Below are 144,179 nucleotides of genomic sequence, written 5' to 3'. Positions count from 1 at the left end.
ATCCCAAGGGAGATCTCTTGGATGTTCAGAGTCGTTGGGAGTATTCTACATCCTATTAATCTAAATTTGACTTCAACTTCCTTTTAAAGCTATTGTACGTTAACTGTTTTAGGCTACATAGGAGTCATACATTGTAGGGCCAAAGTAATTGAACCCTCTCTTGCCAAGTTTGAGACAAACCCTGGGAAAGTGAACCATGTTGTCCTAAAACAGCCACTTTTAACAGCCAGCTTTTAAAACAGAAGCATATTTTTAATGACAAGAGCCTTTAAATCCCCAATAACGTATTTTCCAATTGTGTCAATTCTAAACATGTCTCAATAATGACAAAGTCTGTCTACCAAAAACAGTTATAAGAAACAATTTAAATATTCCTTTCTTTAAAAGCAGTATTTATTGTATTTAAATCTTGATTAAGAAAGAAAATTCAATTATTTCACCAATTCTTAAAACATTTAACCAATATCAACATAGAACTATGGTTCTAAAGGAATATACATATCTCTGTAAGAAAGAAAAGGAAATTTGATCCTAAGAATTGTATCTTCTTGACTTAAGAAAGTCTTTAATGCTTAACTTTTAAATTTTGTTATAAATGTTTGTGTTATAAATTTTAGAAACGAGAAAATGAAAACATGCTATTTTATAAAATTGTGTTTGATATTAGATTTTGTTTTGTTCCATTTTTGTAGGATTTACAGAACTTTATGAAGACTCTGTCAAAGCCGTGAAGCACCGTTATGTCCACAAGCTCCTGGTCATCTACAGAAGACTTTGAAGAAGCTCAGTATATCTCTAGGCGTAACAACAACACTCTTAGATGGATAGCGCTTGGCTTGGAAATCCTTGGCGGGGTTCTAGTTACTGCCGTTGCTGTTTATTTGAGGTAATTGAAATGATTGCTCTACTTTGTGATTACGTTCAACTACTCTAAAACAGTGTTTTAATTTTACTCACTTGCTCAATATTTAATTCTGGATGCCAATGTGAATTTAAGAATTTTGCCTTCTTTAATAAACTTAATGACATGATAGCTATCTATCAAATAAAATATGGTACAGACAGGATCACGGCATTCGGTTAATTACTTATGATCATGTTTCATTTTCTATTCAGGTGTACCTCAAAGTCAAAGAATAATTATAAAGTATGCCACAATCTAGTGACTATCTTTGTAATTTTCCTGAAATCCCTAATTTTACACCTGTAATACTTGTAAATGCATGTATGAGAGAAGAAATGTAATATTTTGACGAGGTTGCACAGGATGGGTGGTTCAAGGACGTCTGGACATTATCATTGATATTATTAAATGGTTCATTTTAGTACATTCTTACTAAAATAAATCATTTTAAGACAATCACTTGTGCAACTTTAGATGAACACCATTTTTAATTAAGAGAGCAGGAACTTATTATTCTTATCTTGGACTAAAGGGACCTACTGCACACTTAAAATTAGAGGAATCATTTATTAGTTTCTGAAGACTTTTAAAATAATTTCACTGTCCTGATCATCTAGATATGTTGAATACTTGAAAATTTGTTGATTGCATGACGTAGTTAATGAATACTGTGTGTTAATACAATGAACATTAGTATAAGACCTATTTTTCTTATTTATTAATATCACATATTTATCAAAGGATAAGCTCGATTTTTTTATTTTTTACAGGCTAGCCCACTTCCAGCCACCTGCAGAGGACTTGAACTGGAAACTCTTGTGTAATGATATGAGTCTATACGAGAAACAAACTACTAATGACAACTCCATTATGCTGTATGTCATCATCTTGGCAGTACCCAGTGTCTTTGTGAGTTGATTACTGTTGAGCAGCAACAATTTTTTACTTTTTTGCCACAGATAGATAGATACACATTCTTTATTTATAAACTCATGGAGAATTGTAATGGCACCAAAAAACATTAATCACAATAAAAAATTGTGGAAGTTTAACTCTTCCCACACGTATTATGTGGTAATCTTGCATGGTTAAATGAGCTTAAAACGTATATGACGGGAAATTTCGTAATTTAAAGTTTTATTTTATGCCATGAATTGTAGTTTTTAAAACCAGTGATAAAATGCACTAGAGTGTTGACTGAACCTCAGACAACAGCTGCACTCCATTCATTGTTCTTGGCTTCCTGTTATCGATCAGAAACTGGTTTTTGTACCTACTGAACGCCACTTTAGAGTGTACGCTGGTGCGTTTGATGGGTTTTTAAGTACAGGAAGAGTGCCAGTGCAACTCTTGAGACCGGCGTGTAAGCTTTGTTCCTTGTGTAATGTTACGACTAATAGTAGTTTATTTCTTTGAAATAGTGATTGCATCTGTTTGCATTGAATTCCTTTTAGTTGTATATTGAATTAATTATAAAAATGGTAACCCAAATGATGAAAAATTGTCATCAATTCGTCAGTGACATTATAAAACATATATAACAATATAAAAATTATTAAAAAGTTCAGGTTTTATATTATTTTGTCCTACAATAAATTCAGAAATCTAAATTCAAATAGAACTTTAAATAAAAAAAAGATATTTTCTTGTATTACCACGCTATGGGGAAGTACATAAACTTATATTCAGCATTCTAAGGGTTAAATTAGGTAGTCTTACATTACAGATATTCTTGTAGGGTATAACATTGTTAACTAGTAAGCTACTTAGTAAGTTCACTTTAAACTTTTTTGTATTTACCACTGGCATATCTGGAGCATTGTAATATCTTACTCAAGAATGGTTGATCTTTATTGTAGTGTACTTTTTATGACAATAATTGTTTGTATTTATAGCCACTCATGGCTAAGTCTTTGGTATACCCGTGAGACAATATTAAGGTTGAGTTTGAGCAAATCAATCACTGTTAAAATAAATTTCAATTAATAGCTTACACCTGAAATATAGTACAACATACTTGCATTTTCATTAATCTAAAAAGAAGATTAAATACTTTTCTGCAATGTTTTGGAAGGGTTCCGATATTAATCCACTTACAGCTTCTACAGACATATGCATATCTTACTTACGAGTGACAAAGAAGTAGAAGAATGATGTTTAAAGATGTATTACATAGAGCTTAAAAAATGATGTAAATAAATTAATATGATATAATATTATTTGGGTATTTTGGCTTGTTTCAGATTTTTTTTGGAGAAGTCGAGTTTGCTTTATTGTCTAAGAAGTCTTACTTTGAAAATATGGACAAAATGGAAAGAATGGGTAGAAACCTACCAAGAATGATAAGAATCTATGGTAAGTATTCATCTGGTTCATACCAATGAGTGTCAAATAAATAAAACAGAGTAGTTTCTTATACTAAGTGGACGTTAATGACACAACTGATCTAAGCTGTTTCTCACCACGTTCGTACCAAAGTTGTAAAACGCTGGATCCATATTACCAGACTTAATTAAGAACCCTATATACTCAAGGTTTGATCATTAACTTCATCATGTCAGAGATGCTCATTGCTTTTACTTTGCATTATTTATCTCCCTAATTTGATCACAAATACTTCAAATAATAAATCTTCTGTCATCCACTCTTTTTGCGGATTACACATGTTTGGTTTTTCACTATAGTGATTACGAGATTCTATCCCAACACTCTCGACTCCTAGAGTGGTTCACGGCAAACAAGCTACTTCTAAACATTTCAAAAACAAATGTTATGAAATTCCATTCCCAAAAATCTCTTAACATCCCAAATCAATTTTGTATCAACACTCATATTCTCAACAATGTACATTCTACAACATTACTAGGGGTTCATTTAGATTTCAATCTAAAATGAGACTCCCACAATAGCTTGCTAGTTAAACATCTTAATTATGCAACTTTTGCCCTGAGGTGCCTTTCTAAATTTTTCTCCAGAGAAACTTTTACTTGGGTTATAGTGGCTTATTTGAATCTAAAGTTAGCTATGGTATTATATTCTGGGGTTTCTGCAATGCTCCCTTGTTCAATAGGATTTTCTGCATCCAAAAAAGAGCATTAAGGGTTGTCTTGGGGCCGGACCAGTGAGACTGCTTGTGTTTAAAACCAAACATAGCTTTTCGATCTCCAGTCATAATTATAACGCTAGACACAAGAAAAGTCTCTTGGTTGACCAATTCTGTCTTCCCTTGCCTCAAAATTCAGTTTTCTTTTTTGGACCTAAGCTTTTTAATTCCCTTCCACATTAAAAAAATGTCAATAATTTAAAAAATGTTAAAACAGATATTATCCTGATTTTGTTAGGATATTCCCGACTTTTTAAGAAGTGTCCTAGGTCCCACCATAATTCCTATCGGGAAGCTAATTGTCCAAATTACTTGAGTAAGCGATGCAGCAAGCGTTCGTATACAGAACAGAATGACTGGATTACATTCCTGGTGAATCGGAAAATTCCTGGTTTTGTGCCGTAGCACAAAAAAATAGAAATGCAGTAACATTTATTTCAATGTACAAATTCTCAAGCATAGAGTTTAAAATATAAATTGATGGCGATACAAACTGCATAATAGTGCATAATTAGTGCATAATAAACATTTGTTAAGTATGATAAACACTATGTATGGAATATTAATTAGGAATGGAAGTTTTAATCCTACCTTGTAATGATTACATTATCATCGTTTTATACTAGGCTTAAATTTATACTAATTTTGGTTTATTTTGTTTACATTGTAAGTGGTTTTTATTTTTTTAAAGTACTTAAAATTTTAAAAGTTCGTTTAAACTTGGGTGTTCAAAATTACAAAAATATTGAGCAATCGTATATTTGAGCTTTATATAACTTAGTTTTCATATAAAATAAATCAAATGAGATAAGCCGAATAATAAGAAGCTTTATGAAAAACTTTTACAAACTTCCTTGGTTTTTAAGTGCACGAATAGCATAAAAAGTCAAGTCAAGGCATTCAATTTTGCAATTTGTTTTCTTGGAGGCAAGCTCAATTTTCGTATTAAGATAACTCCCAACCTCGATCCCGATCTTTCTTAAAGTCAAGTTGATAATTTTGGTCTCATCCTTCCATGATGTCTTTGTTCTGTACTGGTATAATGCATGTCCATTTATTGTTAAAGTTATTTATCTTCCTCTTGCGGTTAATATAATGCCACTTAACAATTTTCTCAAATATGTATTTTCATTGAGAGTAATTGAAATCTAGTGAGACTTGTAATCAGACTTATGAATTGTTATTCTTTGCAGCCATGTTCTTCATTGGTATAATGCTTGCGTCATTTTCGTCTGACTACATCAAGATAATGATTGCCAGTCCAAGACCTTACTTCCTTACCATCTATGGCAGCAACTGTCCTTTGGCCTTTAATGGTAATAATAACTTTTCTATGATGTGTTCTAGTCATATCCATTAGCCATTTTAAACTGTTTGAAGTTTAAGGGAACAGTCAAATTTACAAGAAATTGATTAAATACACAACAGTTTCTAAGTTAGTTAAAAGTTATTTCAAAAATTAAATAAATATACATTTTGTATTGTATTTAAGTATTGGTAACAAATATTAAACTTCTATCTAACCAGTAAAGTGTTTTGAGACAGTACAAAAATGAAATTGTTTATATATTAGGTGTCGTATATAAATTAATTATGATTATATCAAATGTCATTAATATGCAATATATTAAATACCAACAATAATTGTATAACAATAATTTGTTTGGGGGTACATAAATATTTCTTGTCCTGCACAAAGTAAAGTTTATATCTTTCCTCCAATTTATGCAAATCTTCAAGGGTTTTAAGATACAATTTTTCCATTAACCATTAAATTTAGATGAAAATTAAAGTTGTTTAGGTATGGAACATCCTAAAAACTAAGGTTCTAAACATGATTAAAATACATACTAAATTAGAATTAAATAAAAAATAATTCAATATTCATTATTTACAGGTACGAAGACTGATGATTTCTATGAAGCATTGAAGTCATTTCCGAGCCACCTATCCTGTGTCGCTGGGTTTACTTGTGTATTCGCAATAGGCTATGCACACAAAGTCCGTGCACAGTCTAGTACGCCTCTGCTGACTCCCATCATGACTCAGGGTTTCCTGGTTCTGGCTGTCACCACGAGTCTCGACCGTTACACCTCTCACTTTAACCACACTTCGGACATCCTCGCTGGCTTACTCCTAGGACTTGTCTTGGCTCTCTACACGGTAAAACTTATATATCACAAGTACTTTACGGTTCCTGTCACACAGGAATCTGCAATGTCCGTGAAAATGCAAATTTAAACTACATATCAATCAGAATACTTTATTCGTATACATCAAGTACAGAATAGGCGTCAGGAGTAGGAATAACAAAATGGAAGTTACAAGTAACCTCTATTTTGTTTTACAGTGTTATATTAATGATTAATGAAGTTTTGAGTATGGTGGTGGTCAACTGTGCGGGGACGGGTTGTCACTGGAACATGACTGAAGATCTCCAATTGATCTTCAACTGAGTAGAATGGTCTCTCTGCAAGCCAAGCCGATAGACGCTGTCTTGTACTGCTTACATTGGGGTCTTTAATTGTCTCTGGTAGTAGGTTCAGAAACTTCACTCCCATGTAGGAAGACTTTTCTTCAAAGAGTGAAAGATGGTATACCGGTAGAATGAAATTCATAGCCTGTCGAGTGTTTCGGTTGTGCCTTTCTATGCCTCGTTCAAGTTGCAGTCTGCAGGCGTAGGTTTTTACAGCTAGGATGTACTTGCTGGCCACTGTTAAGATTTTCAGTTCACGGAATTTAGGTCTGCAACTTTCTCTTTGGTCAATCTCTGTTAGTATACGTATTGCTTTTTTCTGGTGGATAAGGACACGCTGTAAATTAAGGATACATAAGTGGTGGTTAGTTGTTGTTTGTAGCGGAAGTCATTTCCCACCAGTTAATGTCATTGTGCGTGCACATCCACTCGGATGTTCCAAGCTAAACGCTCCGTCCAAAACACTCCCGAACATCATGTAGCCTACGTCAGTAGGAATGGCCCCATTGAAATACATGTTAAGCGTTTTTCATTCCCATCCAAGGACATCCACGAAATGGCCTTAAGACTTGGCATTTATAAAATGAGGTTTAGGCATTTTCATTCCTATCCTAAAACAATATTCTCTATTTAAATATTAGGTTTTGTAACATTACCAGGGGGCTACTTTTTGTGAAAAACCTTTGTTTCAGACATGTAGTACACCTTAAAATAAAAAAGATTTTTCAGGCAAATATATTACAAACTAATAAAAAAACTGTAAATTCCAAATATACAAGTTCAACAAATAAAAAAAGGATATGGAGAAAACTGCATCATAAATTACAAATAACTGTTTTAAACAAAAGAAAATGCAAATGTTATTCCAACTTTTTTTGGATGACAATAAATCTAAAGCAGGCAGACCTTTTGATAACCTTTTCATTATATCCTAATTTGTGGTTCTGTAAACACTGAAGACAGCATTCATGTACAAGGTGTTATAAAATTACGTCCCATATTGAAATCCACAATTATGCACGTCCTTGGCTTGCTAGGGGTTAAGTATAAGAAAGAACTGCGTGAGGTTCTAACTTTTTATCCAGAAATGAGTTTCTTATTTAATCAAATTGCAAATGTATTGTACATTTCTAATGCAGCATTTTTGTATGTTGAACTTTAATTACTACAACGTTTTATTTATGAATTTATTAAACCAAACAAGTAAAAATTTGTTTCAGAGTAATCTACTTCTGTTTGTGCTGAAGCTGAGGTCCAAATCGAACGATTATAGTAGATGGCTTAACTTCCTGGACTTTATGATTCCGAGGGTGTCCATGCCACCCACATATTCTGCTGAGGCGATGAATGCTAGGACCACAAATCCGCAGATAAATAGCCAACAATAAAAATTATAACACACATGCTTTTGGTTTATTTTTATTCCTAGAGTAAACATTAGTTACTTTTCCTAAAAAAAGGAGAAAAATTATTAACGGCCATATGCTGTCTCTACTAAGAGTTGTAGAACTGTCATGACTTATTATAATCTCAAGGAGAAGATAAGAGGTAACCCTCTCCTGTACGCATTAATTAGTAGTCAATGGCGCAGTGTAGCGGGTACAACGGTTACCGCACGATAACCAGATCAAACAACGTCAAGCGTAGCTTAGATGGGTGTCTAAGCGATCCTGTCCTTGCAAGCAGCCCGCCTGCCCGGGATTGGTGGTGGTTCACAAGTCACCTTTAAGCCGTTGGTCCCCAGGTTAGGTGATAGAGAGGGCTTCTTCAAATAACCATGTGCAGAAACGTAAACAATCAAGACAAAAATAAAAAAAGAACAGGGAAATGTTCTGCAACTACCAACTAGTCGAAATAGTTCGCAGTATCACATCTAGAGTACAACACTTGTTAAGGAACGAACATATTGCGTAGTTATGAATAGTGGGCCTATTCGGACCACTTATACAGGAGGCAGCATTTGGACAGTGAGTCGATTTGGATCTCTTGTATCGGAGAGGGTTTGTCAGCCTTTCCTATTTAAAGGATACTGTGTCATTTTTAAAGGTCATAAATGATTATTATACTGTTTGGTAGAATATCCCTTTGAAGCATTTAAATCACTAAAAAACTGATTTATCTCTATACACAAATACAGAGTATATTTATAAACAAAAATATGTAAAATCTATCTGTGGCAATTATCGTTAGTTATACTTTCTGTCAATAAGCAATTTTCCTAAATGTCTTTTGTCACAAAAATCTCACACGTTACAAAGTTGTCTAATTAATGTGTACAAAATTATTATTTTAAAATATATTCCAGTATTTAGAAATAAATCAGTGCAGGTCACGCTTTTTTAAGTTCAGGTTACAATGAACAAAAGATGCAAGAATTACAGTTGTTAGATAGTACAAAATTATTGGTTTCACTGTTAATTAATTACTTCTTTAATTACATCATGAATTAAAAACCTAAAAATGGTTATATACTTACATAGTGTAACAAACTATTTGTCTACTACCCTTTTACGGCAGGAAAAATTGAATTAGAGCTTTAATCAAAAGCAAATATCTCCTAAACCTAACAAAAAAAGTTAGTTGGAAATATTTTTCCCAATTTTAACAATATAAACTTCCAAAACCTATGGTCTTATGTTTAATCCCTGACAATAAAATGCTTTGCTGTTGCCTGAAAGGTAATGTAATCATTATTTAATGTAATATAAAATGTGATGATTCACATGTGGATGAGGAGATGATAAATATTTACTTTCCGTTTAACATTTTGCAGCCAAAAATGTATAAAACTATCTTTAATGAGTTGAGTATATACTTACCAATATACTGAATAAAGTAAAAACAAATTAGATATTAAGAATTTTATTCAAATAAATTACACTTGTTGACCATTGTTTGTCGAACCATTACAAGTGATATGTCCGTATGAGTGAAGCCACGGTGCAGGTATTCACAGCCACAGAGATCCATTGTGTGCATGGACTTCCGCACGGGGATAATGTTAGCACACCAATTTATTTACAAACTCGTATTTCAGTAACTTCTTCCCAAAGTAAAATTCCCTATTAACCCTAGAATGGTAACGCCTATTTGCCACACATAAATGGTAACGCGTAGTCTCTCAGACTACTTTAGGGAAAAAATGAATACAAATTTATTTACAAATGACATTATTTACATCTTAGAGGTCATGTTTCCTGATTTTTGTTGATTTCAGTCTTTATTGGAACACTTTACACACAGCATTCCTTGGTGCTCCAAGCAAATATGCTTATAACATTTTGTGCACTGGAATCGAGTCATTCTCCTTTTTTTTCACTGGGTAAACTGCACAAATCTTCCTTGTTCCTGCTTCTTCAATAACATTTTGAGCCTCAGATGTTGATGGGCCAACGACATCTTCAATGTTGCGTTTGAGATTCCTTGGTAAATTTGGCAGTTTTTGTCTTCCCTGAATGTGCGGAGTTGTTAGTTCAACACATATTTCTTTAGCAAATGCCCTTCTTGTCATTGGTTTAATTTTTTTACAATGCCTGATGGACATAAATAACAAATGAGTTGATCAAAATGATAAAAAAAAACGTTTCATGATGATCACTTTCTTGTTCATCACAATCACTTCGTTTAAGTTCAGATAGTATTTCTCTTATTTCAAAACTAGTGTTCAGTGGATCAGCCATGGTTACTTGACCATCCATGGTAAAAATTGGTGGTAGAGGGTAGGTCACGTCATGCACCTGCCACCTGGACCGGTTTTGTAGCTTGCGTCGTCTGAGAGACTACGTGTTACCATTCTAGGGTTAAAGGCAAATTATTAGAAATCTGCCGGTTGAGCATATGAGGCTCCGTTTTACATAGGGCTGAAGAATAAAGCTGTGCATGAATAGGAACTCGTCTGGAACATATTTTCCCATAAGAAACTCTATATTCAATATATTATAAGTAGTGAAAGATAGTCATATTTTCACAACTTATTAGTTTTGATTGAGGCAGTAAAATCTAAGTTTCTGAAGAGAAAAATTTATTGAGTTAAGATAAGTACTAATTTATAACACAGTTTTAAACTGAACAAAGTTTTTTAGGATGTTAAAATGAAATCGTCAGATGCATGACTGGCAGCTAACTTGCGTGTTCCTTGAAATAAATTAAATTTTTCATTCATAATACAGTACTCTGTACCTGATAATACTACGGTGTCGATTATAACAAAAATGGACTATCCCAGTTAGGTGATGGTTGGCAATTATTCAAGAATTCCATTAATAATAACAAGCATGACTTTACTTTATGAGAACAATAGTGAGACCCAAATTTTGCAGTCACAAGACACTGTGTATATGACGTCCATAACCCTATTATCACTTCCACCTAGAACCCCAATTTAATCAACATATTTATAAACAAATTACAATATGATAATAATTAATGTGCAATATGGTAAAAGGTTTGTTCAGAATAAAAACAAAAATAATACTTTGAACAGATCTGTACATACAGCCGAGTGCAATATCTGTTTTGGTTCCATTTTGTTTAAGCAGTTATGATATAACTATTTTACTTCAGAACCAATTATAAATTTATGTTAACAAATGGTTTTATAGTATACTTCTAAATAATAACAGGCCTATTCACCATGGCGATTCTTGATAGGCCACGGCACTAAGCAGCCCAGAGAGTTAAAGTTTCAAGCATAAAGGGCTGGCAACTGATAAATCATGCAGCCAGGATAAAGATACATATGGTCAGGTTGTTATAAATTTTAAAATTGAAAGATGATGGTTATATACACTTTGGAAAACGAATGTTCATATCTCAGTTGTCATAGACTCAAACAACGAAGAGGTTTAGAATTCCCAGATCATTTTTAATCATGGGCCAAGAGGTTAAGTATTTCATAACTGTTCGTTTTCCCTGAAGTTTGGTATGTGGGTTTGTATGTAACACTTATACAGCCTTATGATCTCAATATAACTACTGAACCGGCAGTCTTGGGTTGGATTCCATAGAGGATTTTATCGGCAATATAGTACTGTATAAAGGGATAGTTTGCCCTACATTTATAACTATTCCAGTAGACAGTCACAGCAATTTTTATTACTGTGTAAGACGATTTTATTAGGTATCTTCCATACTGTAAAATATTAAATAATTTGAAAAATTACAGTCGTCTTGTGTTAAGTTTAAATTAAATTAATAATGTCAGCATTCTCGCAAAATACATAATCTTAAATTTAAGTAGAACATGTGAGTATCATAATTTCTGTTTTATCCAAGTTGCTATGTCTGAATAACCTGGGGTTACTTTGGTTTTGAGAACCACACATTGTATGACTCACATAAACCTTGTACTATTAGATATGGTTACGAAATTTAACACAATTTGGAAATAACTTGCACTACGTGCATATAACAGAAATAAAATGTTTAAGCTATCAGAGCTATATCATTGTTAGATACTTATGTTTGTGACATTAGGCCTATACACTAAAGAAATCAACATCGTATTTATATAGAGGGAATAACAAACCGGACATCAGATTTTTAAATCTGCTAAAAGTTATTAGAAAAATGTGTATTATGTAAATATGTATAATGTATTTCCGCTGAAATCTGAGATTAATGTATAGCCAATCAGATTCGCATTGTGAAATTGGTCTGGCTTCAATCTATGCTCTGTTGTGATTAATACATGGGGGCTGTTTTGTCAAGTGGCCAATAATGTCAATTTTATTGGACAGACGGTCAAAATTCTAATAGAGAATTGTCAAATTTGCGTTTCTCTGCTCTTTTGAGGTTGATCTAAAAACCATTACACCCTGGTTCACTGTCAACTACTTCTGTGTCAGAATGAGTGGGTGAGTTGTTCATTAGATTAGCTGTTGTAGAGAAGATTGGGGAATCTGCTGTCAATTGGGACTGACCTCTATGTCTCACATGCAAACTCTTGTACTTTTTTATTACAGACTGGTAGAAATCTATGTTTATTTTGAAAAACTAATCATAGGTCTCTCCATTTGCGAGTTTTTTTGGCACCCATTGGAGATTGAGGTTTTTTTTGTGCTTCGTTGATAGGCTATCAGCCTCTAAGAGTTTACAGTAGAGTTCTTTATCAGTTTTTGTGCAGGGATTTGGCTGTTTCCCCAGTCAAGTTCTCTATCAGTTTTTGTCTAGGGGTTTGTCTGTGTGCTTGATCAGTCTCTGTTTTGGGGTTCGATCGTTTCCCCGAGTTGTATCAACCAATGAAAAATATTATTTTGCTTGAGATGTGCAATTTTTCATCTGCAGTGACACACTAAAATGATTTTTCTCGAGATTTCTTGTTATGACTGCAGTTTTATTTAGTCTTAGAGGGGTATTATGTTTACATTTAAACCTGTTCTGTGGATCTGGTATAGTAAGGTGTTTCTGAGCATCTTTATTACTTTGCGATTGTAACTAAATTTCTGATTTCAAACTATTTACAGCTAAGTCTATTATTTTCCTTTAATTTTGATTAGGCAATCTCTATGAGAATCAATGAAGTTTCAGGCATAACCATTTCCGTTTGGTGGAGAAAAGTTGATGTACCAGTTTGTGTATCAGTACTCACATATATTACTGAGTTTCTATCCAATCCGGTTTGATTTTTGTGATTACTTTCTAAAATGTTTACAGTTTGTTATAAATCACTAATTTTTAGAGATTGACTGTATCACTTTGATTTCTGTCATGCTCCTCAAAAACATTTGCATCTCTACTCGCAGTTGTTTTTCTTTCTCCAGTTGACTTTCCATGTCAGACATTTGATGCAGTAACCTCTCTATTTTATTAATATATGTAGTTTGTCTTCTTCAAACTCCTCTTGCAATGCATCTACACTTGCCAGTTTCATTTCTAGTCCTTGTTTCTGTTTCTACAGTGATTCATTTTTTCCAACAAAGCTGCTCCGATTTTGGCAGCCATTGTTACTTTTTCCTCGTCAATTCTTTCCTTCTCCAGAAGACTATTTTCGAGTATGCTAACTTCCAGATATTTAGCAGACAAGTTAAATGAGATGGAGTTGTTAGAACTAAGATGGGTTTGTGACTGCTCTGGAGTGTCCCATATACAATTATTACATTTCCAGTTGGTTGTTTCTATGGAACTTATTTTTTTAAAGATTTATCACTAAGGTTTTGGCAACCGGCGTGGTGATACATCTCACAAGGACCTGTGCATTTTAGTCCTGAGTATTTTACTCCAATTGAGCATAGGCCACTGGGATGTTTTGTGGGCATTCTTGCTATGTTATGAGTTTTGGAAATAACCAACTGCTATGTCAAAAGGTTCAAAACAATGACATAAGTATTGAAATTGATATGCAAGTAATTCTGATAAGTGAGTCTAGACTATCTGTTCTTGCTAAAATCAGTCAGGGTTGATCCATATTAAAGGTAAAAAGTTGGCTATATATTAGTGAAGTTATATAACAATGTCAGATTATTCAGTCAGGAAGATTGATGCAAGTTAGCTGTATATACAGTAATACGACAGCAGCTGCTGTGGTCTGGGACAGAATGCCTGATGTAAGTGTTGCTTAATCAGCACCTAGGGGTTAACCCTCCTAGTCTTTCAATTTGCCTGTGACACACTTGCACAATATGCCAACTGGTATTTTTCGGAATCGATGTGAGTGTGTGGCTCTTTTTATGTCACTGCTTTGGTTGTCAACTAGGGTACTTTTTAACTTGATTTCTTTAATATTTAATCTTGATTTTTATTAATATCTTAAAATTCTCCAAGTAGTTTGTTCAAATTAGTATGGCGTTGAGAGTTATTTGAGATAAACTTAATATGGACATATTATGCTTGCTTGTTTGGCGTTTTGTGAAATAATTCAGAAATGGACTTTTGCAGTTTTCCAGATGAATGTTGTGTACAGTAAGTATTATTTGTTGATCTATTACCTGCTGGAATACACTTTTTCTTTGGAGCTACTTCACTAACTTGTTTGGTAGTCAGCCATATTGGTTTTTTCTATGTTTCAATACTACATTAAAGATTAATAAAGCGCGGTCCCGGCACAGTGGCGAACCGGGTCAAGCGTAGCATGTCTAGAATTCAGTCTTATGACTGACTGTATCTTGCTTAATCTTTACCTTGACCGTCACTCACAAGTAAAGACGGTCAGTAATAAATATTGTTTGATTTATAAATAAATGCAAGTCTGATGAGAATAAATCCAAATCAGTGTTCACATCCAGTACGTATGGTATCCTACAGTATTTCCAATATCTCAAAATGATAGCGAATACCGATTTCGTGGAAGTTTACAAAAGAATTACCTACGTATTTAATTATTAACTTAAAACTATCATTTTTTAATATGTCGTTCTTCAAAAGACACACCAAATTCTGGATAATTTTTTTTTACTATTATTCTTTTAATATTGAGAAGTTAAACTGGGGCAAGCTTAAATTGTACACATAAAACTGTGTTTTCTCCATATTTCTTTTATCACAATCCATAAAAAACACAAACATATGTTTCGCTCTAATACATGAGTGAATACCACCCAACAGTAAAAATAGTTTCCAATGTATATTTTAATAAGTGTATATTTTAATGTGATAGACGTTTAAGTGAGATGTTTAGAGCGTGATAGAGATCGCCGGGATTCATCAGGGATCTTTTTAGAAAAACAGACTGTAATATTATCCTTGAGACGTCTTGGAGGATAGCACGTATAGCTTGTACTGAGATAACTGAATTAATTTAATTTATATGTAAGATACACAGTAGTAAATCACACTACTTGAAATGTGATGTTGGGATATTAAGATTATCACAAATATTTTTCATGCATTTAGATTTTGTAAAATATTACAACTATATAAGTTCTTAGTTTAATTTTCGTACCAACATGTATTTCAAATAACTTAACAATTCATAATTTATGATTTAACATTGAGCGTTGTAACAAATTTATATTTATGTATATTATTGAAATTTCAGTAATCTGCGGCGTTGACCGCCTTCATTCTACTAGCGAGCGCCTAAATGCAACACGCACAGCACGTGTCAATATAATCAATTCAAAGAGTTTCTGCCTAAGCATGGAGGATCGCACACAGTCCACTGATAGTGGTGTCGGCCTACCCCTCCACTGCGCCTTACCATTTGCTGTGATATCAGGTGTTATAAAACTCCGGCTGGATTCTGTAGGTGCCGTGCGACTCAAGGGCAATTCTTTAGATCTTTTGGGATTAGTTACTACGGCATACGTGCCATGAAAATCAACCTTATTGGACAGTTTAATTGAAGTGCTGTGACACGAATACCACGAGCTCCTCATGCGTCACCTGGATGGGGTGATCGCACGCTGCGGAAAGAGTGGGGATGGATAGGTCCCTCCTGCCAACTACTGATAACCCGTGTATTGGAATAGTGGAATGAGCAGTCCGCGCGTTCTCGCTCCGTACTCCTCTGGATTTAATTTAGTTCAGTACCTGGCAAACCTATTAAAATGTATCACTGTATTTTCAGCTTATACTCTTGAGTTAAACCCCTTTCCGTAGTTTGGTACAGCATACATATATTTAAATTACATTTTAATTACAAATTAAATTTATCGACTTTATGTTTTAGGAAGAAGGGTGTAACAGAAGGCAACCAGGCAATACCAATGTTACTAAAGAGAGACGTTTTATTTCCACCAAAAAGAACAAAAAATCCTCGCAGAGAGGCCTCACAGAGGAGAAAAGATAGAAATTTCTCTGGAATTAAGCCTTCTCAGTGACAATGGGAGACTTCAATAAATTATAATATAAATCAGTGTAAATATAATTGTATCATAAATCTGTATATTTGTAGCATTACAGATCAGTAGGACTAAATTATTTTCATCACATGTACTACATAAATATTTCTACGCAACCATAAAAGTGGTGTTTAAATTGTAAACCAAACATATACTCATATATGATCTTAAACTTAATTTGTCAGTTACATTACTATAATATAATTAGGAAAATTTTGTTTTTATTAATGATGTCACGTGCTATGTTAGGTATTTAAGTCAGGTAGGTGGCATTTATTTTGTCATATTTACTATAATTATGTTTTTGGTTGAATATTTACTCACAAGTTTCTTTTTTAATCCCCTTAGTTATTACAGCTATTACATAACTCTTATTACAGCTTTTGTAGCGTAATTATTAATTTATGTACTACCAATTAAGGGCTCTACATTATAATATGTTGCTTTTGCCCTATTAATTTGAATAGCTTTCCAATAAAACAAAAATATATTTATCGTCGTTTTAAGACTATATGCAAAATATGATGAAATTATGACACTTTATTCGTTGTGCACAATCTCACATTTTGTCAAGTGTCTTTGGAGTTCTAAAGAAAGTTCAATATTAATATAATTAATTCGATAAACATTAATGTAGTATACGTTCTATATAATTTTGCAGATATGTTCGGATGTAAAACGACTCATTAATTCGTAATAGATAATAGAAATCAGTACCGTTACGAACTGAGGTCGCTATCAGCCGCATGTTCAGGATTTGTCGGAACTGCTTGGCTCTGATCAGTCGAATTATCGGGATTTATCAGTACTGCTCGGCTCTGCCACCACTCTTTCTCTCCGCAGCGTGCGATCACCTCATCCAGGTGACGCATGAGAAGCTCGTCGCGAATACCTCTATGTACTGTAAAGAGATGAGCGGTTGGCCATGTTTGAATGAGTCGTGATGATAACGATGCCGGTTACAACTAAGAAATTTAGGAGAATCGACATCGTCGACATCTTGTTTTAGTGGCGTCTATCAATTTGAGAATCTTGCAGCCTTGGGTGAGTAGCGTCTATCACTTTGTCACTCACTATTTAGTTATTACTAAATATCTAATAATTATTTCTTTTTTTAAAACTAAAACTAATATTTTTATTAACTATCACAGGTATAGGCAATTTTGTAAGACCACCCACACCTATCCTTATTCTGAAGTTAACATGTGTCAAAAGAATTACAAAATAAAAGGAAATTAAATCAGGCCAGGAAATTAATTATATATAGAACTGTAACCAATGTTGGTCCTTCTGGTTCAAGATAGAAATAAATCAATCAATCAATAAAATAAATCAATTTTTAACTTAGCCCTTTGCATGCCAGCCCATTTTCCAAAAGTACTACCCAGAAACGCCAAGGGCATTTTCAGCAGTTTTGCAAGCTTTCACTAAATGTATCATAACTATTTTATTTTTTAACAGATATTGATGATTTTTTACCATTATTTTGCTTATGAAATGCCCTTGTTCTGTTGGTAAATTTTAGTTGCATAAATGTAATTTAAACTTATAAAAAAGTTAAAAATTAAGAAAAAAAAAATTTTAATTTCCAAAAAAACATTTTTTTAGCACCAAAAAGTGGTTTTAAAAAAAATGTATGCTGATTTCCTGTTATATCCTAGTAAACTATATCTAACCCTTAACCTAATTACAAAATTTCAAAAGCCTACATTTTATAGAAGTCCAGTTATGATTTTTTTTACTAAATGTGACACGGGCACAGTTTTTGTAATTTGCATGGACGTTGTATGTAATGTTACACTATATTCACAAATCAATATTTGACACTATACAAATCGGTACTTTGGGATTATACCAACCACACCAGTATGAAGAACACAAAAATATAAATTTATAGATATATTATAAACAAACATTGTAGAACGAAAAAAACAACTTTTTAATTACAAAATTACAAACTTACAAAGATTATCAATTGTTAATGAGGTCAGATTCGCTTAAACTTTTTTCAATGTACTTAGAACGTTATAAAACGATGTATTTGAGTAACAGAACTAACATTCCATCAATCAACAAGCATTTCCAGGTATTGTGATCGGTATTGTGGTCGCTGTTATCTTATCTCTCTCGAGAATCCCGATTACGGCAGGCCGCGCGGCATCACATGATTATTTAAGTTTTTTGCACGGTACATAATTGCCTTTCCATTACAATTCAATTTATATTTCTGATCAGCCCCTCTAGAATTATATTTACTGATAGATACTATCTCGAGGGATGTTTTTCTTTCGTTGACATCAGCGCGAGCTTCGGAAGCACCTTCGGCCGGAGGCACTCGCATTTTGGGTGGCGGAGTTTGATCAAGAATAATAACAAGTTTTGTGTGTTTTTTTTTCAATAAAGAGTTTAGTTTTTGTTTGGTAATGTTTGTTTTTGTTGAATGTTTGTGTTTGGAGAAATGTAGGGGTAAAATACGAAAGTACAACAAAGCGAACGGGCGGCGAGACTCTGCAATCACGTTATCTACTACACCGCTCGACTTTGACCTCTGTCTGAGGATGGGGAGGGGTTTGCGATAAGACAATTCCTGTTTTATACTGACGAAATATTGTTCTACGCTAATCTAGTAATCAGTAGAAGCTAAATGTCAACTGTCTGAGGATGGGGAGGGGTTTGCGATAAGACAATTCCTGTTTTATATCGACGAAATATTGTTCTAAAACGCTAATCTATTAATCAGTTGAAGCTAAATGTCAAATAACGATTCATGTCTGGGTGTGGTCTGTATAATCCCAATGTACCAATGAATATAATAAAAGGGGCATAGTAAAAATGCCCTAACAACAAAAGTAATGAGAGAATTACAAACGTAAACAACGCATAGCAACACGAACGTAACCTCAATCTCGACCAAACAATTCAACAGCTGCGAAGCTCAAATACGACCAAACAAACAGTCCATAAAGGAATTAACTACTTTGTGGTTGCAAAGCAACTAATCGACTATCGATTAGTCAAAATTTCGCGGCAATAAGATGAACTATAAGAAAATTACAGGCGAAAAACGTGACGTACCTATATTACGGCCGTTGGCGATTTTCAGTTGAGTAGCCGACGGCCGTAATACCGGTACGTTGGCATGCAAAGGGTTAGTGATAACTTGCAAATCTTATGATGCTGCTAATAATATCAAATCAGATTTTTATTGCCTGAATTGTACACATTGTACAACGATGGCCACATTGTACAAAGCATGGCAAAATTTTTGTCATACACCCCACAATAGATTTAATTTAAAAATAACGGAAATTATAAGATTAAAGGCCGAGGTGGCAAATCACGAATTTGACGTTATCAACGTGTTCTGCTCATCCTCCTGAACAAAAAATATATATGGTTTGAGGGGGTGCAAATGACAAATAACATGATTTTAGAGGGTATATACATAAATACCATCCACTAGTTCGACCAATCGTAGTGAACTGGTGTGTTGTAAATATTATCTGTGGCTGGGACTGATAGCGTATCTGTTATCTGAACGCTCCGGGGCAGAAGTCAGTGATTCACCAGATATCGTGTACTGTAGTTTGGATCGAGTGAGTGCGTGACGATCATGGATCAACCAACCACTAGTTCGACCAATCGTAGTGAATTGGTGTGTCGGAGTATTTTGTCGGGCATGTTAAGAGTTTACGTTTCGACTGAAACGAGATTATTTAGTTTCTGTACATTCAGTGGAACACCCTAATGGTAAGTGTTCTCGATTAATATCCATTTATATATGTATTCATATAAGGGATATTCATGATTTATTAAGTTTTTTACATGGTATATAATTGCCTTTCCATAACAATTCAATCTATATTTCTGACCGGCCCCTCTAGAATTTGATATTTTACTGATAGGTACTATCTCGAGGGATGTTTTTCTTTCGTTGACATCGGGGCAGCACCGTGCTGCCGAAGCCCGCGCTGATGGCCGGAGGCACTCGTCTCAACTAGATAACAACTAATTAATTTGTAGCTTGAAGTTTAAGAAAAACATTGTTCATTTGGATAAAAATTCTGCTTATTTCAGTATTATTTTTCATTTGCTAAGATGGCGCCGCATCCGATGACGTCATCACGAGGTTGAATCATGGTCACAAAAGGTCACGTGATGCCCGATGTGGATGTAGAACATGGAAATATTGCTCCACGCTCGAACAGTTGTTCCATTTTTGATGTTCTAGAACTTCGTTATTTCTCATTTTTACCCCGTAAAACCTTATATTGTTTGGTTCTGTAGGACGATTCCAATAAGTTAATAACACGAAACTCGTATTTTACCTCTCCGGCTGTTAATGTGACAATTACCAAAAAAACTTTGCAAATTGACATACATTCATCCATTCGCCAATGATTCCCACTTCTAGCGATGGATTCAGTCAGTCTTTTTTAAATGGTGGTCTCAAGATCATTTGCTAAAACCTTCTCTACATTATAAAATGTTTTAACAATAAAGAGCATTTCAAAAGAGTTTTTAACACCTTGGGTGTTGGAGCGTTTTTTATTGAATGTGGTAATTTGTTGACGAAATGAACACCTGCCTGTGAAGGCAAGCGTTCATAAACCACCATTCTTTGTATACCAGTTCGGTAGTTATCTCCACCTCTAGTCTCATTCGTATGTATGTCTCGGTCATTCGTTATGGCACATTTGGACATACAAAACGGTTGTTTCCAAGATGTAGAGACTGGGTGGCGTCAACAGTTGTAAATTTTTAAAGGCTTCCTACCACGACTTGGAATTATTTATAAACGACCTTCACTCAGCGGCAAGGGGAGGGGAGCGCACTTTGTTTAACATCAACCATCTTCTTCTTCTTCTTGCTCGTCAGTTCTGTGTCTCCTACAGAGCCATTACCAAACATATCCGTGGCGTGTATTACTGCTTTCTCATTTGTCACGAGTGAGCATCTACTACGTATCGCGTTATTATTCTTCATCGTGTAGTAGTGTTGCAGTAGTATAGTTGAATAAAGAACTACTGACGGAAAATCTCTCACAGATTTCTTACAGGACTAATTACCGCAATAGTACCCTTCATCATTGTAAACCCGTTCACAAAGCAGACTACCAGAAAACCTGTTGTCTAACTATATCATCCTATATCCGCAGTCCCTTTCTTGAGAAATTACATAATTCAATTTACGTATATTTTAAACATTATTAATTAACTTCTAAAATATTTTCGTACATAATTTCTCCCATCAATATTTAATAAATAAATTTTAAATTGCCTATGTAGCAAATGCTACATTTCCCCCCCCCCCCTTTGTTTTATTTTATAAGTTAGATATTTAACAACATAATTTAGAAAAGAAACCCCAATTTAGTAACCTATCCTTGACAAATCGCTAACCAAATACTAAGAAAATAAAATGGGGGTAATTGTGTTTGTTTGTTCTTTCCAATCTGAAGATTACTTTCCACATCCCTGCCACATTACAATTCTATCTTAACAACTAACAATGTCCGTAGCAATGTCAGTTGACTTTTGTCCATTGGTTCTTGATTTTCGTGGAACATCTGATGAGTCCAAGGTGCAAGGTCCTGTCGACAGATGTCAGCTGGGAGTGCCCCGCTGCATATTGTACCTCGTCTCTTTTTCTAGTGTTGTGATCACGTTGTGAAGAGTGTTCATCATACATCTCGTACGTTGTACATGAAACAGTTATACAAAGGAACTAAGTTTTGGAGCATACAATTATATTAATTTATTGCCTGACCAGGGCTCAAAGATTTTGAAATAACTTTTGTTTCACATAAAAATAATTTTAAATTTATTCAAAATTTCTTCACAAAGTCAAAATATTTCAAATAATCCAATAAACTTTATTGTAGTTTCCAATCGGTCACTAAATTTAAACTCCTATCTATTTTTCTATTTGGACGAAACAGGACAACATGGATATTTCTTTCATTCACATTCATTCGACCAACATGAATTATTAACTACCTCGCTGTATTTTACATAACTGACCATCCCATTTTTGTTCTATATTCATTATATAAATAATTTAAAATGATACTCAGTTTTCTGATATACCTTTCACACTTATTACCTCGGGGGTTGTAAGGTATAGTTTGAGTTTTTATTCCCCACTGAAATAGTTAATTCCTAAACTCTTCACTAGTGAAACAAGCTGCGTTATCAGACTATTATTTCAAACAGCCCAAAATGTTTAATATATTGCCCTCTAATGATTGTAAAATGTTACCTGAAATTATTTTACGAAGAGGAATCAATCCGTTGAATTTCGAGTAGGCTAGTCATCCACACCCAAAAGAATGTACTCGTTGAGCGATGAACTCTTGATTTGCGGTCCTAAAATATCAATGTATATTTTCAGCATCGGTCATTTGCTGAAATTGGAGTGTAGATTTCCTTAATCTTTCCAATTACTTGCCTTAGCACTGAAACTAACGTCACAATTTTTCACTTTGTTTATAATAAAGTATTTTAGTTCAGGATTATACAAGTACTTCATTACATTCACCGTGGTTTCATTTGTGCCAAAATGACATCCTAAACACGTGATAAATTAACAAAAATTGTCTTAAATAAATTGTAGAAATAACTTACTTTTTCCTGACTTTGCATTTAAATAGAATTAAACCTGGCTATACATTTTTTGTTCTTAGGCCTAGTACTTTGTTGAATATTTAGTTCTATCTGGATGAATGATTAGCTTATTTGTGTTCACAATATAGCCTTGGAATGTTATTTCACTAAAACAGAACTTAACAACAACAGTCAGTCTGCCTTAGCACTGAAACTAACGTCACTCACAATTTTTCACTTTGTTTATAATAAAGTATTTTAGTTCAGGATTATACAAGTACTTCATTACATTCGCCGTGGTTTCATTTGTGCCAAAATGACATCCTAAACACGTGATAAATTAACAAAAATTGTCTTAAATAAATTGTAGAAATAACTTACTTTTTCCTGACTTTGCATTTAAATAGAATTAAACCTGGCTATACATTTTTTGTTCTTAGGCCTAGTACTTTGTTGAATATTTAGTTCTATCTGGATGAATGATTAGCTCATTTGTGTTCACAATATAGCCTTGGAATGTTATTTCACTAAAACAGAACTTAACAACAACAGTCAGTCTGCCTTAGCACTGAAACTAACGTCACTCACAATTTTTCACTTTGTTTATAATAAAGTATTTTAGTTCAGGATTATACAAGTACTTCATTACATTCGCCGTGGTTTCATTTGTGCCAAAATGACATCCTAAACACGTGATAAATTAACAAAAATTGTCTTAAATAAATTGTAGAAATAACTTACTTTTTCCTGACTTTGCATTTAAATAGAATTAAACCTGGCTATACATTTTTTGTTCTTAGGCCTAGTACTTTGTTGAATATTTAGTTCTATCTGGATGAATGATTAGCTCATTTGTGTTCACAATATAGCCTTGGAATGTTATTTCACTAAAACAGAACTTAACAACAACAGTCAGTCTGCCTTAGCACTGAAACTAACGTCACTCACAATTTTTCACTTTGTTTATAATAAAGTATTTTAGTTCAGGATTATACAAGTACTTCATTACATTCGCCGTGGTTTCATTTGTGCCAAAATGACATCCTAAACACGTGATAAATTAACAAAAATTGTCTTAAATAAATTGTAGAAAATAACTTACTTTTTCCTGACTTTGCATTTAAATAGAATTAAACCTGGCTATACATTTTTTGTTCTTAGGCCTAGTACTTTGTTGAATATTTAGTTCTATCTGGATGAATGATTAGCTCATTTGTGTTCACAATATAGCCTTGGAATGTTATTTCACTAAAACAGAACTTAACAACAGTCAGTCTTTTTAATTGGTGGTCTCAAGATCATTTGCTAAAACCTCGTCTACATTATAAAATGTTTTAACAATAAAGAGCGTTTCAAAGGAATTTTTAACACCTTGGGTGTTGGAGTGTTTTTATTGAATGTGGTAATATGTTGACGAAATGAACACCTGCCTGTGAAGGCAAGCATTAATAAACCACCGTTCTTTGTCTACGAGTTCGGTAGTTACCTCCGCCTCTAGTCTCATTTGCATGTATGTCTTGGCCATTCGTAAGGCATATTTGGTACAAAATGGTTGTTTCCAAGATGTTGAGAATTTGTGGCGTCAACATTTGTGAATAATGCTTCCTATCACGACTCTCTAAATTTCAACTGAGAGATATTGTGGATCACTTGATTTTGAATCTTGAATAATAAATCAAATTAATTAATTATTAAACTAGATAATTAATTGCAGTTGAATTAAACAAAAAATTATGTAAAGGGATTTTGTGAAACTTGTGGATCTCTTTACAATCATTACACCCTTGTTTTCTTCTGAACCCATATTGAGTGGGAGGATTTTACAGAGATCCATTGTAGCCTATTGTTTATCATTGTATCAAATCAAAATTTTGCCCCATCCTGCTGGAACCAAATTCTGTGGCGGTTGAAGCAATTTATGCGTATTTTGGGATCAGGAAGTTTTTCAACATAGTCAGGTATCGTTGCGAATTGACGGTTACAATTAGACCGTTCTCTTCAAAAAAGTATGGGCCTATAACACAATTTTTTGTTACGCCACACTACACAGTGACGTTGGGACTGTGAAGAGGTCGTTCATGCAGTTCTTCTGGATTGTTTTCTGACCAATATCGGAAATTCTGTTTATTAACATAACTATTCAAATGAAAGTGAGCTTCGTCGCTCATAATGAGAATTTTTTCATCTGTAAGCAAATCAATCATTTGCTCTGAAAATTCAATGCGTTTTGCATAATCACTGGGCTTCAACTGTTGCACGATAGCCATCTTGTACGGATGAAAGTGCAGGTCGTACCTTAATATTCTTCTTACCGAGCGGTCAGACATCTGTAGAGCTGCAGCTTGTTTACGTGCAGGTCGCCGAGGACTGGCTTCCACAGCTCCTCTCACTCTCTCGACGTTCTCTAGCATCCGGGCTGACCTTGAACGGGTTGATTTTCGTTTTAAAGCTGAACCGGTAGCTCTAAAGTTACCCACCCACAGCAAAATGATGTTTCAAGTTGGCACTTTCCCTCTTGGAGCCACATTAAAACGTTTGTGGAACTGCCGCTGAACAGCAACAACATTATCGCCACTTTAAAAAAATGCTTCCACAACGAACGCACGGTGCTCAGCCGTCCACCGCTCCATGGCTACTAAAAATGTCCGCACCCTATCCCCACCACCCCCCACCACTCACTCGCTTGACAGCGCGGCAGCGAAAACCGTCAGATCATTTTGCCGCTCCCTGTATATTGTCCTCTAATGATTGTAAAATTTTACCTGAAGTTATTTTACGAAGAGGAATCAATCAGTTGAATTTCGAGTAGGCTAGTCATCCACAGCCACCAGGATGTACTCGTTGAGCGATGAACTCTTGGTTTGCCTAAGATATCAGAGTATATTTTCTGCATTAGTCGTTCGCTGAAATTGGACTGTAGATTTCTTTCAGTTTTCCAATTACTCGCCTAAGCACAGAAACTAACATCATAATTTTTAACTTTGTTTATAATAAAGTATTTTAGTTCAGGATTATACAAGTACTTCATCACATTCGTCGCGGTTTTATTTATCTAAAAACAACATCCAAAACACGTAATAAAATTTAAAAATTGTCTCACATAAATTTCTTAGTAGAAATAACTTACTTTTCCCTGACTTTGCATTTAAATAGAATGAAATGTTTTTATTTACATAATATTTGACGAGTTTCTCTCCCTTTTTATTGGCTGGATTAATTCTAAACAATAACCATCAACCCAAAGTTTTTAAATATATTGTCCTCTCTAATGATTGTAATATGTTACCTGAAGTTATTTTACGAAGAGGAATAAATCAGTTGAATTTCGAGTAGGCTAGTCATCCACAGCCACCAGATGTACTTGTTGAGTGATGAACTCTTGGTTAGCGGTCCTAAAATATCAATGTATATTTTCTGCATCGGTCGTTTGCTAAAATTGGAGTGTAGACTTCCTTCATCTTTCTAATTACTCGCCTTAGCACTGAAACTAACATCGCAATTTTTAACTTTGTTTATAATAAAGTATATTAGTTCAGGATTATGTTTTTTATTTAAATAATATATGACTAGTTTCTCTCCCCTTTTTATTGGATGGATTAATTCTAAATAATAACTATCATGCAATTGTTGATCAGCGATATCCACATGCAAAAACGGTTCAAACTTAAAATCAAATGAATTCTGTTCATTATTTACAAGTTCCCTTATCACTAAGTTTTCATAAGATTTTTCACTAAATTTCTCTAACACCTTACCATCATTTTCGTCATTAGTGAACATCCTTGAGAGATAATCAACTGTCACATTTTGCTCACCTCTTACATGCTGTACATTAAATAACAAAGACAATAGTGTTTCAACTCACCTCCCCAGTTTTCCAAGTTTGTTGTGGTGTAACAATACCCAGCTTAGTGCACTATTGTCCGTGATAAGATAGAAGCGACACAAGTCGAGCGATGAACTCTTGGTTTGCCTAAAATATCAATGTATATTTTCTGCATCGGTCGTTCGCTGAAATTGGAGTGTAGATTTCCTTAGTTTCCAATTAATCACCTTAGCACTGAAACTAACATCACAATTTTTCACTTTGTTTATAATAAGGTATTTTAGTTCAGGATTATACAAGTACTTCATCACATTTGCCGTGGATTTATTTATGCCGAAATGACATCTAAAACACGTGACAAAATTAAAAAATTGTCTCAAATAAATTTCTGGGTAACGGACAATACCCAGTTTAGTGCACTAATGTCCGTGATAAGATTGAAGCGCCACACTTCTAGGTATTCTGTGAATTTATTAACGGAATGCACACTGACTACAATTCCTTATGGTAAATATTAAACTTACACTCAACTTCATTAAATTTTCTTAAATAATAGGCTATCACCTTCATCTCACCGTTATCAACCTTTTGTAATAAGCATGATCCCAATGCTAGGTTGCTGGCGTCACACTCCAGATAGATATCCTTATTAAAGTTGACGATAGCTAAAACTGGTGAATTACTGATACAATTTTTTAAAGTTTGAAATGCCTTTTCACACCCCTCAGTCCAGACAAAATTCCCCAATTTTTCTTCCGCATAGTGGAAGTAGTGGAGTAGCTTTTTTCACCTAATTAAGTAAAAATTTGGAAAAATAATGTCATGCCAATAAACCGTGCTATACTCTTTTTGTCCTTAGGCCTAGTACTTTGTTGAATATTTAGTTCTATGTAGATGAATGTTTAGTTAATTTTTGTTTACAATATGGTCTTGGAATGTTATTTCATTAAAACAAAATTTAACCTTATCTACATTGGCTTTTTAATTGTAATATTTTAACACTTCCCTTGGTGCAAATAATGTTCTAATTTCTTTTAAACAATTATATCATCAAGGTATGTTAGAACACACCTAAACTTGAAATGTCCTCAAACAGAGTCCAAATAAGCCGACAGCACTCCACTACCAACAGCTAGTCCAAAAGGTAGCATTTGTAATCTATAGGTTCCAAAAGGTACTAAAAATGTAGTTATAAGTTGTGACCTTTCAGATATACTTATTTCGTTGTAGCTTCATGATAAATCTGTTACGGTAAATATTGAGAAACCATATAAATGTTTATAACTATGTAAGTCCCCTATTGTGAAACCACATTTTCTATTCTGTCATTAAGTATTTTATAATTGACTTTAAGTCCCTCCTTACCATCTTCTTTTCCTACCAAAAAGGCTGGGTTAGCGTATTCGCTTAAACTAGGCTGTATTACATCTAGTTCCAGTAACTCATTAATCACTTGCCCCATTTTAATTAACTTTATTAGATTCAATGGGTAAGGTCTCAATTTACACTTCCCCACATTTTAATTTAATGTTTTACTCATAGTCGATGGTTTTCCCTAATTTGTCCATACAAACCTCAGGAAACTCCCTAACTAACTTTATAACATTTTTGGTTGCATTTTTGCACAATCTATTTTATAAGACAAGTGTGATTCACATTATAACTATTACAACTGGTTTATTGCCTCAGGTTTATCCTCTTATTTAAATTAAAATCAAATCTACAACAATTATTCTTCAGATCAATGAGAATCCCAGTATTTTAAATAAAGTCGGCTCCAAATATACCGTGCTGTGCCAAATCACACACAGATTGCTTGTATCACAACACTAGAAATCTTCCAGGACAGGTTTTCTATTTTAATCTTAACTAAGCATTCATTCAACACAAATAACCGCTTTTTACTAGCGGAAACACATTGTACCTGAGATAAATGTAATTTATTCACTAGTTTCTTTTCTAATAGTAATTTATACATGTTATCACATAACAAACTTGGGCTACTGCCGGTGTCCAGTAACAAATTTACTACCAAGTCTGTTTCAAAGTTTACCAAAATTCTGGTTAAACTACCACAAGGATCTGAATTTCTTTTCTGTCAGGTATGGTGGCTGAGGGCTTAATGGTGTCCGAAATTTTTTATGTTCATCAATTGTATGGGAAAGTTCGGTTTTCTGTTCATACTATTTGAACTTTTCCAACTTATCCAAGTTTTTTGCATCCTCAGTAAATCAGGGTAGTAAATTTCTATTTTTATACTAGGCTGATTTGGCTTTTGCTGAAATCTAACCTGACATTCATTAGTGAAATGTCCTAGTTTACCACACTGATAACAGTTTACATTACTCTTATCTCTAACATTAAAATTATTAAGATTAGCCTAGGCCCTTGATTCATAAAACTTTTTTGACCTTTCCTCTGATAATCTGCATACTCCACATTTTGAAATTGTATGCACACCTCATTAAGTTCATTAAAGATACTAGGATTTTTCAATAATACTAGTAGTAGGTTCCTAGTTTCAGGATTTAATCAAAATTTAAGTCCACAATTTCTTTCTTGGAAATGTCAACAGATAGCAGACTAGCCCATTCCCTGATGTCGAGAACATAATTATTCAATGATTCATGAAGTTTTTGTGGACGGTGAAGTTTAACAAATTATAATTTTTCCCCATGTGAGTAAGGAATAAACAAGGTTACCAATGTTTCATGATTCACACTTCTGCTAACATATTGGCTCTTGAGTTCCAACATTTTGGCTAATATGGGTCCCTGACAATATGATAAGCAAATTTCAACTATTTCATTGTCCATACATTTAGTTTCCTTTTAAATTTTTAACATTTTAGTAATGTAGTCTAACAGGTCTAGTACATTTAATCCATTAGTAACCTTGAACATCTTTAAATACCATTCTAGTGGATTAGACAATTTCATGTAGCCTAAGGCCTTTTGTTCAGTTACAAAGAGGTCATTGTTATTTCCTAGATTTATTTTTTGGCCGACATTTTCCCCTTATTTCAGCCTCTCTATTACTTTAAGACAATTCTCTTACACTTTCTTCCTCCATCTCCTGATCCAAATTTGAACCTTCTATTTTACTCATCATATTTTCACATCTCCGTAACAGACTGTCCACAGATTTATTTGCATCCTCATCTAATTTAAATAAACGTCTCAAATTGTTCACATAGTTCTCCCATTGTGTTATCTTTGTTGTACATCTCAATAATTCCAAATTATTTTCATCTATAACTGCCTCCTCCACATGAACACTTATAGCTTTACATGTACTTAAAGCTATTAACAATTCTGTTTTACAGAGTAGTTTATTTTTCAAATTAGCAATGTTAGCATTTATCTGAAGTTCCAATACTTGTCTCAAAGTTTTTATTAAATCAACAACCTTGTCCTCACTTAACCTTTCAATACCTCTATCAATAGCTCATGCAACAGTTCCTCTTAAAAGTCCACCTTTAATGCAATTTTTTTATTTTGTACATTTATTACAAAGTTTAATTTATAACTGTCTTCAAAATATCTTTATTTAATTTTGAAATGAGTTACAGTATATTGAGCACCCTCTGGATACTAGTCACCAGAAATCAACCCACACACTGCAAAATTTTATTATACTCTACAGTAATCCACACTTTCAAAATTTCAAATTTTTTAAAGACAATAAAGTAGCAGTATAAGCAAGCAGAGTTACGCAGTTTAATGTGGAGAGATCCGCAAGTTACACAAAATCCCTGTACATAATTTTTTTATTAGTTCAACTTCACTTATTTATCTAGTTTAATAATTCATTAATTACATTATTAGTGTAGATAGACAGTCAAGTACCTTCTCAAATCACTTTAAAATTGTCAATTAATAAACTTCAAAGTTAAAATCGGATTTCAAGAAAATGATTTTATATAGTTTAAAAATTTAGATTTAATACTCAAATGCTTTAAAAGATATCTCAAGAAAAGGTTCAATCCCATAAAATAAAATAAAATTAAAGTTAACTTCAAAAATAAAGATTGTAATTTAGCTTTTCTGTGAATTGGTGGCCATTTCTGTTGAGCTAGACAGTAGAAAACTTTATATTGTTGGGGTATATAGACCCCCCCTTAATTGCAAGGAGGTCTTCTACAAAAATATTTATGATTGTCTTTCACAGGTTGTGAAAGGGAGTGCAAATACAATTGTCCTGGGCGATTTCAATATTGATTTAGCGGGTTCTTCCAACGACTCCAAAACTATACTAAACGATATGCTGTCCTTTGGTCTTCGCCAAACCATTCGTTCGTATACACGAGAGTTTAAGAAGTCTAGAACCCTGATTGATCATATATACACAGATATACCTGAACCCTGTTTTTCGAGCTCTGTTATAGTGTCATACTTAAGTGACCATCATGCACAGGCTGCAATTGTTGGCTCTCAATCATCTTCAAAGTCATCCCCAGCTCTTTTCCGCTACAACCGTGTTTTCTCAGAGGAAAACATTAGTCTCTTCAAATATTACTTGAGTAAGGAAAACTGGGCTGATTTGTATTCATTGACTGACTTAAATGCAAAGTTTGAGCTGTTCTTGAGTCACATTGACTATTATTTCAACGTTTGTTTCCCCTTGGTCAGGAGAAAGGTCCCTTCAGAGAGTAGGGACAAGTGTAGGATTAAGCTAGATGGTGAGGCGATAAGGGTTAGGGAACAGTTAAGATCCTCTTACTTGGAATCGAAAGATTTGCCTTCTGTCCACCCCCTTAGGCAAAGATATCTTGGCCTCAAGAAGTTGTATCGTAAGCTTATTCTGAAACTCAAGTCTGATAGTGTGGCTAAGCGGCTCAGAACGTCATCTAATAAAACCAAAACACTTTGGGGGATCGTTAATCAGAGTCGAGGTTCACATGACTTTAAAAAGTACCAAAAACCAGAAATCAGGAATAATTTAGGAGAGGTTGTTAATGATCCCTCAGAAGTGTGTAATATTTTCAATGATTATTTTCTTAATGTGGGTGATAAGTCCAACAAGGTTCCGCCTAATGTTAGCTCTTCTGCCTTGAGCACATGTCCTCTGAATTCGTTTTTCTTGTCGCCTACTAATCCTATGGAGATTGCTGAGTCAGCTCGCAGCCTAAAATCAAAGAATTCCGCTGGTTCAGATGGAATATCATCTGCTTTGTTGAAAAACGTAGTCTTAGAGCTGGCAGAGCCACTCAGTGAATTGATTAATCATTCATTTTCAATGGGTATATTTCCTGACTGTTTGAAACTCGCTATGGTCACCCCTTTGTACAAGAAAGGCTGCAATCTGGACTGTTCAAATTACAGGCCGATTTCTGTAGTTTCAACCTTCTCTAAAGTTATAGAGAAAATAGTATTAAAAAGGCTTTGGAGTTTCCTACAGCACAACAAGCTGATGTTTCAACATCAATATGGGTTCACCCAAGGGAAAAGTACTGTTGACGCAATGTTCTGTGTCGTGCAGAACATTGTTGATACTATTGACTCGGGTAACCGGTCTAGTGGCTTATTTTTTGATTTAACTAAAGCCTTTGATTTAGTTGATCACGTTCTTCTTCTAAATAAATTGTCTATCATGGGGATTAGAGGTGTCGCACTTCAGTGGTTTCAATCATATCTGGTCAAAAGGGCACAGTTTGTTAAGGTTAGTTCTATTGATGCGTCAAATAACATCTGCAATAGTTTTTCCACGAAGGGAACTATCAGCAAGGGCGTGCCCCAAGGTTCAATTTTGGGCCCTGTCCTTTTTTTAGTCTTTATCAACGATCTTTGTAAGGGCTTAACTGTGCCAAACTTGTGCCTATATGCAGATGACACGTCACTAACGTTTTCTAATTCCTCCAGAGATCACCTGGAACTCGACACATTCTTAGAAGGGAATGCACTTGTTAATTGGCTTGAGCAAAATAGTCTTCAAGTAAATGTCTCAAAAACTACACTCATTGAATTTTCAATTAACAGCCATTCAAGCAAAAGTTTGCTCAGTATTCATTTGGGTGATGAAGCTGTTTTCTCAGAATGCTCCGTAAAATTTCTTGGCCATATTATTGACTGCAATTTGTCTTTCCATCTCCATATAGAGCATGCATGTATGTAGGAAGCTGAGTCAGGGTATTTTTGTGCTCAGAAATCTGGCTCGTTTCGCATCAACTGAAATTCTTACTGCTACTTATTATGGCATCATCTATCCATTCATATCTTGCGGGGTTTCCATTTGGGGTTCTGAAAGCACCAAAACTAAGTCTGTGTTTAGGCTTCAAAAGAAAGCTTTAAGAATAATTTGTCATGTCCCATCCAGAACCTCATGTGCTAACCTTTTTTCCTCCAACAAACTTTTAACTTTTCCTTCCATTTATATTCTGGAAACCTTATCATTTCTTCATAAAAACTTTCACCTTTTTAATAGATTTTTTCTGACTCACATTTATGAAACAAGAAGTAAACCCAGATGCATTATGAATATCCCGCCACACTCCACCTCATTTTTTGAAAATCATTTAAAATATTCAGCAGTAATTCTTTTTAACAGTCTTCCATTAAGCTTAAGATTAGTCCAAGATTACACAGTTTCTAGAAAAAAATTGAAATGGTTGTTGATCGAGAAGGCTTACTATTCTGTTAAGGACTTTTTAGCTGATAAGATAGTGTAAACTTGAAAAAGTAAAATTATTTTATTGAGAGACATTATTATATTTTGTTATGATTTGTTGACTTGGCATATACATTGTTAACTCTGTCTACATGCTGAATAAAGAATTTGAATTTGAATTTGAGCTCAAAATTAAATATAATTTTCTCTATTATAAAGAAGGCTAAATAAAACTAAACTATAAACTTCCTGAAAACTTCTTTGTACCACTTGTGTCACAAACTGTTGCTGTTGTTATAGTCTCAAAGTTCAAACTGTAATTTAACTATGTTTCACAAAAAAATCTTTGTTGAAATTTTGCTTTATATCTTGACGTACACAAATTATTCTGACTGTTGAATACACTAAATGATTATTACTAGTAACTTTTAAATAATATTAAAATGGAAAGCTTTACTCAGAGCTATACTGGTATCAACATGTAGCCTATTGAAAATTTGGGTAAATTATTAAGTGAATTCAAATCTTTTTATTTTCTTTTGTATCAAAATTTACACAATATCCCTGTAAAAGAAAGCTACCATTAGTAAACAGCAAAACTTCCATCTGAAAATCATAATTCAACTATAAAAGAGCTACTTACGCAAAATCCTTTACAGATGGCGACAGGAAAACTATAAATCTGAAAACAATAACTAATTACCACAAAAGAACATTTCTGGTAAACCAGCTAACTATAAGCGACCCCTGTGATTGGCCTCCCACTATCCAATTACAAGGTCAGCGAGAACAAAAGTTTGAGTGAATCAAAATGCAGCACTATATGCGTTTCTAGGAAAAGACGTCAGCATTTCATAAATTTTAATTAATGGTCACCTGATTCCAATTAGAGATAACATTAGGAATTTAGAAGTCATACTGGATCATAAATTAACCTTTAAACAATATATTATGGATCTAGTAAGTAGATGTTCTAAAGATCTTAATATTTTTATGTTATTAGTTGTCGCACAAAGGGTTGCAACCCTAATTTTGCTACAAAGTATATAGAAGCCTAATAAGAAAAAATTAGATTAAACAAATTAGATTATTGTTGTGCATTGTTTCGTTATATATCAAAAAGTTATTTGGGTAAACTACATTTAATTCTAAATCAAGCACTCAGTGCCTTAGGCTTCTTTTGCACCACATTAGTTTTAGCACTACAAGCTAACCAGCTGTGATGAGAATAAGTATTATTACATAAAACTTAGTATACAAGATATTCTTATAAAATAGGCATCCAGCATTTAGAAATATGTTTTACTTAAATATGTTAAGTCAAAGTAGTGTTTACTGGCAATAGAAAGTGTTACGATCATTCATAAAATCGTTTAATAGTGTAACTGAAATGGTTCCTAACATTGATTGAGATTTTGAATTAACCTTATTTACTGAAGAAAGGAGTATAGAAGACCATACTAACTTAACAAATTTATATGTAACTAAAAAAAAGAATACGAATAAATAAACTCTTCAACAATTTTGGTTAGAAAAAGATTTCGCGATCTTGTTTAGGTTATGTTTACATTTACATTGACGAGTACAAAGCAGACGATGGATATGGTGGGTGGCGTCGTCGTAGCCTTTGTGATCTGATTCCTCAGACCAATATCATTGCCTTATATTCTCTTAGCAAATATATATGTCAATTTACAGTGCCGAATTAACATTCAATAGGTAAAGATATAAGTTGAAATATATGTTATGGAACCATGAGGCGCATTTTATTACATAAGTTCTTTTGAGCAAATCCAGAATGAAAAAACAAACAATTTCAGTTAGATACGTATTATCTTGAACTACTTTGTCAATAGATACGGATTTTTAAATTAACTTAATGGTAACATTATAAGTTGGACGGTAAAAAAATAAATCTGATTTAAAAGATTATAACTAATTTATTCAGTTTGCATGAAAAAGTGAACGAATCGTTCAGATGAATGGGCCTTTACAAACAATTTGATCCGGATCGGATCACTTAATCACATGACTAACCCGTTCGGATTGAACGGTTCGGAACTAGTCCGCGAGATAGTTCCAGTTCCATGCAACTTGAGCAGATAGACTTTAAAATTCAAATATAGGAACGTACTATATTGTACTACAATATATTATATTGTACCGGAATGTAATCGGCCAGAAACTTAAATAAGTAGACAAGCACTGTCATAACGGAACGCATGGAGCTGGAACTATCTCGCGGAAGTAGCTCCGAGTATGGACTGGTGTTATCGTGCAATACAACACACAGTTCCATAAAAATTAAACTTCATGAATGCCTATATTTGCAAATAACAATTTAAATTCTTAATCCACTCATAACTAAATCCACTCATACACCTGTACCGTCAGTATAGGTGGTCAAAGTAAACTAAACAATTTTATTAGAGACGATTTTTATTCAAACAACAAAAACAATAAGAAATATTTCTGAAATGAATTGAAATTCACATATTTAAAAGAATTATATAAAATACAATGAATACAATTGAAACATAATTGTATATTTAGAAGGTTGCCTTGAAACGGTAAAATAAATAAATATGTAAAAATTCCATTTTTTAAATACTAAAACCTTACTACTCAATTACTACGGTTGATAAGAAATTTAAATAGTTAGTTTAAGATAAAAAAAACAGTAGCAGTCGTGGGACTGCCGATAGAAGTGAAAACGGAACTATTAAGTTGAGAGTAATTAACAGTACGTTATAGTAGCAGTACATCTGTAATTGTAAATGTGACGCGTTTTTAATTTTCCAATTTTAAAATCCACGAAAAAATATTATCAAATAACTAGAAATCTATTTTACCACGCTAGTAAGATAAATCTTATACCGTAATAATACTCATTTCATGATGAAGAGGTTAAATATTAAAAACACAATTAAAATGAATAATGCTAAATTTTAAATACAAATATTCGTACAAATATTAAAAATGTTTAAAAATATATTCGTTGTTTTCATTATTCATTTATCTGTATAAAAATATGTTGTAATTGCTCAATATTAATAGTTAGTTAAACATAGAATACAAGTGAGTAAACACCGAGTGAACAACAGTGAGTTAAACACCGTTGTAAATAATACAGTTATTGCTACGGATAAAGTATATAATTGCAATAACAATTAAACCCACAATATTTTTAAAACTAATAAATTAGTTAAATTAACTTGGTTCTTTCGTAAAGGTATTTTTATTGCACAATAAACTAATTTATTGAGTTAATACGGTATCAGTGAGCCAATGCGCCAACTACAGTTCCGGCAGAAACGTTCACTCATCACTTCATACGCTACTACAGGCTAAACTAAACTTCCAATAAAAAAATGATAAATTACAAAAAAAATATTCATCTATTTTCACACAACTTTCTCGCTGACAAATTTTGTCTGACCAAAAAATAAAAAAAAATCCTCGCTTACTACTTTTTTCTTGTCATTGTAAACGCTATGTAAAATGTAAACAATAATCAAAATTATTTCGAAATTTTTTTAATATTTAAAAATGTAACCAATAGATTACCAATATTAAGAGCTTTAATTTGACGCATCGTACAGAATTGTACGACATTGGCTTCACTTTTAAATCGCGAGAGGAAGCCGTAAAGGTCACTGATTTTCGCAGTCTGTTTTCATACTCCGCCGGGACAGTTTTAACACAGCGAGACTGACTTTTTCATGCAGGTTAGTAGTCCGCTGCCAAGTCTACGGTTAACCTCTTCATGCATGACGATGTCATTTGACACCACTAAATAAATAAATATATATATAAAATGTAAGATGTACTCCAAAGTGTCTCTATCTCATATAGTTCACTCAAGGGTTCATAGGTACTAGCAAAAGCCACCCTACAGCACATTAGAAGCAATAGTTCATTTTCCATCCATTTTTATTCAGTCCAGCATTGTTGTTATTAGTGAGAGGTTATTTTGGCAGTTTCATAATTTTTTTCCTGATTAATGAGGAATTTTTATCAGTTAAGAAAAATTATGTTCTGTTTTTAGGTATTATATACTAATATATTTACTAAATACATGTTTGAAATTGCTAATATAATAAAAATTAGCCACAAATTATTGATGAGTGGCAAATGACGCCACCATGCAATAAGTGAAACTATCCCGATGCCCATTACTGATTGGTATAGTTTCACTTATTTTATTTTTTCTTCTTCGTAGGTGTAAGAAAACATGGATACTTCTGTCTTGGATGATAGTGATATTGCCGAATACTTGGAATTACATAGTGAGAATATTATTCCATCTGGGTCAGAGGATGAGGAGTGTAGTTTCTGAGGTGATGAACTATTTGAAGTTGATGTTGCCCCACAGAATATTTCAGAAGGTATTGAAATACCAGAAAATCTTCCTGAAATTTGCACAGATTTTCAAAATTTTCAGTCAATACAGGAAAACCCAAGAAGTTATAACGATCACTCGGCCTCATGCTATATCTGAGTACACCTTCATGGGAGGAGTTGACATGGAGGACAGAATGATAGCACATTACCCTCATGGCATCAAGTTTAAGAAGTGGTACCTTAGAGTATTTGTTCACCTCTTAAATGTGTCCCTAGTGAATGCTTGGTTGTGCTACACGAAATCGGTTGATGGAAAAATGGACTTGTTGTCTTTCAAATCATCTGTAGCCCCTTACCCTCATTGCGAAAGGGTTATGTGACACGAAGAAGAGAGGAAGGCCCTCATCAATGTCTCCTAACAACACTCAAACTCTTAAAAAAAAAGTAACCAGTAAGCATAATTCCGGAACTGAGATACGACAAAGTTGACCACTGGCCATCGAAAGTCGAAAACGCCAGGGAGCAGCGATGCCGTTTTGAACACTGCACGAAAAAAAAAAAACCAGATTCCAGTGTAAAACATTTGTGGTTTTACATGTATGTCCACACTTTATGGAAGCTTTCCATAGTAAATAGGATGTTCTTATATGGATATTTCAATAAATAAATTGATTTTAGTTTTGAAATTTAATTTTTTTTTAAATAAACATTTTTTTATTTTACAAAATGTGACAATATTTAATGTTAAGAGATTAAATACATTTTTTGTACATTTATAACTTAAACATAGTACTTATTTAATGCACATGTACCAGAAAATAAAACAATTTATAAAAAAGGTAACATTAATTCTTTTGTTTCCTTATTGCATGGTGGTGTCATATGACGTCAGGTCCGCCATTTTTTTAACTAAGACGCAAAAAAATTTGAAAAAATTATTTTTGTTATTAAACAAGCCTATTTAACAAGAAAAACAAGTAAACAAATTTTTATTTTAATTATTTAATAATTCATGCATGAAGAGGTTAAAAAACACAGCGAGACTGACTTTTTCATGCAGGTTAGTATCATTAGCATGTCGGTGACGCGAACCAAGGATTTTACCCTCTACCAAAACGCTCAACGCGCCTAAAGAAGTTTTCACTTCAAAAAAACACATTTTTATTGCTACAGAGTCTAGTTAACCATTCCGATGGAACATATAGTTATGTTAGTTATCCTTCCGAGTTTAACAGAGCCGGAACGCTCAGAACTTTTAGGGCACGTAACCTGTTCCGACGGAACATGGGGTTCCGAAGAAGTGAATCGTTCCGGTTCCTGAACGTTCGATGGATCCGTTCCAGTTCTTTTGGCACATCTCTACCTCACTCATCTTTAGTCGGCTTTGTGTGTACGAGTGTTGTGTGGTGTGGTGTTGTGGAGGTATTTTGTTTCTTAGTCTATTTGAGAGTAAGGTTATGTGGATGTATGACCCAGTGCAATAACCAATTCACTTTATTTAAAAAGGTTCTTTGTTTTTTTAAGCCGAAAGTGAGGTTAACATGAATAAAGATAGACGTTGGGTAAATCCCAACGATCCAGGTATTTTAAGAAAGAAAAACGATGAAAATTTAGACTTGTTAGTGTTTGGCTATAGTTGTAAAATCTTTAGAGATGACCATAGAGCGTTGGAAATGGACCAAGGAAAACAGTTAATACCTTGGATGGGAGATGAATCATTGAAAATTGACAGGTAATGAATGAATATTAGTATACCCTAATTACTAAACCAAGGAAAGAAATATTGTTATCATCTAAGGCCGATGTGAAACTGGCCATAGATTACATCCATAAAAAGAATGATTACCTAGACCTAATCCTAAACTGAATCCTAAACTAGTTCAACTTAACCCATACAAAATGTATATTAATTTAGTAACGTGAAGATAAATACTACAAATAATTTATTTATTTATTTTACATATCAACGGACATATCTCCATTTTTACAAATATTAGGATCCATCCATCCTATAGGCCATCCATAGATTTGTCAGCACGTAGCCTGTAAAATCTGTGTTGCTCCGAAAATAGATGCAGACTAAGAATGAGGGTTGTATTGTAGTATAATAGACTGTGTCCGAAATGTGTATATAAAGTTTTATCATAATCGGCTCATACATTTTTGAGGTACGAGACCATGTATAGGGTTTCTCAAAACTTGTCCGTTTAATGAGTATAGTCCTGAAAATGGCCGTTATAAATGGTGATTATTATCATAAAAGTAGTCTCTGTTCATTTAAAATCATTATAGCCTGTAAAATCGGTGTGGCTCCGAAAATAGGCGTAGTTTAAAAATGAGGGTTATATTGTAGTATAGTAGACTGTGTCTCAAATGTGTATAGAAAGTTAGAAAGTTTTATCAAAATCGGCTTGTACGTTTTTGAGGTACATCCCTCCATAGATTTGTTTTGTCAGCACATAGCCTGTAAAATCAGTGTGGCTCCGAAAATAGGCGCGACCTAAGAATGAGGGTTGTATTATAGCATAGAGGACCATGTATTGAATGTATATATAAAGTTTTATTAAAATCGGCTCGTACGTTTTTGAGGTACGGCCATTCATAGACTTAGTAGTTTTTCAGTATTTGACATGTAAAATCGATAAGTCTCTGATAATAGGCACGCCCTAAGAATGAGGTTAGTAATATAATACAGTAGATCATGTATTGAATGTTTATATAAAGTTTCATCGAAATTCGCACCTACGTTTTTGTGGTACGGTTATTTATAGATTGTTTTTTTCTGCATTTGGCCTGTCAAATTGAGTAGACTTTATTCATGAAAACCGGTATTTTTAGTTTTAGAATGACAGTTAAGTAGATTCTATAGATTTTTTTTGTATTTGTTTTTTTTGTCTTCAAATAATAAAAATTAATTTAGTTTTGTTAATTGAACTGGTTCAAGAAGTAGGTTAGTAGTAGTTCAGGAAGGTACAGTTTTGTTCTTGGAAGATTTTAAGTAGAATAATGTTAATAACCTTCAACAAGTAGTGAAAAAGTACAACCTGTAATTAACCCTTCCCACGTGGAATTTATCTTTCAATTTTGACCATACGTGTAATTAACTTTAAAATTTTTTTTAGATTTGACCAACTCTAATTTTTGTTTTAGTTAGTGGTGGCTATTAGGAATAAAAAATAATACAATATCACAAAATAATCAGACCCCTATATTTTTTAACAAATTTTCAAATTTTACAAAAAATTGTCAGGATTCGCCATTGCATAGAACAATATAGGCCTATAACGACACAACAAATAAAGTAATAACAAAATAAAAAGATAATATAATGCTAAATACAACAGGAACAGTAAATAAGGAAATATGGCAAAACAGCGTTAAACACTAAAATATGCCGTGCCGGGATATATCCGTTTACTGCGTAATGGTTCGCCGCGGACTGAGGCTAAATCACGCCACGAGGGACAAAGCCACGCCCTCCCACCACTGCGACGTGCCAATGAGGTTCAAACTGTAACATCTGCTTTTCGGAACAAGTATTCAACACTCCCTTGAACTCTAGCGGATTCCACGGCAACTACAATTTATTAAATAACACAAAATAGACTTTGAAGGATATATCTGCGTGGGAAGGGTTAATATGAGCAGTGGGTGTTCTGTTTCGGAATTCAGAAATTGTGTCTTTTTAGTCTGACATTAGAGTTTTAAAAAAATTTTCCTTGTATGTTAATTTTGGCGGCCATTATCCTCCAACTGAGGGTGCACTGTTTGCTATTGTTACTGAGGGCGTATAAAATATTTTGTAAGTTTCTATTATCTTTATTTCTTTATTATATTATAAATGTTTTATTTAAATTATGTTGGAAATTTTATTACTTTATTCTTGTGTTGGTAGGCTGGCCCCCGCGTAGGCCACTTTCCTAACATCAGATGATTAACGTACTTTGGGTTGGGCAGAAATGACTGATCACGTGATCTGAGCTCGAATTTAGGTACCATCTCGAGGATGTTTTTCTTTTTTGCTAGAAGTGAGGGTGATGCTACCGAGGCCTGCACTGATGGCCTTGGGTGTTTCTGATGTAATTTCAATTATTACTTAGCCTATTCTCCCTTTTATATCTACTATACTAATATTCTATACATTTATTTTCTTTAAGTTGATTTATACTTTGTTCTTTGAGTTGATCTATACTTTTTAAGTTGAAATTTTGACAAATAATGTGAAGTAGCTATTAAGTAAATATTTACCAGTTAATTTGTAAGATCAAATTTAAAAAAAGGAAATACAATGGAAAATAAAAGGTTAATACCTACTACAACCTGGAAACACTGAAGATGCATTGAAGTTGTTACTTGTGATATCTCGTGAATTGTACAAATCATTTAGGCTACGTTGTCTTGAGGTACTGTTGGAGATGTTTTAAGCAACTTTTTTGTGTGTCTAATCTCAATGAGTTGCAACAGTCCCAAACTAACGTAGCCCCAATTTAACCCTTTGCAGGCCAAAAATTATTTGCCCAATTTTCCTAAAAAGCCACACCAAGTTTAAAAATAAAAGTATTGATATCTCTAAAGCTAATATATATTTTAAGTTTGTCATTAAATAAGGATTAAAAAAGACAAAAAACAAAATATTTATATAATTATTTAATACTTATTTAACTTAAATACAAAATTTAAAAATTTAAACAAATTTGCCTAAAATGAAACCTTTTTTTTATGAAAAGTTTGTATAAACTGCAGTTTTTTCCCTCACAGTTTATGTATAAATTAAATTACAAGTTTTGTCTTTAACCATAAACAACTTTAGTATGGTACTCTTCGAAGCACGTGTCCGGGTGTAGAGAGGGATTTCCCGCACAAGTTTTGCAGGCGAAGTTGGTCTCACGTCGCAGTCCTTTCTTAAAACACACAATGCATCGGAAATATTTTGGTTTTTTCATAAAAAATATTTTTTTGGCACAGCAGGCAGCACAAGGGATGGCGCGACGCCGACCGACCGACTGAGACTAAGCAGTGAGTGTGCGTGAGGGGATGTCTGCGGCTCTGACAGTGACACACGAACAATAGACCGCGCGCCATTTTCTCTACGCTTTAGTTCCTTTGACCTCGATACGGCACCAGTATCCCAGCAAGCCTTATTTTGACATCAACTTGTATTGTCACATTCGCGTTTACAAATTTTAACTCCATTTAAATAAAATTAAACAATTAATGTACATTTGCATCCATTGACGTCTGTGGCTGTTATAACATATTCAGCCATGACGTCCATAGACGTTAGTGGCTCACCAAAGGTTAATATAATTTATTAAGTAAGTAGCTTGTTAATGTAGTAAGTAGCATTTACATGTGTTATAAGTTAAGATAAACTATGTTACAAGTATATTGAATATAAATATGAAGTCTACATAAGATAAGTGTAATAATACTTGATATTTTTAGGTACGATGCAAGGGGACATTTAAGTGATCTATCCCCGTACGAAGGTGCATCCCAAGTGTATGTTCCCACAGCAGAAGAAAGGAAAATTGAAGGGCTGTGTGACGAAGAGCGTTATAGAGCTTTAAGTGTAAATGAAGAGGAGTCACTTCTTTATCAAGGTATTTATTTATTTATCTACGATAATTCACCATTTTACAAATATGGATATTAACCCATTGCGGATCGTATTGTTTTGACGCGCGGGCACGAATTAATTTACGGTCAGCAGCCGCATGAACAGCAATGGTGCGCCACAGTATCGCTCGCTATTGTATACTAGAAAATTCAGCTGTGAAGGTATTCGTTCAGATGGAACATGGGTCTGCTGGGGTATCCGTGATGTAGGAACGATAACACGCGAGCAAGGTTCCGGGGTGACAGGGATGATGTCGGAATCATAGTCTAAATAAAGCGGCTCGGGCGAAGCGATTACAACATCCGGGCCATTGTCTAGACTAAACCCGCCAACATGTACGTCTGCGTCTTTTCGTTGTGTCACTAACCTCAAAAGTATTATAATAACAACTGAGGAAACACCCAATCAGAAGCGCTAAAAAGCAGAGAGTAAACTCATATGAATGATTTTTCAACTTCGACATACAACTGCGATCTGTAGGATATTTATAAAACTTTTGAAAACTCTAAACGTAGACCGTTGTTAAATACGCTTAGTTGACAAGTGAAGACGATCGCCCGATCTATCAGACATTAAAAGAACTATTTGGAGGGAAATTTAAAAGCAGACCGCTTTTGCGACCTGAGCTCGTCATCGTTGCCGTTAGGCCCGGCCGCTGCGTGACGAGCCCAGCTCGTCAATGATCCGCAATGGGTTAAGATGGCAATATAAATTATAGAAAAACAATACAAGAGTGTCAACAAGGAACAAAACAATAATATTTAAGCACGCCAACCAACATATGCAAACATAAAAAACTCAAACAATAATTCAATAGATAGTGGTAATACGAGGAAAATCATATAAATAATAATAATAACAGTATTAACAATAATAGCTGTATCAAACATAATAGTAACAATCAAACGTCAACGTACATAAACATAAAGCAACAAGTAAGCATGTGATAATAAATAACGTAATAGACTATATAAGATAATCGAATCAAATAACAATAACCAAATAGTATAGAAGATAAGGTATACAACACTATAAGCAATAATACAACAACCTAGAAAGTTACTTGATCAGACTGAGATGCAAACGAGAGGCCTCCTGAAAGTCTGGAGGGGCAGTTCAAAGAACTCCAGCTGAGAGGCATATCCCAAACGCGTAAGACGAGGGACTGTGCTGTGGTAGGCATACACAGTGCGATGGTGATGTCTGTTAAAAGTCTGTATCAGGCGAGTTCTCTGTGGAATATGGATGTCGATCATCTAAAGGAGATCGCGGCAGTCAAGTAAGCCATTAACAACTTTGAATAGGAAAATCAGATCCAAGGCAATTCTTCTGGAAGAGGGGAGATGATACTATACTGATTAACAATTTCATGGACGTTGACATCAGAGTAATTAAGACCACTCCTAACACCCTAAGCGTCTCTGTACATTATCAAGTGAACAGCAATGTACAACCTCTTAAGGTGGCCAAATCACAGACCCATTTTCCAAAATAGAGCGCATAAGTGTCACGTACAGTAGCTTGATGGTACCAGATAAAAAAGCATTCCTTGATGCACAAGCAATAAGTCTCAATACTCTATTCACTTTAGCACAGATAGCTTGATTCAGATAAATAGCCTATAGCGTACACTCTTCTGAACCAGAGCTTACTCAGCACAACTTTCAAAATCTCTCATTGATTTTTTATAATGAGCTTTAATTTCTTTGTTTGAAGGTTATTTTTGACGATGGAAGGATTGTGAAGGAAACAGGATTTTTCCTTTGTTTATTTTAACCTAGTTTGTAATTATGTATTAGGTTAGTTCTTTACCTGAAGAAGAGATCAGATTGCAGATCTCGAAACGTAGTGTTACTGTTTTCTTGTTTCACTTAACGATGGCAAATGTCCGGAAAAATCCTGTTTCCTTCACAGCTTTAATTTAATATTCATTTTATGGCCTACATTGGACCATTAGTCAAATATTGATTCAGGTATTCTTACTTTCAGTCCAATATTTATTTCTACGTCCTCTCCGAGTATAATTTTCTTTCCTCCTCTGGAATTACTCTTCCTACTCTCTCTTGTTCCTCTTAAACTGTACTTAGTGTAGAATGTTTGTCTTTCAATATGTTTGAGTTTGTCTGTCTTGTGTTTTAAATCTATTTTAATTTGTAAATGTCTCATATCTTCTTTAAGTCCCGTAATCCATTTAATTTTGCTAGTACTAGTCCAAATTTTGTCTGTTATTTTTCTGTTACTTCATTTTCAGGTATTCTAAACAAAAGTCCGAAGAATGATACTAGTTCCTTTTTATTGTGCTTATTATTGGTCCTATATTTTTGTGTGTCATTTCATTGGAAGCTTAGCGTCTCTAAACTCTGTCTACTTATATAAGAGAACCAAGAACTACTATACAACAATGACTAATAAAAAACCTGACTTATAGGAGACAACTATTTTAGACCCTTTACCCATTTAGATGCTGTGTATATGTGTAAATTTATACCCAAAAGCTTAGAGAAAATGTCTAAAAACAATTACTAAGTTTAAACAAATTCAGTAAACAGCACTTACTTATTCAGTTTTTTAGATGACATATACATGGCTGTTGTGTGTTGATTCAGACTTGGGTGGTTATAGACTTAATAACAGCAGAGAGTTTCCAGTATTTTTTTGTAATGTCAGATTTTTAACTGCTGTAGGCCTGGTGTGCCAAAAACATTCTGAGGGATCTGGGAAATGGATGCAACCCAAGAACAAAATCAGTGGTACTTTGGGATTATACCGACCACACCAGTATGAAGAACACAAAAATATAAATGTATAGAAACAAACATGATAAAACGAAAAAACAACTCTTTAATTACAAAATTACAAACTTACAAGCATTTCCAGGTATTGTGATCGGTATTGTTGTCGCTGTTATCTCATCTTTCTCGAGAATCCTGACTACGGCAGGCCGCGCGGCATCACATGATTATTTAAGTTTTTTGCACGGTACATAATTGCCTTTCCATTACAATTCAATTTATATTTCTGATCAGCCCCTCTAGAATTTGATATTTTACTGATAGGTACTATCTCGAGGGATGTTTTTCTTTCGTTGACATCAGCGCGGGGCAGCTGAAGCCCGCGCTGATGGCCGGAGGCACTCGCATTTTGGGTGGCAGAGTGCGATCAAGAATAAAAACAAGTTTTGAGTGTTCAATAAAGAGTTTAGTTTTTGTTTGGTAATGTTTGCTTTTGTTAAATTTTTTTGTTTGGAGAAATGTAGGGGTAAAACACGGAAGTACAACAAAGCGACGCACCAGCTGAATGGGCGGTGAGACTCTGCAATCACGTTATCTACTAGACCGCTCGACTTTGACCTCTGTCTGAGGATGGGGAGGGGTTTGCGATAAGACAATTCCTGTTTTATATTGACGAAATATTGTTCTACGCTAATCTAGTAATCATTAAAAGCAAAATGTCAAATAACAATTCATGTCTGGGTGTGGTCGGTATAATCCCAAAGTACCAAATCAGCATTGTAATGTTTTAACATATCTACTGCACTTGTTAATAATTTTTATTTTGTAACCTGCAGTGTATCAATACATAGTTTAATATAATTAAGCATGTTCTGTCATTAATATTGGCTAAGATTTTTGGGGCTTATAAAGTCTTTTTTTGGAGGAGAAATGTAAAATGGAAGAGGATTATCTTCTTGAAGCATTCCTAATTTTCTCTAACACTCCAAATTTGCAACTTTGTTAATATTGGCTAAGATTTTTGGGGCTTATAAAGTCTTTTTTTGGAGGAGAAATGTAAAATGGAAGAGGATTATCTTCTTGAAGCATTCCTAATTTTCTCTAACACTCCAAATTTGCAACTTTGTTTTCTTAACTCATAAGACTATTTTTAAATACATACTACATTCTGTTAAAACTTTTAATTTCATTGTCCTGTGTATGTTACAGAAGAGGAATTGAAACGGCTGAAACAGCTATTGAATACGGACAAAACCTACGGACAAGTAGCCTATAAATACACGGAAACCGCCCAAATGTCTACTAAATCGGAAAGTAGTAACTCTGATGTCGTGGAACCGGACGATGAAGAGTTCATCCCAAGTCCGTTGTTGGATATACCACCTAACATGTTGCTTGTATGTATTATCAACTTTTAAACTCTTAGTAAATATGATTTCCGATTCAAATGTAATAAAACTCCAACTACCAAAATTAACCCTTTCAGTACTAATATCTGTTTTTATGGACGTTTGGAAAATTTGTAAGAAGTGCCAACGTCAATTGGAGTCATGATCTGAGAGGCTTTTGTTCTCCAGATGTTAAAAATTTCAGAGTTGTTATTCACTACTAAGCCTGCTATTTTTCTCTGGTTTTGTTGCTGTTTGTCCAATGACCCATCAAATGACTTTTTTATTTCTTGTCACACGTATAGTCTAATCTGATGCAAGTAAGCATTACTAGACAATTTAACAAGACTTATATAAGATCTATTTCATTAAGATAATCTTAGAAAAAAGGCAAAAACACCACAGGATATGGTCAATAATTCAAACCTAAAGTTATCAGGTCTGCAATGGTGGAACAAAGAGAATTGATACAGCATAGGACAATATACCTTGGCACTTTTTGCAAAGTAACCTATAAAATATCTGACACTGAAAGGGTTAATTAGCAATCACACCAGTATTTGCAGGAGTTCAAATATTCTAGCTGTTTTTGAGCCCATACGTTCTTTTAAAATGTTTTGTTTATGTTTATAGGTAATAATTTGTGAAATATAAAAATAAAATATCAAATTGATAAAAAGTAATTTTTATTTCAAACACATAAACATTAGAAAAAAAATTGCATGGATAAAGGTAAAATAGCACGAATACCATTAGAGACATGTTTTTACTCACTTTACGTTCTTTTTGTTTTTTTTTTTTTGGATCAAATCTACATTGTAATTAGGTTTATTTGATCTGGGTTCAGGTAACTTGTCTAACTGGCCCACTTTGAGTAACATGTCTAGCTCTTCCTCTTAGCCTACTGTAGAGCGTCAATTATCCGAAACAATTAGTGCAGGGGGGTTTAATTGATTTTTCGGGTAATCAAACATCATTGTAAAAAACATGGTTTTTTGCTGAGGGTAGGGGAATGGGTGGGACAGCATAAAACGTGTGTTTGGACTAGAACACACAATAGCACCATTTAATATCACACGAAATTATAAAATGTTATGTGTAGGTAGCACATAATGTATGGATTGCACATACAGTGAAAACAATTTTGGCTCAGTGACTTAGATATCTTACAAACGGTACAAAATTTACTTAAAATACGATAAAATAGGACCAGTACAAAATCAACCCAAAATTAGATAAGTATGATACAACAGTACAAAATTAACCTAAAAGAAAATGTTGAACATGTTTATTTGCTTAAGCTTTGAAACCTGTTTTTTTGCCGCTAAGTCTCATAGGCGTTTGAACTAAAATGTCATTATGTCTTTTCAATAACCCTTCTGAAAGCTGTTCGTTTAAAGTTGACATTTCGTGGATTTTTCAGCCTAAACTGAAAGCTTTATAACTTTTTATAACTGAAAGCTAGCCAGTATGAAAGACATTAAATGGCTAAAGTAATACCACTGTATTTTTATCAGTACTTGTTTTGGTCATCGACTATCTATTTATTGGTCGATATATTGACTATATACTTATTTTTTATTATTAAGATAAAAGTACAGATTTTAGGTTCATATTCACCACTTAAGAATTTGTCTAGACGATGAGTAGAATTTTTAACTAATCGATTTCCCTTAAAAGGCTGAGAATGAATGACTTATTAAATTATTATAACATAATAAATTCAAGCATATATATCAAACAACAGAATATTTTTCAACCGTGTTATTTTTATCACAAATTCAGCATATTTCTTGTTTTATATATTTGATCAGCATATTTCTTGTTTTATATATTTGATCAGCATATTTCTTGTTTTATATATTTGATCAGCATATTTCTTGTTTTATATATTTGATACCCCCAAACTCCTCATTACAAAAAAAGTTTTTAAGACTAACGTCTTCGAAAAAGTTTTGAAGATGTATTTTAGACTGTTACTATTTATAAATTAAATTAGTTCAAAGGTTAGTAAGAATTCAGTTCGAGGCTACATTCTCAAATATTTGCAGAATTATTTATTATTAATTTACATGTGAAAAAACATTTGTGTGTTTAATATTATTGAGATTTATGCTCTGTACTGTTTAAGATTTACTATCAATTTCTTTTACATGAATTTATTCATACACTCGATGATAACTCTATATTCTCTATTCTATCTGGGCGTATCCCTCATTCCTCTATTCCGGCTACGTCATCTGTTAACTATACAGCAATGCGAGTGAGTCAAACTAGATAAGCTTATCGAAGTAACTAACCTTGGTAATACTGAAATTACAGCTGGTACATGCCAAAACAATAGTTTTCTGTCAAAACATGTGATTAAATACGAATAACGAATTGATTGTTCTTCAAGGTACAATAGGCTGTAAAGAAACGGGGAATTCTAACGTGCAATTAATAGTCATGGCTACATAACGTATGCGTACGTGCTTCGTTATAACGATTTCGTGGCGTTTTACTGGTTTTAGTTTCATTTTATGGCCATTCGGTTCATGCTTATCACCTTCGAAGTTGACTTGTTGACAATGCTTCCAAATGCAATTATTCCAAGTTTATTTCGTGGAAATATGAGGTAAGCAAGTCCACGTGCAATTGTACAAATGTTCATACACAATAATGTAACTATTTATGAATATTTATCAACGAAACTATTCCTATGTAGATCGGGCTAGTAAAATGGCTCATCATAACAATTATGTCTTTAACAGCTGCCCTCAAAGCCCTTAACCCTTTGCACTCAAGAGTAAAATTTTTGGTCACTACCAAAAACTCGGGCCTCTATTCAACAAGTACTGGCGAAAACCTCGGAGCCCTTTTTATCAATTTTGTAAAGGTTTTGTTAAAAAGTTGTAACTTTTTTATTTTTGCAGATAGAGTTATAATTTTGGTTTTGTTTTATTTGTCATAAAATTCTATATTGTAAAAGAATATATATTTGTAATTACCTTATTTTTAATACCTTTTTTCACTTGTAAAAAAATTTTTTTTTGTAAAAATTTTTACAAAAATTAACATTTAGCTGTTATAACTGAAAAAAATTGCATTGACATTATATAAACTATTATTATTTCTAGGTTCCTCACATAATTGTAAACATGCACATAAAATTTCATAAACTTACCTCTATAAACAAAAATGTTGTAGGCAGTTTTGTAATTTCCGACAATTTCCCCAAATAGTGAGTTATTTGTCAAATGATTGAATATTTACTTTTTTATACCTTTTTACGCCCGTAATACCGGTACTTTGGGATTATACCGACCACACCAGTATGAAGAACACAAAAAAAAAATGTATAGAAACAAACATGATAAAACGAAAAAACAACTCTTTAATTACAAAATTACAAACTTACAACGATTATCAATGGGGTCAGATTCCGTTATATGCCCCCAACGCTTAAACCTTTTTCAATGAACTTAAAACGTTATAAAACGATGTAGTTGAGTAACAGAACTAACATTCCATCAATCAACAAGCATTTCCAGCATATTGTGATCGGTATTTTTGTCGCTGTTATCTTATCTTTCTCGAGAATCCCGATTACGGCAGGCCGCGCGGCATCACATGATTATTTAAGTTTTTTGCACGGTACATAATTGCCTTTCCATTACAATTCAATTTATATTTCTGATCAGCCCCTCTAGAATTTGATATTTTACTGATAGGTACTATCTCGAGGGATGTTTTTCTTTCGTTGACATCAGCGCACTGATAGCCGAAGGCACTTGCATTTTGGGTGGCGGAGTGTGATCAAGAATAAAAACAAGTTTTGTGTGTTTTTTCAATAAAGAGTTTAGTTTTTGTTTGGTAATGTTTGTTTTTGTTGAATTTTTGTGTTTGGAGAAATGTAGGGGTAAAACACGGAAGTACAACAAAGCGACGCACCAGTTGAACGGGCAGCGAGACTCTGCAATCACGTTATCTACTAGACCGCTCGACTTTGACCTCTTTCTGAGGATGGGGAGGGGTTTGCGATAAGACAATTCCTGTTTTATATTGACGAAATATTGTTCTACTACGCTAATCTAGTAATCAGTAGAAGCAAAATGTCAAATAACGATTCATATCGGGGTGTGGTCGGTATAATCCCAAAGTACCGTAATACCTCCCTCACTTTCACTTTTGGCATCGTCAGATGATTCCGAATCTGATATGTTCCTGACAAAAATATCACTCAGATCGTCAATATTGACTGAAATAACTTATCAGACTAAACATAACAATGAAGAGATCAGCTGTTGAAGTTGGGATCAAACCAGCTGACGAAAATGGTGAAGTTGACAAACCTCTACAACACAATGTAAAACTGTAAAATCACCGCTATAGAGTATAAAGGTTTACTACATTTTTACATCCAACAACTATCCAGCTTGCGTATATCGCAAATTTACCGCATTTGGATAATTTATAAAGCCAGTATAAAGGATTTACCAAACGTCCGACATTACGGATGTCCGAGGTTTTGGCCTAAACAGCAAACGTCCGAAATGTCGGACGTCCGAGGTTTTGGCCAAAACAGCAAACGTCCGAAATGTCGGACGTCCGAGGTTTTGGCCAAAACAACGATGTCCGATATTTTGGACGTCGGAGTGCAAAGGGTTAAACTATTCTATATGCAGCTGTTTAACTCTAAAGCATTTGAACAATTATTGTATACTATGATTTTTCAGTTTAGCAGTTCAATTTCCTCTTAATGCGGCATCTGAAATCCGAACAGATTTTACTCCTGGAATCTGGAGCTATATTCGTCTGTAGCGATTAAAAAAAGTCGACGACGAAGTTCAAAATGGACAATTTACATCGGTTCGACATCAGAGATAACACTAGACTACAAATATAGTGTACTAGATGAACTGGGAATCTCATTGTCTCATCACTGCACTACTGTGTTACTGACACGATCTCTAAGCACGGTGGAGCAACTGGGTTTTCTGCACACAACGTAACCATGGTGGGAAGGGTAGTTTAATATGAATTTTGTATGTAGCTCAAGTTCACCTTCCTCTTAATGTATCATCTGGAATCTGATGTTGTTACGGAACCATTGTTTCACTATATTTTGTAGCCTATGACAGCGTCAGATTCCAGACGCTGCACTAAGGTGAAGGTGAACTGAAGCTAAATTCCAACATTCATATTAAATCAAATCTTCCCACCATGGCTACGTTGTGCGTACTATATACTGTCAACAAATTCTCAGAAACAATTTACTGCATTATCAGTTAAACTATCAGAGTCAAACGTCTTATCGCGGCGAAGATAACGGACTTACCACTGGCCAACCGGGTTTGGAACTCCGACTTTTTCCAGGATTTTAGATCAGACTTTGTAGAGACAGCATCACATTCATCTTGCAGTTCCCATTATTTAATGCAAGTCGCAAAGCACTGGAAGGCTTCTTCATTGGTTGGACCTTTTTTAACAGAGATGTTGTTATCATCTCGACCATCGTCTTCATCAGTGTCATCTTTAGGCTCTTGTACCTGCACTATTATGTCGTCATCTGTCAACAGTTCATAGCCAGGATCACACTCTAGCCATTCATGACGGTTTTCTTGGTCACATTCTTCAAATCCTGAAGACTCTTTCAACACCTCAACCACTTCTGAAACAAAAGTGTCTTTCTTGGTTCTTGACAAGACAAGACAAGACAAGACAATTCTTTATTTTCACATTCATCAAGAAGGAAATGGCGTCAAATACATATTATCTTAAAAATTTTTCCCAGGTTTGTTGTCATTAGCTGCCTAGGTCTTCACATTCTCTGCGAGTCGGCTCTCCAATTCAAGAATTCTTTTACTGAGTAAAAGGGTCTCTCTTGGAACCAGGAGTGCAGGCTTTTCTTCACCTTCCTTCCTTCCATTTTCTTCAGCTCATCAGGGAGATTATTGAAGAATTTTACTCCAGCATAGGTTGGTTTTGTTCAGAGAGAGTTAACTTGTGGATTGGCAAAGTAAAGTTATTGGCATGCCTAGTATTGTAAGAGTGAATGTCTTGGTGCTGTTGGACATTATGAGTTGTAGCTATCACAATACATTCTACAATATAAAGGCTGACTACTGTTGATAACCTCCATTCTTTGAATACCCCTCTACAGCTCTCTACATCCCAAGCCGGCCATGATTCTTAGAGCCTTTTTTTGAAGAATGAGGATTCGTTGGAGATTTCTTTCAGTTGAACCACCCCAAACCGCTAAGCCATATCTCATATGGCTTTCAAACAGAGCATGATAGGCTGTTATTGTGGCTTTTGTCGTGCTTATAGCTTTCGTCCTTTTTATGGCATAGATTGCTGAGCTAAGTTTAAGGCATAAGTTATTAATATGATTTAGCCATGAGAGTTTGTCATCAACAATGATTCCAAGATAATTAGTTGAGCTGACAGATTGAAGATTTGGTAGATCTGAAATGTCATCCTTCTTGTTCCCAAATGAAATTTGTTTCGTCTTTGATTCATTGAAAACCAGGTCATTGTTTCTACAGTAGTCCATAGCAATGTTAACAGCAATGTATGAATTTATTTCTAGATTTTCCACTGAGCTATTGGCAGTTAATAGCATAGAATCGTCAGCATACATGACTAAATTACTGTATGAATGTAAAACGTTAGGAAAATCATTAGTAAATAATATAAAAAGTACAGGCCCCAACACAGATCCTTGCGGTACACCACGGCCCATTGACAGGACCTCAGATCTAGAAATTGTAGTAATTCTTTTTATGGTCTGAGTCACTTCTACAACCTGGCGTCTTCCCTCAAGGTATGCTGAGAACCATGAAAGTGCTGTTCCTTGGATTCCTAGATGAAAAAGTTTTCTTATAATCAAGTCATGGCTTAGACAATCAAATGCCTTACTCAAGTCAAGTTGCACTCCCACTACATTATTTCCAGCCTCGATATTGTCCACAATGTGCTCAAACAGATCTACTATTGCAGTCATGGTGGATCGTCCCTTAATAAAACCATGCTGTTCCTCTGTCAAAAGGTTGTTCAGTTGAAGATGCTTGAAAAGTCTAGAGAGTACAATTTTCTCAATAATTTTGGATTCAGTTGGAATTAAAGATATTGGCCTAAAATTTTCTATGTGGTGTTTACTGGATTTTTTGTGAAGAGGGATAACTTTGGAAATTTTCATACTTGAGGGGAAAGTACCATGCAGAAGAGACAGTTGTGTGATATGAAAAATCGGTACCGCTACTTCATTTTTACAAAATTTTAGAATTTTTGAGGATATTTCATTTAAGCCAAAAGAGGATTTTGTTTTTAGTGAGTCTATTACTTTACTTATTTCTTCAATTGATGTGGGTTCCATAGAGGTCAGTGGCATTCCAACAGGTGGGTTCTGAACAAATTGCATTGTTGGGTTGATGCACAGGTTCTGTTTGAGAGTTTCATCAGCAATAGTTGAGAAATAGTTGTTAAAATGGTTGGCTATATCTATAGGGTCGTCAATTTTGTCTCCGTTTTTAACTATGAAGTCAAATCCACAAATTGTGTCCTTGTGCTGATGATTTCTCTCGCTGTTTATGATCTCCCAAACAGCCTTATTTTTGTTAGCAGCGTTGTCAATATGAGCAGCACTAGCCTCTTGTCTTAAGGTCCTTAGTTTTAAGTCGTAAGCCTTCTTTATCTGCGTAGAAGTTTTCTTATCCTCTTGGCTGCCAGAAAGACAATATCTCTCATTTGCTTTAAGAAAACCTTTCTTTAAGCGGAGAGCTTCTTCGTCATAGCATGGTCGAGCTTTTAGTTTTGCCACAACTCTGAATTTCTTGATTGGACAAGTGAGATCTAAAAAGTATGTTATTGTCTTCAAATATTGTCTGTAGGCCTCTTCCACACTATCTTGTTGAAGTACATTAGTCCAAGATTCCTCAGCCAAATATCGTTTGAGATTTGTTAAGTTCTCTGGACTTACATGTCGATGAGAGGAGGTAGTAGTTTTTTTTTATTCAACAGACAGAGGCAGATAACAAAGTTGTCCGAAATGGTCACTTACACTAGTATGGAGAATTTTCACTTGAGATTCATCAATTTCAGCATTTGTGCAGATAGCATCTATGGAGGACTGATGACCTTGAAATACTCTGGTCGCCGAAAGTTGGAGTCGTGTCATGTTATGGGACAAAAGAAATTCATCAAACATAATAGTTTCCCTAGTAGGTCTTAAAATGTCAATATTTATATCCCCAATCAAAATAATTCTGCTGTGAGTCGGAATGTTATCCAGAACTTTATGAAGGACCTCGATAGCTTCTGCTGTGATGTCAATCAGATTATTAGGAGGCCGATATACATACACCTATCATATAAAGTTGTTCTTTTCCAGAAAGTTTGACAGAGGCAACTGTTACTTCACAGACTAGGGGTATACTGAGATGTTCCATTTCCAAACTTGTAGTTTCATTCTCTATTTTGTTACTTTTGTATATTGCTACCCCTCCTTTAATGTTATGCACTCTTCCAGATGTAGGCCTAGTTTCTGAGTCAAATGTTGGGCAAAGATTTTTCCAGGCTTTTTTAGGATAGTCTCTTTGACATTAGCCCACTCTTCTGCACCCGCAGCCATGTAAACAGCATCCTTTAAGTTAGTATTTTTGTAGATTCAAGGATTGATATATTTTATTCTTGGTGAATTAGTACACTATTGCTTTTCTGTAGTAACGCTTGAAGGCCTCAATCACTCCCTGGTCCTTGGCCAGAAGGACTGAGGTAACATTCGGTGGCAAAAACAATCACCATCTTTCCATCTTCTGTGAAAGGTTTGAGGGATGACACAGAGCGTTATCAATTACTTATAGCATATTTCCAGTATCCCCAGTTTTTATCTGATTTTTAACCTCTGGGATGAATACAATGTCATACAACTCAATAAATATTTTAGTATCTATCCACAAGTTTTTTTAGTTTTTGTAGATAGCTGGAAGTTGTTTTATTCCTTTAAAGCATCGTGGATTCTTAGATTTTCCAATGAGTAGTAAAGGTAGCCTATGTGCACCCGTGTTGTTGCCATATCTGTTATGCAGGGCTTGCTGGTTTTAAATTCAGACCCTACCATTTCTTTTTAGAAACAAGGGATTTGGTCGGCATTTTCTTTCAATATAACGTAGATTTACCTGCATTGTAGACGTTACTGTTCGTATATATACTTCGTCACCAACAAATCCTTAAATATTTCTTTGAACTTTCAGCAGTATCAGTGTCAGCTGACAGCTTTTCCCCCTGAATGTCTATCTCTATAATCCCATACCTAGATTTAAATTGCTTCAGCCAACCAGTGGAAGCTTAATCATCACTACCCCCTAGTTTTTTTGTTAATTTCTAATGCATTTTCGCAAAATCAAAGGACCACTTATAGGTTAGCCTTGGTTTCTTACCTGCATAAATCATGTGTAAACTGCAGTATCCAAGTCCTGATTTTCTGTTTGTTTTCATAGTTTTCCTATGCAAGCTGCCATTCTTCACTGTCATAGTACACACACAAACTTTGTGATAGATTCACTGTTCTTTTTGATGTCAGTTATGGTTGAATCTCGATGCCAAACTCTTGAGCTAAGCTTGATCCACTTGTGCCTTCTTTTAATTAATCTAGAATTTAAAGTTTATCATATAATCTAAGAACAACACGTTTACAGATGCCGACATTGTTAGAAATAATGCAGCACAACGAACAATAACATACAGATTAAAACAACACCGATTTCATTGACACAAGGTGAGGTTAGGTGTACTTGTAACAGTACTGTATGTAACAGTATTCTGTAGTAGAATGGCGGACGAAGTCGATCCTGCTGGCCAGTTCCGTTATTACTGTGTTTTCTGTTTGACCAATCCGGCTCTATCCAACTCCCCCACTCTTGCTGGTTTTTAATGTTGCCAGAGGAATTAATCCGTGAGCGGTGCTGCTTGTTCAGTGACATGGTAATATAGATGTTATAGATCCTATAAATCATACAGCCGATATATCACACAATTTTTATTGATACAATATATTTATCAATGAATATGAGCTTTATAATGGTTTTCAACAATGTAACCGATGCCAAGGATGTGAAGGAACAAGTGGTAGGCATGTACAAAAGCACACAGTGCCATGTTAGATCGGGTTACAATAAGAGCCTTCATAATCATAATATACGACCCAAGCCGGATACGGCTGACCAATTTTGGCGGATTTGGCTTTTGATTAACCAATGTTTAAGATTACCGACTTTCGGATAATCGAGTTCTACGGTGGTTCTTAGCCTAGGCTTACCTCTATTACATCTCCTTGTCCTATTTCTACCACATTTTCTGTAAATTGTTCAATTTCTTCTTCATTGTTTCTATCTAAAGTTTCTAACACATACAATTCACTTTCGTCTTGGTTATCCCCATTTACCACAAAGTTTTCAGAAGAAATTTCACTCTGATTCGAATCAACATCACTATCCCGGTCTTCTTCAATAATTTGTTGTTTATTTTGAATACTAAAATATCACTGTAAACACTATCGAAATGGTTTAGTTTATTTAAATTTCATCCTCATCGACGAAACTTCTAGTAGGATTGGCCATGTTTACAAACACAATGCGAGTGCAGATGACGTCTAAGATGGTGTTATATTTTACATTTTCTATGCCTCTTGTTTCATAAGTAAAGATCAAAGTAGTATTCATTTAACACAAATAGAAGTCCAAAGTGTTGAATGACTCAAATGGCAAATAGCAATATTTAGGAAAAAGTAAAATACAAAATTAATAAAAACCAGAGACAATATCTGGTTGACCTACAGTCTGCGCTCGAGCGTTCCGTGGAAATACCTATAGTCAACAGCCAGCCTCAAGGGTTAAGTCAGCAATGCCTACATTGTGTTGAAAGTTTAAATAGGCATAATGCACTGTAATTGAGTATAAGCTTACAATATTGTATAATAATAATCATACATATACATTGGTTTGAATAATTGTGAGTGATCGCTTCTAAGTCAAACATCAATCCTATTGCTGTTAGTGTACAGTATAGCAGAGGTTTGAAGGTAGAAGAATTATTGTTCACCGCAATGATTCCCCACTTGCAAGAGAATATGTCATTGAAAGGGAATGGTTCGGTGGTTGTATGTGGGAGCATATTTTCAAAGCACAATGTATGTCACCATAACCTTTCCTGGAATTTTATTCAGTTTGCTGTAATAAAAATGACAATTTCACTAGCACTCACTAATTTTCCCCCCAGACGCTTGCAAAACTGTGAATACGACTTGGGGAAATGTCAGTGGCACTGAAAGGGTTAAGCAGTAGACAAACTAAAAGTAATACACATTCAACATCTATAAACACTAAACGGTGAGAATATGATGTACAGATTACAAGCTGAACATTGAAATGATAAAATGTGTACAATTACTAAATAAGGTATTTGTTGTATTTCTAGTGTTGCAACATTACAAACTAAACAGAACTATATTATAACTTGTAAGGATAATAGGGCATGTAACTGCAATGTAATAAAAAATGCGAGATCCTTAACGTATAGAAAGAGTAACCTACATTGAGTGCCACTCGTGCTCTGCAGCAACGAGCAACGCTTGTGATGGTTCCCCAATGGGTAAACAATAAATGTTAACCCTTTGAGTGCCACGGTGACGAAATTTCGTCACCAATGATAAATGCGAGAAATGCCACGGTGACGACTTTTCGCCACCAGTTGTATATGCGAGAAATGCCATGGTGACGAATCTTCGCCACCAATTATTTTAAGATCCTTTGTTTATATTTTTCGGTATTTTTATGTTTCTACGTAATAAATTGTATTTCCAATAATATGCCTTTAATTTTCTGTGGTGTTTGGAAAAAAAAATCCAATCCAGAAGAGAATCTAAAAAAAAAAAAACAATGGCCATCACAGCGCTGCCGACAGCTGACTAGCGTGGCAGACGACGAATGCAGAACCGCGTGCTAGTGTGTTGTTTCTTTTGAAACATTGTTGCTTGAATTCTAATAGCGTAATTATTACGTTTTGTGCTACAATCGTTTGAATTGTGCGTGTAGTGTTTATTATTAGTGTGTAAAACACTTAAGTAGTTTTCAAATGGCTGAATAATGGATCCTGAGAACCTTAGATCAAGTGAGGTGGACAGAGAACTTGATGGTGATGTATCTGATGGTAATTTACTAACCTCAGAAGACGATCTTAGTGATTTATTTAGTGATGATAGTGATGCTGATCCATTGTATGAGCCACAAAAAAATGTACATAGAGGTCAATCCTCAGAGAGTGACTTTGATGTTTCTAGACCTAGGCCTAGTACGTCAGGAACACAGGTTAGGCCTAGACCTAACGTAAGTAGAATCATTGATAGGAGTGTGTTATCCAGTTCCTCTGAATCGGGTGATGATGCCGACGGGCCTACAGACAATGATATTTGGCTTAGTATAAACGAAGAGAGCCGCAGTAACTTCACTCATGATTTTTCTTATGTTGAATCTCCAGGACCTAGACATTGCCCACCTGTTGACTCTAAGCCCATTGACTATTTTACACTATTTTTTACAGAAACACTTTTGACTATGTTTGTGGTTGAAACCAACAGGTATGCTAACCAGACAATTTCGTCTTTTGCAGACAATGACTCACCTGGTAGTCGTAGGCACAGCTGGATCCCCGTGAACATTTTGGAAATGAAGGCTTTTATTGCTGCTGTTTTAAATATGGGCCTGATTAGGAAACCAACTATCCCCTCTTATTGGTCAACTAGTGACTCACAAGCAACTCCATGGTTTAGTAAGATGTTCACACGACGAAATAGATTTCAAATTTTGCTTAGTTTCTTTCACATTGTTGACAATGAAAAACTACCTAAAGCCAACCAACCAGGTTACGACCCCACTCAAAAGTTCAAACCCTTAATTGAGCACTGTAATAGGCTATTTAAATTCTTTTATACAGCCCATGAACAGTTGTCAGTCGACGAATCTCTAATTGGGACGAAAAGTCAAACCGGAATCACACAATACCTCCCCAATAAGCACCACCATAGGTGGGGAATAAAGTTATGGGTGTTGTGTGACTCTGTATCTAATTACTGCATGAGCTTATTTTGCTATCAGGGTAAGAAGAACACATCTCCATCTGATGAGGTAAAAAAATATGGTCTTGGCTATTCGGTTGTCACTTCTCTTCTTCGTGCTTGTAATTATTTACAGAAAGGGTTTCATGTTTTTACAGACAATTTTTTTTCTAGTATTCCGCTGGTCAAAAAATTGTATGAGGAAAAAACCTTTTTTACTGGCACAGTAAGGAAGAATAAAAAAGGCTTGCCTGATGGAATCAAAGAAAAGTTTCAAGTTGGCCAGAAGAAGTACTACCATCAAGGAAACATAGTGACACTGGCCTATAGACAACAAGCATCACAAAAAAAACCAGTTGTTTTGCTGTCCTCAAAAGCTGAGATAAAAGATATTGTACATACCAAAAGGAGGCATGGCAGGGTAACAGTTGAAAACAAACCATCCATCATACTAGATTACAATAAGCACATGGGTGGGATAGACACATTCGACATGATGCTCTATTCTTACCTTGACGAAAGACGAACAGTTAAGTATTGGAAAAAGGTTGTTTTTAATCTTTTTGCAAGAATGGTAATAAATTCCTACATTATATATAGGGAAAATTGTGTCCAAAACAACAGGAAACCTCTTTCTAGATACCAGTATACTGTGCAAATCATTGAAAGTATTTCTGATGAATGGGTATCACAGCAAGGTAAAACTGTAAACGTAGAGGGTGACAAAAGAAAAATTGGATTAGAAAAATTGCCCGGAAAAAAAGAAAAGACTTGTTTTGTATGTACAATGAGGGGGCCTGATTTCAAAACAGGAAGGAAGAGGTCTAGAACAGTTTGCACAAACTGTGGGGAAGGCTGTCATGGCACCTGCTTCCCAAAGCACAAATGCAAGTGAAGTGAAGACAAACTGTTGTGAATAGTGTATATAAATAATTGTATATAAACATTTAGTGAAGATTTTGAACTGAAATTTCATTCTTTCATTCTTGAGCATAAGAAATACTGTATGTGGTGAGTAAATTTTATAAGTTTTCTTTTAGACCACACACAAATGTATATGATGAGGCTATGTGTGTATTTTTTCCAAACTGTTTTGGTCTAAAAAAAATTTTTTTTTTGTCCCGGTTTTGAACATAACACTATGAAATTTTGCACATTTTTTATTAGTAATATTCCCTTAGAAAAGAAAGTGTTTTCCATAGTAAAAATGTTTTTTTTTATTTGTAAAAACTGCAATAAAACTTTAAAAAAATGTTAAAAAAGAAAACTTTTTTGTTTTGTGTTAAAAATATATATATATATAAGAAATAAACTGTAAGAAAATTTACTAATAAAAGTATAGCCCAATTAAAACCAAGCATTTTGATCTACAGCATGATAAGTTTCTATGGAAATAATCCTGTTAAAAAAATGTTTTACTAAGTTGCTACACAACTGGGATTTCCGGGTCTGGCATTTTTAGACATACCCCTGAATATAACATATGTTGCAAAAAGTTCCATAACTCAATATATGGTCTTGGCACTCAAAGGGTTAAAGTCTAAAAATTACAATTTCCAATCAGACCGTTTCCTAAGTAGTTTATGAGCAAACACCTTTACATCTGTAAATTTTAATATGAATTGTACGCTATTATGGCTCTTAAACTTTTTATCGCAAGAGTCTATGGATTTAGTTTTTTTTACACTGGTAATTGTAGTTCCAACATCAGAATTTTTTTTTTTTTTTTATTTGTATAGTTTGATTTTTTCCTCTTTCCTCATGAGATTTTACTTATTGGGTATAATGACTAGAAAATGAATGCGTAGAGAATGGAATGATGATAGATTAACTCTAGAATAGTCATATACTTTACTTATGCTTTATGCTAATATTTGCTGTGGGACTGCTGAAATTATAAACTGATAGGCTTCACTGTACGATCCCGGGGTGCGCAAAAGGTCCTCGAGGTTTCAGTGCTTTAAAATAGGCCACCCTTTAGAAGAAGAAGAAGACAATGCTACTGATGTGTAAATTTAGTTATTATAAAGTGTAAACAATTCCTTATGTACAATTTGAATTTGTATACAAGAAGGAATTTTGTCTCATAGTCTTTATTACAAGTTGATGTGTTTTGTAATTATGATCTATTAAATCTAAAAAACGACAAAATTTAAACGTAATAAATCTAAAGGTTCTCTGGACATAAATTATATAGACTTATATTCTATATTTCATCATTGTTACACCATTCGCATGATTTCTATGAAAGATTCAATAATGTTCTACTCTAAACTAAAATTGTATTTTTTACACTTTTAAACTAGATGTTTTACAGGTATGCAGTTTGTGTCTTTTTATTGTTCTTTTATAATTGTCGTTAGTATCAAACCTATATTATTTTGGCTAAAAATCTTTAAAAAATGAATATTGTTCTACTGCATTATGATAGTTACAAGCACATGTAGGGATGGACATTTACAAATAACCATTTTTTTTAAATTTAAGGATACAAAAATTTGTATATCCATTGAAAACCGTAGTATATCCGCTTTACTTACTTGTCTATGCATGTTGGTGGAGAAAGTTAAAAGGGCAAAATCGTTACAACAATTATGAAGCATTTTGAGAAAAAATCGTTATAAAATTAATAAGTAAATTGTGTAAAAATCATTTAAGTGAAAGTGTTAGGTAAAATGTGTGTGTAAAAATTGTTTATTATATTTTTTCCTGTTATGTTTATTTTGTTTAATAATGATTTAATGTGTAATTGACAGCCGAGAACAGTTCGGAAAAACCAAATCATTGAGAAGACTGCTGCTCATGTGGCTGTACATGGGTCTCAAGTCGAAATAGTTATAAAGACGAGACAAGCAAAAAATGAAAAATTGAACTTCCTCCGTGTGGACAATCCATTGTACCCCTATTACCAGTTTGTATTGTCCAGCATCAAATCTGGTCGATATCATATACCAAGTTCTTCAAGCACAACAGCAGGTAAGGTTTTTTATACTTTTATTAAATTTTTACGATATATATTCTAGACTGAATAGTTTTGTAGCACCTTTATTGTCCCTCATTAACAGTTGAGACAGTTTATTTGTACTAAATAATGTTAATATTATTAGTATATTTCATGTTCAGATATTTTAAAATTTCTTTAGGTAACTGTTTAATTAAAACAATGTATTATTGTTTTTTTATGGGATTCATACGTAATATAAGTATGTTTTTCTTACAGCAAATGACTTGGATCAAGAACACTACTTGCATCCAAGCTTAGTCTCAACAGTAGAAGCGGTGAGTATTAGCCTAATTTAGGTTGTTCAAACTTCTCGTAGTGTTCATAAAATACAAGATATTATGTAGAGGACATCGTTGTAGGCGGTGTTTCAGCAGAATGAGCCTAGTTCTGCCATTTTGCTTTGGGTCAGGAACACAAATCAAATAGTGGAACCAGAAAATTTAAGTTTGTTTTTTTTTTTTTTTTTTTTTTTTTGGAAGGAATGGTAATGTTAAGATTGTAATGTTAAAAAAAATAAATCTGTGACTGATGCAATAAGGGATTAGGGATGTTATCATGGTGAATGAAGAAGTCATTCACCAATTATCCAGAAACGCGATCGTTTTCTTCTTACAACATTAAACACAATCTTTTCAAAACTGCAATGTAACATTCTTTGTTGATCGTCTGGCTTTTTGTAGTAGATAGTAGTGCACAGCAACATCACAATTGAAAACAAATCAGTGTTGATTTTAAATGGCTCCAACTTTGACTTGCGTTTTTCAACTGTGGATCTTCCTCTGTGAAGAATGTTGTTTAGTTTTAGGATTGTAACCGCAAACCCATGATTCATCACCTGTAATAATAATCTTAAGGACATTTTCATCGTCACTGACCATTTTCAAGTTGTTCAGAGTGATTTCACAGCGAAGGTTTTCTGCTTGTTCATTAGCAATTTCATGAAAAGGCCAATCGGGCAGCACAAGTCCACCAATGTAAGCTAAAAAACTGCAAGCGTTTGGGAATGTTCAACGTCAAGCGCATACACAATGGAGCCATATACTTCCTGATGAACAAGTACCGAAATAGACTGCCAAAGATTCATTTTGCAACCATATCTGCATGGGAATATCGGACACACACTTCTGGGATTTCCCAACGAACTAGCACTACTGTTTACGTGACAACACTGCCTTTAGGAATACTTCTACTGTAGCTAATGCTAACTTGATGCCGTCTTTTTTTACCTTCACGGCATTCAACGTGGTCTACAATCAAACTACCAACTCCAAAGACGTTTATTGCTTCCAAGATCTACTACAGTCTAAATGTCACACCTCAGCCAGTTAAAATTTAAATAAACAAATAAATATATATATATATATATATATACACATACATAATGTACAATTGAATAGCGTCATTGTCTAATTCTTAGTTAATCTTAAAATTATATACATCTTGTTATATATTTTTTTATTACAATTTTTTTACAAAGCCCTTACAATACTATTTTAAAAATTTAAATTACAATTATTGGTTTATTTTACATAACATTGAACATGAACTTTTTATGTAGTGTTATTGTCTAATGTTAACAACTAGTATTTATTTTGGATTTTTGAGGTGTAAGAAATCATCCAGTGAGTATAGTGTTGCACCTGTAAGGTAGTCTTTCAGTATTTTTATGAATTTATTCAGATTATTTTCACATTTTATTACATCTGGGATATATTTTTAAAATTTCATACCCATGTATGTTGGTTTTTTCAAAACATTTAAATTTATGATGATATGTAATTATATATTTTTATTTCTCGTGTTGTAAGGATGAGCAAAATCAGAATTAGGATTTATAACTTTATTTCTTGTGAGAATAATGGTATCAAAAATATACTGCCTACAGATTGTAAGTATTTTAAGTCTGGCAAAATGTTCTCTAGCCGAGTCACTTTTATTTCATTTGAACATTATTTTTATTGGTTTCTCTTGTTGTACTAAAATACTGTCTAAAGTCCTTTTTTAGTGGAACCAAAAAAACAGATTCCAAAGGATATATGAGAATGAATCTAAAAAATATATGTGGCTTAAAGTTTTGATGTTGCAGAGAAATGACATTTTTTTAATGTGTAAATACCAGAGTTAATTTTTGCTAAAAGTTTGCTTGTGTGCTCATTCCAACTCAGACGTTGATCTATTGTCAGCCCAAGAAAGCTTGTGCTAATTTTCTTTTCTATATTTTGTGAATTTAGAGTGATCGGTAGGTCCTGAATCCTGTTATTTCATGGGGTTTTGAATGAGACAAAACTTGTTTTCTCCAGATTTAGTATTAATTTGTGGCTTTTCAAAAATTTCCTTATATTTTCTAATTTAATATAAGAAAGCATTTCATTATGTTGTAGCGTATTGGATGTTATTTTTAGATTAGAGTCGTCAGCATATAGACAGAGCTTGCTGTTATTTTACATGTTAATGCATTATTTATATCTTTCAAATAACATAAAAAAAGTAAAAGGCCCAATATTGACCTTTGTGGTACACCAAACTTTACAGTTCTAAGTTAGAGGATATTTTTATTGTCTATTGTTGGTAGTTTAAGAACTTGTTTTTACGTACTGATACATGTCATTTAAAAATGAATTAAACTAATCCAGTGAGTTTTTTTTTATATTCCAAGGGTGCTGAGTTTCTCTATTAAAATGGCTTATTTCACATCATCAAATGCTTTTGATAAGTTCCTAAATATACCTGTTGTATATTCTCCTTTATCTACTGATTGAATTATTGACTCTATGAAAGACATGGCAGCGCTTAAAACGGATCTGCCTGTTCTAAACCCATGTTGAGAGTCATCTAATAAACTGGACTGTTCCAGGTATGATGTTAGTTGTAAACATACAAGTTTTCCATACATTTTTGATATGGAAGGAAGTACAGCTACAGGTCAATTTGGAACATTCTTCACTTTGTCTTTTTTGTGGGTTGGTATAATTGTAGATATTTTTAGATGTGAAGGAAATACACCTTTCATAAACGATCAGTTTATCAAATGACATAAAATTTTGCTAATGCGTTCTTTAACCCCTTTGATCACTGTAATATCATCATATCCACTAGAGTTTTTATTTTTTAAATAATGGATTACTTTTTCTACCTCTTCTATATTTACACATTACAGTTTAAAAGATAGTTTTAACAGTTGGTGCTCAAATGAATGATTTTTTAAAATTAACATGCTTATTGAGTGCTTATAAAGTCCTCCCAAGTTCTAAATCCTTAACTATATTTACAAAGTAGTTGTTAAACATATTAGAGACTACTTTAGGATCTGTAAATTTAGTAACCCCTTCATTTAAAATGGTATTTTGAGAATATTTTTTCCCCTACTTCGGAGTTTATTATATTCCACACAGTCTTTTGTATGTTAAATGATTTAGTTATTTTTCTATCAAAATATTCCATTTTAATGAAAGTCTGATATTAACTGCAATAGTTGACCATCGTGATCTGACAAGCAGGATATAATTCTTTCAACTAACAAGTAATATTGTTCGACGTTTTTTATGAAAGAATTGTTTTTGGCTGATTTTGAACAATTAGTTACCCTTGTTGGAAAATCAACTTAATATATCTTGTAAATGAAAATATATAATATATCTTGTAAATGTCTGGCAGATGAAAATTGGATTTTTTTTAGATTCTTTTACTTCTGCAGACACAATATTCGACTCCTTCAACAGTTGTTTCATGTTCCACTTAAATGTTTGCTGTCCCCTTAGGAAAATAAAAACAAAAGGTAAAGTTCAGAAGAATTCTTGGATAACACCTGGAATTCTGATTTCTAGAAATAAACTAAAATTCTATAATGAAATATTCAGGGACACTAATGATTATAGATTCAAATCCTTCTATAGAAATTACAAAAGAATTTATAAAAAAGTAATAATTGCTGCAAAATCATACGAAATAAACAATAAACTAAAACAGTCATCTAACTTTTCTAAGACAGCCTGGAACATAATAAAAAATAGCTTTGGAATTTAATAAATTCTTCTCCTCAGTGGCTAGTTCTCTTGATGCTGGCCGTGAATTGGAATTGGATACAGTCACCACACATACCCCTGCTTCATCTATGGTTCTGGCTCCTGTGTGTGAGGACGAAGTGGGACGTATTGTAAGAAGTTTTTCAGCTAAAACTTCCAATGACATAAATGGCATATCAATGTGGCTTATAAAACAATGTTATCAGCACATATTAAGCACATTGACAAAAATCATAAATGTTTCTTCCGAAACTGGCACATTCCCATCCGCACTCCCAATTGGCAAAAGTCGTACCTGTTTTCAAAAAAGGCGATCCAAAGATAGCGGATAACTATCAACCAATTTCAATTTTACCTGTTTTTAGCCAAATTTTTGAAAAACTGTTCCTGGACCGATTTCTTAATTTTCTTGACAAACACAACGTTTTGTCTGATCAACAATTTGGTTTCAGACCAGGAAAATCAACTTTTGGAGCAATCACACAACTTGTAGAATTTATTGTGGAAGGCTTTGAGACACATCAAAGAACGCTCAGTGTCTTTCTTGATCTCTCAAAAGCGTTTGACACTGTTAATCATGGTATATTGCTACACAAGCTGGAAGGCTGTGGTGTACGAGGGACAGCACACCAGTGGCTCCACTCATACTTGAGCAGTAGAAGTCAACGTGTTCAGGTCCAGAATGCAGTATCAAGTAGTATTAGAATATACCAAGGAGTCCCACAGGGATCAATCTTGGGTCCTGTCCTTTTCTTGATTTATGTGAATAATATCCATGCGTCAGCCTTATATGGGAAAATCATTCAATATGCAGATGACACGACTCTGTTTCCGGGCTGATTCTCTGCATTCAAAATTTATCAAAGTTTTGTACGTCTGATGTCTTAATGATGGCTTACTATGGATTAATATTTCCATACCTGTCGTACGGAATTTCTCTGTGGGGCAGTTGTGCCATATCAAACTTGGAAAGAGTATTCAGACTGCAAAAAAAAAGCTGTTCGAATCATCGCAAAATTGAACAACAGAGAGTCATGTAGAAGTGCCTTCAGGGAGCTCAACTTGCTAACTCTACCCAGCTTGTATATTTTAGAGTCTTCATTTTACTGTCGATTTCAGTGTATATTGACGCAGGGCAGTGATATACACAGATACGAGACAAGAGCTCGGGGGCGCTTTCGAGCCCGACAGCATAGAATAGCAGCATTTGAACGCCTCCCTTCTCAAGCTGGGATCAAATTCATTAACAATCTCCCTTAAACACTAAATTTAGAAACAAATCCAAAAAAATTTAAAACCCAATTAAAACACTACCTGGTGTCTTGTGCTTTTTACACAGTTGGCGAGTTCTTGGAGCACACTTGGGATTGATATTCGTGGCGGTGTTGCAATCCTGGGGGTTGATCCCACGAATTATGAATTTTGTTTTTTTTTTTTGTATGTGTATGAATGTGTGCCTGCGTGCAACTGTATGGAAAGTCGAGTGAATGGATTTAGTTTTTAAGATAAATACCATAAAAAATTGGTATTATTGACTATTGCAATACAATGTAATATACATTGTCAACGCAAAAAAAAGGCTTTTTAGAGAATATTTTAGTAATTTGTGTTTATTGTCATTTTTTTAAACATCGATGTTTACATCCCCACCAATTATTATATGAATATGTTTATTGCTAAAAAAATCAACTATTGTACTTAACTTATCCAAAAAAATATGTACATCTGAACTAGGGGATCTATAGATTCCCACAACTAGAAACTTAAAATTGTTCTTTACAAAGCTGGAACAACAAAACTCAAATTGCATTTCCTCCTCTAATTCAGCTAATAATGATGTAAGCAATACCATCTGCTTCCACTCAACATTGACCTCACACGTATCAATACACCCCCTTTTGATGAATGTTTTCTTGAGTAAAAAGCATTGATTTGATAGTTATTAACATTAAGTCGGGATACCCTCTTTCTTCATATCATACTCTGTTAAAATTAAAATTTCTGGATTTAATTCGTCTATCTTTGCCTCTAATGATTCAATTCTCGATGCTAGGTGCTGAATATTTTGGTGAAATATTTTTATTGGGGATCAGTTTACTTTATTGTTGAAGGTGTTTTGGCTGTTGAGTTTAAAGATGCAGAGAACAATTTTGAAAGACCATGCTTCAACTAGTTATTCTTGCTCGACCCTGACCAAGCTATCGCCTAACGTAATTGTTGCAAACACTGGAACAGCCAAGACCCTCTGCGTTTATTGGCCGCCGTCCTATGTAAACAAATCTCGTTTGCTTGCCTAGTCATTTTTAATGATGCGTGAAGTTATTGAAGGAGAGAGAACTCGGTCAATTGCTCTAGGAATACAGCCTCCAATTGTCAGTACTCAGGGTTTTCGGACACATGAATTTTTATCGATCTCTACTGAAGTTCTTCTTTGTGGCTTATATGCATTGTATAAATATAGTGATGACAGAGTTAATTCTTTCAATACTTTATAAAGTGACTTTGAAGGTCAAGGTGTCGTTTAACTTGCAGTAGAGTTGGTCCAAATTGGACAAATCATTGATCATTAGGATGATAATTGATTGTTCTGGATGTAATTACCGAAATAGTATAATTAACAAGATTTCAAAAACATCTCGACCTGGTAAAAGCCTGGTAACATGTTGAAAGAACAATTTTGAAATGAATGTTTGAATCGAAGAATATATTGAATTAGCCTATCTCTTTTGTTTAATTTACAATACAATTACGGATTGTTTCAGGCGCCAAGTATTCCAAGCATCCCATATAAGCCGTCTTCGGACTGCGCTTATAATGCTCTGGTGAAAAACATCCGGACCGTGCAAGAAGCAGCGGAGCAGCCTCGAGAAGAGCCTGTACAGTCATCACTGGATAGTTCTTCAGAGGAAGGTCGCTCTATGGCAGAGTGGACAACTGAAGAAAATCCTTTGGTGTGGGCGGATAAATCCCCACGTTTACAGGCTCCCCCAGACCATTTATTTACCACGTCAACTAGTTCCCCTGGACCACCCCCTCCCACCGAAAGAAAGAAGAGGAAGTGGAAAGTAATAATTGCTTCAAATTTTAAAATCTGTAGTACCTTTTAAAAGAAATTTTGTAGGAACGTAAATTAAATACATTTAATTTTCCAGCAGGCACAACATGTGTTGGTGCTGTTATTTTTGTGAAGTGCCATGGGAACGCTCCATTATTGTCGGCATTTCTATACTTCACACTTGTTTTCCAACTACATTTGTTGGTTACAGTTATACATGGTAGCCAGGGAACCTTGGACTACAATTATCAGATGATTTCAACTTTTTTACTTTGTATATTGACTAAAAATAGTATCGACACAATTTTTTGTAAAGCATCTGTTCACTGATTTTTAATGTATGCTTTAAGTATTGTAGGATTATTTAGTGTATACCTGAGTATTATGTGATATCAGTTGTAAAACTATATAGTACTTTTATAATTTAATTTGACATTTACAAAATCTTCAAACAAAAATAGCTATAATAAACTATCTTAGTTCTCAGGAATGTGATCATTGTCACGGCTATCATCGTGTTGCAGTTAATGCTGTGTTCAAACATTTTGGACGCAATAAAATTTCCAAAACATTTTACCCATCTTCAGTCACTACAAGAACTATGTGGCGCAATAAGTTTTTTGTTGGAATACATTTTAAACTTTTCTAACTTCTTAAAATAACTCCCTCGGAGAAAGAGAAATAGAAACAAATACTTTGATTATTCCACGAGAATTACATCAAAATTTGGACTATTTCATAACCAGGATTAAGAAATGGCCGAAAATAAAAATATGGATATCTTATATAGTTCGTTTCCTTACATTCAACTATTTGTTCTTATCTGATAAGATTCCTAAATACTACTTAAAATATCAACGTCTGTTTCATTAATAATTTTCGAATAAATCAAAAAACATACAGTACAGCAAGAAACGGTAATAAGGTTTAGTGTAACAGTAAAGTAAAAGTAAAGAAAAGTAGAGACTTTCTTTATTTTCCTGGCAAGGCTAGGGGTAAGAAGCCACACTTAACCAGAGGCAGTGCTATTAATTGTCATGTGCTTATGGTTTTGTTTGACTTAAAAAAAATACTATTATATGTTTATACTACAATAAGAGCAACAAAAGAGAAAGAGGTTTTATTACTATTCATACAATTAACAGAAGGAACTGTTGCTATGTTAACCCGCAAGCAGTGCAAACGGAAACAAGTGTATCGAAGTGAATATTGGTACGAGGTTTTATTATTCCGAAAACATAAACCAACTATGACAATATGATACTTGGTCCAAGCTATATTTGTGAGTGATTTATTTTGTGTCCTAAAAAATTGTGGCAGTCTTAAACTTCTAACCTTACACAGGATCAAGTGTTAATCTTTATACAATTATAAATGAATATCATACATGATTTAATATAGAATCTCTCAACAGTTGTGGTATGTTGACTATAATGTATACCTTGTTAGCTTTGGTACACTATATTAACCCTTTGAGTGCCGGAGCATCGCTGTCAGCGATCCCGCATTATATGCAAGAAATGCCAGAATCGCTGTTAGCGACTTCTGCAGTAACGCTTATATTTGATATAGTATTTATCTAAATTGGCTCAATGACTATACATACGCATTCCAAAGGCTTCAACGTAACTTTTGAAGTAGGTTTTTTTGCATTTTGGTTAGATTCTGATTTTTACGGCGGTTGTAAAATGAGCGCGTCAGTCGCGTCGGCCGCTACGCGGACGAGCCGTCACGTGTTTTGGTTTCGCCTGTTTATTTCACAAATGATATTGAAAGTTTTAAGTGTAAATGGGTTCGTAGTGTTAGTATCTTCAAATTATTTCGTTTGTGTATGTTGTTCTAGTCTGTGTGTAAGTAGAACAATGACGGCCGTGAGTTACGGCGATCGTAAGCATCTAGTACTTTACTAAATATGTTTGTATAGTTTTTATGTTTGTTCAGTGATATTTATAAACAATGAGTCGTAAAAACATTGCTGACAATGAAGACCTAGTATTGCAGGCATTAGATTTAAGTATTTATCAGTGTAGACAATACACAGAGTGTTAGGTTAAGATAGAAAATTTCTAGTTTTGTAATGGTTCATATTTTCATATTTATTTTCCAAACATTATTTATAAGTATAAAAAAAATGTTTATATGTCTTTTTGTAAAGAATTAAATGGAATATAAGATAGAATAACTAAAAGTGAAAAAATACAATATTTCAATAATACTAAGTTGTGTCAAAATAAAAAACTAAATGTTTTTGCTAATAAAGTTTTTGTTAATTATGTTTTTTATTTCTATAAAAACGTTAAATAAGTGATCAATGTATTATATGTATAAAGAAAATATATTTATCTAAACAAAAACAAAAACCCAAGACATTGTACCAATAAATAAATTTGTTATGAATTTTTAACCAGACCCTTGCAGAACCAGGCATTTTCGCTCGGCATTTTATGCATGCCATATAGCAAAACGCTGCGGCACTCAAAGGGTTAATCTTGTGTTGGTATTGTATTTTTACTTGTGTATCTGGAAAATTTTGTATACCGATGTCTCGTCTGATATCTGAATAATGTTACAATTTGACAAAAAAGAAACCTTAGGTCTGTTTACTTGGTGACAACTGTAATCTTTGTTATAGTACACCAATGATTGTTCTGGTGCAAAACCAATTTATGTTCCGTGATTAAACCAACTGGAGCATCAAATTACTCAGGCTTTAGCAAGGTTCTACATTAATTTAAATTTAGTTTAATTCCTGTAAACTTTTTTCCAGCCTCCTCATTTAATTCCGTCGGATAATAAAGCCAAGAGGCTCATATCTGGCATGGTGAAATATGCACACCGATTAAACCGAGAACCATCGGCCCTGTTGTTCGCACTTGGTGGTAAGTCTTGATTAGTTTCATATTGAATGCTTAAGTTTTTTCCAGTAAAAACATGTTTCTGTTTTAAAACTCATATATAGTTTCTGCGTGAAGAACTAATTTCTTCTCATTAGAGAAATGTGTTATATATTGTTCAGATGTAATAAAAAATATGGTGGGTACGTTTTTATTAGGATTAAAAATTTTAATTTGATAGTAATAGTACGAGTTGATGTATATATTTTGTCTATTTTTTAATTTGATTCTGTAAATTGTAATATAGTGTAGCAATGAGTTAAAAAATAAACATTAAGTTCTACATCACAATAAAGAGGATTTTAACTCATGGATTTTAACAATTTAAGTATGTTTTTTATAACTTAACTAGGTTCTAAGTTATGATTTAAAAAAAGGAATAAAAATTAATAAAAATAGCTAGCAATCTATGGATAACCACATCGTTCATGGTCAGCACTCTGTGTTAAATTATGTAAACGTATGGTTGTGCTGTCATAAAACAATGTTTACACAGAAAAATTACATTTAACCGACTCTTTCAATTAGTTTGCAACTTTAGACCAGAGAAGCGTAGTTGGATTTTCGAAATAGGAATAGGCCTTTACGTTAATCAAGAACCTTAACCCTGGAACTGGCGGTCATATTTCTCTCAGTGGCAGAGTGTTTTAGTACTTCATACATTGCCTTATATTTATTTTATTATTACATGTTTACTATAAAGTACCTATAACTTATTATATATTTCTTTATTCAGCATTGTTCAAGGAACATTTTTCACATAATATAATTAAAACAAAAAAATACCTTTACTGTACCTCTTCGGGAAAAAAATGTTTTTTTAGAAAAAAGAAAAGTTAGTTCAAAGTTTTTGATTTGTAAAATTGTTGTTGTTAGTGATACGCAAAATCCAAAATATACAAAAGGAAGAGCATTTAATTCTGAGTAAAAATAAAACAACACATAGTTTATAAGGTATTTATTTTTACATGTGGTAAACGATACAAAAATCATACACTGACATTCGAAAGTGCTACTTACCAACAAAAGTAAGAACTTCAAAGCTCACTTGGATTTGTACAATCTTGTAACTATTAGTTTATATTAATTTTCTATTTTTTTATTTTTTATTATATATTTTTTAAATTATGTTCTGATTGAATGTCTAAATCGGAATCCTCATCGTTGCTTATTTCATGTACAACTAGTTCTCGAATGTCACTTGAACGATCGCGGAAATTACGATCCATTATGTAAACACGCACAAAAAACTTACTATTGTTGTGTAATATACACAATCATTACAACGACCTCAAACAAACAATAAGCCAGAAAAAACACCATGCAGGTGACGAAATAACAATAGCCGAATGAACCAGTTGACTCATCGCTGCGCGCGCAACTAGCGCGGTATGCAGGAGAATGTAAACAAACAGTTTAGAGATTACAAAACGAATGGACGTGTAACAAAACGATAAAATTATTTATTAGTGTATTATTTACATAAAATTGAACCTTCCTCTTTCGATTGGTATCAATGTACAACTAGTTCTCGAATGTCACTTGAACGATCGCGGAAATTACGATCCATTACGTAAACACGCACAAAAAACTTACTATTATTGTGTAATAAACACAACCATCATTACAAAGAACTCAAACAAACAATAAAAGAGACAGGACACCATGCAGCTGACGAAATAACAATAGCCGAATGAACCAGTTGACTCATCGCTGCGCGCGCAACTAGCGTGGTACGCGGGAGAATGTAAACAAACAATCAGAGATTATAAGACGTATGGACGTGTAACGAAACGATAAATGATTTATTAGTGTATTATTTACATAAATTGAACCTTCCTCTTTCGATTGGTATCAATACCAATACTCTTTGATCGTGTTTTAAGTACGTAATATTGAGAAATAAAAGACTTATTAAAACGCCCGATATCGGGTGCTGCCATCTAGGATGCGACTAAATCGCCCGATATCGGGCGTTTGCCAGTTCCAGGGTTAAGAATGTTCATGTAAAATTTCAATACAACCGGTTCAGTAGTTTTTAAGTGATTGAGTAAAACACACACAGATACCATTATATTTTTATATAATATTAGATATAAAAATATATAGATATATATTAGATATTTTATGATATTAGATTATTTATAATATTAGCGGTTTTAACAAAATAGCTTAATTTTGATATGATATAAAAGCTTAATACAATGAAATTGTAATTAAGGAAATTGTTAATCAACCTCCTCTAAACTTTAGTGTGGCATGTAAGATCTCAGACATACATAACTGTTATGTAATTGTTTTTTTTCCAGTTCACACCGGATGGAAGGTTAGCTAACACTATTAAAATATATCAATATTTCAATTGAGTTAGTAATGTTTTATCGCTGTGTAAACCAGGAAACTTAGATGAAATATTTTTTCCGCATGCGTCAATAAGTTAATTTCCAATTGTGTACCAATTTTGAAAATAGCTTTTTGAGTGGTTTATGCTGACATTTATTATATTCGTTTTTGACGTATTAACTGTCAACATCTAACCATTGGCCAATTTTGCTACTCTCAGTGAAAGTCCTTACCTCAAATTCAGAATAATTTTGATATGTCACAGACAGTGAAGTGTCATCAGTATACAGCCAAATGTTGCTGAAGCACCAGATATTTTTGGCAAATAATTTATGAAAAAGAGAAATAACGCCGGGTCTAGGGCAGACCCCTGAGGAACTACGCTGGAAACTGTGAACAAGAAATAATCAGCAAATCGCTGACATTCACAGCAGCTATAACTACGATGGCCTGAGTCTTTCTGGATTCTGTACAAGGTTGTTGTGGGATTCTGCAGTTTCCTGATTAATTATTTATGTCATCACGCTCTGTACTGGTGATTAAAATTTGCTTTCTCTCTATCGACTTCAACGTAAGAAGGTCAACATTTACACCCACTTTTGGGCAAAGATGAAACATTGAATGGTTCATTTAGTTGTCTACTCATACAAATGGTCTCTCTAAATTATCAGCAGGTATTTAAAATCCCAGTAATCCAATCACAACATTCTGAGTAACAGCAGATAAACTGTGTAGGCATAGGCCTTCCATCTTCACCGTCTGTATATCTTCATCATGGAATTTGGAACCATGATGGAAACATGGTCATGGAAACCCATATATTTTACAAGATAACCTTTTTCACCAATACTCAAACCCGCTATTATTTTGTGCCATACTGACTACAGCATGATAAACCTGGCTTTTGTCTCTAGTAAAGTTAACATTCATTTTTGGCTTTTTTGTGTCAAAACATATACATATTCATCATTCATGTGTTTATTGATAAGAATGATTCTAAATTTAATATTTACTACTGTTCACAAATAGATTCATTGATATAGTAATCGTAAAGCAAATTATGTTTTGTATTTCAGGCTCGGGACCGAATATTAATTTTACCCAACCTGGGCACTTCCTATACGAATACTATAGAAAACAGTACAAAACCACCTTTCAAACCACAAACGAGCCAAGGCCCTACCCGGCATATAATGGGGGCCCCACTGGAAGTGCACCTTCCGATGGTAATGAAAGACCAGACATGCCGGAGGAACAAAATACAATCCAGGTAAATAAGTACACATCGAATTTTCTATAAATTCAGAGGTTTTGTTTTGGTTAATATATTGTCTTCATGGATTGGTAGTGCATCTAGTATATGTGAAATATTTTTATGTTTCAAAATCAAGCCACCAATAATAATAAATAATACCAATAATGTGTGATTAAAAATTGTTATAAATTCCAACAGCTACTTAGTTATTTTTATTTTCAATGACATATTAATAATTTCTTTTAAAAGTTGTAGATAGATTATTGTATTATGTGTGTAGTTTTTCTTACCAGCAGTGACCAGTGTCTACAAGCCTATGTCTAGAAGGTCAGGAACTGTATTTGAATTTTCATGAATTGTATCAGTCATCCTTGCCTTGAATATCCTTGAATTCTAGAGAATGTGCTTGAATGAATTTATCATGATTTTGGGATTATATGCTTTGGATCTACAATCTAAATTAGCTTAAATGGCCTAAGTACTGTTTTTGGCAAGTAGTATACTCCCCATTATTTGTAATGGACTCATCCCAGTTATCACTGGTATAATGAGTTCACAAGATTCCAGACTGAGTTGTCATTTAACACTTGGCGATTCCGATCTTGTTGTGTGTTAGCTTTTATATCTCTCTGTGAGGTGTGTGATAAGCTCGCCTGTACTTCATGATTTGTGTAGATTGAGTGCTATGAAACCCGCCCCAGGCTCTATATATATTCCCCAAGATTTGTTGGAAGTTCTTTACGGACACCTCACTATTATTAAATTTAAAAGGTTGACAAACTAGATTTGAATAACTACTCATTTGATATTTACTCTATTCATTTTACATGGTGAAAAGGAACGTGTTCTTTTCAGCTTAGTTGCTCAAAAAGTATATTTTGACTGACAACATTTGGATTTTTTTCCTAAAGTTCATTTTTAACCTTTTAAGTGCTGTAGGTTTATATCTTCGTGTGCTGCTGAAAATCAAGTGAGTGCTGATGAGACACACACACACACACATATATATATATATATATATATATATATATATATATATATATATATATATATATATACTCGTGATTTTCTGGTGAAACATATGATCATATTGTTGTACTTGACGTATGAGGTGACAGACAACATTGTCTATTAGCTACATATCACCGCAGCAGCTCACCCTGTGGAGTTTGGGAGAGGGAACGGCCTTCCGTGATTCCCACTATGCTGTTCCAAGAGATCACTTCAAAATTAGCATATTTAGCTGACCATGCTCTTAAAATTTCCGTTAATTTTCCAAACTGACACTTCTACCTCCCTAAAAAAAGTGACCAAACCAACAAATTGTTGTGAATGTTTAGAGACAACAAATTATGTACCTTTCTTTTTTCCAAATATTTTAATGCATAATTAGTTTTGCTTCTAAATATTTATAACAGTAGTCTTCTTTTAGAATTGGAATTAACCATAGTCATAATCCATGCTAAAATTGATAAACTCACAACTTTGCAAACACACAAGCTATCAATTTTAAGTTATTTTAAGGAAAATTTTTTTATAAGTAAACTGATACAACGCAATGTTGAAGGACCCGACAGAACGTAACAAAGAGGTAGCACACAGGCGGATGGACTGCACATTTACTTTTGTACCCTGAAGTCAATAAGGCTCTTCTTAGGACGTTGTATACAAGTTTCAATTCTCTAGGAAATTCTATCAAGAATTGGTGTACAGACGGGTGGAAGGATGAATCCTTTCCTCACAGACACTTATGTCTTTTTTATGCAGTACTTTACTTGGTTGTCTTCCTTGATGAAGTATTTTCATCAATGTGTTTATTGAACATAATGAACAGATATAGTTATCATCATCGGAGATCGGATTTGTGAGAGATGCAATCAACAGGTCTCGTGTTGCATGAGCGGTGAGGAGATATACTCCTGTCATCAGCATCACATAACTGTTAGTTTGTGTGGCGCAGGAAACTGTTCATGGTATCTCATTAATCTGTTCCTTGCTCCGATTTACTTAGCGTATATGTGACAAAAGCACATTTACTGTTATCTGATATTGTGACCAGTGCTCTAAACGATAAAAATAAACATACCATTCTTGCTGTTCATATAATGAATCTATAAATAATTCACAGATGTATCCAATGTGCTGTATTCAATGGTTTTTGTGTTAATAAGGTGATTTTATATATAAATAGAATGTTGTGTTACAGGCACAAATTCCAAACACACTTGGTGAACGAAGTAAAGAAGAGAGGTTGACTCCTGTATTGAGACATCATATGGATGTTGTGGTACACAGTCCAGAGGCAAACGCACTTGGTGTACAAATTGAAGAACAATTATCACCAGTACTGACATCACCCCCATTCAGGATGAAAAGTATAAAAAATAATGAAGACAAGGTACTAAATGAAGTACCCCCAAAAGCTGTGCAAACCGCAGAAGCAAACATCGCAGAAGAAAAAGTATCCACAGCTCCCAATGAAAAGACAAAGAGTAAACCCTCCACAAGTCAACTGTCACAGCCGTCCAGCTCTGGTGATGGGAGCACAAGGACTGGTAAACCAGGTTCGTCTCAAGTATAGGTTTGTTTTTATTTACAAAAATACAGGAATAGAAAAACAAACAATATGGTGGGAAGTATTTTCTTTTCAAACTCAAAATCCGTAATGGTCTGCTAACAAATGAAATTTGGCCTCCCTTTCAGATCTATTTTTAACTCCTAATTTCTGGTAGTACAGGAGGCCATTGGAGCTATTTCCTACGGTTTGTGAGAGCTTGAGTCTTATACCGATTGTTGCAAAATTGTTTGTCAGTGAGATGTGTAAACGTACTCTTTCTTTAGTAAATAAAATAATAATAATAATATACAACCAACTCTTATTATATAACTCGTATTATTTATCCCAACTTATATAAATGACTCAACGACAAGGATGCCACTGATATTAGGTGAGAAGGAGGCCGAGCTTATCATCACGGCCGATGTGATGTCTGCTGATCCTACCTGGAAGCCACCCTGCCTCGTGCCTCGTCCGGTTGATCACAACATGACAACTCCACATTTCTTCATTATTTTTTTCTCTTGTTTCATTGCTATATTTTTGTTAATAACACTTTAATGAGTTATTTTAGGTAGTGAAAGCGAGTATTAATAAATGTATTATCATTAATTTTTACCAGGTCAATATAGAAGAGACCCGCTATTCCGAAAATCCACCTATTTCTAACAGAGCCCAAAAATAAATACTTTTAAATACTTTCTTATGCAAGACAAGTAAAAAAATGTGTTTCTTTAAGTTCAAAGCTAATTTGTATTATAGCTAAATTATGAAAGGTAAAAGAAAAAAAGTGTAAAACAGGGAATTTTACTTAAAATTACCATATTAATTAATAAAAATAAAATATAACTATTTACAAAACTGTTAAAATGCAATTAAACTGAAAAGTTCAATTACATTTTACTATAAAACAAGATAAATATGTCAAACCAATCACAACACTACCAATATGATGTAGATATAATAATAACGAGATACGTAGTAGACGGGCACGATCGTGACAAGCGAGAATACATACCACGGATATGTTTGGTTATGGCTCTGTAGGAGATGCCGAACTGACGAGCAGTTCGTCTGAATTAGAAAAAGGGCACTACCCACCTCCTGCCGCAGAGTGAAGGTCGTTTATAAATAACCAACCGATAAGCACATTGGCAACCACGATAAGCATGGAGCATGCACCGGGCATTTCAAAGACCTTTTGTAAACTAAAAACTCTCCAAGAGACATAATCTATAATATCGGATATAACTGTATTTGGTGTTTGGTCAAAGTCTTCCATTCTAATATATCTGTGTACGGCGAGGGAAGGTTTAACCCTTTTAGCCCCGGCGTCCGATATATCGGACAGAGGTGGTCTAGCTAAAATGCCCAACGTCCGATATACCGGACGTCTCGAGAATTTAATGTAGCTGGCTAATAATATGTCCAAATGCCATCAGTTTCGGTATAGTAGTCGGTGAAGAAACGGGCTACATGCAAAAACAATAAACCTTCCAATTGGCATCGTATTTCGTCGTCGTTGAGCGTAGTTTATTTGTTGATGTCAGCTGTCAGACGACTTCAGTTGCATTGTTGTATGCTGACTTATAACCTCAATTAGTTTGCGTGATTGAAAGCAGTTGTTTTTTGTGTGATTTATTGTATTATTAGTAAAAAAAAAGTAAACGTCGTAGAGAAAAGTTACCGGTGAGTGAAAACACTTTGATAAACACTATTATTGGTAATTTGGGATTATACCGACCACACTCAGACATGAATCGTTATTTGACATTTTGCTTCTACTGATTACTAGATTAGCATAGAACAATATTTCGTCAATATAAAACAGGAATTGTCTTATCGCAAACCCTCCCCATCCTCAGACAGAGGTCAAAGTCGAGCGGTCTAGTAGATAACGTGATTGCAGAGTCTCGCCGCCCTTTCAGCTGGTGCGTCGCTTTGTTGTACTTCCGTGTTTTACCTCTACATTTCTCCAAACACAAAAGTTCAATAAAAACAAACATGATCAAACTAAAACTAAACTCTTTATTGAAAAAACACTCAAAACTTGTTTTTATTCTTGATCACACTCCGCCACCCAAAATGCGAGTGCCATGCCTTCGCGCTGATGTCAACGAAAGAAAAACATCCCTCGAGATAGTACCTATCAGTAAAATATCAAATTCTAGAGGATCTGATAAGAAAGATAAGAAATATTGAATTGTAATGGAAAGGCAATTATGTCCGGTGCAAATCATGTGATGCCGCGTGGCCTGTCGTAATCGGGATTCTCGAGAAAGATAAGATAACAGCGACAACAATACCGATCACAATGCCTGGAAATGCTTGTAAGTTTGTAATTTTGTAATTAAAGAGTTGTTTTTTCGTTCTATCATGTTTGTTTCTATAAATTTATATTTTTGTGTTCTTCATACTGGTGTGGTCGGTATAATCCCAAAGTACCCTATTATTAGTGGTGAATGTGCTGTTTTTGAAGACATTGAATTGAGTTGTTTATATAAAATGTATATATTGTAAATATTATTTCTTTTACTTTTTTGAAAAATTAAACAAGTTTTAGTCTTACAAACCATTACAATTAGTTTGTGTTATTTTACAATTGTTATTATTTCAAAAGTTCAAAAACAAGTATACATATCTGTATACTTCTACTGACGTGTATGTGGAAATATATGAAGAAGTGCTTATGCAGCAATACAATTAATTGGATATATCTCCTGCATTTATCAAGGAAAGTTCTTCAAATTTTGTGTGTGTAGTAAGAAATATGTGTACAACAAAATTGTTTCATTTTTCAGGGGCTACAATTTTTTTTTCTACCCTTTATGTATGTCCAAACTATAAAAAATAAAAAAAATAAAAATTTTTTTATGTATAAATACGCTAAAAAAAACAAATCATTCTGTAAAAGTACTTTTTAACTATTACATCTAAGAGTACACTTATTTGTGAACAATTTAAAACAAAAACCTAAAAATTATCTTCAAAAATAAGAAAACTAGATGTATTTTCCCTCAATTCTGCACTACGGTCCCTTATCGCCATGGGCTTTCTGGCAAGTCCATGGAAAAATGGCTGGGGTTAAAAGGGTTAAAACTGTAGAAATTAATATAAAATACGTTTGTGAAAAAAACAATACAAAATATAATGTACAAGAAAGTTTCACAGCTAGAAAGTTACTGGCTTTTTCACAGCTAGGAATTCTTGAGTAGTACTGGAAGAAATTCACAATCATTTAATGGTGTAAAAGTTGTTTCAACAAATTCTAATGTCGGTCAGAGATTCTTCCACGATTTTTGTATTGTATCTTTATTGTTGTTAAGCCACGTTTCAGCAACCCAGTAAATCACATGTTTTACTATATTTTCCTTTTTTTTTTACATGTTTATAAGTTTTTGAAGGATTATGAGTTCATTTTTATCATCTTCATGTAAGGTACAAAACGGCATATTTCTGTATTTTTGTCTAACGGGCTGCAACACACCCTGGTCGATAGGTTGAAAATTTAAGTAAAATTTGGCAGAAAAATTGCTTTGATGTCTTCATAAACAAGTTACATTTCTTCTGGGTGGAACGGCGCATTGTCTATAAACATCAGAGCATGATCAGGCAATCCATTTCTTCTATTGAGTTTTTTTTTTTGTCTTGAGGGAAAAGGACGGTTTGTCCCCACGCTTGGTCTTAAAAAGTTCTTTGTGCCTCCCTTACTTAAATTTGTGTCCTCAAAGTCCGAGGCTTTTACAGAAGCCTGTCAGATTTGAGGGCTCCTGTTCTCTGATATCCTTGGGGCTGAGGAGATATGCTCCCAGGAATATTCTGAATTTTTGAGATGGCAGGACAATCTAACCAAATATGCTCTGCTGATTCCTCCTCTTCTCCACAGAGTCTACATTCGTCAGTCATTGAGCGCAGTTACTTAAGGGACAAATTGTTGATCAAACCATTCCTTGAACAAGTTGCAGTCCATCCAAGCTTTTATTTGATTCTTAAAATACATAGGAAGTGAGTTAATGTTAATGTTTTTGAACGTTTGTGGTTTTGCCGATTTGCCTTTTACCATCAGCGGACGTTTGTTTGTTGCCAAGGCTTTGCTGCAAGCTAAGACAGTTGAGCTACCCGCTCACTGGGTCGGTACGGTCGTCACGGCAGTCACGACATTTTTAGAGGGGGTGCGCGCACTGGATCGGGCGTTCCGCACTGTCCTCCTTCCGCCAAAACAGAAGTCAGTTTGGGAGAGGAACTGTTTAAAGATAAATGTGGAGGAAGAAATTGCAGTAGTGAGTGTGTTTTTGATAGAAGAAGAGGAGAGTGATAAAATAAGAAAAAGGAGGTTTTGGACTCATAACATTAACAGAAAAAGGTTATGGTGATTTGCGGTGAATTTCACGCTTTGTTCCCATAACTTATGGTTGAGTACTTCAAGATGACACACGACAATTTTGAAACACTATAACTGATGCTGGAAGCAGAATTATATAGAGGAGAGACTAATCGAACTTAGAACGGATTATTGACGCCCTAATGTATTAAGAAAATGGAGAAAAACCTGGTAGTTTCATCGCAGCTCCAATTTCTTCCCAGACTTTTTCTCTTCTCACATTGTTAAAATATTCCATCGTAGAAAGCTGAAAATGCCGTACCGACCGCGTACTGGATCGGTCGGGCGGATCCGCCGTCACGGAAATGTCCTACAGTTTGTAGTTCCAGACTTTCTATCGGACATACTGAAGGTGCGGAATGCCGTTGACGGCTGTGATGACGCAGTGAGCGCATGCTCATTTAATTCAATGCTTTTAACTTTTGAAAAATCCCGTGCTGACCCAGTGGACGCGTAGCTCTAGACGTTTATCCATTATAAACTCATTATAAGCTTTGAAAAAATCCTTTAGATAATTGGCAGCTGCTTAGTTGTCAGCTGACAGCTTCTCCCCAGCAATCCGTAAGCTGTCTAATTCCGTGCCTTTTCTTCTAATGATCCAAAAAACCTCAGTTGTAAATGAAGGATCACCATCCATAATGTTGTTTAGTTGAAGCGCCTTTTCTTTTACCAAAGGACCAGAAATAAGGGATTCCTTTCTGTCTCTGTTGAGTGAACCTCAAGAATGAGGCCTCATCAAGTTTTTCATATGAAGACACAGTAGTTTTTTAAGAGATTTTTCAATCAAAGCAGAACAAAACTGCTAAATTTTATCATAATTATTTTTTCAGTCACTAATCGTTGCTTTTCCGACACCATATTCAACTGGTAATTTAGATGCACTATCTAATTTTTCCAGTCTTTTTAGCACATCAAATTTTGTTGTAAACAACACGAATTCATTTACTTGCCATAATTAATGTTTAACAGTTGGTGTCAAGAACTACCATGACTAAGAACATAAGTAAAAAAAGCACAGTTACTCCGTACAGTAACTCAACACTCACAGAACAAACCTTTACAATATGTTTGCTATAAGTGCACACAGTCCATAAAAAAAACACTAGAGTGAACACTAACTTAATTATGACTAATGAGTCATGTGTTTGGAACGTAAGAGGGGGATGGATTGATAGGCATCGACGGATGAACGTACATATCTCCGAAGGTCACTTCCTTTCCTTTCCGACTTTCACTTGTTCACGAGCCGATAAACACAGATATGTCGATATTATTAATGAAATCCGCCTATTCCAAATTCCTGCAAGTTCGAACAGTATTCCACATATATGCATCCGCACCTGTGCACGCACACACACGCGCAAACACACACACACCACTGTATCTAAATGTAAGTTAATATATTTTGTGTTTTAGGTTATGTATTTTATTGTGTTTATTTTTAATTTCCTGTAGAACCATTTTTATTGTATTACAGTTAAATTATTGATATATTTTTATTATCATTTTCTAAATTGTCACTAGCTTGTAAAGAGATTAAGAAGATTGGGTGTGCTTTGTCAAAACTCTAATTAATGAACCAACCAAGAAAAAGGATTTCATGTGAAATTGTTTACCAATCACTAGTAATCATTAAGTTTAAAATATATGCTTAGACATTTCTGAATGGAATAGTTAAAATTACGTATTGGCTAAATATATTCAATGTATTGGCTAAGTATATTCAATGTATTGGCTAAGTATATTCAATGTATTGGCTAAGTATATTCAATAACTTTGTTTGGCTTGCCCAGTAGTTGTACAGAATCGAACAGAAAACGTTTATGTGTTTATTATTGGCAACTTTTGAAATATTATATGGACATAGATTTAGGGCTTATGGGTGGAATAAGACTTTACTTAATTTGTTTTGTCTGTTGTGTAGCTCCTGTGTCTTTCTCGATTAAGAAACCTAAGGAAGAGCGTCTGGAGCATGCCAGTATCTTCCCTCTTGAGGAATCTTCCAATGAAGAGGATGAGGAGGGGAAAGAACTCAAGAGTTCTAATCAAAAAGTGGAGACGGAAAAGTCTCAATCGCTTGAGAAGCAGCAATCGCCCATAAAGGGTAAGATGTAATTACGTAATTGACTCTTGATTAAACAGTTTAATTATATTTTAAAAGAATTCCTGGTGAGTAATTGTTGCTTTTAATTTAAACAAAACAAAAGACAACCAACATGTTGCTCTGTAGCAAAATAAGCCAATATCAATACCATGTTGCTTTGTAAATAAGCTGATTCAATACATTGCACATGTTTTAGTGGAGAAATGTATAACTAACATCTCAAAAGACATCACTGGGCAAGCAGAACCGGTGATATTACGCAATATAATTCAGTTGGAAACGTCAATCACGAAAAACTACGAGATGCATGTTCTTTGGAAGTTTTGCTGTCCGTAACACTACAGGAGTTTTGACTTTCTGTAAACTACAGGTCCACTCTCAAAGTGTTAAAACAATTCAATACATTAACCTTATAGCCTGATTTGTTCTAAACATAAGAGTAAAATATTCAAGGCAATAACTTAGTTCAGCTGTAAAGGAATAGGAACATGAATCTATGTTGGTAACATGAATAGGAAATCTTTACACATATGCCAAATTAATTGCTAGTTACTACCCTCACACCGCTGGAAAAAACAACTAGGCCAATGTGTCAAAACAAATTTTGGTTTTCAGTTTTACACAGTAACAGAATTACAATAAACTGTTTTGAACTGTATGTGATTTACGATTACTCTATCTGTATTTCAGTAAAAAAATAGCCCAATAAAATTTTGCAAGAAATATTAAAATAGAATTTCTGTTTTTGTGATCCTAAATAGTGTTGATTACAAAGTAACTTTTAATAGGGTCATACTTACAAAGTATGATTGGGCATAGTCGTTGATTGAATATTGTATGTTTAATTAATATAACACTCTACAAACAGAATTTGTCTGTTCTATATGAAGACGTCAGGGGAAAAACAAGCTCAGTCACATTTTGCAAACTTTTCAGGAAATAGATTTTAAAGTTTAAAGTCTAGTTTCTAAGTTAGTTTTAAGGTCAGGTTATTTTTTAAATGCTATTGTTAATATTTAACTCTTTTAATTTCACTATTTAATTGTGTATTTAAAAAAAAAATAAATATTAACATCAACGTTTTTAAAATATTTGGTTAAAGTACAGTTTTTACAGTGAAAAAACAGGCTCATCCCGGACTGAGCCTGTTCTTTCCCCATCGTACTAAAACGAGGATTGAGACTAGGATAGTTAACACAAACCCAAGTCCAAAATAATACAGATATTTATTTTACATATAAAACTTAGCACATTGAAAATATAATTTAATTTGGATTGGCTTCATTTAAGACCCTAATTTTATTCATCCAAATGGGGAAGATTGGTGAAGTATTCTTGGGCAGCACTACTACAAAATATCTTTAAATCTTTCAAGTCATTTGTATTTGGCCTTCTTGATTAGGCAGTGGACCTGTAACAAAATAATAAATTGCAATAAGGCCTAGCAAGTTAAAATTGTTTAACAGTTAAATTAGGTTCTTTAAAATGTTCACTTTACCATCATAAGATTTTTTCTGGCATTAGAAATTCATTTTCAGCACATACTGTTGAAGAATGGGTTTTTTTCTTTGGCAGGATTGAACATTTGTCCCACGCTGCATAGTAAGAACTCCTCAGCACAATTTTTGTTCATTACCATTGCCTTCCTTGGAAATTTTAAGCTCCTTTATAGTCCTGGTAGCAAATGGGCATTTTTTCATATATAATGTGTCCAAGAATTTTGTCCACTGTCTACAGAATTGATTGTCAATACTCACAACTTTTAAAGGGAAAAAGGGTTCTTTCTAGCATTTTCAAAAACTTCAATCCAATCTGAAGGAAGTTCTGCCTTAGATTTTGTGTGTTGACAAGCCCCATATTCTTGTCGCATTCCATGTATGAATGGCCACGCACAGGGAAATGTTACTTTGATGGAGTCAAGTTTCTTTGCTTCATAAACAAGATAATGTAAAAATCTTATCATTGTGAAGTTTTTTGTTCTGGCCCGAGCAAGAGTCACAGAATATGTGAAGGTGTCTAATTTTTTCATCCAGATGTTCATAGACAAAATTGTGTAGGAAAGAAGAAACATCATCACTCCCTTTCTTTCCTTCAGTCTCAGGATATAGGTAAAAAAATACTTTTCGCACTAGACAACTCATGTATGTTAAAAGCATACATTGATAACTGCCGCTTGTAGTAGATGTCATTAGTGGTAATATTCGGCAATTGTAAATTTCTTACCAAAGTCCATACTTATGGCCTCATGTTCCACTGATTGCTTACATAATTGTTTGGCACGTGTTTTCCTTTTGTAGAAACACATCTGCTTTGATTTTGTGGAGTTTTGCTTCATTTTCAAGAGAAGTTTATTTCCTTATTAATGTTAGCAACATCATCGGATTCTCTGTTATTTTTTAATTGTTTCTGTAGCCCTGTAATTTTGGCCGTTAGTTCAACGCACTTACTGCAAGTGTCAGTTCTGGGGTAGCCAAAACTGATGTTAAAGTCACTGCAAAAACATTGTCTATATGTTTCATATGATACCTTTGCATTTGGATATTTTGTCTGAAACATTTGATGCATTTTTCGAAAACATTCAATTCTTCAGGTAGGTAGGTTTTGTTACTTTTGTGGAGGCTATAGTGCGATGATCTTCCTTTAAATGATTTTATGTGATCACGTATAAGATCTACAGTTTCATTAGATACTCTATGTGGCCTATTTAAATGTTTACCACGTTTGTCCTTTGGTGAAGTGCCAGCAGATTTAAGACTCTTAACCAAGAACTCAACTTTGGCTTTGGAAATTCCGTGAATAGAAATGAATGCCTTACGACAAATGCTTTCTTCTACTAACAGTTTATCTTTCAATACTCGTACTTTATAGGCATAAGATGCTTGATTTTCTCTAGCATTTTCTACTCTAGGGCCTTCTACGCTGAACAGGTATGACAGTTATTAACCCACATAAATAGCTATTTTGTTCATCATGTGACCTCATAAGATTAAAGTCGGAGAGAATCTTATTCCGAGATGTCTCATTTACTCGTCTGAAACAGCCACGAAAGCAAACACTGACAGTCACTGCCATTTCATGGCTTTGAATTTTTAGCATTTTACTCACAGCCGACATCCTGCCATATTTTTTCCGTTTTTTTTTGAAAGCTGCTCGTTGGTTTGCTTTGTTGCAGCAAGGCATTGCACTTGAGGAATATCGTCCTCTCCACTATCCATGCCAATAACTTAAATATACAAGGCCTAAGCAATATATCTACAGTTATCTTGCTACTCACACAACTAATGTTTGGAGGTTATGTTGAATTTGCACTTGTTCTGACACATTCACTAAAAAATTAGCCTACATCACATTTCCCTCTTTAGCTCAACTACAAACATAAAAACATAAGCTTACTATCTTCACTTGCAGAGGAACTTTACAATCATAACAGAGTGAACATGTTAACAGGATTAACTTTTAAAACAACACCACCAATCCAATCCAAGAAAGACAAAATAAACAGATCAGCTGATCCCACTCCCACAGTTCTCAGCTGGACTGAGCCTTTTTTTCCCCACAAAAGTAGGACTAAGCTCGTTCTTCCCCAGGACGTGGATTTTTCTTATTCTTATTACTAGGGACTGAGCTTGTTTTTGCCCAAAATTGATGTATAGATATGTTTAACAATGTTCAATTTTATTATAAATAGAAAAAAACGTATTTTGAAAAAAATGGACTGAGCCTGTTTTTCCCCCTGACGTCTTCATATGATAGTGCATTTATATTTCTGTGAAGTTTTTAAATACATTTATTCTTTATAGTGGTGTTTGTTAGTTTGTTCACTTTTTGCTAAAGAAAATCTCTTTAAATCTGACTTGTTTTTATGGTATTTTTGTATTATTCGTAGTCAACTACTTTTGGAAGAGTTTTTCCTACCTAGGATTCAAAGAAACTACATTATTAGAAAGAACAAGACTTTATTTGACTTATTGTAAAAATTACATGTCATTCTGACAATCGATTCTTGTTTTCTGCCTCCCAAAAGGAAGCAACATCAGCGAGAAAGAGACCACTCAGTCTAACTTTTTATATTTATAATACGTACATGCGTACGAGCATTTACCTACTTATAGCCTAATAAAAAATAGTATATAGAAACAGAGTGGCCTCTTTGCCGACATCGCTTCCTTTAGGGAGGCAGAAAACAATCTCAGTCTTGTTGGTCAGTGTTGTTGGTAGAAGGGGAAGTCAGCTTTGAACCAGCCTCTCCAGTCAAAGTAGGCTTGGGGTGGCACGCCCTTATGTCTAGGCTAGCAAAAACCTTTGACACTTAAGGAGCCCCACCAACTCCAACAGTCATCTCCCGCAGTAGACTAAACCTATTGATCTACCCTTGCACCCCAGAACCTCAACATTTGCAGTTAGTTATGTGCCGCTCCTGGATATTCATAGGGTTCTCTAGATTTAAGTGACACCGGTTTTAGTTGTACCCAGTGTACGTTCAACTGGAAGGTATAAACCAGTCAGAAGTGAACCCTCCTGGGGAAACGAAACAGCTTGTAAGCCAGTAAAAAGGATTTGTAATATAAAAATGTGTAACTGTCAATTTTTGCGCCAAAATACACAGTGGAGAACTCTTACACTGTGTCCATCCAGTAAGCAAAACAATGTAATGTCTGTACACTGCCTTTTGTAATGTATATATTACCGTTGATAGTGTATATTACATTGTGACAACAGCATTAAGCTAGACTATCTGGCTGGTTTATTATTTCAGAAAATGTACGGGAAGATCTCGACTTTTCTGCTGTTATTGACTGGCTCAATAAAGAGCAAGAAGAAATCAATAAATCTAAGAAAAGAGCAGTAGAAAAGACCAGTGATACCACGAGTCAAAAAAGTACAAAAGGTAAGAATCAAATTTAGCAACACTGGTAACTAAATTTCAACTAAGTTTAACAGATGGTAGACTTGAAAATCTTTTTGTGTTTATACTGTTATTACCACATGGTAAATTGACAAAATATTAACAGATTTCTTGCATCATACATAGTTTTATTTACTGTTTTATTATGTAAAACATATTTTACTGTTTTTGTGTGTTTCTTAATCTGTTGAAAAACAGAGTTAGAATTAAATTTTGAATTTTCTTTAAAGTCTGAGCATAAAGGTAGATATTTTTATACAATCTAAGTGTAATATTACATTTAAAAACACAATACTTAAAAACTAAATATTTCTGTATAGAGTTTCTAACAAACACAATTTGTAAATTTTTATTTCTTATCAACTAAATAGATTTTATAGCCATTTATCTTTAATAAATTTAATATTCAGGTCATAAGACAGTAATATCACTTTTTGAAAAGTAGAATAGGACAATTTTACAACTTTTGTATGGACCAAGTTATTATCTGCTTTGATACTGTGTATATTAAGCAAAGTTTATATTTTTAGCAATATGCCACAGCAGTTCCCAAATACAGTTAAATGTTTATTTTCCAAATAAAGAAGTTATATTCCTTCCAAATGGATTTGTATCCATATTTAAAATCATGTCTCTTGACAAAGTGTGTCATGTTTGTTGACTGCTTCTGTCCTCAAGCGAGGTATCCGTCCAAAGGCATGATGAAATATAGGTTTTTAGACTAAAACTGTAGGTTTGATTGTATATTTCTGAAGTACAAATTGTAACATTATTAGGGGCGGTTTTACTTAACAACCATTAAAGTCAAAGAAAAATTTCAAATTACTTTTATTAACCATAGATGTAATATACTGTAACATTTTTTTTTTGTGAACCTTAAATTTTATAACAGAGAGTAAGAGTTAGATTTTATTAACTTTGGCAGACAGGCCTGATCAACCTGGAAAATCCATATCAGCTGGCTATTAAACAGCTGCAGCTCCAGCTGGCCAAACAACAATTGACTCCTACTTCCTGTTGGACTTTGTTACTGACTGTTAGGCTTCACGAGGCTTATCCTCTCTCTCTCATGGCGATAGTTTGAAGATTTCAGTTGGAAATTGAGTCTCCACGAGGTTATCTATAATGTCTTTACCTACATTGCTCCCTTCCTGCCCATTACTGGATTGTTGCCAAGGTGAGGTATTTTAATATTCTTTTAAGTCAAATAATGTGTGCTACCAAGAAATTATAAATACTTTTGAATACAGATACTTGGAATTAATTTTTCTTTTCTCAACCAACCAGAGTAAATATATTAGTGAAATTAAGAAGCAGAGAATTACTTGAGCCTTTATTAATTTTTAAGTTGTACTCATAAATATAAATCCTTTCAGATGTAAATATTATCATAGTTAATGTCATATTTTCTAGATAAATGGTTTATATTTTCTTAGATCAAACATATGTTGTGCAATGGTTAGAGAACTTTAAATAATAATAAAATTTGAAATAACAACAACAAATGTACTTTAGGTAATAAATAGTGTTGTTGGTGGCCTATAGTTAAAAAATTATCTGTTAGTTGTTTTTATTTTTGCTGTTGTTTGTAAATTCAGGATAAATAAATGTTGGTAATTTATGCTACGTGCTTTGTCAAAATGTAAGTAAGAAAAGGCATTTGTAGAATAAATAGGAAACAAATATGAAAAGATGTTTTCAAGTGAATTCTATTTAAAGTTTTTTTATTCCTTTTCTTTAAATTTACCTTGTATTTAACTCACTCTTACTTGGTTTGGTTATAAGGTCACATTAATTTTACAACATCATTCAGTAACGGTCTTTTCCTTGGTTCTGACTCCGTTCTCCTACCACACTACTACTGGAAACAAGGTGGCGCCCTCGGATAGTACCGTTAACAGTTAACTCTACTACGCCGTTAACTTGTGAAAACCACACCTACCTTCCCACCCCCTAGACTGAGCAAAACTGGGACCGCTACATTGAGTTTGAAGATTGTTTCAGTTGGAAATTGAGTCTCACGAGGTTATCTATAATGTGTCTTTACCTACATTGCTCCCTTCCTGGCCCATTATGGATTGTTGCCAAGGATTTGGATTTGTTCAGCGGTTTGTGTGCCTCCACATAGGTCTGCGTACCACTACATTACTCAGTGCCCGTGCCATACCTGCTACTGTGCCTTCCTCCCTGACCGTGAGCCCTTACGGAGGCGTATGGTTGTGATCTACGTAGTTGAATAATTATTATTATATTTTCTTTCTTTATTGGATCACATATTGATGTTTAATGTTTTAATGTGCTTTGTGTAAATATGTGTCTAGTTTATGTAAGTATTGTTTGATTGATATCTATGGGTAAAATACCAGAAGTACTAGTGGCCGGCCAAGGTAATGTTGTTTAGTGTATAATTACTGGTGTTTAGGGTATATTGTATTGATAAATCTAAGGGTTACCTGTACCCTCAGACTGTTGAGATCCAAATACAGAAATGGTAATCAAACCTTTTGTCCCATGATATGAAATGTAAAATTACATAATTTTAATAAATATTTCATTTGATAAATGTTTCTTGTGCAATAAAAAAAAAAACAGACTTTTAGAATTTTTCTAAACTTAATGATTAACGAATGAGAGTTTAGCTTTCTTACATGTATTTTCCTTTTCTTAAATTTACCTTGTATTTAACTCACTCTACTTTGGTTGGTTATAAAGTCATTAATTTTACAACATCATTCACAGGGTAAACGGGTCGTTCCTTGTTCTGACTCGTTCTCCTACCACACTACTACTATAAACAAGGTGGCGCCTCGGATATTACCGTTAACAGTTAACTCTACTACGCCGTTAACTTGTGAAAACCACACCTACCCTTCCCACCCCCTAGACTGAGCAAACTGGGACCGCTACATTGGCGCCCAACGTGGGGCCCGATATGTGCAATTGGTCTACAAGACTCTACCGTATTGACTACGTCACAAAGGGAAGAAGACTTAAATAATCTTTTGGAGAAGTACTTTTGCAATCAAGGAGAGAAAATTAGGAAGAACCCATTTATGCAGCATAAAATTGACACGGAGATGCTTCTCCCATAAAGCAACGCTACATCACTATCCCATCTCCCGCTAGATTGCAGCTTGTGTATGCCGAACTTGATAAAATTGATTGAACTGGGTGTTGTAGAACCTTCAAGAAGTGCTTGGTCCTCCCCAATCATACTTGTGGACAAACCTGATGGTGGCCAAAGGTTTATGCGTCGATTTCCGGAAAGTCAACTCAGTCACTTGCAGAGATGCTTACCCCTTACCTCATGTCACTTCGATTTTGGATCGCTTAAGGGATGCCCAATACTTGTCTGCGTTGGATATCAAAAGCGCTTACTGCAGATTCCCCTTGAAGCTTCAAGTAAAGAGAAAACTGCCTTTACAATCCAAGAAGAGGTCTTTTCCACTTTAATGTTCTCCCATTTTGGACTCCACACATGCACCAGCCACCTGGCAACGATTGGTTGATAATATATTAGGGATGGACTTGGAACCTTTTGTCTTTATCTACCTTGATGACGTAATAATAGTCACACAGACCTTTGAGAAACATCTTGAAATTCTGGAAGAAGTCTTGAAAGTGCTTGCAACGTCTAGACTGAAACGTCAATCCCGGTTCCCTAATTTATACAAACAAACATCACTTATGACTATGATAAGGACAATTTAATGAAGTTTACCACTGTATATTGAAAAAATCATCAGCGAAGCTTATGGGACCTTTAAATATAGAAGACATGTAATCAGACAACTGCTTTACCTTAAGGACGATATCGTTTTAGCAAAAAAAAAATTCTTTATCGTTACTTTAAACGAACCTCATCATTTGCTTTAACATCTTGCCAGCATAGCCCAATGTAACCTTTGGCATATGGCTATAGTACTTTGCATACATACAGGCTGAAGGAAGAAGGGTGTTTGTCATATACTTAACTAGCGCAGAGTTTCCAGCAACAAGATTATAGCCATCAGGAAGCATAGGATTTGAATCCAAAATATTGTTCATCTTCAGATACCACTTGTCCCCAATCGGAAAAACAGTTTAGTGAGGGAATCAACGATAAATTCTGCAGGTACAGATTCTAATGGGTTCCTAGATAAAAGATCCGGAACGACGTGTTCTTTACCTTTGCGATTGCAGCAAAGTGAAGTTAAAAGGTTGAAGACGTAATGCCCACCGTGCCAATCTTCCTTGAGGATCTTTTAAATTATGAAGCCATAACAAACTGTGATGGTCAGTTACAACAACAAAGTGAACTCCTTCTATATAAGGGCGGAACTTTTCAATTGACCAAATGACGGCCAAACACTCCCGCTCTGTAGCAGAAAACTTTTGCTCAGTTTTGCTCAATGTCCGACTTGCATAGGCAATCACATTTTCTCCTTCCTCTGACATCTGGGAGAGTACCGCTCCAACACCAACAGCCGAAGCGTCACAAGAAATGGTGATTGGGCGCCAAATGTAGCGGTCCCAGTTTGCTCAGTCTAGGGGGTGGGAAGGTTAGGTGTGGTTTTCACAAGTTGAACGGCGTAGTAGAGTTAAACTGTTAACGGTACTATCCGAGGGCGCCACCTTGTTTCCAGTAGTAGTGTGGTAGGAGAGAACGGAGTCAGAACAAGGAAAAGACCCTTAGAGTTAACTGTTAACGGTAACTATCCGAGGGCGCCACCTTGTTTCCAGTAGTGTTGTGGTAGGAGAACGGAGTCAGAACAAGGAAAAGACCCGTTACTGAATGATGTTGTAAAATTAATGACCTTATAACCAACCAAAGTAAGAGTGAGTTAAATACAAGGTAAATTTAAGAAAAGGAAATACATGTAAGAAAGCTAAACTCATTCAATGTAATCATTAAGTTTAGAAAAATTCTAAAAGTCTTTTTTTTTTTTATTGCACAAGAAACATTTATCAAATGAAATATTTATTAAAATTATGTAATTTTACATTTCATATCATGGAAAAAGGTTTGATTACCATTTCTGTATTTGGATCTCAACAGTCCTGAGGGTACAGGTAACCCTTAGATTTATCAATACAATATACCCCAAAACACCAGTAATTATACACTAAACAACATTACCTTGGCCGGCCACTAGTACTTCTGGTATTTTACCCATAGAGATCAATCAAAACAATACTTACATAAACTAGACACATATTTACACAAAGCACATTAAACATCAATATGTATCCAATAAAGAAAGATATTTATAAGTAATTATTCAACTACGTAGATCACAACCATACGCCTCCGTAAGGGCTCACGGTCAGGGAGGAAGGCACAGTAGCAGGTATGGCACCGGGCACTGAGTAGGTAGTGGTACGCAGACCTATGTGGAGGCACACAAACCGCTCCTGAACAAATCCCTTGGCAACAATCCAGTAAATGGGCCAGGAAGGGAGCAATGTAGGTAAAGACATTATAGATAACCTCGTGGAGACTCAATTTTCCAACTGAACAATCTTCAAACTCAATGTAGCGGTCCCAGTTTGCTCAGTCTAGGGGGGGTGGGAAGGGTAGGTGTGGTTTTCACAAGTTAACGGCGTAGTAGAGAGTTAACTGTTAACGGTACTATCCGAGGCGCCACCTTGTTTCCAGTAGTAGTGTGGTAGGAGAACGGAGTCAGAACAAGGAAAAGACCCGTTACTGAATGATGTTGTAAAATTAATGACCTTATAACCAACCAAAGTAAGAGTGAGTTAAATACAAGGTAAATTTAAGAAAAGGAATAAAATAAGCTTTAAATAGAATTCACTTGAAAACAACTTTTCATATTTGTTTCCTATTCTACAAATGCCTTTTCTTACTTACATTTTGACAAAGCACGTAGCATAAATTACCAACATTTATTATCCTGAATTTACAAACAACAGCAAAAATAAAACAGACTAAACCAGATAATTTTTTAACTTATAGGCCACACAACACTATTTTATTACCTAAAGTACATTTTGTTGTTATTTCAAATGCATTATTTAAAATAAAAAGTTCTAACCATTGCAACAACATATGTTTGGATCTAAGAAAATATGAACCATTAAAACACTATGATAATATTTACAATCTGAAAGGATTTATATTTATGAGTACAACTTACAAATTAATAAAGGCTCAAGTAATTTCTGCTTCTTAATTTCACTAATATATTTACTCTGGTTGGTTGAGAAAAAGAAAAATTAATTCCAAGTATCTGTATTCAAAAGTATTTATAATTTCTTGGTAGCAGCACACATTATTTGACTTAAAAGAATATTAAAATACCTCACCTTGGCAACAATCCAGTAATGGGCCAGGAAGGGAGCAATGTAGGTAAAGACATTATAGATAACCTCGTGGAGACTCAATTTCCAACTGAACAATCTTCAAACTATCGCCATGAGAGAGAGAGGAGGATAAGCCTCGTGAAGCCTAACAGTCAGTAACAAAGTCCAACAGGAAGTAGGAGTCAATTGTTGTTTGGCCAGCTGAGCTGCAGCTGTTTTAATAGCCAGCTGATATGGATTTTCCAGGTTGATCAGGCCTGTCTGCCAAAGTTAATAAAATCTAACTCTTACTCTCTGTTATAAAATTTAAGGTTCACAAAAAAAAAATGTTACAATACCAATCTTAACACTTTCCACATGATAGTATTAACTTAATAAATGTAACATTTCTATTTTTTTCATCAATCTCCGTTTCACTTGAATAGAAAATATTGTTACTAGAGAACTCAAATCATCGACTGGAAGTGTCCTACTTGTGCTGTCTTGTTATATTTAAATTTCTATTTTAATTGTCTACCGACAGGACACAAGAACACTTTTTACGCTAATAAAATTGAACTAAATTATAAATAATGAACAGTTCCGTATTATTGATCTGTTAATTTAATAAAATTTGCTCCACGGAGAAAAATAAGGTGTGTGTTTGTTGAAGGTGTTGAAGGACATGATTTACCACACAGTCTGTAATCATAATAAAAGTAGGATTTAAAATTTCAAAAATGTTGCCAAGTTAAAAGTTGGTATATATATATATATATATATATATATATATATATATATATATATATATATATTTCTAATTCAATTTTTTGTTTTTTTCTGAAAAATGGCCCCTGTAAACTATATTTTTCATTCTTTCTATGTATTTCAATACTGATATTTAATTTTGTGCACTGTATAGAATCATACATGTATGCACAACAGACCGTCCTTAATGTATGTATGTAATGTATGTCCTTAGATAGGGGAACCGCTTTTAACGGATTCCTTCCACTGCAGCTTTAACATAATACAATTGAATTGTTCTGTATTATTAAAACTGAATTTCAATTACGATTAATGTTGACCCCTAAAGAAAAATACTACAAGCAATATGTGAATAAATATACTTCTTCAGAGTATTCTTAGTGCATACATAGTATTGAGATTTAGTGAGGAACAAGAAAACCAGGATTGATTTTCTCGTTTAAATGTTCTTAGTTAAGACCCAAATTGTTTTTCTTCTTCAGATTTCGATATTCACGTCATAAATTTGTGACTGAATATATACTATGTGGTCGGTCCATTTTAAGCGGTAATAAAAAATATATCAATGTATATCAAGTTCATATGTATTTGATTCTCTTTATATGTTTGAATCTACGATTTGAGTTGGTATAATTGCCACACTGATGTATTTTCCAATCCTTTACGTTGTATTCAGTATTATTAGTGCTTAATGAACTCCCTTAAACTACACTGTAATCGACAGTTCGAGAATTGCTATTCCCCCTACACTGCTTGTTGCCTTCCACTTAATCCTTTCCCGTACACATGAAGTAATGCCGATTTGCCTATCGCGATATCTATATTCAGCCGCTCAAGCAAAATATGTACAGTAGAACCCCTCATATCCGGCCACCACGGGACCGAGCCCCTGGCCGGATAACGATTCGGCCGGATAAACCAACCTACAGTACACAGCACTTGACGAAACAAAACAATTGTACTGTACTGTACTAACCGCACTGGAAATAATCAACAAACTGTTTACAGGTTAAACCTATTAGCTCACCTGAGGACAACACAGGAAAATGTAAACAAATAGATACACCAAAATAACGCAAGAGTCGTGGGAGACTAGTGCGTGCAACTGCGCGTCTGCAAGCCGTGGTAAATAAATTTCGATATTGGCTTCTGGGAAGTGGCCGGATAAACCGAGGTGCGGTAAAACCGAGGCCGGATATGAGGGGTTCTACTGTAGTGGTTAACGTTTTACTTCTTACAAAAGTTGCCTTTTAAGCTAAAATTAAGGTTTTAAGATAACACTAACACTGATTAAAGTACCAAAATGCGTTTTAAAGGTACATACTAAGGTGATAAAATATTTTTAGTTTTTTCACCTTCATTTGTGAAGTGACAGTTTATGTTTAATGTTAAAGTTGCAAAAGTACAAAGTAAAATAATTTAAAAACCGCATAATTAAAACATTGACTTAAAACTGATTCATTGTCTAATTCACAATCTATTTCGCTGCAACTAATGTTACGTCTTGAATTCGCCTTGTTCCAATGATACTAAAATATAACGGCAAATAACCAAGTGCAGAAACGTAAAAAAAAAATAAAAAAAGAACAGGGAAATGTTCTGAAACTACCAACTAGTCGAAGTAGTTCCCGGTATCACATCTGGAGCGCAGTAACATGCACACAGGCTACGTGCATATGAATGCCAGGCTATGTCGGAACACTTATACTTATACTGCGATTCGGAGGCAGCCTGTCAATCTGAGCCTCTTGTACGGGAGAGGGTTAAATAGCTGCTGAACTACACACAGAGGAATCACAAATCATTAAGGGTTGGAGTATTTTTGTTGTAAACTTATTCCTATTGTGAGTATGAATAAGAAGCAAGTTAACCCATTGCGGATCGTATTGTTTTGGCGCGCGGGCACGAATTAATTCACGGTCAGCGGCCGCACGAACAGCAATGGTGCGCCACATCGTATCGCTCGCTATTGTATACTAGAAAATTCAGCTGCGAAGGTATTTGTTCAGATGGAACATGGGCCTGCTGGGGTATCCGTGATGTAGGAACGATAACACGTGAGCAAGGTTACGGCGTGGCAGGGATGATGTCTGAATCATAGTCTAAATAAAGCGGCTCGGGCGAATCGATTGCAACATCCGGGCCATTGTCTAGACTAAACCCACCAACATGTACGTCTGCGCCGTTTAGTTGTGTCACTAACCTTAAAAGTATTATAATAACAATTGAGGAAAACACCCAATCAGAAGCGCTAAAAAGCAGAGAGTAAACTCATGAATGATTTTTCAACTTCGACATACAACTGCGATCTGTAGGATATTTATAAAACTTTTGAAAACTCTAAACGTAGACCGTTGTTAAACACTCTTAGTAGACAAGTGAAAACGATCGCCCAATCTATCAGACATTAACAGAACTATTTGGAGGGAAATTTAAAATCAGACCGCTTTTGCGACCTGAGCTCGTTAGGCCCGGCCGCTGCGTGACGAGTCCAGCTCGTCAGTGATCCGCAATGGGTTAAATGTGGCCCGTAGAAGTAAGCACCCTAGAACGATAAATTCCCTGTGATTTTAATGTGTATTGCTCAATGTTTGATTACAGTTCAAAACCAAATTTAAATTAACTGTGTGTGTGGTGTTTTAATTAACCGTTGCCTTAGTGGTTAGTACTGGTTATTGAAATGTAATATTTGTAATATAATGTACTTTATATTATAATTTTAAAACTTTAATGTTTATAAAATGAAAGCGTTTTGTTTTTGTTTTTTACAGACCCATCAACCAAAGACTCGAGGAGTAAGGACGTTGCAGCCAACGGCAAGCACGTGTCTGGTAATTTACCTGATTAGCTTATGAAATATGTTTTGTTCTTTGTATGAATAAATCCTAAATGTTTACTTAGCCTTCAAAGTAAACAGGCAGTCATTTTTTTTGTAGAAGCACGTGACAGAGATCTTACGAGGGTAATATTTTAAGTAAGAACTGTTTAGTAATGGATCAAGGGAAACTTTTTGTATGAACTTGAATCACAACACAAACTAAATTATGAGATTCACTTCTCCACATAGTCATCATGTACATTTAAACATTTTTCAAATTGTGTCACCAGCTTTTGTATCCGATCATCAAAGAATTCTGCTGTCTGACCGTTAAACCATTTAGTAACTGTTTCATCATGTCATCTTTTTCCAAGCACTTCCCACCAAGAAATTCCTTTGATTTTCGAAAAAGATGAATGTCCGATGGGGCTGTCGGGGGCAGTATGAGGGATGATCCAATAATTCCCAACAGAACTTGTCCAGCTGTATCTGTGTTCTTAACGCGACGTGAGGCTGAGCATTGACGTGAAGCAGAATGACGCCGCTAGATAGCAGACCTCACCGGCAGTTTTGAATAGTGTGCCTAAGCTTCAATATCGTTTCACAGTATATCTCCGCATTTATTGTCATTCGATTGTTTTGGCAAATTTCCTCTTCAAATTTTTGTGTCTAGTCTTCATTCATGACAGTAAGCCGTCCAGGTCATTTCTTCATTATATGTATCCTTCATTTATTAAAAAGCCTACACCGTTTTCATACATTTCCATTGTTACAACCCCTCACCATAAACTTCAACAATCTGTCTTTGAATATCAGCAGGACAAAATTTTTTTGCATTTAAAAACCGAATTAATGAGTGCACTTCACAATCGGCGGGATTAATGATTGACATTCCAACTAACAAAGCAATATAACCACCCAACCAACAACAGCAGAGACGTGAAATATAATGGTGGTGTTGTGGGGGACTGGCCAAGAATGGCTTGAACGGATTTCATGTCCCAGATATGTGGGCACGATGCGCAATCAGATTTTACTTTTAAAATGACCTTCTTATAAGGTATTTATTTATAAGCTGACTGCAAGAGTTCAACCAAACTGTTTTGCAACTCTAAGTTCAGCCAATGTAAACAGTGTTACATCTGTATTTTATATCATATTTTGATAAACACCAATATGTATGTACAGACAGTTTTTTTATTTTGAAAATTTTAATGTTAATAGTGTTTAGATTTTCAGTTATTATAATTGTAATGCTACATTTAAAAAGGCTGAGTGAATTTTGTTTATTGTTCCAAAAAAATAAACCCTTCTTTAATAGTATGCAAATCAAGAGTAGTTATCAGTGTTATGAATCCCCCCCCCCGATTCATTGTCAAAACAGCAAAAAAACCGTAGAAATCATACACAAAATGTTCCTGGTTGAATACTATTACTTTAATCCCTCCTTGTTAAAAAGTAACTGTTAGTATACATGCAACACAAGATTTAGTATTTGTTGTCCGTAGTGGAAAACTTACCTCTTTGAAAACTTAAATCAGTACTCTTTTAAAATGGAACTTTTAATCAGATTTTGTTTAAAGATTGTTATTTTTTTTACTTACATTCATCTAATTAAGGAATTGCCATTGTTCTGTGCAGCTACCTGTTCGAGTGGATTCGGCAGAAGAAGTAAGCACGAAATAGGTTTAGATTTTTAAAGTGTACAAATTCTTTTACCTTAAAGTAAAGAATGTATCCAAAATGTTCCCAAATTTGTCTTTTAAATTTTTAAACTCAAATTCATTAAAATTTTAACGTATGTAGGAATCTCGTTTTAGTTTTATTTCTGTATTGAACTGTAAATGTAATATTATTATAGATTTGTTGTCACAAAAATTTGGTCAAGGCATTTTAATCAAAATTGTGTATTGACACTTTTTAGTAATCAAAATTAAAATACAGGTAGTATTTTTTGATCTGGCACCTTTGAAGTCTAGATATGGCAATTAAAGAATTCTGTTTCTGGCTGTTTAGATTATTTTGGAAACATGGTTAAATAATGATTTTTGGAAGTTAACATCGTAAACACGTAATGTTTATATATGCAAGCATTCTTGTCTGTATGCGCATATAAATAAAATAGGCACTCCAAACTATGTTAAAAATAGGATGGGTAATGCCATTGTGGTGAGTTTATGGTTTCGGTTCTAATACCGGATGTGAAAATGATTAGCTTTATAGAATTACAGGTTAGAGTCAAAGAGTTCTTAGTATTGACAACTATGTTCTAGATCATGGCTGTTCAGTTAAGTGAAATTCTTTTACACTAGTGGCAGGTTATAAATTTAAGCTATCATATCTATTGCTTCATTACGTTACTTGCATTGAGGAACTACATGTCAATTTGACAAAGGGCTGTGTTTATTTGTCAAATTTTGAAACATTTTTATAGCAGTATATCTGATGTTTTCTGTTGAAAGAAAGCGCTATATTGTGTCCCATACCTATCACAATTTCATGAATTACTTCAAACTTGTGCCTGGAAATTGACTTCTGATTCGGCAATTATCAGTTGAGAATCGGTCAAAAAAGTTATCCTTGTTCAAATCACCATGTCATAATATATGTGATGTTGTGAACCATCTCATGTGAGTTTTTAAGTTAAACACACACACACACACACACACACACACACACACACACACACACACACACACACACACACACACACACGCACACGCACGCACACACACACACACGCGCACACACACACACACACACACACACACACACACACTATGTGGTATTTATATTTGTGGTTGATATAGATGGGCGTCATTTCACAAGATCGACATTGATGTTACCGCAATTTCATGAAAATGCTGGAAGGGCAAAATATGATGTTTAAACGCTACTGTGAAGATAATGAATAAAGACAGCCTTTATCAGAAATAACATCCAGGTCCAACAGCAATAACGGAATGTAGCGATGGATAACTGAGTGCTTTCACTAACAATACTACCAACCACAAAAAGAGAAATTCACTTTGCAGTGTAACCCCCATTTAAATGTAATAAATATAGGGGCGCTTTTTGTTCAAGCTCCTATATGCCAATTAACATGATAAGGCGAATACAATATTTTATTTTATGTTTTGTATCATTTAGGCAGATTTATTATAAAATAATTAATTTTCCGAAAAAAAGTGCAAGATATAATTTCAGTCCTGAAATACTTATTTTTAGATCTTTAGATGTTTAAACTTTCCTTGCTTTTTTATATGTGATGTAATTCTAATTATATTAATACAAGGTCAAGAATATTAATGCAAATGGTCAAAGTTTGCAAAATTGCAAACTGGTAGAAAAATTCCATATTCTTCAAATATTATTGCAAAAACATTCCTAAAAAATTAATTCCTTATTATTAGCAATCAAAATGTTTTATGTAATACATGTCATTAACATTTTTCATTTTTGTTTAAGACTCAAAGTCACCTACAAAGGGAGAGTCAAGAAAAAGTAAGTAGATTTAACAATATTCTTAACAGGGTTAGATTTGTTCCACCTTTTATTGTAGTTTGAGTCCAAGATATAACATTTTTGTTTTTTTTTCTAATATTGTTTAAAAATTAGTTTTAGTTTTCTGTAAGTTATGTATTTCCTCATACATCTTAGTATTGTTTAACCAATACAGCAGTTAAGTTCCAGTGTATCAGAAGGTATGCAATAATCAATTTAAATATATTGTATAACATATTTTGAACAAATATCCTTAGCTTAAAGGTGGATAACCGAAGTGAAAATATTATGTCTTTTTAAAGAATATTTTACTTCAAGTTTGTATTACCGTATATTCATGGATCACAGTGCTTGTACTTGTGGACAACATTTGATTAGCAGTAAATAAACTATTGATCGCTAAAACACGTATCATTGTACTTCCACTACATGTGTGAAAATCCGTAATCAGACAACAAAAGTTTAGATTACTAAACAATCAATAATGGGGTAATTTTTCATCTAATCCCATATCATGAATTCTCACTTGAAACATGGTTATGTGCTATCTCTTGTGACAAATGAAAGAAACTGTGATTATAAATATATCACAATTGAAATCTAATGCCCACTGGGTGAAGTTTATGGAAATGGAATAATGAATGAAAGCAGAGTAAGGCAGCGGCAGTATTGATTTAAAAAATGGTTGCACCAATGGTCATGACGATAGTCGTAGCAGTCGGCCTAGCCTGGTGACTGCAGATTTGATGTTGAAAATCAATGACAATGTTCGTGAAAATCAATGTTTCACAATGACTGAACTCTCGAAACATTTCCCACAAATTTCACAAAGTTTATTTCATGAAATTGTTGTAGGGAAGCTTGGACACCACAAATTTTGTGCCAGGTGGGTTCCAAAAATCCTTACGGAAGATCACAAAAAATAAAGACTTGCTGCATTGTTAACTTTCCTTGATGAATACGGCAAACATGGTAAAGAACTTCTCGATCGTATCGTTGCTGGTGATAAAACGCGGGTGAAGCAAGTCAATTGTGAAACAAAAAATGCAATCTATGGAATGGGGGTGCACACATTCTCCAAAACAAATTTCTCCAAACTCTTGTCAGCGAGAAACAATATGGCAACTATTTTATGGGATGCTAAGGGTACTGGTTGATTTCCTTGAACGAGGATCAACAATGAACGTAGAGGGTTACTGTGAAACATTGCAAAAGATATGGTGAGCGATGCAAAGCAAGCGTAGGGGAAAATTGAGATCAAAAATTTTGTTTTTCCACGATAATGTACGTCCCCATATAGCCAATCGTAAGCAACAGGTTTTGGATGATTTTGATTGGCAAGTGTTTGATCATCCACTTTTTAGCCCATACCGATTACCACTTCTTTTCAGCGATAAAGACCTGGCTCACAATGCAGCGCTTCAATAGTGACGCTGAACTGGCGTTAATCAGTGGTTAAGATCTCAGGCGGCAGATTTATTCAAAGCTGGAATGGATAAACTTGTGTCCCATTATGATAAATGTCTCAATTACGTTGAAAAATAGCCTAAGAGTATACCTTATAAATGTATATATTAAATGTTCCTATTTCAGAACGTCTTACTTTCTGGATAGCTCTTGTATTTCATTTATAAAAGTTAGATCGTTTCAGTAAGATTAAAATGTTTTAGTCACACAGTCCCTATTTAAGATACGATGATTCATTTTTAAAGTCAAAGCCCCAAGTAACAAAATCTGGTAGTTTTATAAGTGATATTTTATTTAAAGTTTAAATTTTCTCTTCCTAGGCATGTCATGCAACATCTGTGCCTATACAAAGATGAAATCTGCTTGGCAGTAAAAATTCCAGGCAATAGCTAAAATGTGTTTTCCTATTTCGATGTGTATGGTATATAGGTATCTGAAGTAACAAAATATCTTGATTTTAAAACAGTATTTGACTTGAAGTTTGTTTTTTCTATGTCTGTGTTCTTGCAATTCAGCTTGTCTGCTTGTACTATGCACGGTCAAACATAGATCAGTATTTTAAAGAAAGAATTTAAACCTGAATTTATTTAAAATCCTAATTTTGTTATATTGTTTTTTAAACCAAACAAAACAAAAGTATATTAAAACGGAGGACATAAAGAATGCTGTCAAAACTAAATTGAGACTGGGACATTTATTGAGAACCATTTAGTTTTCGTATTGTCATTCTCACATTAAACCTGAGTGCAGCAGAGAAGACAGTTCAGGTTTTTACCAATAGTAGTGCTGCGCTGTTGCCATATCATCTTGCACCTGGGGGAAAAAAAACGCTCTGATTGTGGTGGCTTTATTTTCGATAGAAATTTTATTCAAGACTGACATTCTTTTGTTTTTGTTTAATTCCCCTAAGCGTAAGTAAATGTTACTGAGATGTATTATAATTTCCAACATATAGAATATTATGTACATTTTTGATTTTAATTTGTCATTGTCAACAGATATATACTTTGAAAAATTTTTATAACATCGATTCGTAAGAATGTAGTACACAAATATTTAGAAGTAGAAAATTGGTAAACTTGATTAAGCCTATCTTATTTTCACATTCTTTGTGTATGTGTGTTTTTTTTCTTATATAAAAATAGAATATCCTTAAATAACTCTCTAACTGATGGAAAATAATGCAATATTATTTTTATATATATTTTTGTAAAGTTGTATTTTTGTTACATTGTATCAAAAAAATGAAGTAATACTGTATTAAATGTTATTTATATTACAAAAATTAAATGAGGCTGTTTTTAACTTGAGTAATTTACAAGTTGAATTGCGTTAGTAAATTTTATTGAGCTTAGGTTAAGGATTCTATGTAATAGCTTTGTTTATTTATTTAAGTTCAGTACTATTCTATGTACACAAACCACATATTTTTACACAATTAGTAGAACTGTAAACTAGTCCAAACATTCTTCATTCTTTATACTTTACTGTTAAAATATTTCCTAATAAATTCCTTATTATTTGTACTCAAATTGTTCTATCTTAATTTGATTTTCATTTTTGTTAGCAGGTCCAAAAGCGAGCACGAAAGGAGAAGAACGGAGGAAAGGTAAAAAGATTTTATAATATTACTAAAAAGGATGGATTTGTTCCATGTAAATACAGCATGTGACATCAATTACTGTGACTTTTATAAACATGACATTAGTAACTTCATCTTTTTAGACCAGCAGTTCCCAAACTGGGGGGCAAGTCCCCCCGAGGGGGGGGGGCCTTCATGAGACAAGTTGAACATTAAATTAAATTTAAGTAGTCTTTCTAAAATTCTTAATTTACCATGATGTTTAGAAAATTGAAACAAACGACTGTAAAGTAACATCTGACTTTACTATGTAAACTTGAAATCAAAAGCTTGAATGAATTGAATGTGCGCCGTTCAATGTGGCAAGAGCGCGCATTTGGCAACCGTGCGTTTCCAAGCACTGCCTCTCTGCTTCACTCCCACCAACGGACGTGGACCTGCTAACCAGTCGTGACTCAGTGTTTGAGATACCTAGTGTGCATGTGTTGTGAGATTTTTATTGTCGTAGTTGACTTTCAATATAGCGTGATTAGTGTGAGAGAAGATATTGTAGTCAATACAAATACAACTTTCATATAATGAACAAACCTTAATTTTGGTAAAAATATTTTAAAGTGTATCGTAGAGTATCACAGGAAGCTCTTCGTTGCCTTTTTCTATCACCTATTTGTGCGAAAAAGCATTTTCCACACTTGTGGCAATTAAAACAAAGTATCGGAATAAACTTGATATTGCTAGAGACTTGCGTTGTTCACTTACTAAAACTCAGCCACGAATAGGCATACTAGTAAGAAAAATGCAATCCCATCCATCTCAATAACCAACCTACCCTATTTTTCTCTTATTAATAATTTTTTTTATTTTATGGAAACTTATATTGTTGTACCTTATGGCAGTATAAATAAATGTTTTGTTTTCAATGTAATACTTATTTGTTTTTGTTTTATTCCTAGGCCCACACAGATTATTGTAAGGGGGGGGGGGGGCGAAAAGGTTTATTTCAACAAAAAAAGGGGCGTGACACAAAAAAGTTTGGGAACCCCGTTCTAAACTGATTAAGCTATACAAACTAAACTAATATTGACAACTTTCACCACTACAGTTAATAATTAATCAAATTAATAATGTAATGTTTGTATTAAAACAACAAAACGCCAACATTAAAATCTTATTAATAGCACAACAATGTAAATGTCAATGGTAATAGAGTTTACAACAATTGATTGTCATGTTTGAGAAATTCAGGAATTTCAACATGAAAGAAACACCGCATTGTAATGGTAAACTATTTGAGTTGAAATTTACTGTAAAATATTCTGCACCAAAAGATTTAAAATTTTATTTGCACTTTGACCCATGCTTGTATTTAAGCATTATTTCCAACCTCCAGCCTTCCTCCGTAGACAGAGTAGGACTGTAAAATACGTATGGAATTAGTATTCAATAACTTGAAGGTGAATATATAATTTCAAACTCATCTTTGATTTAGAAGATAAATTATCATGTATGGTTTTTTTAGAGTCCAAGCATATCTCATTCTTTATGCATTACTGTAAAGTTAATTTGTTATTATTGTTTGTTTCTACATTGTTTATGTGATGCAATGTTATTAACATTTCTTTTGTTTTACATTGGCAGGTTCAACCTCAAAATCTGAAAACAAGAAGAGTAAGTATATTCAAAAATATTAATTAATAGTAATGACACTTTGGTATTATTTGGAGGCCACTATTTTTGTAAGAGTTTTTCTTATCAGGGAACTAAAAAAAACTACAATAGAAAGAACAGCCTTACTGTGAAAATTGCATTCATTATTACGATCAGTTCTTGTTATTTGCTTCCCTAGAAGAAGCGTGTCGGTGAGGAGAAGGCCACTCTGATTCTATCTACTTATCGTTATTGTGCAATGCAAGTAGGTTTATACTACGTTATCATTAATACGTTACTAGTAGTACTAAAATTAAAGATAACCTTCACAAGCACTCACGTGATATGAACATGAATTTGGGTACCATCTTGAGGGATGTCTTTCTTTTCCTCGCCAGAAGTGTGGGGTGGCACCACCGAATCCGCACTGAGGCCAGGGGAATTTCCAATTGGTACTTTCCTGACGTCAGATCATGGACAATCTGGCAAGTGATCTATTGTTGGGAAAGTGACTGGAAATACCCCTGAGAATCAGTGTGAGCTTCGGTGGCGCCACCCCACACTTCTGACAAAAAGAAAAACATCCATCGAGACAGTACCTAAATTCAAGCTCAGATCTCATGAGCGTTTGTTAACTTTTCATATTTATGATACATACATATTTATTTACCTACTTACATAGTCTAATGACAAATAGTAGATAAGAGACATTGTGGCCTCTTTCTCATTGACATCCTTCCTTTTGGGAGCCAGAAAACAAGAACCGATCGTCAAAATTACATGTAATTTTAGCAATAAGCTAATTAAAGTCTGTTTGTTCTAATAATGTAGTCGTTTTTAGATCCTTGGTGAAAAAAACTCTTTCTAAAAAAGTGGCACCCGGATAATACCAACGTACTATAGTAATTATAACTATTAAATATTAATAGTAACAATAGGTCTGATCTCCATTTTTTATTTTTATTTTGAGTTTTGATTATTTAATTTTGACTCATGATTACAGTACCAGTTCTAAAGATGAGTAAAGTAAAGTAAAGTAAAGTAGTCTTATTATACCAGGCGAAGTTTAACCTGGGGACCAACGGCTTAAAGGTGACTTCCGAACCACCACTAATGGCCGGGCAGGCGGGCTGCTTGCAAGGACAGGATCGCTCAGCGGTCACCCATCCAAGCAGCAGCCACGCTCGACGTTACTTCGAGCGTTCGTTGTTATGAGTAGGGTGTCCACAAGCCTTGAAAATTTAAAAAAACGAAAAATTATGCTAGATTTTTAAGATACCAGGAAAAAACTTGAAAATGTATGAATATTAGTGAATGTGCTTGAATAAATCAACCACAATCATAACATCATCTATTAAAGGTCTAGAATGTTGATTGATTTTTCAGGCTGTTTTTTTTTTTTTTTTTTTTTTTTTGTAACACATAATTTTACATAATCATGGCCCAACCAAGTCAACATGACTTATCGGTGAGGTCCATAATGAAACTTTAAAAAAAGCAAGATACAAAATTACAGTTTCATCAATTATTTGTTTTGATCAGTTTTTTAGTTCATGCTTTTTCAAGAAAATGTTATATTGCTCTTTGTGTGGCTGTGGTGCTTCTATAACTCCAGATTTTTAAATATTGGCATTTTATATAGCATTAAGGTTTAAACAAAGCTTGCATGTGCAATGATATATATATATTATTATGTATATATATTATACACACACATGACACGGTCCCTTCTGTCAAACTAAAAATATCTTTATTTATAGTATGCACATTAGTACATTAAATAATGTCACAATTACTAAGTTACTTTAATAATTAAAGTAATGTAGGTTTCTTAACATTGTTATTGCATAAAATTTGTTAACTTTTACTTGAAGGTAATTTTTAGTAAATATTGATTTAGCAGCTCCATCAACTATTATTAACAATCTAAAACCATCTTTAAAAGATATCTAACGATGTAAAGTTAATTAGCACCGGTTTAGTGCGAAAATTAATTAAAAGTACCAGGTAATATATTTCCCCACATTGCAGGGTGTAACCACTAAACCCAATAAATACCTTAATTAATTCCGATATAATGTTATATTAAGGCTTGCCAGACTTAAATGCATGTAACTAAAAGGCAAGAGAAAGTCTTACCCGTTTTCCCCAACGTCTAGACTTAATTAATTTCTGATTAGATTTTATTGCTCTTTATCATAAAAATACTCTCACAAAATAAACCCAATGTAGTTATTTGAATTCAATATTTCTTTTGTAATTGATTGATTTGTTTTAAATGTTGTCTATAGTAAATTTGTGTGACATTCAGCACAAGTTTATTGCTCATAATAGTATTTGTGTACAAATAACTAAAATGAACTTTAATGTGCAATTATTATCAACAATTTTGTACATTATCATTGTGAAATGCCAATATTCAGACAATATTATATTTCTATACAAAAATATGATAAAGTACGTATATCTCTGCTTATGAAGCCCCAGTGAACTTACATAAACGACCTTGGGAAAGAGTTTGTAATCTAATATTGCCAGTAATCTTCTCAATTATTACTGATTTTACAATTTTTGGAGGAACAATCAGCTGATACCTCATAACTGGAACATGTTTGATGCTCCTAGCTTGTGCCATTGTACCTTTAAAGTGGTGTGCTCGCTTATGCGTAAACGGGTTTCGTTACGAAAAGTGCCATTGGAATTGTTATAAATATTGTAAAATATTTAAAATGTTGTACATTTTTTTTAACATCGATTTAATTGTTTTAATTATATTTACTTTTTAGAATTTTTTAGCCTTTGTTAATGGTTGTGTTTTTCTTTTTTTAGCCGGCCATTCCACAAGGGACCATAGCCGAAAGAGTAAGAAAACCACTGTTATTTTAGTTTTGTTCTTAAACTTAAATATACTTGGATATCATAGATATAAATTGTAAGTGTTGAACTATTTGGGAAATATTAAAAAATATAATTGTGGCATTAATTAGAATATCATAAAAAAGGATGTTGAATCTGATGGCGAGTACTTTTACTCCAACTAATTTTCTGTATCCGATTTTTCTAGTTTGCTTTTCTACAGTAAATTAATGAAGAGTTTCAATGGCAGAAATGGTTATTCATCTCTGAATAGTAATTTCAAATATTGATTTTATGTCACAGTAGTGTAATATGTTTAACATAACATTAACATATGAATAATTATTCGTATTTTGGAAACAGAAATGTTTTAAACATATTTTTTGTTTAAGTTCATAAAATATTTAAAAATATATTATAATGATTCAATACTTTTGTCAATTTAAATGTTAATTTCTTGTATTTTCTCACATTTACCTTGTATGTGTTTGAAGAATGATAATAATAAAGCAAAATTGTGTAAATAAGTACTGGAATATCATGTATAACCATAAATTTATTATTACTTAACTAAACAAATAATGAAGTGCCAGATCTTTTCAAGCCGAGTCTTTGTGTTCTATGATATTGCACATTGACTTTTAATGTGATTGCATGCAGTTGTTATTTCAATTACATATGTTATTCTCTAGCCTTAGCTCACTTTTAACACACGTCTTTGAATAATTAAAATACCAAAAGAAGAACCTTTTATTCTAGTTTGGACCTCAAATTGTAACATTTTTAGATATCATGTATTAATTGTGGATTTTTAACTTTTTAGGAAAGCATGAGAGGAAGGAGACTTCGAGCTCCACAAAGAAAATGGTTAAAAAGACTGCGGATCTAGAAGAGGAGTTGTTTTCAGACTTATTGTCAGTGTCAGATGATCCCGATGTGGCCACCGGTTCATCAGATTCTGTGTCCAATAGTAAGATCAATGCAATTTGTTTCAGTTAAAAAACTTAATTTGAATGGGACATTCTGGTTTTTATAAAAAGTGAATATTTTAACTAGTGATCTGCCAGCCAGAAAACTCTAAACACCAGTTTTTGTGTTTTGCAATCTCTACCTAGAACAATTGCGAAAGTACTAATTTATTATTTTACAAGGATTTAAATATGCTAACAAATAAAATAAAACTAACAAACAATTACTTTTGGAGCAATTCATTGTTGTTTTTTTACTGTTGTAATAATAAATGATTTTAAGTATTATTTTATTTCTTCTATTTCCAGGACCCCTTGACAGCAGGTTGAAGGAAGAGAGGAGGAGAAAAGTGAAGGAAATGCTTGCAAAATTCTCTCATCCCGCAGCAGATACTACAGGTAAATAACATTTTTATTACGAAAAGCAGTTGTTTGTTTTGTATAACAATTTTAGTTTTGATTCTGACAATTAAACCTGCAAGACTTGCAAATAAATTACTAGTCACAGTTAAAGTTAAGTAAACATTTGAAATCCAAACATGTGGATTAGTAGACTTAGAAATATAACTCGGATTCAAGTAGGACTTTAAATTTCTGTTGCAGGTAGTCAGATTTTTCAGATGTCACCACAAATTGGATAACCTTATTTTGTACTGAGTCTATAATATTCACTTATTGATTTATTGTTTGGAACTGGTTACTCATCATTCAAATATGAGAAATAAGCCTGCATCTATCCAAACAATATTCAATATACTTTAGTTCATTCAAGAATATGTATAACTGTCCCAAAATTATTTAGCTCATGTCAATATTCTATCAGCTTAATTATTTTCAAGTTTATTTTATGGTAAAATACGTGTAATGATCTGTGATTTAATTTATGTTTATAATTTAAAGCGTTCTTTATCAAAGAAATGAATCTGAATTCAATAATCATTAAAAGTAATATAAGCCAAAAGCTAAAATTAGCCTGCACATGGCTAAACGGTATGTAATTTAACGATCCAATAATTTTTAAAATAATTTTTAAGTAGATACTGGTAATAAATGAACGAACCTCTAAACAAAAATATTGACATTGATAATTATTTACTTGCTATGAAATAAGTGGCCAACAAAAATCAAGAGGTTGTTAAAGGCTTGTAAATGTTTAAGCTTTGTGTCTTTTTACGAGACGATCTAGTTATTTCTTAATTCAATCACCATGAAAAAAAGTATTATTTGTATTAACCCTTTGAGTGCCACAGCGTCGCTAATTTTGACGGTACGAAAAGTGCATAAAGTGCCAGCATCGCCAATTTTGACGTTTCGTATTTCAATAATATTTTATATAGTACAAGATTATTTTGGCCAAATAACCAGACAGCTGTATTCAATTGGTTCCAAACTATCAATAAATACGAGTTTTATGTTGTTTCTCTACTATTTTATCTGTGAAACTTATATTGTTTGGGTACTTATCAAGAAGCCACTATTTTTGGACGAGTTTTCCTTATCGGGGACAAAATAAATTACAGTATTAAAAACAACTGACTTTATTTAACCTATTTTGGAATTTACAAGTTATTACGACAATCAATTAAATCAAAAACTATAATAACAACGTTTAATTATTAGAAAATGTCAGGTCATTCGTGTGTCTATTTGGAGATAGGAAGTATGACTCATCGAGTATTTTTCGATTCATTATAAAGGAAGGAGTATAATGAAGTTTATTTTGATCTCTGATAAGGAAATCTCGACAAAAATAGTGGGCTGTGATAATACCGAAGTACCTGTGCGATGATGATTCCGTCTTCCAGTCATGCGACGTAGCGGACGAGTACCGTGTTACGAGTACCATGTTGCGTAATGGCCTTTCTTGTTGTTTTTGTGCCGATAACCAACCATTTGAGTAAATACAAAATAAAATAGTAACTTATACAGTATTTTACTGTATTTCTTTACAAAAGTAATGTAGTGATTTGAGTTGTGTCCAAGCGAAAAACGTGAATTTTCAGTGTAAATATTATTAGGGTTATTATTTAGTTAATGTAAACTTTTATGTAAATATGTTAGCAAGTATTTGTTTCTACATTTACTAATCATATTTATTTGTGTTATATTGATGTTTTATTAGATTTATTGGGAAAACTACATCGTTACTAAGTAATTTCTAAATTCTGACAAATGAAGTACAGTTTATAAAATGTCGGTACCGGGCAGTATTTTGTTACTACATATAATGCCATGTTTTTAAAATTCTAGAATAAGATATTACACATGGGTTTTATTTAGAATCATATGGCCTTTATCATGGTATAAAGAACAAAAAATTTTAAAAATACCGTATACACACAAATTAGGTCGAAACTTAACTTTTTATACAAAAGTAAAAATCTTTTTTTATAATTACTGAAATTTTTATATTTTTATAAATCAAATTTTATTTGTAATAATATGTATCATATTCTGCATTTAATAAGAAAAAAAAAAACAACAAAATGATGGAAATCTGTTTGGTAGTTATTTTACAACAGCTTTTTTCCCAAAAGCTTACAAATATGTGAAAAACAGCGTGGCACTTTATGCATATGGCTTCGGAAAATACCTGTGGCACACAAAGGGTTAAATATTTATTTAATTAAAATTAAATGAAAATACAAGAAAAAAAGGGATAAAATTTGTTTATTTAATGTATGTTTTTTTAGGTTTATTTTTATCGAAGCCACGTTCTTCCACCTCAAAAAGTACGGAGGACACAGAGGTCCATTCTTCAGCAGAATCAAGTAAGTAACATTTATTATTTTTACAGTAGTTATTGTTTTTGAATTAAGAATTAATTGAAGAATGAATTTTGATTTTTTTATAAACCATTAATCACGAGGAGCCTGCCAAATCTCGTCATAAACGGTTTTCAATTTTGAATTTTATATTTAAATATTTTATATTGACCACGTGGAGCCTGCCAAACCACGTTATAATAAAAACAGTTTAAAAAAAAGTTTATTTTTAATAATTTTTACAAACCTAACTAACCTAAAATAAATAAAATATAATATAATTTTAGACCATAAAAACTGCATATTATGGCACAGTCACTGATGGACACTAAAGATATCTTTAACATTGGAGACTTGGTCTTTGCAAAAGTGCGTGGGTATTCACACTGGCCTTCAAAAATCAGCGGTGTTGAGAAGACTAAAAATTCAACTTAGTACAATGTGGTCTTTTTTGGTCCTATTAAAGAGACAGCCCTAGTTAACAAATGTAACATCTGTCTATATAAAGAAAATAAGAATAAATATGGACAATTCAAATTTGAAAATTTCAAAAACACTAACTTTAATGCAGCCACTACAGAAGCTGAGTCTGTACTTAACCAGGATACGTCTCACGCATGTAATGAAACTAGCGGGGTACATGTTCAAGGGCTCCCTGAAGGGAATCAATCCTGTGAATCCTGGAGTTCAGAGTCAGTTCTACCAATCCTCCAAATTCAAAACAAAAATAACTCATTAAGTAATTCTATTCAGGAACTTGAACAAAGTTTACTTGAAACTGATTCAAGAACCCATGAAGATAGCCTAATTATGGCAGCCAAAATAGGTTCAGCATTATTAGAAGAAAATAAAATTGTGAAAAAGGAAAAAAACAAATTAATTACCCAAGCAAACAGCATGGAAGCCAAAATTGAAGATCTTTTAAAAGATGAAGAAATTTATTTACAAAGAGTCGAACAACTTGAACATAAACTTGCTGAGGCAGAACTGCAGGGAGCTAAGGACAAAGAATACATCCTAGACATACAAAACGTTTTTGAAGAAAATTATAGGAAGCAAGCAATTTTATTAGATGAGTATGAAATCAAAATTAAAGAACAAGAAAACATATTAACTCTAAAAAATAGCCTACTCATGAGTCAAAGCAGCCTAATTGGAGAAAAAGTCTCAAAAATTACAGAGGTTCAAACTGAACCATTTTCAACTTCTCATGCAGCAAACACACCTTTAGTTATTGAAGTAGGTCTTTTAAAGAAAAATTACACAGCATTACAACAAAAAATCATTAATCTAGAGGCAGAAATTCGTACTATAAATAAAGTAAAGTCAATGAAAATCACCAAAGGGAACCCTGGTGAAGCAAATAGGTCCTGTAACTTTAATAAAACTCCAAGAGGGAAACCTAGTGTCGGACAAATGAAAAATATTTTTAGCGTTTCTCTACAAGTCCAAAAGATAAAGGAAAATAACTTGTATCCTGCAAAGTCTGCTGAATCCAGTCCTAAACCACAAGAAGCCTTAGATATAGAGAAAGTAAGTGAGGCAGATTTGTATAATTTGGAAGAACTTGAACACGAGAGGGGTAAGAAAAATCAAACCGTTCATCTACCTCAAGGCACATGTTATAATTCAACACGACCTCAAAGAGGGACCAACAATAATTTTCAAGTTGTAGCACAAGTGCATAGGTCAGCTAAAGCGGAAACTTGGGCTACAAACCTCTGTAAACCAAGCAGAATCCCCACAAAATGACCGTCACTAAAAAGAAGCCTCCCTGCTCTGCTAAGCTACTGCAGGAAGGGAAAACTTATGAGGATTTTTTTGTAAGAAATATTGCTGAGAGTAAGGTAGAAACAGCATCTAGGTTTCCCTTTGACAGCCATCCAAATGAAAAACCGAGTTACTTAAGTGAAGAAAAAAACATTAAATCAGGACAGATGGACAATTTTTTAGGACTTCGCCTGAGGAAAGAAATCAAGCAAAAAATGTACAATCCCAAGATATTCATAAATTCCAAACTAAAAAAACATTGAATTTTCAAAGCTTTCAAAAATCAGTCAACCAATTATGCTCCAACTCAAAACTCACTGTGATGCATCAGACTAACTAACAGACTAAACCACTTTCTAAACACAACCTCGCCATCCATATTAATACTTACAGAACATGGGTTAAACAGTGAAACCCTTAGAAATACAAGGATTCTTGGATACACTCTTGTGACTGACTATAGCAGAGAAGGTCATAAACTCGGAGGTGTTGCTATATACACTAAAGGCTCAGCTAACATCAGTGCAAATGCTATTAACATCTCACAATTTTGCACACAATTTGTGTGTGAAGCTGCTATGGTGCAAATAAAAGAAAAGAGAAATAGTCGTAAACATTTTAGGTGTGTACCTTCCACCCAGTGGTTCAGTTGAGGCAGCTGTTCAAATCATTGGTAATATTCTCGAAACGACTCAAATTCAAGATAAATCAATAATCATAATGGGAGATATAAATAGATAGGCTTACAGACACAACAGAGAATAGAAAACTTGATGAAGAATTATCCACACAAAATATTATAAGACTCCCACTTCCAGCAACCCACATCACAACATCCACAGCTACGTCTATTGCTATTGACATGATAAGCACTAATATCCAAGAAAATCACATTGATTTCACGGTTTTTGAAGCGGGGATGTCTGACCATACTGGGCAAATCTGTATAATTGATTTTAATTTAAATATAAATTCAACACAAACTCAAACTTACAGAAGAAACTTCTGCAAGCAAAATTTAGATGCCTTAAAAGCTGTCCTTCACGAAGAAAACTGGGAAGAAATTCACTCCGAACAAGATGTAGATAAAGCGTACAATCTCTTTTATGGAACTATAAGAAGAGCTCTAGACTACACGTGCCCCATTAAAAAATTAAGATCGAAAACTAGGAAAAACTCAAGGCCACTCTATGATCATCTATCTATCGAGTACAAAAATGAATACATAACAGCCCTACACAAGTACAAAATGAGTGGTACACATATTGACAAGGAAAATATGACCTTGAAAAAGAAAATTTATGATCTGAGACTAAGAACAGTCAAGCGCAATGCCACTGCACACCAAATAACACTAGCTCAAAACAAATCTAAAGCGTTGCAGCAAATTATTAATTCAGAGAGACAGCAAACAATCATCAGAGACAAATTCATTTAAATGGAAAAACTGTATGTGATCCTGAGTTTATAGCTAATCATTTCAACAAATTCTTTTCTGAAGTAGCTGAAGAAACCCTAAAACAGAAACCTAAACCCACTTTACCTACTTTTCAGCAACCAGTTACATTCAACTATTCCAGTCCTTTTAGATTTAAACATGTCACTCAGAAAGATACTCAAGATGCAATAGCCTCCTTAAAACCTAAGCTCTCCTGTGGAATTGATGAGATAACAGTGAAAGTAGTAAAGCATTGCGCTCTGCAACTCGCAGCTCCTATTGCTGGCATAGTCAACAAGTCTTTTGCACTCAGCCAGTTTCCAGCCTCACTAAAAATTGCCAAAATTTACCCTTTACATAAAACAGGCTCATGCATTGAAATAAAAAATTATAAACCAATTTCATTGATTTCTCCATTTTTAAAATTATTGAAAACATTGTCCTGACTCAATTATTAACCTACCTTAACCATGAACAACTCCTGAGTGAAAACCAACACGGATTCTTGAAAGGTAAATCTACTAATAGCACACTTACTTGTATTGTCGAATTCATCATCGATCAGTTAGATTGCCGCAAACATGTCTCAGCAATTCTTATAGACTACAGTAAGGCTTTTGATTGCCTGGGACATGGACTAATAGTAAAAAAAAACTAGCTGCCATGGGTATAACAGGTAAAGAAAGTGTGTGGTTTGCCAGTTACCTTGAAGGGCGTACACAGATTGTAGAAGTCCAAGATATCACAAAAGGCACAAAGACTGCATATATGTCTGAGCCACAGCCCATGAAAAGAGGAGTACCTCAAGGCTCAGTCCTGGGGCCAGTACTGTACATTTTGTTTACTAATGACTTGCCAGACATCATTGAAGCAAATAGAAACACAAAATGTATCATGTATGCTGACGACACTACTCTCCTTCTGAGAAACAACAAAGCACAAGACCTTTACGAAGACTCATTATCCAAACTTGACAAAGTAATTAACTACTGCAGCCAAAATGACCTAGCATTAAATGCATCCAAGACAGTGCACTTAAACTTCAGTAGACTAGCAGAACCTGTTTTAGATTTACCAAAGATCACCTCCGAAGAAGAAAAAAAATTATTAGGTCTGTCTCTTGATACTGGCCTCAGTTGGACTAGCCACATTAATAGCCTTTGTAAAAAAATCAGCACTGGAGTATATGTGGTCAGAAGAATATATTGGGCAGCAGGACTGGATGCAGCAAAAACTGCTTACTATGCCGTGATAGAATCACACATCCGCTATGGTATAGCTGTTTGGGGAGGGACTTCTGAGAGCAATATTAATAGTATTTTAATACTGCAGAAAAAAGCCATTCGAGTTTTGTCGAACTTGCAACCACTAGACAGCTGTGGCTCTCTACATTCAAACTGTCATACTTCAAACAAGAGATCGGGACTTACATACAAGAGGTGAAAACATCCATTCCTACAACACTCGGTATGCCACCGACTTCTTCCTTCCATCTCATCGCACAGCCCACTTCCAAAGAAAACCAAGTTACATCGGATGCAAGTTATACAATGCTCTGCCCACATCTTTAAAAGCACTCAGAGGGAAACTACTAACAACAGGACTTCACAACTGGCTCAAGACAAGACCGCTCTATTCATTGAAAGAATTCTTTGACGCTACACATCAGTAAAGAGAAATAATTTCAACATTGTAATTTGTACTCACATATTCTTAATTGTTTGTACTGATTGTATAATATTTTTGACGCCAATACGTTTCTTAATGTTGCTGTAAATAAAGACGATTGATTGATTGTTTTGTTATAACGATTTTAAAGCTTTGATACAGACAATTAAGCCTGCAAGGCTCATAAATGGATTATGAGTAAACATTTAAAACACAAACCTGTGGATTAGTGGACTTAGAAATATAGCCCAGATGCAATTAATATTTTTAATTTCTTATGCGAATAGTCAGATTTTTCAGATTGAATCACAACATTTGATAACCTAATTTTGTAGCGAGTCCATAATATTCACTTATTGATTTATTGCTTGGAACTGGTTACTTATTCAAATATGAGACATAATCCTGCATCTATCAAGGCAGGACTCTATATAATTTAGTTTTTCAAAAATATTTATAACTGTCCCAAAAATTATTTACTTCATGCTAATATTTTATCAGCTTAATTATTTTCAACTTTATTTTATGATCAAATACATATAAAAAATCTGTGTTCTTATTTATTTTTATAATTTAAAGTGTTCTTTATCAAAGAAATGAATCTGAATTCAATAATCATTAAAAGTAATAAAAGCCAAAAGCTAAAGTTGGGCTATATATGGATTAAAGTGTATGCATTCTAACATTCCGATAATTTTCAATCTAATTTATTTTGAAAGTAATTCTTAAGGAGACACTGGTAATAAGTGAATGAACACGTAAAAAAATATTGACATTGATAATTACTGACTTGCTTTGAAATAAATGGCAAAAAACCTTATATTAGAAGAATATAAAAAGTTTGTGGTTTTTTTTGGCTTTTGTTTTTTTTATGAAACGTGATAGTTATTTCCTATTTAAATTACTATGGAAAGGAAGTATTATTTCTATATAATATTTATTCAATTTAAACAATATAAAAATAGAAATCAAAACTAAAGTGGTGAAAGTTTTTAATTAAATGCATTTATTTTGTTTAGGCATATATCTATCGACCCAATCTTCTGCTAATGGAAAATCCTCACGGGAAAACACTGACTTTGCTTCTTCGCAAGAAAACCTTATCTCGCCTGAGTATGTATTCTCATACATGACATTCAATTTATTAATTATATAAGTAATTATGTTAGTAAAGTAACATGTAATCTATATTTTGTAATAATAATTCTTGTATTTAGCATAAAGTTATTTTTTATATGGGTAACATGTTATGGTGAACAGATATAGTAGCATTAGATACCCAAATGTACTATAAAGCAGGTATCTCCATGGAAGGTTATATGGAATTGTGATAAATACACCACCCTTGTTTGAAACTCCCTTAAAAATCCAATGATCTGATCATACAATCCTGTGGATTTTTGGTTGTGTCAATGCTGATTTCTGTATCATGAGAAAATTCAGCTTTTGACCTCAATAAGTTGACTTGTGTTATCTCAAGAAAATGTCAGATGTTTTTAAGTACTTAAAAAGCAAACCTTTTAATTCACTCAACCTGTACAAGGTACATTTTCCAAAGTTTAACTTCTATTTAATGAAGAAAGGTAATAATAATCCTTGTAGACACATGTCAACAGTACGATTGCGCCAGCCTATTCCAGGAACTGGGCTCAAGATTACATACTTTTTTAAAATTTTATCCTGGTGCTTCATTTTCTCAGATTTTCTTTTGTTCCTTCCCTAAATCTTTGATGTTATGGTTTTAAACTACAGCTCTAAAGTTTTTATGCTTATAACATGCACACCTTTTATATGAGTCTTTCTACTGGAATGAGTTACCAGATTACAGTTCATTAAACAAGCGTGTGTCATTATTTATCTATTTTAGACATAGTCTGGATTAACAGATCTACGAAAATGGGTGGGACAGTTTGTGACTGTCGATGTCAAGATTTGTAGAAATCATTAATATAACATTTTTTAACCCTTTGAGCCCCGGACCTAAAAATATAGTTTGTGCAAATTTTTACCAAGTCTAGTTTTGCAAGTAACTGTCAAAAAACCCCAAGGCCTTTTCAGTGATTTTGTACGATTTCATTTGAAAAATCATACCATCACTAATATACTAGTTAATGGCCTAAATAATACATTAAAATGTTTGGAATAAGGTACTTAACAAATAAAAAATTCAATAAGGGCTAAAAAATGTTATGTACTTTTATATATGTAAAATAACGCGTATGTGCAAACTAAAAAAAGAAAAAGTTACATTTAACATTTTTAAGAAATAAAACAAGGAACAATTAACTTGTGGGAAACAATTTTATTTCATTTGTTATGTTATTGCAAACATACAAAAACATTTTCAGACAGATTAGTTCAATAATAAATATTTTGTAAAATATTTTTTTTTAATGACACAAAACCTGTGACGTACTAGGCCTAGGTTGTGTAACATTATTCTGAGCTGATGTAGATGGTATCTCAGGTGTTAAGTCTTTAGCACTAAATAGGCCTACATTTCTGCCATTGTCACTATCATATTTAGGATCATACGTCGGATCAAGGTCACTATCATCGTCAAAAATATCAGATAATACCGAATCGTCATCTGAAAAGTCAATATTCAATTGTCTGTCAACTTCACTTGAATGTTCTGCTAGGTTTGAGTCACCCATTATTTACAAAATAAAACAATATTTCATACTGAAAGTACCGAAACAATAATATAACTGCTTACTCACACAAACGTAACGAACATTAAAATAAACACAGAAGTGGAACAACACTACACAGTCTACTAAACGTAAACAATGACACAGCAGATGCAGATGTTGTTCTTAGTAACAGCTGATCTTCTTACTCTTTCTTCAGGAGTAGTGTAAATATTATTTAGTAACCTTTGACCATGCAATCATATTGTATATGTATGAAAATAACATTATAAGTTCTAAAACCACTGGTGTCGCTAAAATAGAACACTTAAGAGCCATTTATAATAACTTATATCATGCCGACGACATATTGTTAACCGGCGGCTGGGGCTCAAAGGGTTAAGAGAACCTGGTATTGACCTTCAAGTACAGCATTTTGTCACTTAACCCATTGAGGTAGTAGTTATATGAGCCTCTACAGACATAGTAGTAGCAATTAATTTAGGTGAAAATGTAAGAGTTTAGTTATACCATAACTTTTTTGGTTTATGATACGGGCAATGCAATTTTAAACATTGTTTAAAATAATTGTTACTGTTCATTGTTATATAAAATTTAAAGAAACAAAATTCTTTATTTAACTTTTAGATACATAAAAAAATTCAGTAAACTTAGTCCTAGTCATTTTCCTTTTTTCTCCCCCTAATTTAGGCTGCTCACTATTTTTTCTTTTACTTTTGCTTGGACAAATTGTCCCATTGTTTGCCAATATTACATCGTAAGTGCTAGGAATGCTATCAACTATTATTGGCCTATCAATAAAAGAATCTTTGAGACCAGAGTCAATTAGGCCTATGTATAATACAGTATTTCTGGGTCTACAAAAGTCGAATGTACTTACCCGTTGCTCATCCTCATGATCTGAAGGAAGGATAATGTCATCCTAATTGTCCTGGCCGTCAAATATTAGATAACCTCCATCCTCATGATTGGAGTCGTCTACGACTAAATTAGTGAAATGGTTTTTACATCGGGTTATAATGCAATCTTCAAAATTTTCATCACTATCACTGTTACTTGAATTATACTCACAATCTATACAACACTTTATCAACTTCAGAATCACGCAAGTTTTCACACTCCATTACACATAATGTAAACAAACAGTCAGAGAACACAGTGTACAAGATGAGCTTATCAGCTGATCAGCAGCGTAACAGCTCTCTTTTAATATCTAAAGGAAAGTATGTCATCATCATGGGTGATTTCAATATTGACATCCTTAAAAATACAAATGAATCAAAAGAGCTAAAGAATATTCTTTTAAGAAATGGAATGAAGTATTTAATTGACTTCCCAACTAGAGTCACTGTCACGTCTAAGACATGTATTGATAATATAATAACTAATATAAGTATGGATCAGTTAAAAGTTGAAGGAGTGGTAACTGCACTATCAGATCACGATGGACAAATAATAGAACTAATGAATTTTTCAAAACAATACAAATAATCAAAATTTAAAATTTTGGACACGAAATTTCTCTCTAGATAACATGAATTTATTTAAATCACTTTTGGAAAAAAGAAAATTGGCTAACCCTTTTTGAATCGTCTATCGAAAATAAATACAACACTTTTCACAACATTTTTCAATATTATTTTAATTTATCTTTCCCGAAAATTCTAAAAAAATCCAACAAAAACAAAAAAACATGGATTTCAGAAGAACTAAAGGAAGAGAAAAAATAATCTCATCCATCTAAAACAAAATTAGCTAGAAACTCAGGCTTAGAGATGTTTAAGAGAGATCTTAAGAATAAAAATCAACAATATAAAATGTAATTTAATGAATGCAAAGCGAAGTTTTTTATGATGAAAAAGATTAAAAACTCTGAAAACATAGGTAAAACCTCATGGGAAATCATAAATAAAGAAACAAAGAAAACTTCATCCAAGGTAGCAGAGAAAAGTTATGTTTTAAAGTCTGATAAGGGGACTGTTTCAGACCCTAGCCAAGTGGCAAATAGTTTTAATAATTATTTTGTTAACATTATTGAAAACCTGTTTAAGTAGTATGCCCCCAACTCATGATGAAGATATAACTCCTACCAAAATTCCCGAATTTAGGTGTCCCCCATCAGATGAAAAAGAGGTAAATGATATCTTGAACTCTCTAAAAAACAAGTGGTCTAGTGGGTACGATGAGGTCCCCATTAAAATCATTAAATTTGCAAAGGACCCCTTAATAAAACCCTTAGTACATTTAATAAATGGCTTCTTTCATCTCAGGGATTTTTTCCTAGTCAACTAAAAATTTTCAAAAGTGATACCAATCTTTAAAAAAGGTGAGGAAACTGAAATTCAAAATTATCGGCCCGATATCCATTTTACCATCAATTTCTAAAATTTTTTGAAAAAGCAATGTATTTAAGACTAGTGACACATTTAGAAAAATATGATCTTTTTGACTTTGAACAACATGGGTTTCCGAAAAAAAACAAATCTACCATTACTGCTTTAATTTGCTTTATAGAATCAATTATCGAATCAATGGATAGGAAAAATAAAGTAGCTGGAATCTTCATGGACTTGTCAAAAGCTTTTGACAGTATTTCCCACATTAAAATGATACAAAAATTGAACAAATTAGGAATAAAAAATTATTATTTAAAGTGGTTTGAATCCTATTTAACAAACAGACAACAATTTGTAGAAATAGCCAAGGTAAACAACAACCAATTTTTGAAATATAAATCAAAACCAGAAATAACTAAGTATGGGGTACCCCAAGGGTCAATTTTAGGCCCATTGTTATTTATCTGCTACATAAAATACATGCCTAGGTGTCTTAGTCAAATTAACCAAACAAAAAACCAACTCTGCATTTACGCAGATGACTCCAATCTTATTATCTCTACAAAGACAGATACAGAACTAGAAATAAACTCTTTTATTCAACTATCAAAATTACAAGAATTCTTTTTTAATAACAATTTAATCTTAAACGCTCAAAAGACTAATTACATGTTGTTTACAACAAAACAAAAATAGGAAAGATAGCCAAGTCCAAATTCATATTGATACTGAGGTCATATCCCCAAGTTCCTAAAACCAAATTCCTAGGTATTTACATTGATAGCCATCTGAGTTGGGATCAGCATATTGACCATGTCTTAACTAAAATTAATTCTGGAATTTATGCTCTAAAAAGGTTGTCTAACTTATGTAATCTAACTGTATTAAAAAGTGTATTTCATGCTCACGTTCAATCGCATGTATCTTACGGAATATGTGTGTATGGAGGTACATCCAACCAAAATCTCCATAAAATTTTAATTTGCCAAAAAAGAGCTGTAAGAGCAATGTTAAATTTACATAATGATGACTCGGTACGACAACATTTCATCGATTTAAAAATTTTAACAGTTCATAGCCTGTATATTTTAGAATGTATTATTTATGTCAAAATTAATTTAGGAAAATTTTTAACACACAATGATATTCACCATTACGACACACGTAATAAAAATAAAATAGTTTTGGATAATCATAATTTAGAATTGTTTAAGAAGAAAACCACATATAATGGTTGTAAAGTTTTTTAAATCTTATTCCAAAAGAAATTGGCGAAATAAATGATCAGAAAAAAAATTCAGGTTATTGCTAAAAGAATTTCTTGCTTAAAAATGCTTTTTATACATTTGACGAATTTTATAGCCTAAGAAACAACATGCAACTTAATTGAAATTTTAAAATGTTTTCGACAATGTATTAAAGCATAGATTTAGACATTTAACTATAAGGTTTTAGGTAAAAATTATATCTGGAACATACTTAGATATAGTCTGATGAATTGTGACACTATTTATTGTATTTCAATGTACAAATATGAATAAAGATTATTTGAATTGAATTGAATTGAACAGACACAAAATATTTAAAAAGTCAGGTTAGCCACAATATGAAAACGAAATTATTTATTTAGTTGTGGCATCTAAACATTTAGTACGAGACGTACCAATGATATCTAGCAGAAATATGGTGAACTACGTGAACAGTGTAATGTCAAATGCCGACCATGTAACCAGCATGTGACTTGGCGTTCGGTCACGTCCAAGCGCCACGTAACCAGCGCGTGTCTACCTCAATGGGTTAAATTACTTAAAACTGAGTAAACTCATACACCAATTTCAGTCTAATAAATAACTCTTAAACAGTTTGTGCATAACCCCTTTGAATCCACACTCAAAAAGACTATTTATACAGGTGATCACATACACAAGTCCATTAACTTAAAAGAAAATGTTCATTGTTCATTCCAGCTCTATATCCAGAGAACTCGTGACTAAAAATATTTAAAATCTCCGTTTTATTAACTTTAAAAATATTTGTCTGGTACGACAAGATTTGTCTTGGCTACAGAAACGCACAATTTGCAAAGTTTCTTTTTCTTTGTTTCACAGATGTAAGAAAATGCTGTATAATTTAATTGTTAAATTTATGTTGGCACGTATGTTCTAAAAGCATTTGATAAACTGTAATATCAACTTTATAATTTTAATAAATAAAGGTTTTTTTAAACTTTTGACTTATGACTTGTGATTTTATTTTTGTAGAAAAAAGGAAACAGCCAAGCCACCTGCTGAAGAGACTGAGGAAATGATGCGTCAGCGCGTAAAAGAAGCCTTGACACGTTACAATAAGGCTGCTTCAGAAACATTCCCGATCCACTCGGACCAACCTAATTCCCCAATGGCCGTCCACATCAGAGATGGTAACCGTACTAAATTTATACTTGTACTAAATTTTCTGTTCTACTGTATTATGTTTTGCTTTTTTTTCTATTTCCAAATTTGTCGTGCATGTTGTAACCAAACTTTAACCCACAGTATATCAGACACTGGTCAATTAGTGAAAATATTTGTACTGGCTTTCTATCCGAACGTCAACAATATTCTTTTGATATAAAACTAAAATTGTAAATTTCTTGGTTAATGTCTTTTTCCTATTTTTTATTCTTTTCACTTTTCTCATTGTTCTTTCCAAGCTGTTCACAGTGGGATTTACAATCAGTGCTATGCTGTTTTACAGTGGCACAAGTTTGTTTATTCTGATCCATTCAGAAATAAACAGTGATGTTTTTAAATGTTAAATTTTTAGTTTGTCTAATAATCCAAACTGTGTTCACTGATCCTATCCACTGATGTTGATCAAAGTAGACCTGGGTAATATAAATTTAGCAAAAATAGTTTTCCTTTTTTACTTGATTGTGTTGTTTGTCCCAAATATATGGCAGTATTACTGAAGAACAAAACAATCTATTTACACAAGTGTTTGTATTATGGTCACAAAAACTACGATCCATTATCATAAGTATAACAGTAACAGGTCGCTGAAACGCATGTTTAGAACTTCAAAGTAAAACAATTTCTATTAATACTCACAAATAAGAAATAACATTATCTGATTAACGGAATATCAGCAACATCTGAGTGAACCAGGTGACTGGCCACTTCACAAGCAGCGGTTGAAGTACTCGAGAACTTAAGCAATAGTTATGTACTGTATAAACATGTAACAACATTAAAACGATCAGAAAGTTTTATTCACATAAATTGGACATTTTTCTCTCTATTAATATCAATACTTTTTGAGCATATATTTTAATATTTAAAAGACATGCTAGCTGTTATCTGCGGCTTCGCATGCAATTTTCTGCTGGATAACCGGAACGTCACAGGCATTTCCTTTTTAAATGGTATACAAACACTCCTAATTGATGGTTACTGGAAGATGTTCTAATCTCCTGGTCCATTTAGAATTGTTTAAGTTTATAGGGCAGTGTTTCATGGCCCTGAAGTCAAAGGATGATACAGTTTTTATTAACGCCAATGGTGTAACTCAGATTTCCAAGGAACATGATTTTTGACTGTATATTGTGTTAACGTTATCAGTAACACTTGAACTACATTAGGACAATTTGGTGGAATCCTAAAGTCAGTGCCGGTAGCTATCTTAATGAAATCACTTAATGATGTAAACATACGGGAGCCCAATGACAATTTGGAAATGGAAGTAGCAAATTTTGGGTACATTTTATTTTAATGTCCATAAAACATTTGTACATAGTAGTGTCTGTGCATGCCAGAAGCACAAAATTCTAGATAACTGCATAAATTATATTTACTATTAAGTTTAGTTCCCTAAGGATACATATGAGGTGCGGCTATTTGAAATCGAGACTTTGGTATAAAGTGAAATTGATGAAGTTTTACGATACTTTCTATTTATCCCCTTCAATGCACTCTCCTCCCCTCTCAGTACAAAGCTGCATTCGTATTTTTTACTGGTTGAAGCAGTGCTGGGAGTCATCTTTTGAGAGCGCCTTCAAAACTTGTGCCTCAATCTGTTTCACCTCCTTAACGGTTTGATAATGAGTTCCCTTCAGTCGACATGATCTTGGGATACAGCTAACAGTCAGTGCTTAAATCAGGAGAATAGGCTGGATGTTGCATCACTCGGATTTTCTAATCATTTAAAAACTGCTGAAGGATATCGCGCTATGGGCTGGTACATTGTCTTGGTGCAGAAACCACAAGTTATTTTTCCACAATTTGATGTTGACATTATCAACAATAGCTCAGATGGGTAAACAATAATGTTTTCTCATGATTTGGTTAATTCTTTGGATGTTTTTGTCGATAGGTGAAGTAAACCAGAAAATTAATCACAAAGCGCTGCTCAATGTTTGCACTAATCATTTTCCCCGAAAACGATTTTCACTTGATGCACTGTAAATGACAGTTGCGATCAGTCCACTGGACTGAGTGATTTTATTTTAATATCCACAGACTTATCAGTACCTAAGGAGATAATCAGTCCCTTTTTAACTACTTATCAGTCTGCCGATTGGCGAGCTGAAGATTGTCTAGTTTTCAAATAGCCATGCCTCATTTGCTTGCTTCGTGGGTTATTCGACTCGTTTATACTGTCTGTAATTGTTCTTATAATATCTGTACAACTAATACAATACAGTATATGTATGCGCTTTCCAATAACTGTTCACTATATCATCCTATTTCTCTTGTTTAGTTGAAAAATTATATCAATATGTGGAAACCTAATCAGTATCACATCCCTCAACAGTGCATTGTCTGTGCAAAATTGTATGTTTTTTATTGATCAAAATAATGTAACTTACAAGCTATGCAGTAAGAATTATATTGACGCTAGATTAGTTGTTTTGTGGCCTGCTACAGCTGTATATTTTACAAGTTTGACTATGTCTGATGTTCAATAACATCAGTCCATGGGCAGTAAAACTTGTCTTTAAGTTTTCATAAAAATTGCACTTGTGACTTGTGAATTATTACTCAGTGATTCCATTTGCGACAGCCATAGTCTCGCTACACTTGCTTCTTTCTCAAATTGTTGTCACAGAGTGATTAGCTCGTTGATTCACATTTGAGCCTGGTCCCTCTGTTTGTATTCCTTCAGATACTGTAAAAATGTCATTCCACAATATCAATGGAAGGCAATTTCGAGCACCTTACATGAATACATTCACATGCAGTTTATGCATTAAATTGAATTTTATATGAATGTTTCATTAAATAATCGGAAGAACATTGTGATGTACTAAAAAGACAATTACAAAATTTATCACCCATTAACCACACTTTTTATTTTAGCTAAACAGTATACCTATATTTCATGTTTAACCCTTTGAGTGCCGCAGCGTCTACATAGTAGATGTTGTGAAATGTGCATAAATTGCCGGCATCTACCCAGTAGACGATTTTTATTTAATTAATATCACATATAATTCATTTTTGTTTTGACAAATAACTTATTTCACGGCAATCTACAAGTTTCGAACTATCAATTGTGATCGATTTTTATTGTTCACCGCCCCCTTGTAGTTAAATAACATCAGAAAAAAACAGATGACGCAATAGTTGGTCAGCTGCTACTTGTTGCCATTAACTACACAGTTTCGTTCGTTGTGTGTTTACATTGTGCTAGTTTCGTGTGTTTATGCTGAAAACTGTTGTTATTACTATTCTGCAATTGTGTTCAGTAAAACTTACAATGCATTTATAAACTTCTTTTTCTGTGTTTAGTGACATATATTTTATTGTTGGATTGGTGATGAACTAAAACGCAAGTTCCAATCAAACTATTGATTTTAGGTGAAGTAAGGTTATAGAAGTAAGGTTATATTGTAGGCCTGTGTATATTTTTATATACTTTTTATATAATTAGTATTTTACAGTCGTCTTACTTCATTGAGTGAAATAGGGTAGTTATAATATTGTTTCTAAACTTTTGACAAACTTGAACAAAAATTGCTTTTTGTTGTATTTTGTATATATTGCAGTATCTGGTTAAATATTACTGTAACACACCATATTATGCATGATTTTTGTTCAGTTTTTCATGCTCTTTCATATGGTATAGCTAAAAAAATTTAAAAAAATATTGTATAAATAAAATTTTAGTTCAAACTTGAATTTTTTTTTTATTTTTTAGTTTTTTGTTATAACCTATATTCTTTTTGTGTAAATAAAAATAAAATTATAATATTATATGGAAAAAATACCTTGTTTTATAACACACAAACCAAAAAAAAATTATTCAAATCGGTTGAATAGTTTTTTTAATATAGTTTTTTCCCCACACGCTTGCAAAACAGAAGGAAATGCTCCGGCAATTTATGCGTATGACTTGGGAAAATATGCTGTGGCACTCAAAGGGTTAAATATTTTTCTAAAACATTTTGTAAATGGAACAGTATAATTTTTTACGTGGAATTAACATCGGAACCCTGGGAGCCCGTAGGCAAGAGCCCTATTGCCTGATATATTTTGAATCCACAAAAGGCCTATCTAAAGTGTAACAGCTTTGGATTGATATAAAATATTTATGTAAAATAATAGTTTCAGATAACTCAGATTGAGAAATCAAGAATGTCTTTTAATAATATAGATATAAAACATAAGCCATGTTAAAAGACATCCTGTATTGGGTGTTTTTCTGTTGTAGGGTTAAATTACATAACCTAACCTACTACCTGTCTGTCACGTAAGTGTTCTGAACTTTCCTACTGACGACTGACCACCCTACCCGAGAAGAAAAAGGCCCAGTGTACTTTTTGTTGATCTTCATAAGACCACCATGCATAATTTGTTTTTAATTTTTGACAAAACAGCTAAACAAGAATATTATTCTTTTATTATAAAATAAAATAAGCTATCTGTAATTTGTTACTTAGTTTCACCCAACCTTCTACATTCCTTTATATAAGACCTTAGCTCATAAGTTGGTTATATTTAGTTCCTAATGTATATTTTTCTGTTGCAGCCCCCTTACATTTGATGTCTTCGACGATAAAGAAGATTGAAGAAGAAACAGAGAAACAGTAAGTAAATGAGTTTAATAATCCTATTGTTAATTAATATTATTAATAATGATATATATTTTATATTTAATTCTTCTGTAAAAAGTGTATATCAAAATATTTAATTTACGGTTTGACAATTAAATGAAGAAGAAAAAACACTGTCAATTTGCTGTTTTGATATAGAACAAATTTATTAAAATCTTCCAAAAATTTGAACAGCTATAAACAAACCAATGTAGGTTTATCTTGAATATAAAATTTTTTAAAACTTAGATATAAAAAATTATTAAAATCAGTTTTCTTTCCAAAATTTAAAATCGTTAGCCCGAGTATACATCTGGTTAGTTAATTCAGTAGTCTGCTTATTTTCTGTCCTTGGCTGTCGTATACATTATTTTTTAGTCTACGTAGGATCACATTTGTTTGTTTATACTTGCCAAATTAGCTGCTGTAAACACATTGGATTGTTCCCTAACCTATAGATTGCTTTATGTGTAGTTAACTGTTGGTGATTCATATTTATGATATTTCTTCTAAAACCAAATTTGTGTATACAAAAAACGTGGTTAATGATTTTAAGTATATAATTCATTATACATTTTTGTTTGTATATCGATCCGAGATATACAATTGATTAAATATGTTGTGATATGTATGGCAATGACGAAGATATGAACAATATTCAAGATTCGAAGGCTGGTGTCAGTAAAACGGAGCTAGGCCTAACAATTCACAAATAAGATTATTGGGGATTTCAATAAACCTGTTAGAAATTCAGAATCTGAAAGGGAATTTGTAGATAATATTGAAATAGCTCTAAACTTTGAAATTTTGTCTGACTTTAATTTGTAGTTCCAATCCCTGAACCAGCTTTAGTATATGCAATGCAGTATACACACATTCTGTTAACTAATAATCTTTAGTTATGTATTTTTTAATTAGGTATTTTCTTTTTATTTAATTTTGGTGGGTTACTGTATACCATACACTGAGGAGAATACAAGAGCTGAAAGTTATACTGTATGAATAACTCACAATATAACAAGTTTGTTTTTTCTGTATGTAAAGTTTGTCTATATACAATAGCATTCACAAATTAAAAACAACAGTTATTCCATATAAATGCAGTTATAAGAACTCAGACTGAAGAGTATGAATAAACTTGATAAATCTCACTTTCTGTGAACTAACTGTGTGACTCCATTTGCAAATTATGAATGGCGTCGCTGCAGAAAGTTTTAGTTCTAATTTGTTAACATTGTCTTATTCCCAATCATATTTTTTCTGTAGCAACTACAAAAATTGCCTATTGTGCGTTATTTGAGTCACAATTAAGATAAGACCTTGCAGTTTGGGGAGGTACAACTGCAGGAAACTTAAATAGAATACTGCTACTACAGAAAAAAGCAGTCAGGATCATATCGGGCCTGGGCCCAAGGGAAAGCTGTAGAGATGCCTTCCCTCACCAGGGAATCATAACGATTATTGGCCTATACATCAGAGAAGTCATAATCCATGTTGACAAAGAGCAATTGGAATGAGGCCATGACTTCCATACTTACAACACCCGCCATGCTTCAAATTTTCACCTACCACATCACACTGCACTAATTGAAAGGAAACCATCCTTCATGGGCAGAAAAATCTTCAACCATCTTCCCGAATTTTTCCTTCACAGTCCTTCCATCGTCAAAAATAAGCTTCAAACAAAGCACTGACCAAATGGCTCTCTAGCCGTCCATTCTACACCATGGATGAGTTTCTGAACTGGAAGAGAAAAGCAATACTCTCAATTAAAACTATCCATGTAATATTTGACGCCATTGCATCTCTTGATGATTTGTAAATAAAGAATTTGTCTATTGTCTATCTTTTATTCAAAAGGATTACCAACTTCAGCTAGTCCAGTCCTGTTTTTATATTTGGTTAACCATATATATTTATTTCTAAGTTCACCTGTATTTTTAAGCTGATTTGTAATACTATGTAAAAGCTGTTTAAACGTAAATTTTGTTCCAGTCAAAAATCTCCTACTGCTCAAAACTTCAATCCCACGGGAATATGGGATCCAGATAATCCCACACCATCAACGAGTAATTCTACGGACATACGATATTCAAGAGGTAATTAAAAATTATTTATTACCCTTACCATGCATCTGGTTTATTCTCTTGCATCGTTCGCTGATGTGTACGTTGATTTATCGTTAACTTTTTTAACCCTTGTAGTATTAGTTGATACTTTTTTGTTGATTAAACACACCCACACATAATACCTTCTTATAATAAACTCTGTTGACCCATTGAGGTCCTCTGATACAGAATTGAGGACACAGCGTTTGTGCCTTCCGGCCTTCAATGCGCTGAGCAATAGGAGACACACGGTGTGCCTTTCGTACGTAATGGGTCAACGTATCAATGGGATTTATGCATCATTGGCCGGGGGAGAATAGAAAATAATTGCTTTTGTTTTTATTGAATTATTTTTTATTTCCCTGTATTTTGTATTCAATTGTCTACTGGACATAGAAGCAAATCTGGAGAATTATACCATTATAGACAGAAAAGTTTTCAGTTTTATCTTGTTAACCCACAAAGTGCTGATTACATTTTTCCCAGTGCTGAGCTATTTTTGCTACCTCGTACATGCTTGCAGATTTGTTTTCCTTACTATTTATTTTTAAACTAGGGCCTACTATTATACACATTTTTTGTGGAAATTAACACTTTCAGTGCCAACGTTCGGATAACCATACGTTTTAAAAACATGGGTAAAGTACCGACATCCGGGTAACTGGACGTTTTAAAAACATGCAAAAACAAAATTTCCAATGTTTTAAGAAAATATATTTAAAATATAATACATTATATTATATATAGCACAAACACAGCTGATCAATCAGTAACAATGACAAAAGTTTACGATTAAGTTGGCCGGTCGTCACTGTTGTTGTAGCCGAGATGCTTTGTTTTCATAGTTGTCAGTCTAATGTTTCGGTGTTAGAATGTTTTGATTATGTTTACGTTTGTTTATAATTATAATATTGCCAAATATTGTGTGTGTAATTTAGGCGTTTAGTGAAGTTTTTCGAATCGTTCAATGAATGACAATGAAAATACTCTTAGATGAGTAGTGGAGGAAGAGCACCTAAATTATCTTTTGTCATGTAAATATTTATAAATAGCCAAACTCATGTTAGGCCTATTCCTTTTTCTTCCATCCTACAGTGTTATATAATTATTATTAAGGTTATCACTAATAGGAGAAAAGTAGTTAAATCAGTAAAGGAAATGGACATACATACATATATATATATATATATACCAGAAAAACAATGTGAATCAAGGTATAATACTATATTTTTGGACTTTTTCTAACCAGTTACGTAACTGAATTGTCAGCAACGTTATATTTCGGTAAAATGATTGATCAGTGTCTTATTTTGTCAAACCTTTGTATTTTATTTTTGGATGTTTCTGCAGTATATTCTATGGTTTTATTAAACAAATACATTACTGGTTGAGGTCTTTTTTTTTTGTTATTACGGTGATGTCATTCGAATTTTGCAAACATGGCCTTGCTAATGAGTTGGTTTGTGTTTTCTCAAAAATTAGATTATATTCTAGCTTGTTTCATTGGTTAAGAAACATCAGCTCAGTCAACCAAATCACAATAAAATTGAAACTTTTATGAGTTATACCAAACACTTGCGGTTCTTGCGTTTGCTAGAATTCGTGTAAGGAGAACACAAATGTCACATTTTACAAAAATCTACGTAATATTGAAAAAAAAATTAAGATCAATGAAATAAAATGTTCCATGTAAAGAATTGAATTTCCTATTACACTAAACCACATATCACGTGGTTAATAAAATTTATAACAAAATATTAACATTTTTATAAGTTATTCTGGAAAAAAATAATATTCAGATGCTTATAGATTACATTTTATTATAGCCTATTTCATTAGCTAAAAAGCAATAGCTCAGTCAACCAAATAGCAATAAAATTGAATTTTTGGTGAAAGTTTGGCTAAACTCTTGAATTTTTTGCATATTTAGTTGGATTTGTACAAGGAGGTTAGGTGCAGGAATATTGAGTGGCTAATGGGGTGAACATCAATATGTTAACCCTTTGCACGCCAAGTAATTACGTATATGTTTTGCCCTAGCGCCAAATTACTGAATATTAAAAATTTTTTGAAAACTGTAAAGCCATTTTTTTATTTGTTTAAGTAATTGATTTAAAGAATTAAAAAACCATGAAATGCTTTTATGGGAATTTTTTAAAACGAAATATAGATATAGATAAGGACCAGTAGGTATGAAATGAATGAAAACGTTATTTTGATAAAACTGTATAATTTTTACAAACGTATGTACCGGTAGGTACATGAAGTAGATATGATGTGTGATAAGTAAATAAATACACATTTTGGAAAACAGTAAAAAAATATCTTACGAATTGTTTTCTGTTTTTTTTTTTACAAATAATCGTCCAAAGTATGTAACCCCAAAAAACGAAATCGTCGAAGTCCGGATCGTCTGCGTTAGCCATAATTATGGCAATATATTCACAAGTTACCTCAAAATAATAAATAATAATTATTACTATAGTAATAATTTTAATAGTTCACAAGCACTAAACGTAATATAAACTAATAAAACTGTAAAAACATAAACTGTCAGTGAGCAGGAACACTAGAGATAGAACGTCACGAAATGGCGGCGAGTATAATCGCTTTGGGCGTTTCGAGAAGTACGGGAAACAAACATGAATAGAAAAAAACAGCTGTTAATGATCGATACTCCTCAAACGTTCAGTTGGCACGTTAGCTAATGCACTAGGCAGCAAAAACTTTCTCTGCCATCTAGCGGCAAATTCGACAACTATTAAACTATCTAATGTTGTAAAATGTAGTTTGCGATATAACTCGCTATGGGCGCTGTACAGGACTTTTATGCATGCGAAATAACTCGCTTATGGCGTGCAAAGGGTTAAAACAGTCTTCTTCCTCAGAAGAACTTAAAATATCTTAACTTGTCATGGGATGCAACACTTAATAGATTATCCATCAAAGAGTCACCTCAAATTCTGCATCTTGTTCGGACAATTATTTAAACAATATAAACAAGCAAAACTTAAATGTTTATGAGATAGTCACAGCATATATGATCATGATGGTGAAATTCTTGAATTGAGTGAATTGGGTATGGGGCACAACAATTTTAAAAATAATGGCTTATTTCTCATTGGGAAACTCTCACGTAGTAGTAATATGACACTGTTTAAGAATTTATTGCAATGTGAGGAATGGAGCTCTATTTGTGTGTGAAAAGTATGATGCTTTTGATACAATTTTCATGTACTACTTTAATTTGGTATTCTCAAGACTTTCCAAAATATACAGACAGATTTGTTTATAATTGAATAACCGATGAGCTCAAATCTTAGAAAAACAAGATTTTAAGTCTAAGAAAATTGGGGAAAACAAGTAAACTCACCAGAGTTTTGTAAAATATAAGAAATAAAAATAACCAATATAAAAACATTCATGAGGACATCATTAAACAGGAGCATTCAAATCTAATATAAGTGTTTGCAGAAGCCTCTAATTTGAGGGTTACAAATAACAAGTAAGGGAGGCACTAAGGTCCTTTCAGGACTGAGTGTAGAGTATTGGTCTGTTTCTCTCAATAATAACGTAAAGATGACACACTCTGTATAATAAATAAATAAATAACAGTGCGACATACCTTTTTCATATTATTTAACACGTGTAATATGTTTGTTTTCAGACTCCCCAAGCAAGACAAAACCACAGCGCTCCAGTAGGCCCCCCCCTGGCTTTGAAGCGCGCTCCATTAGGCCCCCCCCTGGCTTTGAAGGAGTTTCTCCATCGTAAGTGTACTTATACTGATGTAAGGTCAAGAGCATGGAATATGAGAGCTACTTCATAGTTTGTAGAACAGCACAATATGCTGGGTGGAGCTTGTACAGTAGAGATTTCTGATAGAAGCGAGTATTGCATAATTCACTACTGTCCGATCAGGTTAATAATTTTTCTCTTTAGGCACATTTTTATCATGGAGTATTTTTAGGTATCTTGTCAATATGCTGTCTGTGTTCCTCTATATTTTTAGAAATAAAAAAAGAAAATGCACAGAGTGAGGACCTCGAGGTTTTTTATTCTAAAATTTGTTAAACTAACTAGGTGTATCGAGGTATATACTATACAGTTTGTCGATACAGTCCTTCCAATGTCGATTTTCTTGGGAAATTTTGCTTTACCAATAACTGACCAGTCTCTTTACTCATCCATTACCAATCCTGATCAAGATTAATAATTTCCAGTAACACTAGCCTTGTTTGGGTTTTTTTTTTAGCATCGCATTGTTTTGTGCGCTTTCTCGCATGATATTGTCTGACAGTGTCTATTGTACCTTTGTGTATTTAATGACAATAAAGCTTCTTGATTCTTGTGGCATTCTGTTAACTGAAATCCGCGTAAAACAAATGAGAAAGGAGTGAAAATACTTCGCACAAATATGTTTACCATAACTAGACATAAGCTACCCCCATGCTACCGACTTAATATAATACAGGGTGCCCTAAAACTCCTAGGAACTCTTAAATTGGATAAATTTGTACTAATTAAATTCCACCCAGCCTGCTGATACTACCAATAATTGTTGGGTACTGTCACAATACTTGTTTTTATTTACAATTTTTGTTATTAGATATCCCTTGTATTACCCATTGGGACTTTTGTGGTGAAAATTTATTTTTGTGTGTGGGACAAACATATTTAACAACTAACATAGATGTTTATAACTTTTTCTAGTTGTATGTATTTTTACTTTTAAAAGAGAAAATGATAAACTAATTAACTAAAAAGATAAACTTTTTAACAAGTTAACAGTTGAATTTACACTATTTTAATTTTGCGTAGTATTTTTTTCACTATGAAGATTTAAGTAAAATTGTAATTTTTTTTAGAATTGCAATTATTTCATCATTGCAATTTCAGAAGTTATAGTACTCATCAAAAAAGGAGAATAGACCATTGTCTAAAAAGATAAGATTAGAGATCGATCTTTTTTTGATTAGATATCAAATATTGGAGCAACTACATTTAAACTATTATGTATAGTTAGTTACATATAAGTGACTTTTATGCTTATTTTAACATACAGACTCTTGTTATATCCTGATTTTATGGTTAGAAATCTAATATCTTGTGTACAAAATCATGTAAGAGCCTTTGGTATAATGGATTTTGTGTAATAGGACATTTTTATAGACAGATATTTTATGAATATTAACACTTTGTACCCTGAGCCCGAGTATAGGTCAGGCCACGTCAGCAGCGCCTGCTACCGGCGTCCGAGTATAGCTCGGGTCGTGTTATTTAATTGTATTATTTAGCTCAGTCATCTTATTTTTGGATTCAAACATTTTGATTATGTTCATTAGTTATCTAAGTTCGTATTTGTTGGTTTTGAGATCCCTGGGTCACGTTTTAGTAATGAAATACGTATATTTATCGTCGTACTACAAACTAGTCTAGACAGCTGATCGTAGGCGCCGCGGCTGATCGTCGGTACTGTCAGTTTGCTTTGTAGAGTTTCACGTTTTGTGTTGTTGTGAGTCTTAGTGATGTCTTACTAAGTTTTCTACAAATCTTGCCGAAAAATACTGAAGCAAATGTTATTATAATGTATTATAAATGTGAATTTACCTGTTTGCAAATAATCAGAACTTTAGTTTCTTACTGAATGAAGTAAAGGCAAATGCAAGCAATGTGAGGTTATCCGTATGTTTTTTTTTTTTGTATTTACACTAGCTTTCTTCTTTCTTCTCGACTTTCCGTTGATTTTTTTTATATTCTTTACTTATTATTTTCGAGTTTAAATAATATGGGTGATGAAATCAAAAGACATGCAATTGGCGATCTTTTGTTTGACTCAGAGTCGGAAAGTGACGATGATTTTGATACACACCTGGGACCAAATATTGATTTTATGAACGATCTAAACGAAAATGTGTGAGATCCTGTATTTGATTCAGACCATTGTGCTTTAAAAATTACCACACTAAGGCAAACTACCTGAACTAACAAGCTATGTAGCAAAAACTTTTTTTGTATTTTTTACATAACATTCAATAGTATGTAATAGTTTTATTTTGAAAATAAACTTTATATTTGTAAACATTTAAAAAAAAGTATGTATCTCTATCTTTAAAAAGATATATAGTATGAGTTTATAACATAATTATTTTAATAACACAGAATTTTTTTTAAAGCATCATAAAACCCCAGGGAGCCACGCCGAAACATGTATTAAGCGCCCAGGGTACAAAGTGTTAAGAGCTATTGCTTCTTAATCTGTTGAGGAATACTGACGGTGAATATTAAGAGCTATTACTTCGTAACCTGTTGAGGAATACTGACGGTGAATATTAAGAGCTATTACTTCGTAACCTGTTGAGGAGTACTGACGGTGAATATTAAGAGCTATTACTTCGTAACCTGTTCAGGAGTACTGACGATGAATATTAAGAGCTATTACTTCTTAACCTGTTGAGGAGTACTGACGGTGAATATTAAGAGCTATTACTTCTTAACCTGTTGAGGAGTACTGACGGTGAATATTAAGAGCTATTACTTCTTAACCTGTTGAGGAGTACTGATGGCTGTAACTGTCAACCTACCTAGGGTCTAATTGAGTAAGCAACATTATCATTATTAGACTCAGGGACTAAAGAACACTTTTTAGTTGTATATGTATTCAAAACTTATTCAAACATTATAAAAGATCAATATTTATTACCTTATTATTCCTATTGCCTTATAATACTTTCTTGGCTTTAAAACTGTACATTCTATTTTATTTAGAATTTTGGCAAAGTATGATCATATTTTAAACACAGGTACATTCTAAGTTCTACTTCACATTTAGTGCACTTATTCTTTTTATAATCATTTTATCACTAGAAGTCAGCAGCATACATCAATGATCAATGAATTTCAACTGAGAATAGCATATAAAAAAGGACATGGCATGAGAAAATTACAGGATATTGGTGGAAAAGCTGTGATTATATGTTTTATCAAACTAGGAGCTAGCTAGCACCTTAGAGCAATAATTAATTTTAACATTTCACAGTCAAAATAGTACTGAAGAACGCCACTAGAGAACTTAAACATCCATAATACATTATTTGTAAAAGCCCATGATGGACGGTTTAAACCGCCATTACTCTTTAGGGATAAAACGGCTATAACCATCAGTACTCCATTGGAACCACTTTCAGCTACTCCTCAACAGGTAATTCTCTATGAAATTTCAACTTTTATTACTTTGGTCAGCCGATTTAAAACAAAAGAGGGCGTATCTTGAAGAGGGCAAAACCTCACAAGGTTCAAAAGGTGATTGAGAATTAATGTTATAATTGTTGTTTTTAGTATAAATTAGACTAGTTTTATATTCACTGTATTATTCTTTTTGTTTTCACTACTAGTACCACCATTTTCTAATCAATTATTTTTTTTAACTTTGTTCTCATTTAAATGTGGGTTGGAATTATTCTAACAATCAGTTCATCCTAAATCCGTTGAAAAATTATCAATTTGATTAAAAATTATTTATCATGCATGTGTTGTTGCTTCCAATCTGACATTTAGGGTTCCATTCATGAATTAATATAATCTCCGTCATCTTTTTTTATCTTATTTACAAAATTATTGTCAATTATAATTATGTCCTGATCACTTCAATATGTTTCAGGCATTTTGACTTCTCTATAATCAATTTATTGATAAATGACTCGACAACAGTTGTTGACAAGACTTCGAACACAACATATAGACTGGTAGGAAAATCTTCACAAGAGCCTGAAGGAACACAAGCCGTACAAAAACCTGAAAAAACTGCAACTCGTACTAGTTTGAAGAAAAAGTCTTCCCGTTCCAAAAGTCCTGATGTGGAAACTGGCAGAGTAGACAAGACATCCAAAATTGAGGAAGAAAACACAAAGAAGAGGACTCAGAAAAAGCACCATCACTCCCACAGTCACAAGTCTAAGAAGAATCGCAAGAAGCCAGAGAAGTACTCAAAGCAGTCCAAGCATTCACGAAGTGCGTCCACTTCATCTTCATCTTCAAATTAGATGTGTTTTTAGTATTAGTATTTTTTAAGTTTTAGTTTTTACATTTCTTTATTTTCTGTCCTGAACAATACCTAGCTAGGTATATGTTATGAACAATAGTGTGCTAGTTTTGTTCCATTATTTTAATTTACTTAATTGTGTTAAGGAATTTTCAAGTAATGATTTCCACACATGCTCCATTTGCAATATTTCTACTGTTAAAAACATTCTTATATGATTTTGTGCCAAGCTTGTGATTTTAACTGACTTTTATGTTCCATTATTTTAATTTACTTAATTGTGTTCAGGAATTTTCAAGTAATGATTTCCACACATGCTCCATTTGCAATATTTCTACCGTTAAAAACATTCTTATATGATTTAGTGCCAAGCTTGTGATTTTAACTGACTTCTTATGTTTAATTATTTTAATTTACTTAATTGTGTTAAGGAATTGTCAAGTAATGATTTCCACACATGCTCCATTTGCAATATTTCTACTGTTAAAAACATTCTTATATGATTTAGTGCCAAGCTTGTGATTTTAACTGACTTCTTATGTTTAGTTATTTTAATTTACTTAATTGTGTTAAGGAATTTTCAACTAATGATTTCCACACAAGCTCCATTTACAATATTTCTACTGTTAAAAACATTCTTATTTGGTTTTGTGTAAAGCTTGTGGTTTTGACTGACATGTAAGTAATGTACGTATGTAATTAATTAAATATTTAAAAAAACTTGTTTTTGTACGATTTTTATGTAATAAAACAATACCAGTTACCAAAGATAATTGAGTTTTCATTTAGAATTCAATTATGAAGGAACCCCTTATTTAATTGAAAATACAGCCTAGCCTGAATGCTCAAAAGACATTTTGCTACAAGAAGTATTTTCTCTTTTCACTTTTTAACAAAACAATGTGGCTTTAGATGTCAGCTCAACTTTTAAACCAGTACATCCCATCTTGGTTGTACCCATCATAGTGAATAATTCACTGTCATTTTGATTTATTTTTTTCTATAATTGCTGGTAATTTTTTCCAAACCCTAGACTGTTTCCCTAGTTATAGTAAGTATTTTTAAAATCATTTGTGAAAATATAAATATATTTTTTTAATATTGAGTCTTATATGTTCTTTTTTAAGAAAAAAACTAAATAATACAACAAATATTTTAAACCTAAAAAGTGAAATAAAATGTTTTTATTAATTTTTTGTTTCACTCGATGAACAGATACGTCAAAGAATTAAAAATTTATTACATATAAAAGATGCACAATATCATATATATATATATATATTTGGTTAATTGCTTCGAAATGAAAACATTTTTAAATAGATATTACACTATTTACCCATAAAAAGCACAGTCACAAGTCATATTTTCATATTTTTCCCATGTTGTAGCTGTATGTTACATGATTTTGTTGGTTTGCCAATATAAAATTTTAGTGAAA

At 33.5% G+C, this 144,179-nt stretch overlaps 2 protein-coding genes across 5 annotated transcripts in view; both read left to right on the top strand.

Moving 5' to 3' along the window:
- Nucleotides 1–7,886, top strand: part of LOC124369915 (phospholipid phosphatase-related protein type 1-like) — a 10,888-nt gene extending 3,002 nt beyond the window's left edge. The window contains exons 2-7 of the mRNA XM_046828095.1: nt 693–886; nt 1,675–1,813; nt 3,148–3,259; nt 5,201–5,323; nt 5,905–6,170; nt 7,704–7,886. Coding sequence (XP_046684051.1) covers nt 741–886; nt 1,675–1,813; nt 3,148–3,259; nt 5,201–5,323; nt 5,905–6,170; nt 7,704–7,871 — 954 coding nt within the window. The 5' untranslated portion in view covers nt 693–740 and the 3' untranslated portion in view covers nt 7,872–7,886. The remainder of the gene's footprint in view (nt 1–692; nt 887–1,674; nt 1,814–3,147; nt 3,260–5,200; nt 5,324–5,904; nt 6,171–7,703) is intronic.
- A 31,094-nt stretch (nt 7,887–38,980) lies between these two features.
- LOC124369914 (splicing factor, suppressor of white-apricot homolog) lies at nt 38,981–143,846 on the top strand. Of its 4 annotated transcripts, none has more exons than XM_046828091.1 (26): nt 38,981–39,375; nt 43,089–43,246; nt 47,205–47,392; nt 63,233–63,452; nt 63,697–63,755; nt 70,265–70,567; nt 73,325–73,436; nt 76,871–77,064; nt 79,256–79,613; nt 85,912–86,091; nt 90,848–90,979; nt 100,819–100,878; nt 102,507–102,536; nt 104,334–104,369; nt 107,407–107,445; nt 109,057–109,086; nt 111,895–111,927; nt 112,745–112,891; nt 113,199–113,288; nt 115,583–115,660; nt 121,550–121,643; nt 127,782–127,939; nt 132,529–132,586; nt 134,588–134,691; nt 138,368–138,470; nt 142,361–143,846. In XM_046828091.1, exons 1-26 carry the CDS (start codon nt 39,185–39,187, stop codon nt 142,740–142,742), a joined length of 3,537 nt encoding a protein of 1,178 aa, XP_046684047.1. In that variant the 5' UTR covers nt 38,981–39,184; the 3' UTR covers nt 142,743–143,846. The 4 variants fall into 4 exon arrangements, with proteins under 4 accessions (XP_046684047.1, XP_046684046.1, XP_046684050.1 ...); XM_046828090.1 differs by having other exon boundaries at nt 107,404–107,445; XM_046828094.1 differs by lacking the exon at nt 102,507–102,536.
- The last annotated feature ends 333 nt before the right edge of the window (nt 143,847–144,179 follow it).

The sequence above is a fragment of the Homalodisca vitripennis genome, chromosome X (assembly GCF_021130785.1).
Source record: "Homalodisca vitripennis isolate AUS2020 chromosome X, UT_GWSS_2.1, whole genome shotgun sequence".
Lineage (NCBI taxonomy): Eukaryota > Metazoa > Arthropoda > Insecta > Hemiptera > Cicadellidae > Homalodisca > Homalodisca vitripennis.
The sequence above is the reverse complement of the archived record's forward strand: the minus strand, read 5'-3'. Positions and strand labels throughout refer to the sequence as shown.

Coding starts and splice junctions, on each gene's coding strand:
- LOC124369914 (XM_046828090.1), top strand. CDS start 39,185: ATGAATAAAGATAGACGTTGGGTAAATCCCAACGATCCAGGTATTTTA. Junction 63,756..70,264: donor TAGTCTCAACAGTAGAAGCG/GTGAGTATTAGC, acceptor GGATTGTTTCAG/GCGCCAAGTATTCCAAGCAT. Junction 115,661..121,549: donor CCATTCTTCAGCAGAATCAA/GTAAGTAACATT, acceptor TATTTTGTTTAG/GCATATATCTATCGACCCAA.